At 43.8% G+C, this 121,047-nt stretch overlaps 1 protein-coding gene across 3 annotated transcripts; it reads right to left on the reverse strand.

The window, feature by feature from the left end:
• Positions 1-1,735: 1,735 nt before the first annotated feature.
• Positions 1,736-120,176, reverse strand: MYH11 (myosin heavy chain 11). Of its 3 annotated transcripts, XM_075011269.1 has the most exons (43): positions 119,951-120,176; positions 106,444-106,805; positions 99,585-99,741; positions 75,783-75,810; positions 60,030-60,132; positions 54,558-54,578; positions 51,763-51,855; positions 49,157-49,220; positions 47,030-47,128; positions 45,327-45,470; positions 41,903-41,998; positions 40,599-40,717; positions 40,281-40,433; positions 39,481-39,654; positions 39,117-39,290; positions 38,457-38,571; positions 37,174-37,367; positions 34,520-34,641; positions 34,327-34,396; positions 34,003-34,163; positions 32,091-32,199; positions 31,337-31,468; positions 30,369-30,575; positions 29,171-29,308; positions 28,001-28,124; positions 27,099-27,270; positions 26,381-26,593; positions 24,449-24,593; positions 24,147-24,353; positions 23,294-23,398; positions 23,056-23,208; positions 22,175-22,423; positions 21,725-21,937; positions 19,839-20,051; positions 18,987-19,148; positions 18,026-18,154; positions 17,000-17,088; positions 16,527-16,650; positions 16,093-16,301; positions 9,730-9,838; positions 7,559-7,731; positions 5,737-5,765; positions 2,221-2,361 (listed from the first exon to the last, which is right to left on the reverse strand). In XM_075011269.1, exons 2-42 carry the CDS (start codon positions 106,786-106,788, stop codon positions 5,741-5,743), a joined length of 5,832 nt encoding a protein of 1,943 aa, XP_074867370.1. In that variant the 5' UTR covers positions 106,789-106,805; positions 119,951-120,176; the 3' UTR covers positions 2,221-2,361; positions 5,737-5,740. The 3 variants fall into 3 exon arrangements, with proteins under 3 accessions (XP_074867367.1, XP_074867368.1, XP_074867370.1); XM_075011266.1 differs by lacking the exon at positions 5,737-5,765 and having other exon boundaries at positions 1,736-2,361; positions 119,951-120,171; XM_075011267.1 differs by lacking the exons at positions 5,737-5,765; positions 54,558-54,578 and having other exon boundaries at positions 1,736-2,361; positions 119,951-120,171.
• Positions 120,177-121,047: the final 871 nt, after the last annotated feature.

The raw sequence follows: 121,047 nt of genomic DNA on the forward strand, positions 1-121,047 counted from the left end.
TCTTCAATGTTTTTATCCTCAATACCCCCATGAGGACAGGCAGTCCTATTCGCCCTGTCGTACAAATGAGGGACTGAACCACAGAGAGAAAAAGAACATTGTTTACACTTGAAAATTTACGGAAATAACTATTCTGGAGTAATGGTCCCCAGGCGGGTCTTATACTGAAAGCAGTTTTCTGGAATAGTTACGAGGGTGAATTTCTAAGTGCAGATAAGCCCTCTGACCTGCCCCATGTCACACAGGACATGTAGAACAAGAGCTCCAGCCCAGAATTTGCAAATACTAGGCTAGAGTCCTTGCCATTGGCCCGTCCTTCATCTCTCCTCCATGCCTTTCTCTGAAGCATGTTTTGCATGTTTGTCCACATGCACACACATTCTTGGCATAAGGAACCAGATTTTCTTGAAGAACTCAGCACGGGCCGTGCAGCTGTCACTCCAGAGCCCTGGTCTTAGGACCATGCTCAGCTCAGCAGTTTCGAGCCCAACTGCTTCAGGCTCCCTTATTCCCATCTGTGGCATCACCAGCCACGTGAACTGGTTACACACATGGGATTGGTCTGAAATAAGTGTCTGAGCCATGTATTCAGTGTTTACTTTTTGAAGATGGCCTCTGTTGTAGAATGTGTGAGATTAATGGCTCCAGATGGGTTCTCATTTAATCTGGTTATCTTTTTCAAAACAATGTTTGTTGTTGGAATTCCTTGGACAGCGAGCCACTGCCTGAAAAGCACTTGGCTTGGCCTTTTTTTTTTTTTTTTTTTTTTTAAAGCTACTGCTCTAAATGCACACTAGCCACCTTTGGGTCATAGAATCCTAGGGCTGGAAGAGCCTTCAGGAGGTCATCAAGTCCAGCCCCTTGCCCAAAGCAGGATCAGTCCTAAACTAAATTCACCCCAGCCAGGATTTTGGCAGGCCGGAACTTAAAAAATCTCAAGGGTTGGAGATTCCACCAGCTATCATGTTCTCTGCTCTGGGGTCTGTTGGTTCTTCTGCCCATGCTCCTAGGAATGGCTTCCCAAGGAGAGTGCTACATACGCTATTAACATGGCCTCCCCATTATAGGGTTTATATTGAAGTTATGTCCTAACCTCCAACACTTGCTGTCAAAGGGTCATCCATCCTACATGTTCAACTGTCTGCTTTCATTTCATTGTATCACACTGACTTGCCTAGCTTTGGAGGTGCAGGCTTCCTGCCGCTCACTCTCCCATCTGCTCAAAGGGCTAGCATAGCCAATGGTTCCTGACACCTCCCTGAGTTGCACTCCAGCTGGATCACCTCAGCCAGTGCTAAATGGCTTCAGGCTGGTACCTGAATGTGTAGAATTAGCATGGTATTGAAAAATTGGATTAGTATTGTATACCTCCTGCAAGGCTTCAAAATTGCGCTAGAGAGTTTCAGCATGACTACTCACCTCCAGAAAGGATACACAAAAAAAACCATCAATGACCACGTGGTGGTTAAAAGAAAAGTCCTCTACAAGTTGTTTGGCAATGAACAATATCTGGTAAGGACTATAACCAACTAAATGTTAAATTCTACATAGAAAGGTGACCTTGTAATTTTTTTCTAAAAATGTATGTTAATACTAAAAGGGTCAAAAAGATGCTTGGAGTTCCTTCTCAGTATATCATATTGCAGTCACCTGCTACCTAAAGGGCATACGTAATGATTACATTTATTAGTGTGCTTAAGTGTCTCAAGTGCTTATAAAACAATGCCAGTCTGACTTAATTTGAACAAATGATACTTTATTTTTGAAAAGTGACTGAAGAAGACACTTCCATCTCGTGACCAGTGCATCAGGGTGTAGCATCCAGAAACAGAAAATGCCTATATTAATGGACTAGTAAAACAAAATGAAGGGCAGGCTGGATTCGGAAAGGGTTAGCTGACCAGTGGCTCTTTCTGTAGCATAACTAGTTATACACTACAGTCCACTGGGCTTTAAGTTGACTCGTGCTAGAATTTGCATTTCTGACAGAGTTCTTCAGAGGAGTTACTCAATGTAAACCTTTTCAAAATATCTTTCTTGGTACAATACATTTTTGCAACACCTAAAACCTCCCATTTTATACAATGGAGAGAAGACAGCTGTGCTCTTATCATTGCCATAAGAGTGGGTGTGTGGGCATTGGAACTAAGTTGTCTTATGCAGTGCTAAATAGTGTCTTCTCTTCCCACCCCTTGCAGCAGTGTAGTTTGCAAGCGTGTGATCTATTCACTGGCTTTTGTTCCATTGAAATCTCCATCTCTTGCATCAACTTCCTCTTCTGAACCTTCCGCTGCATTTTCAATTACTCTTCTGCCTCCAGATCTACGGGAGGGGGCAAAAGATGTGGGCTCATTTCCTCTCCTGCAGTAAGAAAACAGGTTTCAGCAAATTAAGAGTGGACTGAGTGTACAAAGCCCTGTAATGGCATTGGTTGGCCTGAGTATCGTAAATGCTCAGAAATCAAGGAAGTCATGGTTTCAAGGCAACTTTCTGTAGCTTGTATTGGTGCTTTATTATGATGTCTATGGCTGGGTGGGGCCTACTATATTTGTGTAACATGGGACTGTGACTGGATTTCTGACTGTGTGTGCAAAATCATAATGCTTGTGTAGCCATTGCACGTGTTTGTTTTGAAAAGTGTGGGTGTGTGCGTGTAGGAGGTGGTGGCTGGACATACAGGCACCTGCATCTGCCAGCACTCAGGACTCTATCTCTGCTACCAAGGGAGGATTCAGAGGGCTGGCCCTGGATTTTTGAAGAGAACATGAATACGCTCCTCCAAGTGGAGACTTCAAAGCATCTCACCGTTTGCTTTATAGTAAGGGAGGGGAAATTGTTTTGTGGGGAACAGCAAGGCTCGCAGTATCTGTGCCTGCACCCATCAGGACTCTACCACTGCTCAGGAGCTGAGTGCCACTCACTAGGCATGTCCTCCCCTGGACTCTGCCCATGCCTCACATGAAATTAAAGGGATGTGCTTTACATAGAGAAGTTCACTGAATGCATTTTCTTCCAGCTTGCCCATTTCCCCCACCCCCCAAAATCTCAGCCACAGACAAAGCATGGAAATCTCCCCGCACATCATAGCTCTCTTGGAGGGGGAATAGAGGAGAAGGAGGGAGGAAGAGAATTGAAGCACTACAAGTGGCAGTTTAGAAGTAAACAGAGCTTCTCAGCCATAGCGGTGTTACTGCTACATGACCATACAACTGAAGTTCTAGTGAAAGGGTGGTGGCTATCACTTGCCCATTGTTAGGCAAACCTTCTGTAAAGGCTTGAGAGCTCAGATATAAGCAAGAAAATTCACAATCACTGAACAATGTGCAATAATTTTAATGTGAGGTTCAACATCCAGCAGCTACTCATTTGGGGTACGGCAGTCATGCCTAACTGCTTATGGTTTCTTTTGTCCTAGCAAAAGTCTGTCAATTCATTTATACTGAAGCCACAGCTTAAGCCTAAAGTCAATCGACCTTAATGTAAGCATGTACAAATATTTGCTGAATTCTGAAGTTGTTAGAAAGGTGCAGAAAAGCCTGTTGTTTTCATTGTGACACTCGTTCTGGTATTTAGACACCATAAGTTACCACTACCGTGCCAGACACTTTATCTGAGCATCCACAGGTACAACCTCTTGCAGCTCCCACTGGCTGCAGTTCACTCTTCCCAGCTAGTAGAAACCCTGGGACAGCCAGCCTGTGGGCCACTTATTGCTCAGCCCTGACCTAGAGGCTATGCAAACTATGTTTGTATTAACCCAAGTTCTAATTTACATACATTGACCGAAGTCCTAATTTTCATACATCAGTTGCAATAATGGAACTGCAGTCCAGGTTGTTAAATTGCTGCAAACCCTGTGTAATGCTTATCACAGTTTAGCTTAAATAAGGCTTCTTAAACTTATTTAAGAATATCCACAAAAACAAGCAGTCCTGTAGCACCTTAAAGACTAACAATTTAATTTATTAGGTAATGCTATTGTTACCCTTTAAGGTGCCACAGGACTGCTTGCTTTTTTATAAAGCTACAGACTAACACAGCTACTCTTCTGAGACTACTATAAGAATGTCCTCACAGTCATCTGTACAGGCTACCCCAAAATCAACTTTAAATCACATTATTAGCTAAACTGCGGCAATTTTGCATGTAGATAAAGGGAGACAGGGCAGTTGTTATACTGGGCATAAGGATCCCCCTATGCTTACTGTTAAGATCAAAACCCTTGCAAAGCACTTATTACTGTTAGCATTTCACTTCCCACGTAGTCTAGCTTTGAATAAACATTGCTACACCCTAACCATCAAAGCTGCATCTACACGGCCTCTTCCTTTTGGAAGGGGATGCAAATGCAGCCAATTGGAAATGCAAATGAGGTGTGGATTTAAATATCTTGTACTTCATTTGCATATTCCCTTGTGATTTGGCTTCCAGAAGAGCCATTTCCAGAAGCCAAAGCAGCCATGGAGACAGGATTCTTTTGAAAGGAAACCCTCCTTTTGAAAGCACCCTTCATCATCTTTTTTTTTCAGGAAGAAGGGTGCTTTTGAAAGTGTGGGGGTTTCCTTTAGAAGGAACCCAATCCACACGGCTGCTTTGGCTTCCGGAAATGGCTCTTCCAGAAGCCAGATCATGTGGGGAATGTGCAAATAAGGCATGAGATATTTAAATAAAGCCTCATTTTCATTTCCAATCAGCCACTTTTGCATTTCCCTTCTGAAAGGCCAGGGCCATGTAGATGCAGCTCAAATGTATAGCCCTGCACTAATTACATGCAAGTTGAGTACATTGACTTACAGGCAGATGCTAGGACAAAATGTCATCTTTAAATATTCATGTAATAACAACAGAGCCCTGCAGTTGTAAAAAGAGATCCACAAATATTACAGAACGCTATTTGCTTAGCATCACTTCTGCTGGTGGAAAGTAAGAGGCTGTTTAGCTTCAAGCATCAAGCAATACAGCTTCATAGAGTATTTCCATGCATTAAACAGTGGGGACTCAACTCTTTTATCAGAACATGTAGGCATGCCTCATAATGTATACAAATAGCTGCTCTATAAGAAAGTAGAGTGGCTATATATATAGTAGCTATTCATACAGGCATATATTGATGTGCTTTGGAAGACAGGAGCTTCTCCTCTACATTACAATTAGATTGGTTTGTTTGTATGGCAGAGTTCATGCAAATAGTTTTCCAAAGCAACATGTAAGATTAGATATTCTTACCAATTGATTACATCTTTCAAAGAATTCACCATATAAAATGTGTATTGGTAGTACTGTGAAATTCTAACATGCTGAAGCATCTCTGTTCATACCCATTATGTGCCTTTAATATTTTCAGCTGCTTTTATTAATCATGGCTATATTTTGTTTGCAAAACTTCCATCTTTAACTGGGACTTTAAAAAGTGCAAGGAAAACTATATCATGCAAACATTTTGAAAAGGAGCAAGTCATACGTCTTCTGTCAGCAGAGCTTATGAGAAAAGTGTGAATGCAATGTTTGCAAATCCATGTCATAACACAATTTAGCTGTAAGGAAGATGAATAACCGACAAACAAGAGATGGAAAAGAGTTATTGTAATATTTGTCTCCTTTGATACAATAAACTGATGTCAAGATATCCAAGCCTTCACAGTTTGCAGAAGTCTCACATAAAATTTAGTTGGGCTAAAGGAGAATGGAAATTTGTGCACTACAAGCTAGCTGCAAAGTTGAAGGCATGGTACCTACTTAGTCACTGCGAAGGTTCCTGTGTCCCTCTGAAACAGAGATAGAGAGTCCCAAGCAGTTATACTAAGCACATGGTCATTATCACTTTCAGGTAAGTTGCTTTCAAATAATAAATACACATTACAGCATATTATTGAAAACCCTGTTGAGTAGACATGAGCCTTGGTTTGCATTATGAATATATACTACCCATAAATCTTGCATTCAGACAATAAGTGGAAGTGTTTGATTAGGTACCTAACTTAGTTTAATTTTTTAAGTTGTTAAAGGGCACGAACTAAACTACATACCAAGATGTTTTTAGGGGCAGCAGATTACCTTTAACCAGTCAGAGCCTCCTTGTCCATGCTACTGGCGTCACAGGCTGGGCAGCTCTATTAAAGCTTAGGAGTGTTAATAGAGCTAGTGTATTATTTGGCTTGTTTTAGACAATGAGAAAACAGAAGTGGCTTGTTTGACACTTCTCTGTTACACAGTGGAGCAGAAACCCTTCAGGTCAATCTGCAAAACAGGAAGGCAGCTTGGACAAGAGTCACAGAGAGTATGTTTTTTGCCTTAGCCCTGGTCTGCTCCACAAACTTAAGTCAGCAGAACCGTAATGCTCAGGGATGTGGAGAATCCATCCCCACTGTTCTCAAGCAATGCAGTTGTACTGGCATAACTCCTGGCATAGACAGTGCTGCACTGGGGGGAAGGCTTCTCCTGTGGCCCTAGCGACCACCTAGGGAGGTGGAGTACCTACACCAGTGGGAGGAGTTCTCCCATCAGCACGGGTAGCGCCTTCACTAAGCACTATGGCGGCACAGCTGCTGTGTTCACAAGCTCTTTGACTCCCTAGAGAACATCAAGTTTCTGAACTTTAGGAGTACCAGTTTAGTTGTCTCCTCTGTGTGTGCATATGTGGAAATGGGGGCAGGAAGGAGGCAGGTGACTAGCTTAAAGAATACTAAGTAGCACTGTACATAATAAATATGGCGGGTAGATCCTTCAACAGCTACTAACCAAGATGGTCAAGGACACAACCCCATGCTCTGGGTGTCCCTAATCCTCAGAGTGCAGGAAGCTGGGACTGACCAACAGGGCACAGATCACTTGAAAAATTGCCCAGTTCTGTTCACACCCTCTAAAGCACCTGGCACTGGCCATTGCAGAAAAACTGGATACTGGGTGAGATTGGACATGGGTCTCACCCAGCTCGGCTATTCTTGTATGTTCTTTATTTCACCATCAACTCCCTCAGCTCCAGCCTGAGATTTTAAAAACACTCAGTACTGGCTTAACTCTGCTTCTGTTCAAGCCAGCGGGCAGTTTATCATTAACTTCAATGGGATCAAAGATGCTGGGACTGTCTGAAACATCTGACCCCTGCAGATTGGAGTTTTCAGGCTACTGAAGTCCAGAAGAGTGTTGCCAGTGACTTTGGTGGGGCTGGAACTTCAACTCTAGTCTTTGACTTAGAGGTAGGATTTTTATGACGATCATTGGCAGTGTTCCCTATAAGTGGAGCACTTAGGCAGCCACCCAGGAAAGAGTCTGATGCCACCTAGCTGATTAGCAGAGCACCCACGACTGGTAGTGTGTGTTTCTATAGGTGATGCACATCCACACATGACCAGATGCAGCGAACAAAATTTATTCTGCCAGTGGACTGAAAAAATTAGAGGGAACACCATTTACTGGGAGGATGTGGGGAACCCAAAACTCCCCAGCTTCAACAGGAGCTTTTTCTTCACCGAGTTTCTTTCCTCAGATTCTGCAGTGCAGACTTCTAAATCTCTCATTAGTGGAAAGAAAATAGCCATTAAATGCCAGGCCAGCCTACCTGAGTTTGCTCTTCAGCGCAGCCATCTCTCGGCCCATGGTCTCATTACTCTCAGCTGCTTCGTCCAATTCTCTCTGCAGTTTCCTGCGATTTGCATTGATGCGCTGGGCCTCTTCCTCAGCCTCTTCCAGCTGGCGCTTCAGTTGTTTCACTCGGGCAGTGCTCTTATCAGCCTGAGGGAGAAGAAAGAGCCACACTTAGAATTGTGAGTTTCCTTTAAAGAGTTCAGAACAGTTTAAGTTTCCTCGGTCTGCGCCCCTTTGTTCCTGTTGATGTGCTCCTTGTTCCTGCAAGGAGCTGCTGTGGCCTCTGCTGTGACAGCCCAATAAGCTTAGCTCTGTTCCTTTGGCCTGCATGTGTTTGAATAAAATTCGTTGAATAAAATTAACACTTTAAATTCTGGAATGAGAAGAGGTCTCCGTCAGTTGCCCTGTATAAAGCTCAGATGGCTACAGAAGGCTATTTAGGACAGCCATTTGAACCCATGTCTAGCCAGGTTGTTCAAGTCGGCTGCCTGGCCAGGCCTGTGCATGTGGTCATTGCCTCAGCATGGAGGATAGACAATCTTGCTGTCAAGCATGAGTCTGTAACTTCCTGCTTTCAGAACGAGGCCCAGCTGTCATCCTCTCCTTCTTGGACACTTCTTGCGGGGCAGAGCACATGTGACATTAAAAACCCCTCAATGCCAACTGGCAAAGGGTCACCTGTTCTATAACAATTATCAGAGGGGTAGCCGAGTTAGTCTGTAACTTCAAAAGCAACAAGAAGTCCTGTGGCACCTTACAGACTAACAGATATTTTGGAGCATAAGCTTTCGTGGGCAAAGACCTGCTTTGTCAGATATCCCCCACTCATGCATCTGGTGAAGCGGGTCTTTGCCCACGAAAGCTTATGCTTCAAAATATCTGTTAGTCTATCAGGTGCCGCAGGTTGTCTTGTTGCTCTTCTATAACAGCAACTCCTATCAGGCCTGACAAACTTGCTACACTCAGCACATAGTTTTCATAGTATTTATCTATTAAGAATATCATGTGCAATCTTAAATGAAAGCCAGGATAACAGTGGTCATGAATATCATTGTGAAATATATGGAAGGAACTGTGTAAATATACTGGAAAATGGTTTGTGAAGTCTGGATCCTGACAAAGGATGTACAGTAAAAGCTGTATTATCTGGTCCTCACCTAACCAGCACACTCAGTTAACTGGCATGCCCAGCTCAGACAGGGCTGCCAGCCTGGGGCCAGCTGCCATGGGGCTGGCTGCCCACTGTCCAGCCCAGGAGGGTGGAGCAGGGCCAGATGCCCAGCTGGAGCCGGCAGAGCAGGGCCGGCTGCCAGCTGCCCCATCTTGAGTATCCAGCACACTTTATTATCCAGTAACCCCTGTTCCCTGGGGATGCCTGTTAATAAATCTCATACTGTAGATGCACCCATCTGCCTTGGTTCACACATACATCAGGCACTGTGAGCCAACACAGCGGAAACCCTGTTTACATTCAAAGTCAATGTGAGGATGCGAAGTCAACTTAAAGTCAGCACATCTGGCAATAAATCTGGGAGGCTGAGTCAAGCCTCACTTTGGGGACTCACAATGAATTTGGGTGGGAGAGAAAGCAATGAAAGCAGTGCTCTTTGCATTCATGCAAGAAGGATAGCTGGAAATGCCAAGAGATTCTCTCTTCTAACACAAACTACTTTAGATCAGGGCATAGCATGCTAAGGATGAGTTGAGACTCTAGAAAGCATTTTATTTTGTTTTATATATACCCGTTTGTGTCTCCGTTATTATTCTCAGTAGCTTTCTAATCTTTATCTTAGAGATTAAACTGATGATTGCTTTCACGATAAGTAGGTCTCAGTGCTCTGAGGTTATTTGGAGCTGACCCTCACTTGAATCCAATAAGCTAGTGTAGATATGTTTCCCTGGAAGGACTTGGGTTGGCACAGAGATCTGTGGAGGAGGCTGGAAAGGCAGAACTTGTGTGGCCTGACACAGCTGATGTCAGGGAGCTAAGCTACAAAGGGTATAGACAAATCTGCTTCATGCTACAGGCAGGCAGTAGTGAGGTGCCTCACAAGCCTGGGTATTTTTGCAACATGAGCAAGCAGACATTTTGTTTCCCTTGCAGCCCCTTCCTCCCCTGATGGTTACCATCACATGGTGCATTACCTGCTCCTTGTATTGTTCTGCTTGCTTTCTTTCATCTTCAACCTGCAGCAAGACCTCTTTCAACTTCTTGTCCTTCTGGCGCAATGTCTTGGCTGTGGCCTGCTTCTCTCTGTAAGGAACAGCATGTCATTTGGAGAGAAACACTCCAGAAAATGGAGCATGTTTTACAATCTGGCATGCAGTGGAAGACTGGACATTCAGAAGGCACCTAATTAAAAGCACTAAATTAAGGTATTAAAAAAAAGTCACTCATGAGTTTTTTGATACACCCATGAAGTTTATCAGAGACTTATTTGCAAAAACTCTGTAATAAGGGCAACTCAGTTGTCCTGCTGAATGCAACATTAAATATTATGGAAGACATGATGCAGCTCTTCTCTGTTTTACAGTTTCTTTATTAGTATGTCTAAGTTTATTTTATATTTTAAATATACTCTTAATACTTCATAAAGTAAGCATTTCAGATTATTACATATTTAAACTCACTAAAACAAAGACATTATTCTAAATTAATGAGCCAGGGTGGCTTAGTGTGTTTATAACAAAGTTCATTGCTTTTACAAAAAAGGAACACTCATTTATTTTGTCAAAACAAAAAAGCAGTTAAGTAGCACTTTAAAGACTAACAAAATAATTTATTAGGTGGTGAGCTTTCGTGGGACAGACCCACTTCTTCAGACCATAGCCATACCAGAACAGACTCAATATTTAAGGCACAGAGAACCCAAAATTAATCAAGGTTGACAAATCAGAAAAAAAATTATCAACGTGAGCAAATCAGAGAGTAGAGGGGCAGAAGGTGGGGGGGAGAGTCAAGATTTAGATTAAGCCAAGTATGCAGAAGAGCCCCTATAATGACTCAGAAAATTCATATCTCGGTTCAAACCACGTGTTAATGTGTCGAATTTGAATATAAAAGAGAGTTCAGCAGCCTCTCTTTGCAGACTGTTGTGAAAATTCCTCTTCATTAAATGAAGAATGATGAATTTTAATGAAGAGGAATGAAGAGGAATTTTCATGAAGAGGAATTTTCACAATAGTCTGCAAAGTGAGGCTGCTGAACTCTCTTTTATATTCAAATTTGACACATTAACACGTGGTTTGAACCGAGATGTGCATTTTCTGGGTCATTATAGGGGCTCTTTTGCATACTCGGCTTAACCTAATTTTTGACTTCCCCTGCTTCTGCCCGTCTACTCTCTGATTTACTCACCTTGATAATTTTTTTCTGATTTGTCAACCTTGATTACTTTTTTGGTTCTCTGTGCCGTAAATATTGAGTCTGTTTTGGTATGGCTATGGTCTGAAGAAGTGGGTCTGTCCCATGAAAACTCACCACCTAATAAATTATTTTGTTAGTCTTTAAAGTGCTACTTGACTGCTTTTTGTTTTGATAGTACACAGACTAACACAGCTTTCTCTCTGTTACTATTCATTTATTTTGTGTGATTTTCATAACAAGACATGTTTATGAAATTTCACTGTAACTATGTCTACACTAGCCCTCTCCTTTCAGAAGGGGCATGATAATGAGGCAGTTTGGAAGATGCTAATGAGGTGCTGATATGAATATGCAGTGCCTCATTAGCATAATGGTAGCCACAGACGATTCGAAAGTGCTGCTTTCAGAATGCACGCCTCCCGTGTAGATGGGGGCCTTTCGAAAGGACCCCTGGACTTCAAAAGCCCCTTCTTCCTATTTTGGCCACTTTTGAATTGTGTGTGGCTGCCATTATGCTAATAATGCACTGCATATTCATAGCAGTGTCTCATTAGCATTTTCTGAACTACCTCATTACCATTTCCCTTCCGAAAGTAGGAGGGCTAGTGTAGACATAGCCTCAATGTTTATGTTAAAAATATGTTTCTATAGATTTTAGGCATAGCAAAGGATTTTATATCTTATTAACGTACTGATTTTAGTGAAGGGTTTTCTAAAAACTATTTCATCAAATAGGGAGAAGTAAAAGGGAAACTCATTTCTTCAGCTATCGGAAAGAAAATGAATGTTGTCCCTTTAAAGGCTCTCTTCAATAGTGGTGTAAAAGGAGAGCAGGAATGGACAGAAAAGACAAGAAGATTTTGAAAGCAAGTTTTTGTACCATAGTAATTAAAATCTCTATTTTACATAAGGGAGGTCTTTTGCAGTATTTATTTTAAAAAGCTATTTATCTAAAGATTCAAGCATTTAAGGCTAAAGCTTTATACTCAGATTGTGCATCTAAATACCTATGCAAGAAATTTTTTGAGATATGATTTTATAATCTTCATCAACAAACTAATGAAATATTTAAAGGACATTTGAAACTAAGGTTCTATAGGCATAGTAATACACACCTGCTTTTGACAGTAAATTCAGGGTAGGCACATGCCTGTCAAATGGTCTCACTACCATTCATCAGTAGTTCTTTCACAGGTTCAACGTTATGTTAACAGGTCTGGCAACCTGGAAGGCTTTTAACTTAACAGATCCAGCTGGGGGAAGGTGGGGAGAAGAGTCAACAGTCTGATTACTACAACAGCCTGCAGTGGGAGCTGCCAGGAATGGTCAAAATAGGAATAGGAAGAAGGGAGTGGTTGAGCACTCAGACCCAGGGAAGGCATTTCCTTCCCTGGCCTAATTATACCTACTGCCCATTTAGGCCTCCTGCTGCCATGGAATGGAAGCAGTTAACACCTCACCTGTGCAGGCTTTTGCAATAGGTTTTGTCTACACTTCTAAGTTTAAAGCACAGCTGTGGCAGTGTTTTACACAACAGTGTGGCCAGGGCACCAGTGCTGGCGGAGAGGTCTCCTGGCACTTCAGGACAACCACCTCCAGGACCGTAGTAGCTAACAACACTGGGCACATGTTTACACTCCGAGAAAGTTGCAGCGCAGTAAAGCAACAGTGTAGATGAGCCCTTAATGGCTCAGCTAAGAAGGAGAGTTAAGGCAGACAGTAGCCTGGCTTCTTATTGGCTAGTGACAATGTGCTGGGGATTTTCAAATATTTACTTTGAATAATGACAGTTCTCAGAATAAAACAAGAAGTCCTGTGGCACCTTATAGACGAATCTGTTAGTATATAATGTGCCACAGGACTTCTTCTTGTTTTTGAAGACACAGACAAACTTGACTAGTCCAAGAAGGAGGGGATGACAGCTGGGCCTTGTTCTGAAAGTAGGCAGTTAACAGAGTCGGCTACCTCTCTGATAGTTCTCAGAGTAACACTAGTGTCTGAAATAACAGCTGCAGTGAAAGAACTAGGGGCATCCTCTGCCTATAAGAAGCAGTAACCGCAGCTAAGAGTCCAAAAATGACACCTACGCAGCCTCCCAAAACTGACCTCAAAGCTGGACAGTTTATCCTATCATGTCATAGAGCTGGAAGGGGCCTCAAGAGATCATCAAGTCCGATCCTCTGCCCTCACAGCAGGACCAAGCACCATCCCTGAGAGAATTTTTTTTTGTGTGTGTTAATCTATTTTGACCCATGCCCCTAAATGTGGGGGGAATGGCTCAGTGGTTTGCTAAACCCAGAGTTCTGAGTTCAGTCCCTGAGGGGGCCATTTAGGGATCTGTGGCAAAGAGATTAAGAATATATATATATATATATATATGTCAGGGATGGTGATAGGTCCTGCTGGCTACGTCTACACGTGAAGCCTACATCGAAGTAGCCTATTTCAATGTGGCGACATCAAAATAGGCTATTTCGATGAATAACGCCTACACGTCCTCCAGGGCTGGCAACGTCGATGTTCAACATCGACGTTGTGCAGCACCACATCGAAATAGGCGCTGCGAGGGAACGTCTACACGCCAAAGTAGCACACATCGAAATAAGGGTGCCAGGCACAGCTGCAGACAGGGTCACAGGGCGGACTCAACAGCAAGCCGCTCCCTTAAAGGGCCCCTCCCAGACACAGTTGCACTAAACAACACAAGATCCACAGAGCCGACAACTGGTTGCAGACCCTGTGCATGCAGCATGGATCCCCAGCTGCCGCAGCAGCAGCCAGAAGCCCTGGGCTAAGGGCTGCTGCACACGGTGACCATAGAGCCCCGCAGGGGCTGGAGAGAGAGCGTCTCTCAACCCCTCAGCTGATGGCTGCCATGGCGGACCCCGTTATTTCGATGTTGCGGGACGCGGACCGTCTACACGGTCCCTACTTCGACGTTCAACTTTGAAGTAGGGCGCTATTCCCATCCCCTCATGGGGTTAGCGGCTTCGACGTCTCGCCGCCTAACATCGATGTTAACATCGAAATAGCGCCCAACACGTGTAGCCATGACGGGCGCTATTTCGAAGTTAGTGCCATTACTTCAAAGTAGCGTGCACGTGTAGACACGGCTGCTGTGAGTGCAGGGAATGGGACTCAATGACCTCTGAAGGCCCCTGCCAGTTCTATGAGATGTGTATATTTAAATGGCCTCCTCAAGGGTGGAACTCACAATCCTGGGTTTACAAGAATGCTCAAACCAGTTTGGCACCTAGCAGGCTCATCTGTGTTGGTGGTGCCAGGGTGGTAATTGCTGCATGTGCACATGAGGCCCGAAACGATGCCCAGTTGCATGTCTAAAGGGGCAAGTCCAGGCCCTGCTGGAATAAATGGACTGGTCCTGGGTTTACTGAGGTAGAAGAAATCTTTCCCTTTGTCCTCATATGGCAGAACTCTGCTCCCTCCCCCTGCTTAACTGCTATCCTCAAGCTGATGGTAGCTCTCAGGTTGTAATGCACCTTCTTTGTAGACTGGAAAGAGAGGGCAGAAGGTAAACAGAACCAGACAGCCAGGCATGCTGGCAGGCAGAGAACTCCCCTGGGGATGGTTGCCAGGCTAGATACCTTAGCAGAAGTTACTGTGCTGCCAGTGGAGTCAGAATCTCACTCAAAACTACAAGACTTGCATAAAGGAAATGGTCCTACAGCCAGTATGGAATGTAAAGGAGGGTAAATCAATAACTTTCTACAGAAACTACTCTGTAAACTTAAAAACTAAGGTCCTTCATCTCAGTTTTCTGGCAAGTCTATGGAATTCTCTAACAGGGAAACTTTTCCATTAAATTCTGGAAAACTTTTCTGTAATAAATTCTTCCCAAGCTGGCCCTGTGCAAGCTTTCAACATGACCCAAAGAAACACTTCTCACGTGTGCGAGACTCTTTACCCTACCCTAATGTGAAAACAGAATTTTGGAAAATCTTTAGTTTTTTGCTATTTCATGTATTAAAACAGGAACAGACAGTCAGATTACCGTAGGTCAAACCTGAGCTGCTTGATGCTATTTAACAAACAGTGAAGTCTTTTTATTTACTTATTATTACTAGTATTATTGTAGTTTTTTGTATTATGTTCTCTGGGGTCTGGACTTTGACTATATAATGGCAAAAAAATTTGGACCTTACTAAAAATACAGTGCCCCTGTATTAGAGTAAATTTATGCAATGTTCCCAGCATTGGAAGCTATTGCTTTGTTCCTTTTTTTTCCTCCCCAGATCCAAGATGTCCAAGCGAGGACATGGTGGTTCGTCTGGTGAGAAATTCTGTAATTTGCTCGGTCTCCCTGTAGGACCTGTGATCAACTGTGTAGATAATATAGGTGCTAAAAACCTGTATAAAATCTCCATGAAGGGGATTAAGGGGTGCCTGAACAGCTGCTGGTGTGGGTGATATGGTGATGGCTACTGTCAAGGGCTACAGTTACACCAGTGAGTTTTGCTAATAAAACCCCTGTTTTGTCGACAAGACTGGAGGAACATCCTCACACAAAATGCCTTTTGTCATCAGCACTTTCGCCATCAGAGTTCTGCCGCTCAGCCATGAGGCATAACGCTGTTGTCAACAGATTCTGTCAAAAAAAACACCTGTGTGGATGCTCTGGGGGGGGCCCTTCTTGTGACAGACAGGGCATCCAGAACAATGGGCAGCCCGATCTGCTGTGCTTCTGGGTGCCCGTTTTCTCGAGAGAGCAGGTAGGCAGTCCGGCAGCTCTGTCGACAGAGTGGAGAGCTCTCCCAATTGACTTGTGTGTGTGGCCATATTCTTTCGACAGAAGCTTTGTTGGGAAATCTCTTCCGACAGTGACTTCTGTCTACAGAGCACTGTGTGTAACCGTAGCCAAGAAGGCTGCGCCTGAGCTCAGGAAGAAGGTGCATCCAGCAGTGGTAATCCGTCAGCAGAAATCATACCTCAGAAAAGACAGGGTAACTCTTCTATTTTGAGGACAGCTTAGGAGTGATAGTAAATAACAAAGGGAAAATGAAAGGCTCAGCAACCACAGGCCCCTTGGCTAAGCAATGTGCAGATCTGTGGCCATGTATTACAGTCACTGAATAGAAGAATGGCTTTAACCCCCTGCGGGATGAGTTGTAGTGTTCACGTACCTGGACTCCTGTTCCACTTGCTCCTCAAGCTGAGCAATCTTGGCCTCCAGAGATGCAATTATGGCCTTAAACTTGGACTTCACCACTCCTTCCATTTCCTGCAGTTTAGCCTTCAGCTCTTTGTTCTGCCTCTCCAGTTGCTGCCGCGCGCTCTCGTTCTTCTGCGCTGCAGTGCGCTCTGTCACCAGCTCATTATTCAGCTGCTCTGACTGGAATATTTGGGAAGAGTGCTTTAAAAACTATAATTACTGTTACCTGAGACCAACTGAATATAAAAAATGAGCTCTCTTCTTGGGAGCTCTCTGAAAATGTGTCCAACAACACACTCGCACACTTGGATGGGGACAGACAGACACACACGCATTAATGATACACAGCCTCACATGTATACCCAACCCTCTTCGTACTTATAGGTGCACGCAAATGGACAGTACCTGCTGTACCGCTTTCCTGAAGCGATCACTTATTGCCTCTGTATTATTTTGTTCCTCTTCTAGCTCTTCCTCCATTTGGGAGATTCTAGCTTCCAGACGCCGTTTCTCATCCTGGAGACTAGTCCTGTGAATGTAAATTTGTATGGCATGTCATTTTGGATCCTGAGCAGTTGACCATGTCTTGAAAGTTGCTGATGACACACGGAGAACCTAGAAGTATTCTTGAAATGACTCTGCCTGTGCTGCCACCTTATTTGTGTTACTGGAGACCTGATTTGTCCTTCCCTGCTGGCCTTCATACCTGCGAGTTGCTTACAAGTAGTCCCATTGATTTTAATGTAATTAGCATGTGTTCGTAGCTAAGCACGTGTGGCAAAGTTGGAGCTACAGCTGCTTTTCAGGACAAGAAGTCTGACTACAGAGATGTATTTAGCAAGGCTTTGGTACACTTGAAAAGATCTGTTAATTCTTACCTCCCAGAAACAGCACTTGCAAGTTCTTCAGCCAGTTCTTCTTTCTCCAGATCAGCCTGTTTGCGGGCCCTTTCTGCAGCAGCCAGATCCTAGGGGAAACAAACAACAAGAGTATTAAAGAAATGAAGAGGGTTAAACAAAGTTCAGTACAAGTGTGTAGCCCTATGGGGTGAGCGACTGATCAGCCATAACGTCTTTTTAAATCCCACCTATGTTGGACATTTCTGTGACTAAAATATTAATTTATGATTCTAGAGTTACACACCAGTGAAACAAAAATATAAATTATCCAATTCTTCAACACTTGGTGTTTTATTGTGCTTCCAGATACAAGGATTATATCCATTTAAATATAATAAAAGGTGACAAGAGTATAAAATTATTAAAAATGATTTTTAATAATTAATAAAAAGGAACACTTTGTCTTCCATCCTGTGAAAAATATCTTCTTCCGAGCTAATGGTTTTAAAGGAAGTTCTTGGTGCTTCACATTTCTAAGCAATTTGGGTGCATTTACATGGAAGTCAGGTGTCTAAATACCTTTGAGGATCTGGGCCTTAGTTTTTATACAGGTCCACAGAACCTGTTATAAGAGACTCTGACTGTAGCTTTCCCTACAGCACAACCAACATCACTTTTTACAATGTTTTGGCTCTCTGATGTACAACTCTTTTTTGTTCCCAAAAAGGTTGTGCAATCTGCATTCCATGCCACTCTAAGGCTATGTCTACACTAGACATAGAAGCTGACTGCTGATACGCAATTTTAGCTATACCAATTGTGTAGCTAAAATCAACTTATGAGCAGTTGACTTCAATGTCTGTCTTCTACACAGAAGAAGGTCGATGGGAGTGTTTCTCCTGTCAATCTTCCTTCATCCTCACCTCTCATGAGGAGTTCTGGGGTTGACTTTGACCCTGGAAAGTGCCGTTTTGTGCATGCATGAAACAAAATTCCAGAAGATCGAGCCTGAGTGGGTCGATCTTCCATGGTAGTGCAGCTCTAGCCTAAGAGGCACAACTTCACCTCTTGCAGCTGCATAAGTTCTGCTTCCAAGTTCTTGGCTTTTTTCTCATTTTCTCTGGCTGTGGCAAATATCTCCTCTCTGGAGGCACGGGCATCATCAAGCTCTCGTTGGAAGTCCTTCATCTGACCCTGGTTGCAGACAGTTAAAAAGAAAAGGGATTTGTACTGGCCAGCATTTATCACAGTTTTGTTGAAAATAAAACAGGATGAACCCCCAAAACAAAATACTAATTTCCATGTAATTACCAAACAGTCAATGTAGACCTTCTGCTAAGCACTAAAATACATTACAATACAATACATTTTGATCTACTTTGCTCTGAAGCATGGGTAGGTCAACATGCCCTATGGAACTCTGAATCCACCCAGATAGTTAGTATGCTGCAAGCTAGCACACTACAGATATATACTCCATCTTGCTACACACTAAGTCAACATCTAGACAATCCATCTAGACAAGAGTTTGCTTGTCAAGTCCTAATCCTGCCCTCAGTCACTGATTCCTACATGCAGAGTCTTTGAAAACTGGCTGCCATTTGTGCAGGTGCAAATGTGATAGCTGGTTTTCCAGATATACACAGTGCTATGCCCATATACTGGAGAGCCAAGTTTGAGCCCTACTGGCACATCTGGCTTTTTTTTTCCCTTACATCTTTGATTGAGCCCTTAGGTCTTCCTTCACACAGAGATGCCAACAGCACTTTGGTGTTGGTCAATTAGTTATGAAGACTCTGCCCTCTGTGAAATGTGAGATTTTTCACTCTAGCCCAGCTAACTCAAGACCACTCAAATTACAGTAACTAAGCATTTTTTGGATCCGGGGTTTTGGTTCAAACCCTTTCTAATGCTATATATATATCTGGCATCGAGATCACAAATGATATTTAATTTTTACTTGCTTTTAAAGTCACATCACACCCATGGCCCAAAAGAAAACTATTCCATCTCAGGAGCCACTAACCTGTAGTTTACGAAGTTGCTTAATAGCTTCTTCCCGAGCCTTATTAGCAGAGTCAACCTGACCTTCTAGATCTTTAATGTCAACTTCTAATTTCTTTTTAGCTGCTGCTGCCAGGCCACGCTGCTTACGTTCATCTTCCAGTTCTGTTTCATACTCATGGAGCTAAACAATAAAAAAGAAGATTTTGTTGAGAATTAGCACACTTGGACACACTTTACTTACACCTAGCTTGTATACTCTTCAATGATCTAGGAACCAGCTGACAGGTAATAAGAACTCCACTAGTTACAGTACCAACGACTGCTGAAATAAATTCTCAAATACTGGAGTTTGATGTGGTGAAAGGCCAAAGTCTGATTCTATCCCACCTGTGTAGTACAGCTGGTGAATGAATATCTGTGTACAGTATTCAGACACATCAGCTATATCAACAGGTTCTGTAATGTTTGTTTTCCCTTCAAAGATTCTTGAATCAGTATGTTGTCATTAATGACAGGTATTGTATCTGGGATCTGTCTTTTGCTACTTGCACTGAAAGCACAGGGAGCATTTTAGTCATTATGTCAGAGTTGTTAATTCAGATGATTTTCCTGAAATGGATCCCACTGTTACATCACTTAAATGTGCTTACAGTTACATTCCTTATACTGAAACAGCTGCAACCATAACATGGTACTGCAGGTTCTTTTTAAGCAAAGCAAAATGGTCTATACAATTTTCACTTAGCTAACCTAAAGGAAGAAGAATATTTGGCTCTTATTATCCTGAAGCACAAACAAATAATGGAACAATCTAGGGGATTTGCAGTTGCTTTAAATAAGCATTTACAGCATCAATGATAATGAACTGCACCTGTTTAAGCAGTTGTCTCCTCTTCTCCTCATTCTGTTCATCTCGGGTTTGCAAGTCTCTTTCAAACTGTCCTTTGAGGGCCTGCATGTTAACCTCCAATCTAAGCTTGGCATCTTCAGTAGCCTGTAGCTCATCCTCTAGCTCCTCTAACTGTGTCTTCATCTCCTCCACCTGCTGTTCCAGGGCACGTTTGGACTTCTCCAAATCGTGGACCTTTCATGCAATGAGAAATCAACAGAACGATTACAATCTAAAAGGCAATTTGCTGCAATGTGATCATTTTGTACTTAGCATGGGACCAATTGGAATATATGAACTGTGGAGAGAGCATGGATTATGTTTCAAGATCACACACTAAAAAGTGGCAAAGTAGCATTTTAACACCCATAAAAATCTATTTTATAAGGCAAAGTTCAGCTTATTCATAGACTGGATACCAAATTTTATCTGAGGATTCATTTTTATTCTAAACACCTAAAATTTTGGAAACAAACTCTTTGTGGTTGTGAAGTGAACATGCCACAAGAAGAAGAGACAGGAAGTAATATCCTCATTCAAATCAAGTTAGCAGGGCTCCTTCTGTTTCTTTTAATTGTTATTTCCTTCTGAAGCTCTTAGCTCAAAGACAGACACCTGTTAGAGGCATCAGAATGCTATGGATCTTGTCGCAACTGAGCTCCGCCAAGTCAGCTGTGGAAATTTCTTTTAGTTACAGTGCTAGCTGCTGGCAACACCAAATCTAATTTACATATTCAGATTCACTGACTTTACAATTTGGAAGCTGCTTGGTGGGCTCATAAATACTCAATATCTGCTTGAATTTTGTCTTCTCTCAGAAATGAGGCACAAAATCCTCTTCAAGATTAATAACTTGCTTTTGATGAGTAAAGCCAAGACTAAAGAAGGCTTGTAGACATAGTTCATTGTTGAGTCTCTTATGGGAGTGTAGGCATAGAAATTGCTCATGGAATTCTACATTCCACATTCTATACCATGAAAATGTAGATCTTTGCGTTAATAACTATTAATTTAAGTAGTAACAGAGAGGTAGCTGTGTTAGTCTGTAGTCCAACAAAACAAAGCAGCAGAAATACAGCACTTTAAAGTCTAACAAAATGATGAGCTTTTGTGGTACAGACCCACTTCTTCAGATCAATTTCATTTCCAGTATAGACTGAATTTTATAAGTACAGAGGACCAAAAAGAAAAAGAAATTGCAATAAAAACGGACAAATCAAACAGGATTGAAGGAAGGGGGTGAGAGGTGGGAGGATGTTAATTGTCCTGTCTGAGATAATTATGAGCATCGAAGGAAGGGAAGCTGTCCTTGTAATGCATGAGATCGTTGATGTCTCCCTTCAAACCATGTATTAATGTGTCGAATTTGAATATGTACTCTAACTCATAAATCTCTCACTCTAATCTGTTGTTAAATTCTCTATGTTCCAGGACACAAATTCTCAGGTCTTTAACAGAATGGCCCACTCCACTGAAGTGTTCACTGACCGGCTTACGTGTATTGAGTTTCTTGATGTCTGCTCTGTGTCCATTTATTCTTTGGCGAAAGTTTTGCCCAGTCCGTCCAATGTACATAGCGTCAGGGCATTGTTGGAACGTAATAGCATATATAATTTTGCTGGAAGTGCATGAGAATGTGCCTTTGATCTTGTAACTAACATAGTTAAGTCCAGTGATGGTATCCCCAGAATAAATATGTGGACAAACTTGGCAGCAGGGTTTGTTGCAAGGAAAAGTTCCAGAATTCCCATTACTGTGGTGTAGCCTCTGATTGCTGGTGAGAATGTTTAAAGTGCTATATTTCTGCTTTATTAATTTAAGTGTTTATCGTTGAAATAGTTAAACAGGTTACATTTTGTAACACTTACATTCTTGCCTACATCATCCTTGGAGCTAACTAGATCTTCCATTTCAGCTTTCAATAGTTTGTTAGTTCTCTCCAGTTCTTCCTTGGCTTCCAATGCTTCTTCAAGAGCCCGGGCCAATGACAAAGCCTTTGTTTCTTTTTCTCTAGCTTCAGCTTCTGCTTTGTCTCTTTCATCTGCATATTTGGAAGAGATGTTTTTCTCTTCAGCTAGCATCTAGAAATTGTTAATAGAAAATGCTCAGTTTGAACACAGTAATCCTATTAATACAGACAGCCATTAAATGTAGGATTGTCTATTACATTAGTCTGGTCAATTACTAATGACTACAGAGGAAGTCCCTGCATTCTGATGAACATGTGCAGATACAAAACTAATCATTACATAAATAATTCAATAATAATTCCAGCAGAGTTAGGTTATACATGAATGTAGTTAACCAAAAGCTCATACCTGATCAAACTTCTTCTGCTTTTTCTCTAGGTTGGAGACCAGCTGCCGTTGGTTGTCCAAGTCCACTACCAGATCATCCAGCTCTTGCTGGAGTCTGTTCTTGGTTTTTTCCAGTTTGTCATAAGAAGCAGCTTTTTCCTCAAACTGCTGCGTGAGCCCTTCGATTTCCTTCTGGAGTTTCTTTTTGCCTTCCTCCATACTCTCTATTGTGGTGGTATATTCTTGCAGCTTCTTCTTTGAGTCAGAAAGCTGAAATTTGAATTCAAGAAATGAAGAAGTCCTTATAGGAGAGGCACTCTAATTTTGCACAACAGAGAGCTGCATAGGACATTGTTCAAGGAACCCAGAGGTGTGCACCTAACTCGCTCAGTGTGAAGCAATGTGTCATGGCTCAGTGTGATAGCAATCACTCATGTTTAACACCATGAGAAAGCCTACAGAGGCAATGAATAGACCCATTGCTCCAGACTCCATTTTGTGGTGAGTGATCTTGCACTGAGGTATATCCAGTAGTCCTGTGGTCACACACTCCACTGCATTAAAGGACAGTGTGGTTATTGCTTACCCTATAGAATTCCATAGGCTACAGTTGGCCCACAGCTCACACACTTGCTGCTTCTGGCTAGGAACAATAGTTCACAGGCAAGCATGCATAGGGATAACTAGAGATCTGAAATCTACAGACCTCTTGTATAAAAGGGATAGTCATGTTAGTCTGTATCTGCAAAAACAACGAGAAGTCCTGTGGCATCTTATAGACTAACAGATTTCTTGGAGCATGAGCTTTTGTGGGCAAAGACCCACTTCATCGGATGGATCTGACAAATGTGACCTATTGTAGAGATTCAGTGCTGGAACTGATGTTTAAATTGCTGGTGTACCTGTACTGTCAGTGTTGAAATATGTCGCTCCAGGTTTTGTTTTGCTTCTGCTTCTTCCTCCAGCTGCTCTTGCAGGCTGTGGTTTTCCTCCTCTAGCTGACGAAGCTTGGTTGCTACATTTAGTTTCTGACGAGTTTCCTCCTGAAGCAGCTCCTTCAGAGATCATCACAACAAAACATGGTCATTTTCAGTTCTTTTTCAGTATGTTTTATGCAGGTTATCCTGGTGGGATGCCTACCTGTGTATCTTGCAGCTGAGATCCCAAGCTTGCAACATCCTTAGTGAGTTTGATTGTCTTAGTTTCTGCCTCACTGAGCAGGCCAGTAACATTTTCAACTTCCACCTAAAGGGAAAGCACATTGAAACTTTTCCATTATTTTGCATAGCTTCAATCTCTTCTTCCCCAGCTATGTCTGAAATGGGACCAGACTAGATTCTTAAATCACAGTTTGTGACTGAATGCCAGAACAGAACCTGCTCCTGTGCTTCTGGATCACTTTCAGAACCCCATAAGAGGCCTATTTTCCAGTTCAGGTGTAATGCAAGCAGACCAAAAAAAAATCATGTCAGAACAGTAGATATTGCCACAGTTTTGCTTAAGAGAGTTTGTGAAATTTCAGTTCTGTGGAACCAATAGACAGCAGGTTGGCATGTTTGGTTGGCGGTTTCTGAGAATTCTGTCACAGGTGCTTTATTGAACCTCTCTTTGTCCAGTAGTGCTGTAAAGCAGCTCCATGAGAAGGGTGCCTGGCTTTTGTGCCCCACTTTCTGTCACACTCCCTAGTTGAGTAGGGAGATCAATACCCAATGGAATGCAACTTGTTACAAAGAAATTGATTGTGAAAAGTTGGTTTTCAAATGCATATATAAAATAAAACTGTATGCAATTTCCACAGGTTTTTTCCACTATATAACATAATGAGAAGCCTCTTTTCCCCTCTGCATTTATGAGTTAACACTCCTTGCTTGGGAATGGGCATTTAGGAAATGTGAGTAAAGATTTGTACTGAGTGGGTCCCAGAGTTTGTCAGTCACTTTATATCCAGTTGTCCCACTAAGACTCTCAGGTTACCAAAGAAGATATTTTTTACCTGTAACTTATGGACTTTTTCATTAAGTTCCACCCGGATACGCTCTCCATCATTGTATTTGGACTGTAGCTCCTGAAGCTGCACTTCCAGCTTCTTTTTTTTGTGCTCCACCTCTTGTTTGGCCTGATTTAGTGACCTGATTTCAGTAGTTAGGTCAGCATTTTCTTTCTCTAGTGTCTGCTTGGTCTTGTCCAAGTTGACTTTGGCCTGAATGCATAAGGCAGAGAAAAATACATTGTGTAAAAGAACTCCACAACATCTAATAAACAAATCCATTGGCCAGGTAATGGTTTTCAGTTTACCCGTTTAAATTGCTCCAGCTGTTCTGTGAGCTCTTCCACAGCCTGAGTATGTTTTTGCCTCATCTCCTGGACCTGGGCTTCATGAGTTCGAGTTTCCTCCTCCAGAGCTCTCTTCAGCACTGTGACCTCCTGTTCCCGCTTTGCTCTGGGAAGCAATATATACATGAACAGAACCACTAGCAGAAAATCTACTCACAGAGGAAACTGTGTTATTGCACAGATGTACAAATAGCAGCAGCGGCAGCAGCACTTTTACAGTAGCCGCTTAGATCAGCGGTGTCCAAACTTTTCACTAGCGCAGACCCTCAATCACCCACCCAAACTGTTCATAGGCCCCCATCACAGTAAATTCTAGCTGGTATGTACACTTCCTTAAATGCAAAAGGAACCCATATCAGAGGTTTTTGGGTAGCAATTAATAACATTGAAACATGGCAAGATACATATCTGGGAGAAATGGAGGGGACGTTGAGAGGTCATTGAATCCAGCCCACTGGACTTAAAGCAGGACTTATCAGCATTCATCACAGGTGTTTTGTTTTTTTAAAATCTAACCTGCCCCCAGACCCTGAAAGGCCCCCTCACAGACTGAACTCACAACCCTGGGTTTACAAAGCCTGTGCTCTAACCACTGAGCTGTCCCTCCCACCACAATTTTTTTTAAATGGTTAGATCATCTTTTAATTCTAGCACCTCAGGTTATAGAAAGGTATTTTATAACCAAACTTCATAGAGCTGTTGGACACATTCAGTTAAGATAAGAACTGTGCAATACCACTCAGTATTTCCGAATTAGGGAACCTCCTCTTGAATTGTTTAAACACAATCCACAGAACTCAAAATTCAAAAAACATCCACATTTAAACTAAAAGGTAATTCAAAAGACTTACAGTTTAATATAGTTCACCTAATGGTCAGTCTTCTATAAAGGATACTGAACACTACTTAAAAGCATGCCAAACTTTACTCTTTATAGGTAAGTTGAGCAGGCACATGATTGGCCATCGCTGCATACAATCAGAACAGTAAGAAGTTCTATGGCTGTTCAGCATATCCTGCAGTTAATTGTGAACCATGAAAATTAAATATTTATCTTTACACATACCCAAGTTATGCCATGAAAGTGTATTTGCTTACAAACAACGAAATACTTGTTAACTAGTTTGATAAGAAAAAGTATATAGCAAAAATATTTAATAATCTCTGACATTGGAAAGATCAAATCCATTTTTACATTACATGAAAAAAGAACAGCTACAATTTTAGTTTTCTTGAATTCCTGACCCAGAAATATACCAAAGGAAGAGACATGAATTTTTGTCCCTAACAATGATGTGAAATTTTCTAATAAACTGAAATGACTAGGCCAGAATAAGACCAGGTTTTTGGCCAGGTTTTTAATAGTAATAATCCTGCAGCTCTTCTGGATCCATAAAATAAATACAGTAAGTAGACTCTTGGCCATTGGAAAAAAACCTTCAGCATAAAAAGCTGAAACATCTTTTTATTATTGGAGGATATTTAATTTAAAAATAATAATTGATTGTAACTTTGCAATTTATTTAAAACTTATTTTCTATGATCATTTTTATGCATCTTTTATTTTTTTCATGGATCCCCTGCAATACCCTCGTGCACCCTCAGGGGTCCACGGACCCCAGGTTGGGAACCACTGCCTTAGAAGTATGAGTAAATTGTCCAGTTCCACTCAGTGACTTATCCAATTCCACACAGGGCAACGCTGTCGGAGTCTGAATAAGAATCCAAGAGTCACTTGCATTGGGCCCTGTGCTCAGAGACCACTTTGCTCCCTCCATATGTGCAGATCACTAGATACTTATCATGCAATGTTTCATTGAAATGCTGCCTTCTGGTTTTGTGTGTGTTACAGCCATTTTTAGCTACATTTATTTTTCTACCACATGCTAGTACCTGAGTTCTTGCTGTGTAGCTGTGCTATCCAAGGTATCTTCAAGCTCTGTTTTCAGAGCCTCCAGCTCTTCACCCAGATCTCTTTTTTGTTTTTCTGCTTTGTTTCTTGCTGCTCTCTCAGAATCCAAGTCTTCCTGGAGATCAGAGATGTGACCTTCCAGCTCACGGATTTTTTTGAGGGCATTATTCTTCTGAGCCATTTCATCTTCAAGCCTGGGCAAAAAAAGTAAGATGTAAACAGAAAAATAGGACATGTGCCTCCTTGGCTCTCTTGCTTTTCAGAGGGGGCTTCATGGCCAGGCCTAGGACTGACATTTCTAATGGCATGTGGCTCCTGCTTCTATTTAAGTCTATGGAACTCTTCTCCCCAACCCATTCACTGGAATGCCTTAGCAGCAGTGGCAAACGTGGTAATTTGCAGTGTATTCAGTCTATAACCCACACTTCTGCTTCTTATGGTGACATGGTGGCACCCATATGGAGTTGTGACTATTAGATTTCTTAGAAGCCTTTGAAGAATTTGACTCACTAATGTAACTAATGTTTAGCATGACAGGAGGTTTAGAGTTCAGGGAGGACTGTTGGTAGAGAGATCAGATTCAGAGCTGAACATCCCCAAACCGTGGGTGGAATGGAGTGTGTGCATTTGGGGAGGGGTCTGTGTATGTCTAGATCCACAGCTTCAGCTCAGGCCCTTCTGTCAGCAGGAGTTAGATACCTGGCAAGAGCGGCCTGCAGCTCTTCCTCCTTTTTGGCCAGCTGCATCTTGAGTTCAGCAATCTGCGCCTGCAGGTCTGCAATTTGCTCATGCAGATCGCTGGCATCTCCCTCCAGCTTCCTCTTCATTTTCTCCAGTTCCTGTCTGCTCTTCTCTTCTTTCTTCAGTCGCACTGAGAAAACAAGGATTCTTGTTAGGGGAGCGAATCAGCCCAAGGAATTCTCAGAGTGAACCTAAACATAGGCACATACACATGGAAAACCAGTGAAGGCACTGTACTTCTCCACTGAGGTATACGCTAAATTACAAGTTGAAATTTTCTTTTGGTAGTGATGTGCCAGTGACTTGCAGTTAGCATATGAACTTTCATTTCTGTTCACCCATAAATCAATACCGTTCCCTGGTATTCTGAAGAACTACTTTTGCCATATTTTCTTTCTTGAGCTGATCCTTTTTTGACCATGCATTATTACCATTCAATAATTTTTGTAAGCAGGATTAATTCTTCCAGAAACACAAATGAAATTGTTCTTTTCTTTGCATTTGTCTAGCTTGGATTTTAAAATAAAATTTGTAATAAATGAAAGCCTGCGTTTCTAATAAATATTGTAATACATGGTTTTAATTTGCCCCAGAATATTGAATGTAGCAAATACCATTTGAAATTAAATGTGCAAAACAAGCACACAAAACAATTAAAATTATATTTGTGCCTATTTGGGAAGAACACTCCAGGGACTATCATTACAAATAATAATTTCTTGGTAGTTGCTACAGAATTTCTTGTTTTGGCATTTTAGAAATGTTAGATGGTAAATTAATAGTTTGGTTTTTTAAAGAAGTCTTTTTAAACTGCAGGTCAAATAAACAATTGTTATAAAACCACTTTTGGTTTACAATACCTTCCAGTTCTGAAATCATTGATTCATGTTTGTTTTTCAGCTTTGTAAGGTTTTTGGCTTTTTCTTCTTCCTCTGCAAGATTTGTTGTTAAATCACTTATTCGCTCTTCAAGGAGTTTTCTTTCCTGAAGGAAAAATAAAATTCCATTTACAGATTGAACATATAATATTTATGGTCATGAGATGCCACTGAACAGGCTAAAAAACCAATATCAGTCTTTCTGAATGCCACATTTCCTGACAGTGTTGCGTAGTACTTCCACAGAAGGTAGAAAGTGGTGGATGCTTTCTGTCAGATTAACTAGACTAGCAGATTCTTTATACCCACTCTATGAAGATTAGCAAGGAGGCCCACCAACAGGGTGGGAGGGAGCACAAAGGGTGCTGTTGCCCTGTGGCCTGGCATTTCTGAGGGCAGACTGCCCTTGGTCCCGCCCCTTCTACCCTTGGTCCCACCCCTTCAGGGGCACAGAGCTGGGCCTCCCTCCCACTTTGCACCAGGGCTGTGGGTGGATGTCAGCACCCCTGTTAGCAAGTACTTGGACTTCGATTTAGGAAAGTATTTTAACACATGCACACTTCAAATGCACATCTGAATCATGGACTTAGGGTTTATGCATGAAATACCCCCCATCCAGAGGACCAGAACAAGGCCTAGGTGTAATTAAAACCCTCCAGTTAGGGGGTAAGTGGTGCATGAAATGATGACCCTCATCTTACATACCTAACTTCATGCCTAAGAAGTCATCCCAGCTATCCCAGAGTGGGCAGAACACACAGACATCCTTTTGCCAATTTTACTGCACAGTTGTCTTATCTCTTCATATTCAGTTATTATAGAAAGCAAGTTGTACAGCCACCGATGGAGGCTGCATTAAGAGGTAGCAGTAATATAGTTAAACAACAGTTAGATTAAAAGGAAGTAGTGAGGTTTGTGCACAAGAGGAACTGTCTGCTCTTTTAGGGCCTAAGGGGGAATGTTTCCACAGATCTAGCTTCACTGACATGAAATAGTTGTTACTAGCCCCCTCCTGACACAAAGGACTTCTGGCCTGCTAACTATATGACTATGAAGTGCTAAGGATTATTGTTGCCACTGTAGCTGAAGAGGAGATATTTTCATCTTACATTGATTTTACACTACATAGAAACCTGAGCCTACAGCACTGACCTTGGTCAGCTTGTTGTTCTGATCATCCATTACAAGAATGTCATCTTCCATTTTCTTTATCCTGGCCTCAGCCGTTACTTTTTCAAGCTGTAGTTTTTGTCTTGCAGCTTCTTCTTCTTCCAGCTGTTCCTCGAGGTCCTTTTTTGGAGGAAAAATTCCATGAACTCTAGAAACACGTGTATTTCAGGCCTATGTCAGTACTGCCCAAACCTTTGTGGGTATATTAAAAGCTTTTCTAGTTTTAAGGCATGAATGATCCATGAGGGTCTTGGCAATACAAGGAAAAAGATTAAGTAATCTAGCTATTTAGAAAAGAAAATTTTTAAACATTTTAAATTAGGATTGGGGAAGAATACACCTGTTTACTATAAAGAGGCTACGTCTACACGTGCACGCTACATCGAAATAGCTTATTTTGATGTAGCAACATCGAAATATTTCGATGAATAACGTCTACACGTCCTCCAGGGCTGGCAACGTCGACGTTCAACTTCGACGTTGGGCAGCACCACATCAAAATAGGCGCTGCGAGGGAACGTCTACACACCAAAGTAGCACACATTGAAATAAGGGTGCCAGGAACAGCTGCAGACAGGGTCACAGGGCGGACTCAACAGCAAGCCGCTCCCTTAAAGGGCCCCTCCCAGACACAGTTGCACTAAACAACACAAGATCCACAGAGCCGACAACTGGTTGCAGACCCTGTGCATGCAGCATGGATCCCCAGCTGCCGCAGCAGCAGCCAGAAGCCCTGGGCTAAGGGCTGCTGCACACGGTGACCATAGAGCCCTGCAGGGACTGGAGAGAGAGCGTCTCTCAACCCCTCAGCTGATGGCCGCCATGGCGGACCCCGCTATTTCGATGTTGCGGGACGTGGATCGTCTACACGTGCCCTACTTTGACGTTCAACTTCGAAGTAGGGCGCTATTCCCATCCCCTCATGGGGTTAGCGACTTCGACATCTTGCCACCTAACGTCGATTTCAACTTTGAAATAGCTCCCAACACGTGTAGCCGTGACGGGTGCTATTTCGAAGTAGCGTGCACATGTAGACGCGGCCAGAATTACACAGAGGGGAAAACGGCAGAAAAGAATTCTTACTGTAGTGTAGGAACAGAGAAACTACTTTCAGATGATCAGTAGTTGCCAATTTTGTCAATGAGGTGCAATTTTATGAGCTGTACATAGACTACAGTACCAGCATTTGTTGTTGCATCTTTTTCTTCTCTATTTGCAGCTGATGACTACGTTCTTCTTCCTCTTCAATTCTGGCCTCCATTTCATGCAAGATCTCCTCCAACTCTTGCTTTTTAGCAGCTAGGCGGACTCTCATCTCTTCAGCTTCAGCGTACAGTTCGGTCTCGGCCTGAAGCTGTTCCTGAAGGAGATTCTTTTCTTCGCACAGCTATGGAGACAAATGATAGGCCTTTATAACTTGTATCACAAGTTAGCCAGTGCAGCATTCTTTAAGAAATACATGGACAAATTGGAGAGTGCCTGGAGGAGAGAAACCAGAATGATAAAAAGTTTAGCAAATCTGGCCTACAAGGAAAGAGCAGAAAAACCTGAGCCTGTTCACTCTTGAATGAGGACGACTAAGCGGGGACCTGTTAAGTCAAATATGTTAAGGTCTGTTGTAAGGAGGACGATGACTGATTGTTCTCCATGTCCACCTAAAGTGGGAGAAGAAGTAATTGGTTTAATTTGCAGCATGAGAGATTTTAGGTTGGATGTTAAGAAAAACTTTCTAATTATAAGGATAGTTAAACTTGGGAATAAGTTTCCAAGGTAAACTGTGAAATCCCCATCAGGGAGGTTTAAGAACAGTTTAACAGACTCCTGGCAGGGGTGGTCTAGGTTTATTTGGTCATGCCTGAATGCCGGGGCTGGACTATAAGATCGTCCATGGTTCCTTCCAGCTCCACATTATCGAGGATCTCCTAGACTGACACCAACTAGAGATTATTACAAGAACCAGAGGTCTCAGGGTACAGGCTCTTGAAGTCAATCTGTGGACTGCAATGTGCTCTAATTTGGTCTATTTCCATTACGAGGACCAGAAGCATAAAGAGAAGAGATCCTTCTGCTGGCATTTTGTAACATATAACGAGCATCTCAGAATAAAATAATTGATAGCATTTCCAGGAATCCAGAATTGCATATCACCTGATTATGTTTCAGCTCCAATTCTTTCAATTCACTCTCTGTTTTTTGTTGTCTTTCCTTTGTTCTCTGTAGCTCCTCATCTTTGGCCTGCATTTCTTCCTCTTGACGGGTTACTTGTAAGAGTGGTTTCACCTGCAAATCAAGTATGAACATTCCTTTTCAGCAATCATTTTAGTGAATGCAGCAGAGGAACAGCCCAACCGCCTTACCGACAAACTCCCTGTTACAAAGGTGGTAGAGAATTACAGCTCAGACAGTTGAATGAAAACTCGTCCACACCTCTGAGCTGCAGCAATGTGCTTGAAAGGCCACTTCTCTGTTAAAAAGACTGTTTCATCCTTTCGGCCATGTCAATCCTTTGATTCTGAGACTTATCATGAAGGGGGACGATTGCAATAAGATTTGATGGGAGATTATGATGCAGGGCACCTCTTCATTAACTCATTTCAACTTCTGACATGAAATTAAAGGCCTAGACATGCTGACTTTTCTTGTGTGAAACACGTTCAGTTTATCTTCATCAGCTGAATGAAGACAGAGTGAGCCTTTCCAGAAATGCGCTCAACACTTTTCTGACTATCAGGTTAACCCTAAACCCTCTGAAATCAATTGGACCCTTTCACTGATTGCAGTGTATTTTGGAGCAGGCCCTCCGGAGCAATAAAAGTTTTTCTTCCTAACATGACTTAGGAATCTAGACAAACTCTCTCATTTGGAAGGCGGAGGAGAAATTCATTGAATGTCCATCACTTACTTTAGTGAACAGCCTCCACCACTGCCAGTTCCTTAGCTTCAGGTAAGCAGAACAGTTTCTCTGAATGACCCTCATTGCTGTTAACTGCTGCTGCCTCTTGGCAAAGGCTCTACAATTACATGCAAAACAGATAACCTAATAATTATTCCATCAAATAATCTGATAATCATGGGCACAAGTTGTCTGCATGAGCCTTTTCAAATAAAGCAACGCTGGTGCATGAAAGTGGTGATTCTGTGTAAGTGTTTGGGATGTCTGATGCAAACTTTCCTCTCCCTTAAAGTGTATGATTATTTCTGGTATGCATAGGAAAGGCACTAGTTTTATTTGTTTTTAACATTTTATTCTGCTGTTTTTAGGATGGTTTAACTGTGTGGGATTCAGCCACAGAATCCAGATCCAAGTATGATTGTCTTTCTAAACTGGCTATGCAGGGGCACTTAGATGTGTGTGTTTTACTCAGGTCCCTCATTCTTTAATCATATAGTATTTAAACTTGTTTGCTCAGAAGTCTGGGGGATTTATGGCAAGGCCCTTTACTGTCAATATTTTAAGTAAAGGGAAGACCCTTTACCGTCAATATTTTAAAAATGGGCTTTTACCTCTGAGGCTATGGCTACATTACAGAGATATTTCAAAATAACAGCCACTATTTTGAAATAAATTTGCTAGTGTCTAGACTACGTATTCACTATTTAGAAAGAAAATCAAAATAGTGGGTGCATTATTTTGAAACTGTCGACAAAAAAGCTGTGTAGAGGATCTGGGGGGCTCTTTTGTCGATAGAGCGGATCAAACGATCAATTCTCTTTTATGTGTAGACGCAATCTGTTGACAGAAGTTTTGTTGGAACATCTCTTCCGACACTAACTTCTGTAGACAGATGCTTCTAGCACAGACGTAGCTTTTGTGTGTAGCTGACTTATTCTGAAATATTTCAAAATAGCTGTTTCAAAATGTCCTATTTTGAAATAGGGCTGCAGCGTAGCCGCAGCCTAAAAATGCTTAGTTGGTTTCAATTTATAAGGAACATGACTCAAGTATCTAGTGTTTCAGGTTGAAGTTCTGCACCAGTGGGTTTAACATTGGCAGCAGCAGTTTTACTATATATATTTATTTGTATTGTGGTACAGTGTTCCCTATAATTTTTTCCATGCAAGGGTGGAACAAATTTTATGTGCACCAATGCATGTGCATATGTGCACCACCAATAGACACCAATGCTGCCCACTGTGGTGACTGTGGACAGACACTCTGCTAATCAGTTGAGTGGCACCTGAATCTCTCCTGGGCAGGCCCCCCAAGTGCTCAGCTTAAAGAGGGCCTGGGTATGGTAGCATCTTGCCCAGAAGGGCTGACAGCTTTCGCTAGTACACTCTAGGCAAGGTGTGCATGGGGCTGTCTCCAGGGCGGGGCCTTGAATGGAAGCGGGGGGCCAGGATAGCCAATCTTCCATGCTGCCCAGACTATGGCACTGGGATCCCCAGCTCTCCAACAGTGATTGAAGGGCCCAGAGCTTCAGCTGCTGCTGCCCCCAGGAGTCCCAGGCCTCTTTGAATCACCAGGCCCCAGGACAACTGCTGCCTTTGATGCACCCCCCCACACCCCACCCGCAGTTGGCAGGCCTGATCTAGCCTTCCCAGTTGTGTCACACAAACACAGAACACAAAGACACTCCTTACAGCTCTTGTCTATATAATTGATCTGATTAGCTTCTTAGGGGGAACAGGTATGTCTTCTTACTAATAGATACTTCACATTACACCTTTGTATTACAGCAGCACCCAAAATATCACAATAGCCATCAACCTCGTTAAAAAAAAATCTCAATTTGCAACGCATAAACCTACAGACCATTACATACATATTGCATTGCGATCAACTTGTTGTGTTTTTGACAGTGCAGTCTTACTTTCTTGCCAGGTAGCCTCGACATTGAGCCTGGAAAGCAATAATGACGTCGGTGATTTTCAAGTCTCTTTCCTCTTCCAGATGAGCCAGGACACCAGTTCTGAAGAATATTTTACTTTGTCCAATCCTGTATAAGTTGGGATCAAGTTCTAATGCTTTGATCTATTGGGAGGGAAACAAGGATATTTTGTTGACACTGTCATTATGGTACAGTCAAATACTTTTCAGTGGAATGCTTTTTACAGTTTGCAGAAAAAAATAACTATTTCTATGTAAAATGTACAGTTCTGACTTTACCAAATGTGGTTGAAAGTGCTTTGCTCACCATAAGTATACAAGCCTGTTTCCCATCCATAAATCCTTTAGGAATAGCGTTTGCAGCAAGAATTTCGTATCTATAAACAGAAATGCCGGAGAAATGGAAAACAGATTATTTGGTGCATATGTGATCTTAGCTACAGCACAGATGAATGTGTCTTAACCAGTCGAAAACATCTGATACTATAGCAGTGTCCTACCGCTGACGGAATTCCTGGAAGACAATTCTGTTGGGGAATCCTTGCCGGCAGATACGAATCCCTTCCAAGACACCGTTGCATCGTAACTGCTCCAGGACTAAATGGGCATCAAGTTTGCCAGCCTAAAGCATGAAGATATTTTCAGTGTTAGCATAGGAAGAAGACGGAAGTTTGGAAAGTATATTACTGGCTTAACAATATAATGGGAGAATGATATATGAGGAAAAGTTACAGAAACTGGGCAAGTTTAGTCTTGAGAAAAGAAGATGGGTGGAGCTGATATGTGTCTTCCTCTGCGTTAAAACAGTGGTGGCCCACGGGCTGCATGCAACCCATGAGGGTTCAATGTGTGACCTGTGAGACATTTTGTTTATTGCTGCACATGCGCAGGGTTGCCAGATTCCACTGATTTCTGTCCACATCTTTTTTTTTCCCTACTAGTATTACTAAAGTGATACATACATATAACAAGGGCACAACATTCTGCATCCAATCAAAGCATTGCTGTGATTCAGTCAGCACATCCCACAAACTCTAGGTACACAAACACAGTTAGCAAAACAACCCTATCCTGGGATGCCATCTTGGTTACAACAATCTTGCGTCCCTCTGAGGTGAAGGAGGGCCACTCATGCGGCCCACTCACCAGCCTAGGTTGCCCATAATGGTGTTAGTTGTTATAAAGAGAATGAGGATCACTTCTTCTCTGTCCACTGAAGGTAGTACAAGAAGTAATTGGCTGTATCTGTAGAGATTTAGGTAAAACTTTCTAAAACTCTAAATGTAGTTTCTAAGCTTTGGAATAGACTTCCAAGGCAGGTTGTAGTAGCCCCATCATGGGAGGTTTTAAGCACAGTTTGGACAGAAACCTGTCAAGGATGGTTTACATTTATTTGGTTCTACCTTATCATAAAGACTGAGCTTGATGACTTCCCAGGCTCCTTTCCAACCTTACTTTTCTATAATACTGTCATTTATAACAGTGTTTCTCAGGCAGTGGGTTATGGTCAGGCAATGAGTCATGGGAGGGATGTCTATGGGTTGTGAGCCTACTGTGGGGTGGAGCCTCAAGGGAGAAAGTTTGGAGACCAACCCTGCCCTACACTCATGTCGCAGTGGTGTCTCTTGTTCCAGGGGTCTAGGCCTGGCTCCCTTGACTGGGTGCTGTTACTTGTTGTTGTAGTGCAGTGCATCAGTTCACAATGCCACTCACTCAGCATTGTCCTGGCTGCCCTCCTGTCATGATGGAAGGGTGGCCAGGCCAAATGGGAGTGGTTCTGTGACCCTGTCCCCAGACTGCAATGCCACTTGTGGCCTGGCTGTCCCTCTGCTATGACATCTGAGGCAGCTGAGCCAAACGTGAGTGCTGCTTTGATACCACGTGTAAAGTGACCGTCTGTCCCGTATTAGGCGGGATGGTCCAGTATTTGGGACACCAAAAAGGTGTCTCAACTTTTTTTTTAAAGGGGATGAATTGTCCTGTATTGAGGCCCTCAGAGGCTGTGGGTGGGGGTGGGGGTGGGGGCGGGAGCTCCCATGTCCGCTGCTTCCCTGGGGCTCCAGGGCCAGGAGTGCCCGTGTCCACCACTTTCCTGAGGCTCCAGGCAGGGAGTGCCCATGGCCGCTGCTTCCCTGGGGCTGGGTGCAGCCAGGAAGAGCCACCTCTCCCACTGCCCACATCTCCCTGTCCCTTATTTGGAACAGGGAGATATGGTTGCCCTACCCATGTGCCAGGTCACAACACTCACAGCCAGGCCTAGGCCCACGGATAGCAACGGTCACTGTGCAGTGAGCATGTGGTAGCCTGCTCTCCATGCCATCCTTCCTCTCCTGTAGTTTGCCTCTTCAACAGGCTAGGATAAGATTTCCATAATAAAAAGTCTTTGAATCAGTGGAGGCTACAGAGGGGAGAGCAAACTATGGCCTGCCCGTAGGCCACATCCAGCCTGCCAGGGCCTGTAATCCAGCCTTTAGGATTGCCTGTCTGGCAGTGCGGGGGAGCTAAGGCAGGCTCCTGTCCTGCCCTTGCCTTGTGCTGCTCACAGAAGCATGTTCCTGCAGCCCTTGGGTGGAGGGGAAGAAGGCACCACACACTGGCAGGCATTGTCCTTGTAGCAACCATTGGCTGCGAACAGGGAACTGCTGCCGATGGAAACTGTGGGGCCAATGCCCATGAGGACAGTGTATGGAGCACCTTCCCCACCATTGCCGGATGCGCCAGCCACTTCTGGGACTGGGCAGAGCCAGCACTGGGGCCAGAGAGAAGCCTGTCTTAGCCCTGCTGTACCATCGACCGGGATCTTCCTGAGGTAAGTGGTGCCCCACTGGCACCCACACCCAAACTCCTCCCATCCAACCCTAGGCCTGAACCCACTTCCACACCCTCTTGTGCACCCCAGCCCTCTGCCCCAACCCACTACCCTGAACCCCCACATGTTCCCCAACCCCCGCCCTGAGCCCCCTCTTGCATCCCAGACCCCCACCTCCTTCCCAAGCCTGACATTCCTGACGTGCCATACAATTTGCCTACCCAGATGTAGTCTTCAGGTCAAAAAGTTTGTCCATCCCTGGTCTACAGTATACTGTAACCACAACTTGACCAGAATAATGGGCCCTTACGCCAAAGTTTTGAAGGCTTGACATTTGGAACGTACCCTTTTTTCATGATTTGGAATGATACAACGGACAAAATTTGGATTTGTATTCCTCAGGGTAGTCATCAGCTTAGTCAGTTGCTCTTTATAGAGTTGCCCAACAGTACGGAACATGCCCTTTTTGGTTTTTGAAGCACTAGGGAGTGAACTTTCTGTCATCTTCGCCATCTGGTCCAGCCCTACTATGCGGTCCACTGCAATGTAAAAGCAAGTGTGAATGGAACCTCTTAGACAGATCATTTTCAAAGTTCATTACTTCTGGACATCAGTGCTTGCATTGTTAAAATCTATTGTAATCTAATTTTATATTGTGGTACTATAAGAAAGAAATATTATTAGCAATAGTCATAAACAGTGCCTATTTTGTAAAAAATAAAGATGCCCCAGCACTCAGCCAGCTATTCCCCCCTCACCCGCAGCCAATTCCGTGGCTGGGGCTTCCGAGGTGCCAATATTCAGAACTGGCAAGTACCGGCATAAAAACAGCACTGGTCATAGATACAGAGGAGACTAAATATTTGGTAGGGATTACTACTTCTGTGGCAATGCTGAAAATACAACTTGTCTGGGACTGTTGACTGAATACAGTGCTATTGAATTCACAGCTATTAATATAGAATACTTAGCCTGTCTGTATGGATTTATATGTACCCTACAAACATTAATCTCTCTTCATAACACCCTTCCATGATAGGTAGAATTATCCAGCAAGGTAGAACTGGGGAAACTATGCACTCCTGATTATCTGAGTGTTTGGGAATTCCTCCAAGTCATTTGGAAAAACGAGGGTTGTGCTCTTTATGTTAGATGTATGTTTCCACAGCTCCTTGTGATTCTTCTAGATTAAAAGAGGTATGTAGTATAAAATCCTACTCTCAGGGGCCAGTGTAATATAGCTTAAATTACACGTCCTTAGCAATGTTCATGGGACATTCATTTGAGAGGTGGGCATGAGATATGGATTGTACTTGGTCACCCTTCAGAAGTAAAAATAACATAAGCTACTTAATGTCACATGTTCAATAACAGCTACTTGCTGAATCTTCATTTTCATAATCTTTTCAGATGGCATTTTTAAGCAGGTGATTGATTTCATGGAAATTAAGCCATCCAAATACACTGTCCCTGAGGAATATAGTTTAAAAATGTAATACGTTTAAGGGAAAGGATTTGAATGCCTTGTACCTAACACTGACAAGGGATAGAAAGCAAATCAGAATAGGCCCAAAAGGATGATCCTCAGCAATTTACACAATGTTACAGAGTAGAGTTCAGATTCATACCATCCTTCCAAAGGTCTGCCACAAACTTGTCTGAAGACTGATTTAACAGAGCAGTTACATTGTCATTTAGTGGGTCCATGTTCTTTGTTAGCCAGGCACTTGCACTGTAGTCAACCTTTAGAAAATATTACTCATGTAAAAAATACGTTCCCACTTAAAATTTTTCATAGTGAAGCCCTAATCCTGACTGGGAACTTGGGCGTTATAACACTCCAAATAACAATATTTGTGTCCATAGGCTTTGCTCACATGGACTGAGACTGGTATATGGCTGTTACAGGTCAATGCACTCATATTTCGGAGCCCCAATCCTGCTGCCATAGCCACCTCAGTGGACCTCTAGCATCTCCGTGAATTTGTTTGGGGAATCTGAATTAGGGGGGACTTTCAGAAACACTCAGCTTTGGGCTAGCTGCTCAAATTGAAATCAATGGATTTCACCAGGAATTGACTTCACTGGGAGCAGAATTAGACTAACTCTGAAGACCTTCTACATGTTACATAATAAAAGCACTCATTTGTTCTGGTTAATACAAGTCAGTCTCTGTATGTGGATTCTAATTCTTGTCTATCTCTTGCACTGTGGCTGTATATTTCACTGTTGTGACATCAAAGAGTTAAAAGCTTTGTGTAATAAGAGAGTTTGGTCCTGTCCAATACCCTTCCTGCATAGTGAATTATGGAGAACTCAGTTTTGTCCTTGAGTTGTTTAGGCTTGTGGAACTTGGGATGACTGCCTTGTTCTTGACATAGTTTCTCTACAAAAGATGTATCTGTAGCTTTGGGGAACCAGCACTCTTCATCTAGCAGAGCCAGGACACCAGGTGGGTTGTTCTGCAACATGAGCAGAAGACACATTAGTCATGCAATGGAAAAGAACTACCTTCAATGCCCAGTAAATTATTATTACATTCTGAAACAAGGAAGACATAAAGTCTAAGGTTACACATGTGTCCTGTTGGACTGTGCTAGAAGTATCTCCAACCTACATTATGTTGTCCAACCTAAAGACATGTAATCTTACTGGTCTTTCAATCAGCTCAATGCAAGGTTGCAGATCAAGGCCAAAGTCGATGAAATTCCATTCAATGCCCTCACGCTGATATTCTTCCTGCTCCAGTATGAACATTGTGTGGTTGAAGAGCTGCTGAAGTTTCTCATTCGTGTAATTGATACACAATTGCTCAAAAGAATTGACCTGAAAATGGAATGAAGGAACTGAATTATTGCATTTAAAAAGATGTGAAAAAGAGAAATTTGGATAGTAAGATAAAATTTCATATCTTCTAGGTATTTCACGGGCAATTATTGTTAAAATATAAGGGAGTACATTTTATTATCCTAACCTTTACGTGAATATTTATATTAAATTCTTACACATTAGATTAACCTAGTATAGTTGAGGGGTTTTTTTTCCACTCAGCTTAATGTAATTCTCAATAGTTTTATGTAGGTACTCTTTATCACTGAAATAACACAACTTAATAATCCTCTTACTGCATCCCTTAAATTTTTGTGAACCCAAGCTGCATCTTTAAAATATTCACAGAACACTGTTCGGTATATTCCCACCCCACACAGGTCTACTGCACTGCTTAATGCCCCAGTCCTCCGATGGCAATGCAGCCGGTTGAACACTGCATCCATAAAGATCTTATTGGTGCTATGCAGTTTCAGAGGGCCTGCCTACCTGGTTCTTAGTGAGGATCAGGGTTTAAGACTTTTACAAAAAGAAAGATAATGAAAGTAACTAAAACACCAGCAAACTACACAAGGAGTGGGAAGTTAAAATGTTCAGATCATCTCATGCCAACTAGTAAATACCTCAAAAATCTCAAATCCAGCAATATCAAGGATCCCCAGGAAAGAAGCTCCTTGTCTTTTTGTTTTATCTAGAGCTTTGTTCACACGACTAAGAATCCAGCGGAACAGACGTTCATATGTTGCTTTGGCTAAGGCCTCCACCGCAAAGTCTGCCTATTAAAGCAGGGCAGGGAAGAAGAAATCAAATGAAGTAACAAATCAAAATCAGATGCTACACTCCATATCAGACAGTACTTGAGGCGAGGAGGCTAGGCCTGCCATCTCCTCCCACAACTTGCAAAGCAGGTTAGCAGAGTTAAGAAGACTACACATTGATACCTGCTCTTTGGTCTGGGCTTTCTGAACAACATCTCGTCCCACTTTGATCCGTGGTGTTAGGATTGACCTTGTGAAATCTGTCACGTTAATTCCCATCAGGTGACACACTTTCTGCGCAGCTAAAATGAAGAGAACAAAATTCTATTTCACACTGAATTTTCTCTTGGTTGGTCAATAAATGTCCATGTTAGCAGTATGATGAGCAATGAACACAGTATTCTCCCATTCCATTAAAATATCTTCCTCATGCATATTCAAAAGAGACTCCACAAGAGCCATTCACAACACCAGCAGATTATGCATTGGTCAATCATCTAGGAACTCAAAATCACCCGTTATGATGCATGTTAATTTTGTTCAGTTAAAGCACAGAAACTCTTTTTTCAATAGTTTCTGCATCAGTGAAATCAACAATGAAAACTAGAAGATTGGCACAAATTACATTTACTTAATATCTATGAAAGGGTTAACAGGAGTCAGAAAACAGTTAGTACCCTGGTTGCACCTGGCGGGTAGGTTAGGCCCAATTAAATCAAGACCCCACTGGGAAGGAGCTGGATGGTCACTATGAAGAGACAAAGCCCAGTTTAGAATGGTGCCTGAAGAAGCTCAGGAGGGACACTGGAAAGACAGGGGAGAGGTGGAAGTTGCTACGATGACTCTGACAGAGTGTAGGAATTGGGCTGCAGGGGAGAAAGCTTTGGACAGTGGTGCTCATTACAAGAGCTGGCCGAATATTGTAGAGCCTCGAGGTAGAAAAAGGGGCCTACAGGTGGACTGAGGTAGGAAAGAGTCCGGGATAGGCAGCGAGGGCTTTCAAGGAATAGAACCTGACTGCTCATTCTGGTGGCCCTGAGCTGGAACCCAGAAGAGAGGAAAGGATTAGGCACCCCATCAGCGACTGGGGAAAGGCAGTGAGAACCCCCCTTCCACACGTGTATCCTGGAGATCAGGGACAAAGGCTATGGAGAACCCTGAGACATGATGTGCAAAGACCACTGGCTCCAGTATTGGGGTTGACACCTGATGTAAGGTCATTGGACAGTTGTTTTGTGGGAGTCTCTATCGCACTGGGAAGGGTGGGACTGAACGTGACCTGGCTGGAGGGCTGAGTTGTGAAAAGAAGCAGAACACCACAGGGCTGCAGCAGCTATCAGTGGAGGGTGCTGGATGAGGGGAGCCAGCTACGCTATACCACATCACAACATGAGGGTGTGCACAAGCGATGAATACATCTTCAGCCCAGTCCCTTTATTAGGCCATTTATGTTTTTTAATTTAGATGCTGAGGAGACAAACTTATACCAGTGTCATCGGGCATAGATGCTTGATCAGTATTTCTCTCCTTCTTGAAGACAATATTACCCAGCTGTAGGACAGAGGAAACCACCTTCAGCATAGCTGTAAAATAAATTAAAAAGTAAAATGTCCAGAGTTCCATCAATAGAACTAATAGATTCAGATAGCAATAAAAAAATGACTGTTTCCTACAACAGGAATTGTCAAGCTCTTTTAGTGTAGACCAGAGATTCTCAACCTATCTATCACTGTGGGCCAGATATGCAGTTCACAACTTGTTACACGGGCCACAAGGACAGCCGAATACCACTCAAACTCCCCACAGATTTCTATGCCCAGCGCCCCCGTCCAGAGATCATTTCACAGAGTGGGGCCAGGAACCTAGACTCTAGCACATGGGATTGGAAAACTGCTGTGTGCTGATTGGGCCGCATGCAGCCCTTGGGCTGCAGACTGAGAACCTCCGTTGAAGACCATATCTTTAGAGAAAGCAGTAAAGTAGCACTTTAAAGACTAACAATTTATTAGGTGGTGAGCTTTTGTGGGACAGACCCACTTCTTCAGACCATAGCCGTACCAGAACAGACTCAATATTCTGGTATGGCTGTGGTCTGAAGAAGTGGGTCTGTCCCACAAAAGCTCACCTGATAAATTATTTTGTTAGTCTTTAAAGTGCTACTTTACTGCTTTTTTGTTTTGATAGTATATAGACTAGCACGGCTTTCTCTCTGTTACTATATCTTTAGAGATTGTCTCTCATGGATTCACCTCCCCTAATGTTCCTGATGATGAGGGCTATCTCCCCTCCCTGGTGACTGCAAAATGTCCCAGGAGCAATAGAGCAGTTGCTTACACAGAGAAGTAATGTTAGGAAAGCAGTTATGTGTATATGTTATGTATCCATAGCTCACTTTGAATACAGTTTAGTAACTGGAACCAGCACCATATAATCAGTCAGGTATTCATGACGACCACTGAGTGCTCTGAGTAATGCTGATGGCTCATAGATGATAGGCTGGGAACTACTGTTCTGGAATATATTATTTTATAGTAATTGTCTTAATGAGCTTCTAAGAGCAAAAAGTATTTGCTAATTTACCAGTTCTGTGGCATTAAAGTTAAGCATGCACGTAATTCTTTACAAGATCAGGGCCCAAGTATTTAGTATACAAAACATCACCTGATTAAAGTGCAACTATGAAAGTGTGTATTAATATAACACTACATTGCCTTAGATGTTCAAAGACACTGTCACTTTACAAACCAGAGTGCCTGTCTGTCAGGGGTTTGTTCTTCTTTTTGCTAGACTCATAGATTTGTACAAACCAAAAATGGTGCTCAGCAGGTCCATGTTCTGGGGGTCTGGGCATGGGGGATTAAGGGATCAATATACAGAATTGCTACTGATGCCAGTGACAGGTGCAGGCATCATTTCCTTCTGCATGTCTTGTTGGAGGAAGAGGCACAGGGAGCTGTTGGAGTTCTCAGAATCTCATAGGCTCAGTTTTGAATAGTTAGATCAGTAATAACATCTTCATTATCCTGGCCATCAGATGTCACTTCAGGTATGAAGACTAAAACAGCTGAGGTGGGTTTGGGTGAGGGAAGCACAGATACAAAGTCATGACGATTAAAACTGCCAATTGTCAGTTAAAATGGTTATTCTATGCCTGCATAGTGTATATTTTATATATTTAAATATATGCTATATTTAAGATATATAAGGCTGGTTGTTCATTTCTCTCTATCCTGAACCTGTAGCTATACTAGTATTAACTGCTCAAGGCAGGTGTGATCCCTTCCAAGTGAAGTCATAATATCTTGCAACTTCTTTTGGTCATTTTTATTGGAAAGTACCTAAAACTAGCTTTACAGTAACAGTGAGCATGTGTGGAGTTCTGTCAGCTGGGATGCTTAAATGTCTGTCCTTCAATAGCCATGTTTTACCTCTTCAGGCCCAATTTTCGAAACTACCACAGGTAATGGATGGTGACAATTGTATTGATGGTTTAGCAGGCAAATAGGTTTGGAATGCATGTGATGTTCCCTCACCAAACAGCTCTCATGGAATTTGTCACTTCTGACATTGATGAAAACAACCTTTGTAATTTGTCACTTACACAAACAACAAAAAGTATAGAAACAATTTCAGCTGGTCACATTTAAAATACTGTACAGCACTGAGTATCTGTGTTTGATCTATATATCATATGTTGTACACAATTTAATATAGGTTATTTTCTCATTCTAATGTACAAAGCAACTCTTTAGCATCTTATAACTTATTGCTTCTTCTTTAATGGAACTCTTGCCCAGTTAATTACATTCTGGGTGGGACTTTCAAAGACGTCCAGTTTGGCCATTATTTCAGAGGGAACAGATTTAGGCCAATGCTAAATGTTTTTAAAAACTCTCTGCTAGAACAACATGTAGCACTTATGTAGCAATTTCTGGCTTTGTGGATTTTTCCAAACACAAAAGCAATTAGCCTTCTTTATATCGCAACACCAACATTCACCCCAGATTCTCCCCTTTTCTTTTTATATTAGAAAGTTAGAGAGCTGAGGTGAGGCTGCTAATAATTTTTTGCCAGAGTTCTATTGACCTGTCTGATCCCAAACCCCGTGGATCACCAGTCAGATTTGCACATAGAGGAGCTGTCTTGTCTGGTTTTTTAGGGGGTGTCGTCAAGCACTGGTAGCATGATCAATTTCATCACCATGCTGTTAGATCCTGGCCAGCACTTGTGTTATATCATTAACCACAATGGGCATCAGAGACTTTATTAGGAGTTAATGCTGTTCCATTACTATTAATTCTGCTGTGCATGCTGCATGGTTCACAATAGAAAGGAGAACATGCTGTGTAGCACAGCTGCCCTTCACCATCATCCCTTATCCACCTGATTATAACTCCCCTGATCATATGGCATTGAGTTGCCCTGTTATTCTTGCATATGGAACAGAAGCACTCCACGTCTAAGAATATCGCCTCTATCGGAATCCAACGAATCCATTTCCATAGGAGTTCTGTGGTTTTATTCCCCTCTTCACCATGCTGTCCTTAGAGCACCAGCACACTTTGGAAGGAGAGAAGTATTACACCATATGGCAGGTGGTGAATCTGAGACAGAGCTGAATAACTTACAGAGGGAACAAAGGTAGATTTAGAGATCTAATATTTCTGGTTCCCAGTCCAGTGGGAAGACCATCCTTCTCCAGAGATCTGGACAAGAGCCTTGAATAATATTAACTTCCTCACATGAAACTAAATACTCAGGTACATGCAGTTTACATAGTGACACATCTTGGAAAGAATACCCCATGGAACATGTGCACACAGGAATTACAGCAACATTTCTTAGACCTGTAAGCTGATGCTTGCAAAAATATGTCCTTTACTTGAATTAAAGCTTGCTAGCAATTCTTACCAATCTGCTCTTCTTCTGTAAACCCCATAATTGTCATGGCTTCCAAGGTCTCCTGGAACATCTCATCATCTTGCTGACCGGGAATGGGCACATGGCCGTTAGATAAAAAGGTATAGTTGTTGAAACTTTCCAGTAATAAATCCTCTATAAAAGGTGAAGAAAAAAATCAACTTAGGGAAAAATACTTTAAAAATTGATCGTCCAGAGTGAAAAGTCTGTTTAAATTCTCAAATCTGTGGTCTCTTAAGTCCATTCCCTGATGCAAAGCAGACAAAAAATAAATTGGTGCTTTGGCCAATTGGGGATTTTTGTTGTGTATGGAGCTTGGGGGAGTGTAGAGGCACCATGGCTTACATTTTTCAAAGTTACTAGTGGGCTTGGGTGCCTCATTAGTAGTTTTTGACAAATGTATCTCATAGCTTCCAGAGAAAGTGGAAAGGCTGGGGAAAAGAGGGCACAGCCAGTGCCTCTTTGTATCCTGACAACTCCTGACTGCTGTAAAGATTCTAAAAGCCAGGTTTCCACTAGCTCAGGGGTGTCTCTTGAGCCCCATGCATCTCTTTGCTCAATGAAATGTGGCTCTTGCTTGGAGCTACATGCCAGGACTTCTCACTGCCGTGCTGTGCATGTGCCCCAGGGCCTGGAGGGTGAAGCATGTGGCTGCAGTGGCAGCTCCAGTGAGACCCAGGCGTTGGGTTAGAGTGGCAGGGGGGGTCCAGGGGTGCCTGATTCTGGGGGGTGAGAGGGAGGGGGATTGGGTTAGAGCAGGGGAACTGGGAGTTCCTGGCTTTGGGGGAGGGCATTGAGCCATCTAGCTATCTGTCTATCTATCTATAGATAGATAGATAGATAGATAGATAGATAGATAAACGCATGGCTCTTTGCACCCTATCCACAGCAATTTTGTCTCTCTGGCTATGTCTAGATTGCAGGCTTATGTTAGTAGACTGGAGGGCTCTCAGCAGAAATCTGCCATATCAGGAGCATTCTGCCGACCTCCCTGTCTTCCTCGTTCCATGAGGAAGAAGGGATGTCTCAGCACAGAGGATTTTCCCGACGTTTGGCCCTTTATGGATGAGTCAAATGTCAGGAAAACCTCTCCCTATGGAACTGTTGGCAAAAGATACACAAATGCAGTGCACAGTTTGTGTATCTTTTGCCTACAGTTCTCAGTAATCTAGACACAGCCTCTGTCTTTAACTGCTTGGCCACCCCTGCACTACGTCCTTGACCTATGCTGTGCATTTCTTGGCTGTCTGCGATCTGGTCCACTGTTTTCATTGAGCTTTTTTAAATTTAACATTTTCTAAAAAATTCCACATTTTACTCATCAATGGACCTTTCCCTATTTGTTCTCGGGTGACCTATGAACTGCAAACCACCAGTGTAATAGATGCATATGAGCTGAGCCTTTTCTACAACTCTTGCATGAATATAATTGTTTAGAACAACCAAGGAACTCATTACTTTCAGCAACGGTTGAATGAAATGACAGTTTCGGAAAATCATGGAGATTTTTAAAAGCAGGTTAGACAAACAACTGCAGGGAAGACCTAGATGTTACTTAGTCCCGCCATGAGTTCAGGGGACTCAAATAGATGACCTCTCAAGGTCCCTTCCAGTCCTGGGATTCTGTGATTTCAGGTCAATGACCTAACACGGTCCTACAGCTCAGATCATTCAGCTTAAGATAAATAACTTACTTTTCATTTGTTCCCCAGCACCAGCAATCAGATAGTAAAAGATGTGAAATGTCCGCTCATCTCTAGCCTGTCGAATAGCACGAGACTTTTCAAGCAAATCTGTGCGTTACGTATGTTAAAAAAAATGTGTGGTTATATTTCACTCAATGCATCTTAGCACCATCAGTTACCTTAGTACAACAAGCAGCATGTTTGTTAGCTTGTCTAACAAATGTGGGTCTGGTTCTGCAATCACTCACTACCATGGTCAGTGGTTATTACTGATGTCAACTGAAGTATGAACAGTGAGACTAGTGCTCAGCTGAGTGCTTAACCAATGAATAGTCCCATTTTATATCATATCCCTAGTACTAACCATGATAGCATTCATTCCATGCAGGCACAGAAGCAGGCCTAACTTGAATGGTTTACATGATCTCTGTCATGCCATGCGATGGTACCCTCTCTTTCCCAAGGGACACCCCCTGGGAATCAGATCCTAGAACGAATCTACCAACATCAACCAGCATCTCTAGTACCTTTCCAGAAGGTGTGCTTTTGAGGCTGGTATATGAGACAGAATAATAATAATAATAATAATAATAATAATAAAAAACTATTTTAATGAACATCTACTCTGCTAAATTTAGATTGACAACCCTGGCTCAGCATCTGCATATAATGAATTGCTTCAGCCTGTGCCCAAATACTGCAATCAAATAGCCCTTAGCTTGATCCCTGCACTCTTGAGTCAGCTGGCATAGGCCAGCTGTGGTTTCTAACTGGAAATGGAGGAGGAGGCGAAAAGGAGATGTAGGGCATGTAAGGGACTTCTGCAGAATCTGTTCCAGAAAAGCTGTTTGCAAATGTGCAGCATTTGGAGCAGACAGCACATTCCAGGGACAGACGTAATGACACAGAGCAAATACTTTTAGAGCCCTGAGGATAAGTCATGTCTGGCAAGGCTGAGCTCACAATGCAGCCAGAAACAAGGAGATTCCCCAAACCCTCCCCTCACTTTGGCAGGAGACTTTTAACCGGGGGTGTGGGGGCGGGAATCTTAGGTGAATTCCAACACATTCCTGCTGAACAGCACCTCTTGTCAGTTTAATCCTGACCCCTGTGTCTTTCCTACTGTAACTTTGCTGAAGAAGAAATAAATGTCTTATGTGTTAATGTTGTTGAAGTAACACCCTCAGGGACTAGTGCCTCGTTATACTACACATAGTCCTGCCAAACAGCAGGGCAAAGGGGACAACTACCCTGGGGCCTAACAATTCAAAGAGGCCTAGAGCTCTCAGCAGTTTCTGAGGCACCAGCCAGAGCCAGGGACCCCTTTGAATTGCCGCTGGAACACCACTCCAAGTAGCTCTGAGGCCGAGAGGGAGGGGTTGCCATGGTCTGGACAGTGCTAAGGACTGACTGACCTCAGCCCCACCTTTTGCTTCCAAGGCCCTGCCCCTTCTGAGGGGGGCAGAGATGGCCCCTGCCTAAACCTTGCCCTGGGGCCTGAGGTGGCTGTTGGCTCCAGTGACTACACACCAGACAAAAGATGGTCTCCAGCAGCATATTGTCATTAGTGTTGTCTCTGAGTCCATTTATTTTAGCATTTATGTGGGCCTCAGCACCACCATATCTAAGCATCTTATACACACAGCCCGTGATAGGCAAGGAAGTGCTAGCCCTCTTTTACAGAGAGGGAAACTAAGCCACAAGAGTGAGTGACCTGCCCCAGTCACGCAGATGCAGGTCAGAACCTGAACCCAGATCTCCCAGGTCAGAGGTCTTCACTACAAGACCAACTTATCACCAGAACATTGCTTATTGGACTGAGAATCTGACATTAAAGTCTACTCCAATTGAGTGGGCTGTTCCATCCGTATCTTCCAAGACACTGCAGGGGACATAGCATTCTTTGTCTTGATAGCAGAGAAGACAAACTGACTAGTCTGAACAGAAAATGTAAACATGGGAATGAGACAAACTGCAAAATTGGGACCAATATAAACGGAGCGACTTCCTTTCATGCCCATTGTTTATATCAGTCTTAATGATATTTGCCTTTCTTAGACATGCAAGGCAGTCTGTTTATGTTGCTGCCTTTTGCTCCCCCAATTACTTTCCCATGAGGTTCAGTGAAAAGGATACAAGTCTCTATGTTTGCTCCAACAATGTAGCCAGTGACATCAAAGTTGATGCGGATGAACTTGCCCTGTTAACAAGAAGATGACGTGGCTTGAGCTGCTGCTGTGTTTTATGGTTCATTTTAGGAGCTGCATTAATAAATTGTCTGCTCTCTAATAACAGGTTCATCTGCTGCCTTTGTAGCAAAGTTGCTGGGAAAAGGCTGAAGAGAAGCAAGTCTCTGTGAGGGTCTCCTTGTGAGACTTGTCTCTGTTTCATTGGGCTAGTGGGAAAAGGAAGGACCCAAGCTTGGCAGGATGGGGACCAGTCTAGAAACCCTGCAAGTGGCCAGGGGATTTACATTTCCTCCTCGATTTCTTCAAAGCCAGTGCAGGGTTGGTAAGAGTCACTTCTTCCTCCTGAACATATATTCCTCGAACTATGCAAATATATCTTCAGGGTTGGGGTTCAGCAGGGCATGAAATACTGTGACCTACAGCTGATTCTTCAACACAAGAGAGCCGCGTCTACACGAGCCAGCTACTTCGAAGTAGCCGTGCCATCTTTGAAATAGCGCCCACCATGTCTACACGTGGCGAGCGCTATTTCGAAGTTGAAATCGACGTAAGGCAGCGAGACGTCGAAGTCGCTATCCCCAACAGGAGATGGGAATAGCACCCTACTTCGATGTTGAACGTTGAAGTAGGGCACGTGTAGACGATCCGCGTCCCGCAACATGGAAATAGTGGGGTCCGCCATGGCGGCCATCAGCTGAGGGGTTGAGAGACGCTCTCTCCAGCCCCTGCGGGGCTCTATGGTCACCATGTGCAGCGGCCCTTAGCCCAGGGCTTCTGGCTGCTGCTGCTGCAGCTGGGGATCCATGCTGCATGCACAGGGTCTGCAACCAGTTGTTGGCTCTGTGGATCTTGTGCTGTTTAGTGCAAGTGTGTCTGGGAGGGGCCATTTAAGGGAGCGGCTTGCTGTTGCCCCGGAAGTGCTAGTCTGCCCTGTGACCCTGTCTGCAGCTGTTCCTGGCACCCTTATTTCAATGTGGGCCGCTTTGGTGTGTAGACGCTCTCCTGCAGCGCCTACTTCGATGTAGTGCTGCCCAACGTCGACGTTGAACGTCGACGGCACCAGCCCTGGAGGACATGTAGATGCTATTCATCGAAATAGCTTATTTCGATTTCGCTACATTGAAATAAGCTATTTCGGTGTAGCATCCCCGTGTAGACATATCTGAGAACATCCTTCACGTACTTATATAACCACCACTGTCTTAGTTGTCATTGGGAACTGAACCTGGTATCTCACAGGATAGGTCAGGAGCATAACCCTAGCTAGAGAAATAACAAAGGATTACACTCAACCAGGTGGAATGATAGTGACCATGAACATTCTTACTATTTTTATTTACTTTAAAGTTAAGCTAAACTCATGGTAAAACTCTTTGGGCCTGAGTCAAGTAGCTTATAAGACTTCAGTTGTAGCACTTATATTTCCTATTACATAAGTAATATACTTTTTATGCAAATGTTTGTCTTTAACATGTAAAGTAACATTCTGAGACCTTGCATCCCTAACACTTCAATAATTAAAAATAATCAGAACAAATTTGTTCTCTTGTAATATCTATTCTCAGTGAAAGAGTATGCATGATCATGATGCTATCTTTACTCAGAAGCATCATCTATTTTAAGACTCTTATCAAAAATAAATGATACTGTCCATGCTAGTGAAGATTCAAGATCCTGGATCTATAGAGGACTAAATTATTCAGGATGAAAACTTGCCAAATTGGAGGGTTATTGAAAGGAAGTGGGCATTTTTGAGAATAAAATCTAGTCTATTTTAAGTCTTGTGTACATTTAAGAGGAGTAGTCTGCTTTTCCCAATATTTTCACCCTCATTTTTATAATTTATTATTTTCAAATTTTAAAGGCCAATTTAGTATCCTAGTTTAGTATGTATTGCCATTATAAAAAACCTTGAGTAGCACAGCTGGTTTATGAGCGTGAGTTATGTATCTCCCTCTGCAAATGTTGGGTTCAACCCCCAACATACTGGCCAACATGGCAGCCATCCCAATATCACACATGCACACAGGGAAGAAAGACTGAGTTAGAACTGCTTTCACAGAAGTTACTACTTTACCAAGAGAATGCTTAGATAATGTTGAATGCTTCCTTAAAAAAGCCCAGCACTAGCCTGTATCATATCAAGTTGAAATGTCATGATTTCCCCTTCCTTACTTTATAATCATTAATTTCACACGTTAACACTCCAAAATAAGTCTTGCCAGAAAGAGAAAACTGCATTTGTGGGCTAAATGGTCTGAGAGTGAATATTAAGCCAAGTAGCTCTGGCAGAGGCCAGGTGCATGTATTGTGAAACGTTGAGAAGACACAGCCAACTTTTAGCTTTTTTCATTCTTTTCTAACATGCCAAAATAATGATTCAGAGAGAAATCATAAATCCCTTCTTTAAAGGGGAGTAATTATGGTGAATCTCTTTTAAAAAACAATCAACCCACCCCCTGCAGTGAACAAAGGTTTTAGCCACCTGCATGCTTTGTCTTTATGGGGTATTGATGGCAAAAATCATTTAGAGAGAGCATTTCTACTACTTACAAATCTGGAGGAGTTGTCGTTCTTCACGGTTTTGGCATTGCCAAAAGCTTCAAGGATAGGATTTGCCTGAAGAAGCTGCTTTTCTAATTCACCCTAAAATTCATGCAGAGTCAAGTTAACCTTGAATTCATTGGTTAGTTAAATGAAAACGGGAAACATACATACCTGAGAAACTCAAGATGTTTTAAGCCTACATGTATTTTGGCTGATTGATGCATCCTTGTGGATTTATTTTTATTTTGCCAGCAGCTGTTGTGTTCATATAATGGTACACTGCAGACTACTGCTGTTCTGTACACAAGGTAAATAAGGCCCTTTGCTAGTATAGTTGCTTGCTGAACATCAAAGTCTGTTTATCATGTTAGTGGCATTACTGATATGCCTTAATTAAAAGGGTTATTGTGTCAGATATGGATCTCTTTTACTTTATTACCAAAAATGCTCTAAGTAGACCTGCTGACTTTTTTTTTTCCAAGTTAGTGTAACTGAGGTCTCATGATAGAAAATGATGAGGTAATTAGAAAAATATTGCTGAGAACAATTTTAATGTAATGCAGCACAAAGATACAAAGCAGATTACCAAGTCTATTAATCACTTTACATGCAAGGCTATTTAAGATTGAATATGGAAATGCATTACTTTATTTCAAAATATGACTTTGAATTCCCATGCAAACTTAAACACACTGTTATATTGTTAATTTTGATTGGTAATAGTAAATTAAGCAATTCATGCAATGAAAGCAAATATGCACTTAATGCTACTTCTAGACCAAACAATGATGCTAACAATAAATACATTCTGCTTTAGGCCAGCTACAACTGAATTCCTCCTCCTTATCTGGACCAGAGGTGGAAAAAGTACCCACAAAGTTACTTGAGTAAAAGTGCAGCTGCTTTCACTTCTGGATACTTGAGTACAATCAAAATGTGTGATATGTGTGTGAGCATGTGCACACACGCACACTCACACACTTTTACTCACGTAGTTTTCCAGGGTTTACACTGGTCACTTGTACTTAAGTACATTCCCCCTCCTCTCCCTGCAAGCAGCTGTACTTTTACTCAAATAACTTTTTGGGTACTTTTTCCACTGCTGATCCTGGACTACAGACATTCACTGTCACATTCCAAATCCATAGTAAGCTTTACTTCTAGGTGTCTTATTCTTTGATTTTTCTCCAGCTACATTCAGCTCTTTATACCACTTCAAACTAACTTTTCAAGCAGAAATTTCTTGTCAGAGTTTAATAACTTTCAACAACGTAAACTACTCTGAAGGCAGCATTTGGCTTGAATCCAGAGGAAACAGCTTATGAAACAACCAATTGTCAAAACACAGTAAAACGCACAATTCATATGCAACAATGTTTATAAGGCCATCCCTGGTGGACAGCTGGCTCCCTTTCATTAAACACCATCACTGTCATTCATAGATGCCCTGCATTGTGTGTGACAGGGAAGAGGCCCAACCACAGAAAAGACAACAATTCTTTAACACTTTGCTAAACTCTTCTGTTTGGACGTGGTTGTTGGATGATGTAGCACTCTTGATTGTTCCGCTAAGGGTCCTACCCCTCCTGAACTAAGAAAACATCCAGCTAACGGTTTGGATAAAGAGGAATAGAGATTAGCTAACTTAAGAGTCCTAACGGAAAAACAACTTCCCGGAATCAAATTCACGAGAGGTTCCTTGTGCAAGACTACTATCATGCTGCATTGGGTTGAGCAGGTCTTTCCAGTTATACTCTGTCATTGTAAAAACCCCAGTTGTGCCAAAAGCAGGGTTTGATCCTAGAATCTCCTAGAGCACTATAAGCATAGATCTCCACTGCCTGAGTTAAAGGAAGAACTTTGTTAATGGAAAGCTAAAACAGAGCCTTGGATCAGCCACTAGAGTGGCACAAAGACCTATACTTTCTTGTTGTGGCTTATGCTGGACAGTACAAAACATTGGTTGCCTAATCATAGGTCCAAATTTGCAGTAGTGTAAGCAGGTTTCTCTCTACTAAGCTCAGCTGTCTAAACTAGCACTGAATTTAGTCCATCAGCAATAGAAATTAGAAGAGAAATTTCAAAGTAGCTTGTCAAATGAAATATTAAATACAATTAACAAATAGTTTAAGATCTACTATGTCTGCTTACATGATTCTCATTCTTAACCTACATCTGAGCAGAAATTCACAAGCAACATTGCATCTCATGACCAACACCAATAAAACAGCAAAAGACGTACTGAAACCCTTTTGTACTAGTACTAATTGTAGGAGCAAGTTGGGGAGCATGCAAAGTTTTGCTGACATGCATAATTTTCCACAATTGTAAGAAAATGCAGAATCATAAGCAATATCAAATGGAAAGCATGCAGAGTTATAAATCAATCACACACTGTGAGGGCTTGGGAATTATTTCACAACAGTCCTAAAAAGTTCAACCTGAAGCACAAAGTCTTTGGGTACTTTCATTCAGAAACAATATGGTCAAATTTCAGGCTGATTGGCTCTTTCAGGATCGTGAGAAAATTCATTCAAAGTATGAAAATCTGGATACACGCGCACATACACAAACACAGAGAATGGTGACACTTGAAAGACAAACCTCTGTGTCAGACTTCATCTTTTCATGGAGTCTGACGCAGGGTTAATACGTGTGAACATTGGTGCTATTGTTGCTTTTTGTCATGTGATACAGTAACTATATATTTCAACAAAAATCTTAAGTTTCTTGGTGCAACAATAGCATGCAGATCTACACTCAGTGCCTTTAACACACATTGAACAGTCTAAGTTACTCACGTAAGCAAAAGATGGACCTTGCTGTAGTTGAATAATGTGGTATAAAACAAATGTCAGTAATTATTTCCATCACACATACATTTGTGTCTCACTTTTTGTTTGTATTTCTACATAATATAACTGACACTCAGTTTCTCTATGCAAATTACATTGGGGGGAAACAAATGGAAACAATCTGTTACAGACATACCAAGAGTACAACTACAGTTCACACACCGTTCGTTTTAGCAGGAGCTGATTATAAAAGGCCTCATCCAAAGGCCATTTGATCCATTGGGAGTCTGATCACTGACTTCGATAGACATTGGATTAGGCATAAAATTAGTCCCACAATACAAGACAAAGAGAGTATTTTTTCAGGATAATCTCCTCACCTTCCTCTGGGGGATTTAACGCATTTAGAGATTTTAAAAGTGAAAACAAGTACTGCGTCAACATCCCCCAGACACGGACAGCTTCTGTTTGCCTACAGAACAGAGAGTGATCGATGTTTCTGTTCACCATTTTGCCTCAGTGTCTGCTTGTCAGGATTCTCTTTCAGAGGTGAGAGGACAGATCAGACTCAGGGCCAGTTCACTGCTTAGCTGCTTGAGTCTTCCCAAGAGAGTATCAGTGAGCACCTGGCCATAAGGAAAGTCATGAAAACCATCCATCCATTTCTCAGAGGTCACTGAATGCTTACACATTTAGGGCTCGATTTTTTAGACATGCTCCTCCTCAGAAGTACCAGGCCTTTAGTGAACACCAGGCTGGTGAAAGGTGCTGGACTAAAGCCCTAGCCCTAGTTCTCGATTTGTCTGCAATAATAGGTATAGGAATGGCAAGGACAACTCAAGCTTCCCCACACTCATTATGTGCTGTGGATACTTATCTATCAAGGCCTGGTAAGGCTGTCTCGTGAGCATAGATCAAACAGTCATCTAATGATTCAACTTCCATTCACTACCAACCTGAGCTAGATTTTAACTGATGACTGGAAAAATAAAAGTGTTCCATATTCCATTACCAAGCTTCTGTCTGAGCCATGCAGTCCTGCAGGTCAGGCCTAATGCTGCATTCTTGGTGCCTCAAAGTCTCTGACTGAGGCAGGCCCGTTGTGTCTGCGATGGGGCAAGTACCTCCACACTTACCCTGAAGGGTTTATGTAGGGCCAATTAACACAACAAGAAGCTGATTAAGGGGGCTCAGCTGGGTAGGAATAAGTGCAGGGCCTTCCTTATGTCTTTGGGTGCCCTACTCAGCCCAAGCACCTGCACTTTTCTCCTCAACCAGGGAGAAGGACAGCAACTCTGCAGTGCCGGGGGCAGCTGTGCGCAGGGGTTTGGGGGCAGGAGAAGGGCAGGGAGGCTGGTAGGGGAATAGGTGGAAGGGGGATCAGTGCCTCCTGCCAGAGCTGCAGGCTGGGAGATGGAGCAGGGTGCCAGGAGTTTGGAGCCACCGGAGCAAGGGGCTGGTTAGAGTAGGAGGTGGGGGACTGGGGGATTCAGCTGCTGGGGCCAGGAGGCAGAGTGGGAGGGTGGAAGAGCCAGGGCAAAGTGGAAGCCAGGGGATTGAGGGTCCCTGAGGCAGCATTGTCCTCTGGCTGTGCTAAGCATACACAGGTGCAGCATGGGGGGAAAAGTGGTGCCCCCCACAGCTGCATACTCTGCATATGCCTAGGGACAGCTCTGAAAAGGTGGGACCTATGAGTCTGATGAGCTGCAGGGAAAAGGCAGTTCAGAGAAGAGGGAGGAATGAGTAGAGGTTTTATTTCCTGACAAGAAGGAAGACACTGTGGGGAACTGGTAGGCCCAGGAAGACAGGGGGAACAGCAGTGGGAAGGAGCTCAGGGTCAGAGCAGTGAAGCTGAAGAGATGGGGCTCAGGTGCTGAGCTGAGGGTCCCTGGGCTGGAATGTGGTGAAGATGGTGGGCCAGGGTGAGGGGCACAGAGGCAGTGTGTGGGGAGACTGCCAAGTACTACTGAGGAACCAAACCTCCCTGGAAGGGGGAACATGTTCAGTGACATGGCTGAAGGCCTGAACCATGAAGGGGACACTGGAGTTGCAGGCAGCCAGAAAGAGAGTGACAATATTTAAATCAGATTGGGAGGGATGTCAGTTTTGAGCTAATCTCCACAGTCTGGCAGTGAGTAGTTAGAGTTGCCAACTCTGACTGGCGCTATTCAGGGAGGATATTTTGCCCCCCCCCCCCCCCAACCATAACAATGTCCTTTTCTTAAAATATCATAGTCACATCTCCAGGATTGTTTTCAATAGGCAACGGGAGATTCATATGGATTCCAGGAAACTCCAGACCTAGCCTGGAGAGTTGGCAATGCAGAAGGGTGCACCCTGTAAGAGTGTCATACACTTGAACTGCCACAGCTTTTATAAAAGCAACAAAGGGTCCTGTGGCACTTTATAGACTAACAGAAAAGTTTTGAGCATGAGCTTTCGTGAGCACAGACTCACTTCATCAGATGCTGGTCTTGGAAATCTGCAGGTCCAGGTATAAATAAACCAGAGCTAGGGTGGGGATAACAAGGTTAGCTCAGTCAGCAAGGGTGAGGCTTACTACCAGCAGTTGATCTGGAGGTGTGAATACCAAGGGAGGGGAAGCTGCTTTTGTATTTAGCCAGCCATTCACAGTCTTTGTTTAAGCCTGAGCTGAGGGCGTTGAATTTGCAGATGAATTGTAGCTCAGAAATTTCTCTTTGGAGTCTGGTTCTGAAATTTCTTTGCTGTAGGATAGCTACTTTTAAGTCTGCTACTGTATGGCCTGGGAGATTGAAGTGCTCTCCTACGGGTTTTTGTATATTGCCATTTCTGATATCTGATTTGTGTGTGTTTATTCTTTTACGTAGAGACTGTCCAGTTTGTCCAATGTATATAGCAGAGGGGCATTGCTGGCACATGATGGCATAAATTATATTGGTAGATGTGCAGCTGAATGAACCCACAACTGTGTGGCTGATCTGGTTAGGTCCTGTAACGGTGTTGCTGGTGTAGATATGTGGGCAGAGCTTTTATAAAACAGATGCTGGGTAAAATTTTCCAGAGCTTAAAAATTGGATCAACCTCACTTCAGCACACAGGCTGAGGGAAAGTTCCTCACTTTGTGTCAGGTTGGCAGGTCAGATGCAGCTCCGATCACTCCTCCCTTTACATGCAGCTCACTCAGCAAGAATGCCTCTCACCCTAGCTACCATCTTGTGGGCAGGGGTAGATTTCCTACACTTCCGTTGCTGTAGTAAGCGTTTATGCTACAGGGGCATACAGCGGGGCTGACAGCCTCACCAGGCTCCTGGGCAAGATGGAGGAGCCCTGCTCTGCACCCCCAGCAGGGACTGGGCTTTGGGCAGAAGGGGCGGGGTTAGGGGCAGCTAGCTCATAGCACCATTTGGACCACAGTGCCTCCACCTCCCCTGCCCTCAGTGCTGCGTGGAGTGTGCAGCATAATTCTTGTGCCTCCCAGACAGCCCTAAGTGACGCCTGGAGCACGCCCAGTGGGGCTCTGGCAGCAATTTAAAGCCGCGTCTACACATGCACGCTACTTCGAAGTAGCGGCGCCAACTTCGAAATAGCGCCCGTCACAGCTACACGTGTTGGGCGCTATTTCGAAGTTAACTTCGACGTTAGGCGGTGAGACGTCGAAGTCGCTAACCCCATGAGACGATGGGAATAGCGCCCTACTTCGACATTCAACGTCGAAGTAGGGAACTTGTAGACGATCCGCGTCCCGCAACATCGAAATAGCGGGGTCCTCCACGGTGGCCATCAGCTGAGGGGTTGAGAGACACTCTCTCTCTCCAGCCCCTGCGGGGCTCTATGGTCACCGTGTGCAGCAGCCCTTAGCCCAGGGCTTCTGGCTGCTGCTGCTGCAGCTGGGGATCCATGCTGCATGCACAGGGTCTGCAACCAGTTGTTGGCTCTGTGGATCTTGTGATGTTTAGTGCAACTGTGTCTGGAAGGGGCCCTTTAAGGGAGCGGCTTGCTGTTGAGTCCGCCCTGTGACCCTGTCTGCAGCTGTTCCTGGCACCCTTATTTTGATGTGTGCTACTTTGGCGTGTAGATGTTCCCTCGCAGCGCCTATTTCCATGTGGTGCTGCCCAACATCGACGCTGAATGTCGACGTTGCCAGCCTGGAGGACATGTAGACGCTATTCACTGAAATAGCTTATTTCGGTGTTGTTACATCGAAATAAGCTATTTCGATGTAGCGTGCATGTGTAGACATAGCCTTAAGGTCCTGGGGCTCAGGTTGCCACCACTACTGTGGTAGCAGCAGGGGCAACCAGGAGCTCCCTACCCTTCTTTACTGTTGGGTTGCAGGAGAACTGTCCCCTTTGCCCACAGCCATTGGTGGGCCTGATGATATAGCTGTGCTGCTATAATGCTTTGAGTGCAGGCACAGCTTTTGTCACATGGACAGTCACTGGGATATAGGTTCCCAAGTGCCTCGCTGCTTTCGAAAATGTTATCCCTGTCGAGATGAAAACGCTAGGCAGAAGTTGGAAAGCTGCCTAAAGGTTTAGACACCAGGGTTACTTATGTGCTATTCTGTAGGGCTGTGTCTACACGTGCCCCAAACTTCGAAATGGCCATACAAATGGCCATTTCGAAGTTTACTAATGAAGCGCTGAAATGCATATTCAGCGCTTCATTAGCCTGCGGGCGGCAGCCGCGCTTCGAAATTGACGCTCCTTGCCGCCGCGCGGCGCGTCCAGACGGGGCTCCTTTTCGAAAGGACGCCGCCTACTTCGAAGTCCCCTTATTCCCATGAGCTCATGGGAATAAGGGGACTTCGAAGTAGGCAGCATCCTTTTGAAAAGGAGCCCCGTCTGGACGCGCCACGCGGCGGCAAGGAGCGTCAATTTCGAAGCGCGGCTGCCGCCCGCAGGCTAATGAAGCGCTGAATATGCATTTCAGCGCTTCATTAGTAAACTTCGAAATGGCCATTTGCATGGCCATTTCGAAGTTTGGGGCATGTGTAGACACAGCCTAGCACAACAAACCTGCTAATCAAAATAGTGAAGGCTCTGTTGGCCTGATTTGCATCTTTAGATCTTGCTCAAATACCTTTTCTTGATGGAGCTGAACAATGTTATTTAAAGATTTTTCTAATTTTTTTTAAGTTATCAAGAGGCAAAATTAAAACAAGGAACCTAACCCCTTGGGAAACTCATGCAGTCCATGCTAGATTTTAAATAGATAGCCATAAGGAAGCACTGAATACTTCTCTTCCAGCAGAGTACATTCTGATTTTATGCCTAAGGAGATGTCAAAGTTGTTGGGCTTTTTCCATAAACATGGAACTGTGATGTAATTGTGTACTCTTAATATGTCAGCTATCTGGCAAGACAAAGAAGCAGCAAACATTTTGATCACTTAACTGACTTGCTGTTAGCATACTTGGCATACAATCCTAATAAACTAGAAGTTAAATTTAAAAAGAAAAGCAGGAAGTTATTGAGTATGGAAGAGGTCACTTACAGTGATACTGGTGTCCTTCTTGCCCTTATGTGAGGAAGCAACAAAAGCCAGGTACTGAATGACCTTCTTGGTGTTTTCTGTTTTACCTGCACCAGATTCACCCCTGGGGGATGCAATTTAAAAGAAAAACAAAGCACCGGTGACTCTTGGGTTCCCTCCAGGATGTGCTGTATTGACGGTAAACAGTAAGAAATGAACATTACACCAATCAAGAGTTGCATTCTACCCAACCTGCCATCTGCTGCGTGCCCTGTGTTCCACCTGATTTCAGCAAGCAAGAAGCCTAATATCAGGGCCTCAGCTTTGTTCTTTTTGTATCTTGATTGGATATTGGTTGATTTAAGGTGCTCCTAAGACATGATACATGTCTGAAAGAGTTCTTCGTACTTGGGCAGTACCTGACCATTTAGAAAAAGCAGGTGGGGAGGGGAAGGAAACTAATCTGCCAGTATTTTAAAGTAAATAATTAACTACAAAGTGGGAAGGGAGGGGTGGGGGCTGGAACCCAAAAGCAGTGGCAACATGCATTTGCACTTCCATATTTCCAGTATCAAAATGAAGTAATTGCTCAGATTAATATGGGTATGATCCTGCTCCTTTGGAAAACAGCAGGGAAACTCTCATTAAACTCAGATCCTCTGGGTCAGATCCTGGCCTCTAAGATGGCCATGTGCAACTCTAGCAGAGGGCCCACTGGTGTGGGAAACCCCCAGCTGCTCTGCTTCTAGCTGAAAAAGTCACTGTGAATTGGCAAAGCAGGGCTCTGTTTCCACCTTGATTGTCTCCCAAGGGATTTCCAGTTCTAGTGTGTGGACAAATAAAAAGTAATGTCATCCCAGGCAACTGTAAATCCGCCTGGGATGTAACATCCAAGCTGGGTTCTTTCTGACACTCCACTGGTAACAGCTTTGGTGGCTAAGCTTTTAATACACTTTTCCAGCCCAGTTTGCCATACAGATATGGGTGAAGGGCATGTTAGGCCCTGGAGCTGAAACTAAGATCACCCTACTGAGCAGGCATGAGCTAGAAAAGAATCTAGTTCATTCTGCCCAGAGCTCTGCTGGTCTGACCGTGAAAGGCATCAGACGTTTACTGCTGGCACTAACGTAAGCACCCTGGACTGAAATCAGGCCACTGGGGATAGAGCCGAACAAGAGTGTGCCATTTTTACACAGCCACTTTTTAGAGTTGAACTACACGCCAGGTAACCATTCCTTCCCCCCCATAGTATGTTACTCTGCCCAGCCTTTTCTAGATCCCTTTGGCCCCAGGTCTCCTTTGGAAAAGGTAGGTGGACACAGCAATCCGAGAGCGTACTGGCAGCTTGTGTAGACATGGGGAAGTGAAGATGTGATGCAATGGACTTCTGGGTGGGCTGCAGAAGCCTGCCAAGAATCCTCTGTAATTACTTGGGTGGCTAGCCTGTGCTGAAGGCTGTGCTCCTGCTCTGTCAGTACTGCAGTGCTTGGGCCAGCTACGTTACAACTGGTCTAGACAGATTTACATGAGCTGAGTCATGCCCTTCTCTCTGGAGTAGACATTACCTAAGGTGTCCCTTTGCACTCCCCAGTTCATTAGAAAGGGACTTAAGGTGGCTGTGAATATAATTTAAATTCAAACCCCCTTCACACTACCAAAAACAGCATCAAGGGATCCTCGTCAAAATCAGAATCCAGCCCTTTTGGTTTTTGCATGAAGTTGATTTATAGAAGCAAATACATAAATTCCTACTGACATTTCATCATGTCTTTTGTAGTTGGAACTATTTCACTGCATTGTTTACAGTTCTTCGAAAGGTCAGCTGTCTGTCTGTGAGTCTGTTTCTTCAAGAACTCCCCCTAAACTGTAAGAGCTGGGACCACCAAATTAGGTATGCAGCTTCCTCTTATCATAACTTAAAGCAAAGCCACTGTTTGGTTGTGCCAGGAGAATGGGAAGTGCCTGGAATGGGAATGTTTTCCCTAACATGGAAAGAGAGGGGACGCAGAGGAGGGATGCTATACTACAGAGTTACCACTGGGAGTAGCTGCACGACCAGGAAACAGGCTAGCTGAGGATGGAGCTCCACATGGGTGCTGGCAAAAGGACCTAGTAAGTGGCCCCCCTACTGTAAGCAGTACCAGCTGGGGAGGGGGTGCCCTCCAATCTGCCACCCAGGAAATGCCCCTGCCCAGCAAGAGAGGCCGGGCCAGAAAATGTGGCCCAGCCCTGAACAGCAGCAGGCCAGGGGTGGGGAGGGAGCGGCACTGGGGACCAAGGCTAGATCCCAAAGCCTCACCTCCCAAGACCTGCTGCATGCTGAGGTGGTCAGTGGGGGCCAGGGCCATCCCTCAGAGCCCTGCAACTCCCTGCCCCGCCCCACCAGATTAGCTACAGGCTGGGTGGGTATGCTGCTGCAGCCTGGGGACAGATCCTAGAGCTTTGTCCTTCCACCACCGTGACCAGCTGCAGGCTGGGAGAGGGCCATCTGGTGGAAACCGACCCCCCAGACCAGCTGCAAGGTGGGGTGGCTGCAGGATACTAGGAATGGATCCTGAAGTGCTGCCTCTCCTCTCCCTGTCCCCCTCCCCCCCACACAACAGCTGCAGATTGGAGGGGCAGCTGCAGGCTAAGGCTGCTGTCTGGAGTCTCACCCCCTGGACTAGCTGTAGGTTGTGGGGCGGGGGCTGCTGGAGACCATGGCCAGACCCCAAATCTCTACCCCCACCCCCACTGAACAGCTGGGGATGCGGAGGGGGACTGCTAAAGGCTGAGACCAGCCCCTCAAGCCAAGCCCCTCAGCCCTCGAGCAGTTGATAGACAGGCAGCTGCAGGCTGGGCCTGAACTCTGGAGCCCTGTACCTGCAGATATAGGCTGGAGACCAGGGGGTGCTTATGGGACTAGGCCTGAACCTTGCAGCCCTTCAGGCCAAGGGCGGGCCACTGGTGTCTGGGGCTAGGTCCTGGAGCCCTGCCCCTCCCCTTTGGCTGCAGGGCCAGGTGAGCAGCTGCAGGCCTTAGTCAGACCATGGACACTTGTGCCCCTGGACCAGCTGCAGGATGAGCTGAAGGCTGCTGGAGACCAGGGACAGCCCCCCGAGTCCTAGCCCCCGAGATTGGCTAGAGGCTGGGAGGGGGCAGCTGGAGGTGAGGGCTGGCCACCGTAGCCCTGGCTCATTCCCCCTTCCCCCGCCCATGAGGAGCCGCTGACTGGGACTGCACAGCCCTGGGCCCCTAGGAGGAGCCACCACTGGAGCAGTGCCACACTTGCCACCATGGGCAGCCCTGGTAAAGTCCTCCAGCCTGGCCTCCCAGCCTCTACCCTGAGCCAGCTGTCCTGATTGCTGCACCTCCCACCCGCTGCCCCCACTCCTCCTCCTCCTCCACTTCCTGCCCTGCCCCCCACCCGCTGCCCCCACTCCTCCTCCTCCTCCACTTCCTGCCCTGCCCCCCACCCGCTGCCCCCACTCCTCCTCCTACTCCGCTTCCTGCCCTGCCCCCCACCCACTGCCCCCAGTCCTCCTCCACCACTTCCTGCCCTGCCCCCCACCTGCTGCCCCCACTCCTCCTCCACCACTTCCTGCCCTGCCCCCCCACCCGCTGCCCCCACTCCTCCTCCTCCTCCATGTCCTGCCCTGAGCCCCCACCCGCTGCCCCACTCCTCCTCCTCCACTTCCTGCCCTGCCCCCCACCCGCTGCCCCCACTCCTCCTCCACCACTTCCTGCCCTGCTCCCCACCCACTGCCCCCACTCCTCCTCCTCCTCCACTTCCTGCCCTGCCCCCCACCCGCTGCCCCCACTCCTCCTCCTCCTCCATGTCCTGCCCTGAGCCCCCACCCGCTGCCCCCCTCTTCCTTCTCCACTTCCTGCCCTGCCCCCCACCTGCTGCCCCCCTCCTCCTCCTCCACTTCCTGCCCTGCCCCCCACCCGCTGCCCCCCTCCTCCATTTCCTGCCCTGACCTCCCACCTGCTGTCCTCACTCCTCCTCTTCCACTTCCTGCCCTGAGCCCCCCAACCTGCTGCCCCCCAACCCGCTGCCCCCCATCCTGCAGTCCCTCCCCTAACCTAATTCCCCATCCCCTGCCATCTGTCCCCTGCCCTGACCTCCTCCCACTGAGTCCTGTGCCCTGAACCCCCTGCCCTCAGTCCAGCACCCTCCACCCCAACACCCCAAACTTCCAGCTCCCTGTCTTCATCCCTACACCTCACTCTTTGCCCTGCCCCCCACAGCCAAATCTGTGCCCTCACTTTTACTCCCCGTGAGTCCCACACACACCTAGCTTCCTGCCCTGAGCACTCTGCCCCCGGCCTGACTCAATACACGCTCTGTTCCCCTCAGTTCCCCTCCACACCTCATCATTTGCCCTGAGCCCTGGACCCACTGCCCTGACTCCTACACCCTCTGCTCCCTGCTCTGAGCCTGCCCACAAACTCATCCTCCTGCGTCTCCCCCACCCCCAGCCCCATAATTTAAATAAAGCATGTACATTTTCTTTTAATTAAAAAAATACTACAGTTAAGGACCCAAGCTGTGCCATAGACCTCTGCCAGTGAGGAAATAAAATAGTTAATTTTCAGTGCAATTTTCTCCTCTGGTAATTGCTCCATGATGAGAATTGTTCTTTCCTGCTTGAAGAAGTTTAACAAGATTAATTGGAATGAACAGGCCCCTCTTCACAGGACTGGGTTAGTTTGCACAGTTCAGCAGACAGAGCCCTCCCTGCGTGGGCTTCAGAGTTGAAACATTTCCATGTTTTATTGATAAAAATTAAGTGTCCTGGGAATGATTCCAAGCTAAACACACCAGTCTGAAGTCTTCTCCATACAGCATTTTCAAACAAATCTACCTTACAACTTGGGGGAAAAATAAAAAACTTTCTTCTAACAAGCCCAGAGCTTTGAACTATTCCATCTATAAAAGGTTATTTGCAGTTCATCATTACGTGAATTGCATTTCCTCTCTCCCAGGGCAACCGTGCCCATCACTGGGCTTTCTCTTAAATCTCTGGGAGTGTTACCATATATGGCATCATTCTACTTGTAATTATCCTACCATACTGCAGCACTTAAATTACTTAAGGTTTTGGTCTGTGCTGGTTCTTCTTAACCCTTTTCTGCTAAGCTGCCTGATTACCTTTTTCTTTGCTGCAGATACATTGTGAAGCTTGTTTATTTTTAAGTGGAAAATAAAAAGTCAAACATGCTTCTAAATGACAAATGCTGTTGCATGCAATAAAAAACAGACAGGATCACACAGCAGCCAGAAATATTCACTCACTGAGTCAGGTTGTAAAGGATACGTCCCCTATCAAGAGTTTGTATCTAATATGCTGCTCTTGATCTTTCCTAAAAGGCCAGGGAGAAAGAAAGGTCTGCTGTGTGGCTGTCCATTATGCAAAATAGGGATCAGCAGTAATCTGAAGGGCACATCATAGCTTTGAGGTTTACACTTGATCTCACTGACTCAACAGCACGTATGTGAAAACTGATTATATTATACTAAGGGTGTCTAAACTGGCTTGGCTCAGATTCACCCATTCCTCCCATCCCAACCATCTAGATATTTGCAGGATGACTTGAGAGTTTTGCTTGTTTGACCTACTGAAATCTTGATGGCCAGCATCTTGGATGCTGTCCTTCCTGGAACTAGGGTGACCAGATGTTCTGATTTTATAGAGGCAGTCCTGATATTTGGGGCTTTTTGTTACATACATGCCTATGTACCCCACCCCCACTCCCTGTCCCGATTTTTCACACTTGCTACCTGGTCAGCCTACCTGGCACTAGTAACCTCCAGCACACTTTAGCACAGCCCCTAGTCACACTGGCCTGTCATGACATCATGTCTCACAGTTACCTTGCAAAGCCATTGGTTCTAGGATGGCAGAAATATAACTTGCTGCGCCTCGCCCTACAGTAGGTCAAGTAGCTGAAACACTCCCTGGTACCATGTTTTCCTTCTGGCCCTCTCCCCTCATGGGTCTCTATAAACATCACTCCCCTTCCTAACATCTAGTCACTGTTTCCCCCATTGTATGATTTGAGAACTGGGGGTCTTTTTTCGCAAGTTGCTTCCAGGGCTTTCAGCTTGAACCATGCAGAAGGCCTACTCCACGGCAGGGCCCCTGACCACCAGGAGGTACCTGGCCCTCTCTTGTGAGGGTCTATAAACCTCAGCATGTATTTCTTGATTATTTGGGGATCTTCTCTCCCATAGTGTGGCCTCTGTTCTTTAATCCTGGCCCTGAAGAACTAGATAGGCTGGCCATGTATCAGAGACATTCAGAAAGCATAAATCCCACTTGTCTATAATAAATAGAGGCAGAATAATAATTACAACCACAAAAATCCCCTCATAGTTGCCAATAAAAATGAAATTAATGCCCACCCCATGAGTCTGTGGAATACAAATACAATACAATGCTCAGCCTCTACCTCTCCACCTCCCAACAAATTCCTCTTGCCCATCTAAAAATGTATTGCTGACTTGAGAGGCCCTGTCTGTGGAAAGCAGCCATTCCTTCATTGCTTCATGGGGCTGGAATTTGCACCCTCTCGAAGCTGCTTCTGCCAGCCTTTGTCTAATGAGGGACTCAGTTGGGGAATGAAAGAATCCTGGCCCTGTCTCTCAGCTGCGTTCCAGCCTCTCCTCCGGGGTGCTAGAACAACTTTTAGACTGGGTTCCATTGAACCCAACTGGAAATAATGTAATAATGGAAATCACTTCAAGACAGGAGGCACTGCAGCACCCCCCAGGCCCCTAGTTCCAGCACCTATATTCTCCACAACAGTCCAGCAGCTGAACTGCCCTGCACCCCTGTGGCTGAGCATTACACTAGATCAGTTAGGTTCTGGGAGGTGTGCAGGCCCAGGGCAACAACCCTAATCCCCCAGCACTGGGGTGAGTAGGGGTGTGCCTAGAGCTCTCTCCATTTTGGATATTCTGACTACATGGGAAGCCTCTTTAAGAGCAATCCCTGAGTCTGCTCTAAGTTAAATGGGATGGGAGAGTGGGTACTGGCGGATGGTGTGGGTGGAAGTGTTCCACTGAGAATTTGAGAGGGATGAAGGTAATGTAAAACATCTTTGTTTTGCATTAGCTGGGGTACTGGAGAGGTGTAGCTCAGAAGTGGGCCCACTGAGCCTACCACCACCATTTGTTAAACATATTTACATATTTGATGGAGTCCATGCAGCTTCTATTCAGCAGAGAGCTCCACCCCCACTCTGGAGCTGCACCAGTAGTTGGGGAGAAGCCAGGCAGAGGAGTTTGCCTGTGCAAGCCATTGAATTGGCTCGGATGCCTGCCGCATGTCTGAGGGGCCTCTGGTGGATCTGCAACTCAATGGGGACTCTTCCCAGAGGGTGGTAAAGGGAGGTCACTGCCCTACCTCAGCCTTCTAAGCTCTTCTGGGCACTAGCTACCACTTCCTAAGCTAGAGTGAAGAACAACAGCTTATACTAGATGAACATTAAAGGGAATAAATTTGTAAAACAGTAAATAGGACTGAAAAGGAAGCACGGCTTGAATTCTCCTGGTGATCATCAGTACAGGCACCCAGTAGTGCTCACACCAGGTAAGAGCTCAACCACTTGATTCACAAAATCTGGTTCTCCGTGTTCATAACATCTAAAACTGCTTCCTTTTGAACTAAACTTTGGCATGTTTTGCCTCTGCTTGATGGGTGGGTTTATTTGAAGGTTGCATGAAGTCCCTTCAGCCAGCTGCGTTCTAGAACGGTGAGAGAAAGGAAAACAATTCTAACCACGCTCTTTCATCAAAATGACTGAAACCTGATACGCTCAACTGCAAATTGACATTGGTCCGATGTTCCGAACTCCCCTGGAAGTCGACACCATTGAAATTAGATAGGTTGGAATTTTTGAAAATCACACTAGGAGGCTATCTCTGTGCTCCTAAATAACTTTAAAATCTAGCCCATGGGCCTTACTGAGGATTAATGACTTTATTTAGGTTGGGAGCAAATCACTTCTAAGTATGCTCACTAGGCAAATACTGTGAAATCCTACCCCTTGTGTGACATTTGTGCACATTCGTCCCTGCCTGTCCACTCTGACCAGTTACCTCTAACTGGCGTTGCTCCTGGGACAACTGGATGAGGATGGTCGAGCAAAAGTGTTTTTGAAACATGCACAGCAAAATCTCCCAAAACACACGTTACCAGCATCAGAAGCAGATCACAGGTATGAAAAATACAGTAAATATTTCTAGACTCAAGAATTTGCACTACACTTTACAGATTCTAAACTGTCAGTTTCAGATAGAACCATAGAACTGGAAGGAAGGGACCTTGAGAGGCCATCTAATCCAGTCCCCTGCACTCAATGCAGAACTAAGTATTATCCAGAGCATCCCTGACTGCTGTTTGTCTAACCTACTCTTTAATATCTCCAATGATAGAGATTTCACAACCTCCCTAGGCAACTTATTCCAGTGTTTAACCACCCTGACAGATAGCAAGTTTTTCCTAACGTCCAACCCTAAACCTCCCTTGCTGCAGTTTAAGCCCATTGCTTCAGGTCCTGCCCTCAGAGAGTAAGAACACTTTCTCTCCTTCTGCCTCGTAACAACCTTTTATGTACTTGAAAATGGTTATCGTGTCCTCTCTCAATCTTCTTTTTTCCAGACTAAACAAACACAGATTTTAAATCGTCCTTCTTAGGTCCTTTAATCTTTATTTTTAAGCCTCTTCTCTGGACTTTTTTTAATTTGCCCACATCTTTCCTGAAATGGGGTGCCAAAAATTGGGCACACTACTCCAGCCGAGGTCTACTCAGCACAGAGAAGAGTAGAAGAATTACTTCTTGTTTCTAACTTAGCTTGTGATCCACTATGACACTCAGATCTCTTTCTGTAATATTCCTTCCTAAGCTGTCATTTCCCATTTTGTCTGTGTGGAACTGATTGTTCCTTCCTAAGTGGAGTTCTTTGCATTAGTCCTTATTGAATTTCATACTGTTTACTTTAAATGTCAATCCTATCTGCTAAAGGACTTGGTACCCCTTCCAGCTTGGTATCATCTGCAAATGTTATGGCTATGTGTACACAAGAGGGTTTCATTGACAAAACCAAGCTTTTGACATCAAAACTTGCAGAGCATCTACACACAAACTCAGCACTTTCTCCAACAGCATTCTGCCTCTCTGCAATGAAGAATAATGCCTTTGTCAACAGTTTCCTGATGACAAAAAAGCCGTGTAGACACTCCAGGGGCCCTCTGTTGACAGACACGGCTTCCGGTTCACCAGGCAGCCGTTTGCTGAGCTTCCAGTTTGTCGTTCTGTTGAGAGAGCGGCTGGGCAGTCTGGCTGCTCTCTGTCAACAGAGCAGATTGTTCTTTCAATCTGCTTTTGTGTGTGAATGTGATCTGTCGACAGAAGTTTTGCTGGAAGATCTCTCCCACAGGTAACTCTTATCAACAGATTGCTGTAGTGTAGACATAGCCTATAAGTGTTATCTATATTATTGATGAAGATATTGAACAGAACTGGACTCCTGGTGGACCCCACTCATTATGCCTGTCCAGAATGATTGCTACCCACCAATAAGTACTACTGTCTAGGAATGATTTTCTAACCAGTTTAGCACCTCTTTTATAGTAGCTCCATCTAGGTTGCATTTCCCTACCTTGTTTATGAGAGCAAGGTCATGCTAGAGAGTACCAAAAGCTTTACAAAGGCAAAATATACCACATCTACTACTTCTTTTCCCCCACCCATAAGTCTTGTTACCCTGTAAAAGAAAGCTATCCTAAAATACACAGGATATTGTGAATTCCTGGAATAAACTGTAACCATTGTAGTGTAAACCATTGTGCTACTACTTTTGACACACAGCCCTGCAGAAAACAATCTTTAGCCAAACAGCAGAAGTAGTAACAAGGAGGAACTCTTCCCCTCTCCATCTAATGCCTGTAAATGAAGACTGAATTTCAACCCCCTAATTGATACCAGTTCCTGCAGAGCACTGTTAATTATGGGCATGTCTTCAATTTAAAAAAGCAAGGACATTTGCAATAATTACACTTTTGGTTGTGCACACTCACATACAGCTGTAGGTATATATAAATCACCTCATGCAGCATTGCTATTGGAAGTTTTATTACCTTTGCATTTCTTGAATTGATGCACTTTAAAATGTTAACAACATTAGTTAACACTCCAGGAACTCCTCAGCAGCACCAATGAGTTGCCTTTTCAGTGAGTTGCCTTAAAAATTATTACTGTTAAAATTGTAAAGGCCAGAGCAATTTACATTTCTGGATCTACAATTAGCTGATTAAAATAGAAGCTGTCTGAAAGTGGGAATACAATAAAGAAGTCAGGTGATCTGAACTGAATGCAGAAGCAAGGGATGCAAAGAAGGTAGCAGATCATATTCAGAAGAGATTCAGCTGCAACTAGGGTTACCATATTCGACCTTTCAAAAAAGAGAACACCCCTGAGAGGCAGTGTATCTCTATTAGTATCTACCAGCTCACGTTGTATTAATGTATTATATATACTATAACACATTAATAAAATGTGAGTTGGTAGATTCTGGTACTGGTAAACTCCCTCTCAAAGGTGACATTTTTTTATATTGTAACTCTAGTTGTAACATACAATGTTTGTGTTCAATTTAATGAACACAGGGAATTGGAAGGAAGTATAATCTATGATGGTGGAGGAAAGCTAAAAAACCTTGATTGTGCCACTTTAACAACAAACAGCAGTTGCAATGAACAAAATGCAAGCAACAGGAAACAGCTTATGTGGCTGCACAAGGATTTGCTCAAAGATTTGAGGGTGATGTGTTGAGAAAAAGATAACGATAGTGAACAGAAGATTGGGTACAAGCCTGCAGTATCCTCGGGCAGAGCAAAACAGCAGTTGGGATCTGTAATCACAGAAGACGCTCACCACTGAGCAAGAAGGTAGGAGTTCTTTCCTACAAAAACCTTCAGGAGTTTGCACCCTAACTACTGTGTCTAGCCCAGGGTACCTCAGCATGAGAAAGATGGATTGGATGGAGTTCAGAGACCAACAGAAATGGTAAGGGTCTTAAAGACTGATGAGGAAAGAGTGATAGGGCCAAACATGTAGAACTTGGTTAGAAACGTGGTAACATGATGACACTGGGTACCCATTTAAAAGCTCTAAATAGCAAAGATGGAGAAAAGGGCTACGACAGGATCTTGCTTGTTGGGATGGGATAAAAATCAGACCTAAGTGATGGGAGAGGAAGAGAGAGGATTTTTGGAACAGCATTTTGGATGCAGCTGGGATGAGGTTAGTATTAAAAGGGCCCAAAAGAAAGCAACTGCTACAGTGGAGACTAGAGATACAGGCAAGGAAAAAAAAGTTGGCCATCTGGTGAAGGGGCAGATTTTTTTGGAACATGTTGGATGTTGTTGTTTATTTTGTTTTTTGAGCTGTGTTTAGACCATAGCAAACTGTCCTGGAGAAAATAGTACAAGCCCATAGAACAGGATATTTAAAACTAGACTGGACAATTTCTGCCAGTATATGTTCTGCAGTGCTACATCTACTTTGCATTCCACTTTTGGAAGCAGAATGCAAATGAGTGAGATCAAAAATGCAAATAAAGCATGGATTTACATACCTCTCGCCTCATTTGCATATTCTCGCAGGATTGCACTTCCAGAAGAGGCTTTTTCCAGAACCAAAAACAGCCATGTAGATGGGGTTCCTTTGAAAACAAACTCCATTTTTGAAAGAACCCTTCTTCTGGAAACAAAATCAAAAGAAGGGTCTTTCAAAAACAGGCTTTGTTTTCAAAGGAACCCTGTCTACACAGCTATTTTTGCTTCCAGAAAAGCCTCTTCCAGAAGCGTGAGCGCATGGGAATACGCAAATAAAGCATGGGATATGTAAATCCACTCTTCATTTGCATTTTTGATCTCACTCATTTGCATTCTGTTTCTGAAAGCGCAATACAATGTAGCACCAGCTCAGGTGTTTTCTCTGGGTTGGGCATGAGTGCATGATCCCCACACCATCAGGAGCATGAATAATCCCAGTGGGTGGGGGAACAGTGCAGTCAGCAAGTGGAATAAATATAGAGGTGGCATTAAAACACACGCACTATGCCCACTGAGCAACATCAGCAATAGAATTTTCATCAACTTCCAAAAATATATTCACATATGCAAATAGGCACTTGCGGCTATATAGTGTTTGGTGCAATTCAGGTTGCAAGGCTTGGACATGATTCACCTGCAACTATTCATAAAAAAGATCCCAGATTAATTTTATGAACTCTTCAGTCACTTTTGCAAATTATTTTAAGCAGGAGGACCATTTCTAACAATTAGAAAATAATGCTCATTTCTGGCATTCTAGTGCTTTGTAACTAAATGCCTAGAGATAACTTTTCAACGTGCAACTAAATATGGTCAACATAGCTGATAAAGCACTAATACTTACAGTTCTGCAAATACATTTTAGCTTTCCTAGTGCTTTTGAACTAAATTAGACATGCCACTATCAGGAGCTCTGCATTGTTTTAAAGCAAAGGCTATGATCTTGCCAGCATATAAGAATTCTTCTACGCATCTGGTAAGTCACCTGCTAGAAAGACAGTGAGACAGCACGAGCCAGATCTGAATCATAGCAAAATAGAGTTGGGAGAGACCTCATCAGGTCATCAAATCCAACCCCCTGCTAAAAGGAGGACAAATCACAACTAAATTACCCCACACATCTCTACATTATATGTTTACGGTGAGATCCAATAAAGAATCCATTTCCTTTCCATTGGGTTGTGTGAAAACTAATTACTTGATGCAACTTCGTCAGCAAGGATAAAGAAGCCTTAGATTTGCTGCACATAAAGTACATGTACTATAATTTTCAGAAAAGCAAGTGTTAACAAAAGAGTACAGATTATTAAGAGATTTCTCCCATAAAAATGCAGACCGTCAAGAATTAAAACAGGAAAAGATGAGACGAATGGGAAAAAAACCCTAAAGCACAATAACGGAAGAAGCAAGTAAATATTATAAACTAGTTTCTGTTAAAGCAACAAGTTTTGTCCTGGGAAAATGAAGCAAATGGACAGTTTACAGTATATATTTAAGATTCTAAAGATTTGATATTCCAAAACAAATCCAGAGCCACCTTTTCAGTTGTTTTAAATCTGTGTTGCTCTACTGCAGTCAAAGCATCATTGACCTATGAGCGTCTGGCTTATAATTTCACCATTTCTTAGGCTACATCTATGATACAGCCAGGTCAGTGCTCTGAGATTGATTCATCGGACGTTGATTCAGCAGGTCTAGTGAAGACCAACCAAATCAACTAGAGATTGCTCTCCCATTGACCCTGTTACTCTACCCCAGACAAGAATACAGGAAATCAATGGGAGAGTTTCTCTCATTGATCCCCTATGGTGTATATCCTGCAGTAACTCAACTTAAGGTATTTGAATAACATAGCTGGAGTTGTGTAACTTAAGTCAACTTTCTTCTGTCATAACAGAGAGGGAGCCATGCTAGTTTATTTCCCATCAAAACAAAAAAGCAGTCAAGTAGTACTTTAAAGACTAACAGAATAATTTATTAGGTGAGCTTTCGTGGGACAGACCCACTTCTTCAGACCAACATGTTGGTCTGAGGAAGTGGGTCTGTCCCACGAAAGCTCACCTAATAAATTATTTTGTTAGTCTTTAAAGTGCTACTTGACTGCTTTTTTGTTCTACTGTAGTATAGATGTAGCCTAAGACCAGAGCTTTTTTTCTGCTGAAACACTGCGGAATGGCGTTTTGGCACCTTTTTCCCCGGAGCCACCATTTTTGAATGCACCCCTACCACCCTGCTTCTTGCATGCGTGACTCCATCCTGGGAGTTGCACGATTCCTGCTGCCCGCAGGCCTGCAGCCTGGTGTGATCCTGGAGCAGCCCCAGCAGCCCAGTACTTGCACAGCATGCATGGCTGGGGTTGATGCAGCCCCTGAGGCAGCAGGGAGGTAAGTTGCTAGCATTCACTTGGGAGGCATGGGGAGCTAGCTGGCTTTGGGGAATGGGGAGGGCATTCAGTTGGCAGGGCTGGAGGTACCTGGCTCTGGAGAACAGAGAGGGTCCCACTGGGAGGGCAGTTAAGCCACTGGGGGTGGTTAAGTCACCACAGGAGTGGCTTGGGCCCTGATGGGGGGCAGTTAAGATGCCCAGAGGAGCAGCTTGGGCACTGCCAGGGCAGGGTTAAGCCAGCAGGTGGGGCAGCTTGGGCTCCACCGAGGGGAGCAGCTAAGCCACCAGGTGGTGGTGAAGCTGCCGGGGGGGCAGTTAAGCTGCTGGGGGGGCAGCTTGGGCCCCACTGAGGGGTGGTTAAGCCACCGGGGGGCAGCTCAGGCCCCACGCAGGGGGATTAAGCTATCGTAGGTGTGGTTGAGCCTCTGGGTGGAGGGCATGGTTTGGGGCTTGAGTTCCACCATTTTTTTTTCCAAAAAAAAAAGCACTGCCTTAGACATAGCATTAAACTGTTCCAGTGACTAATTCTCCTCATGTTCCAAGCCAGAAGTCACGAGAATGGGGGTCAATAACACCCTTTTCTCACCCCAATATTAAGGTACTTGGTCACAGGCTCAAGAGCCTACACTTTGAGAGAGTGATCTTCCAGAAAGACCTTTTGAGCATGACTTTGCTGTGTGATCTTCACTTCCCTCCACATCCCGATATAACCACAAAATGGGTCACCTTCTGCAAATGATGATGATTTTTGTTTATGAACCATATCCCCACCCCAACTACCATAGACACGAACTGGGTGCAGACTAGCAAACACAAAATCTAATGCAATAAAACCTCTGCACTGACATCCAAGTAAATAAAAACTATTGAGGAGATGCAACTTGGTAAAAGGGACAAGGAGGAGATATGGATCAAATCTAAAATATCTGTGCACAAGTTATGTTAAAAAAGGGACAAAAATCAAGCAGCAGGGTTGCAGATATTCCACACAAAAGCCCACCTTCCAGCCAAGGCTCAACCACCGAACACCAAAAAGCAGGTGCTTCTTGAGCACAGACACTCATCAGGCCAAGGCTTAAAGAGAAGGGGTTGAGAAAAGCCCAGGCTTAGACAAGTTGGAGCTTTATATACAATGTCAGCTTCAAGCCACTCTGCTACTCTCTTGGAAGGCAACATAAAGAAAGCAGAACAGGTATATTATGGTCAAAGTCACTGATTCAACTGAATTAACATGCTGTTGCATTCCGCCTGGACTTTAAACAACCAAGGAGCCCTGCTATTACACAGCTACCGATAATCAAACCTCAAAGGGCTATGCAGTTCTTAGGGATTCTTTTCAGGGCAAATTCAGTTTTAGCCTACGTAAACTATGCAAGTAGAAGGCAAATAATACCACAGCGCGCACACTGTTCACACAAGTCTCTGCTAACACTTGTCTCTTGGGCTTTCAAGAGTAAAAACATAAAAAGGGGCCTAGTAAATATTCATGAGGCTCTACATTCCTAAGGGTTTCCTAAACACAGAGTTTATCTCCGTAAGTGCCTCACAAGTTTTTCTGTAAACTCTGAACTTCAGACAGACATTGACATTATTAATCAAGTTTCCTCATGCAAATACAACTGCTTTATAATCTGATCAGTTTAAAAATAGTTAGATGCCTTTGACTGAAGGCTGGGTCCAAAGCCCATGGATGATGAAGGGACTCTAGTTACTGGCTCCCATGGCCGTGAACCAAGACAAACATCAGAACCCTGATATGTACTAAAAGAGAGATTCTACTTACGTGCACAAAATGGACTGGTCTTCTCGATCTGTGAATAAACAGAAAAAAAACATTGATTATGCATGAAAAGTTGCACACTGACGGAACTATTTGCATTCACACAGAATTATTCTGCACAAATATGAACTGTCTGGGTCTCCAAAATCTGATGATACACAGTCACTCCAAAATGTTGGGAACACATGGCAGTCAATTTGTCTTAGTGTTTAAGTAAGTGCCCCTGACAGCAGGATTTTGTATAAAAAGAACAAAAGGTTAGCTATTCAAACAGCTTTTTAAAATTTAATCAGAGATGAACTGTAATGAGGAGTCCAATGGGAACACATGACCCTCTGCAGGAGAAACTAATAGGACTGGAAATTTGTACTACACTTACTAATAAAAGTCTCCTAATGAGAGTAGGGGAATGACTCAATAGATAAGCTCATCAAAGCTAAAATGATATTAGATCATGCAAAGCTCGAGAGGCTGAAGCTTCTGGCGGGGTAGGAATGATAAATGTTGGGTAGTACAAATAACCTAAGTCAACTGTTCTTTCAGTTCCGCTTCAGCTCTAGAGGGTGCTTCTACCATGCAAGATGAGGACTGCGAGAGGGAAGGGGGAAGCCGTAGAATGAACAGTAAGGCTGTGGGGAAGGGCTAGCCAGAGCACAAGGCTAAGGAGCATCAGAGCAGGGGTGAGCGCAGAAGAGGTTGAATGGGGAACACAGAAGAGAGTCAAGGTGATTTAGAGGTCAGAAGTATCAGCTGTGTTCTGGATCAGGGCCAGAAGGGGACACTGGATTAAACTGAAGGGGATAAGAAAAAGTGTCAAGAGTGCTTAGCAGAGCCAGAGACAAATAAGACAGCTGGAGAGAGCTTTTATTCCATAACAAACCCTGGAAATCATCTATCCAAAGTTCAGTTCAAAGAAACTGGAGCTACAAGAAACCTCTACGCAAAGCAAACAATAAAATTGAAAAAGGAAAACTTCCCTGCAGTGGTTGTGCCCAGAGTAACTGTGCTCTAAAAACCTGAACTTGAGATTTCACAAACGCAAACTGAAGAACAATTCACAAGTGACCCCAAAGACAGACCAGCATTGCAACGGTTTAGCTGGGAAAAAGTACCTTTGCCTGAGAAGGCAGGTAAGGAGAATAAGATACAGGAGGAAGTGCTGAGTGTCCTTCACTCTCGTCCATTCAACAGAAGTTGTACTGTGTTGGACCCTCTCAGAATGTTCTGAGAAATTTAGAGTTAGACCCTGATTCACCCTAATCAGAATACTAGTAACACCCATTGTCTTCAGCTGATGTTACTGACACTCCCTGGGAAAAGAGTCAGGTTCCAAGGTCTGCCATTGTCATAGTTCAGTCTCCTACCCTTCTGCAACTTTGTTTGAACACTGAACATCGTATTTTAGCATTTTGCAGGATTCCCTCCACTCTTCTGTATTCTAGGATAGACATTCTGCCAACTTACGAATGGGCATCATGTCATTAAAACAAATGCCCATGAAGTCTACTGAACCAAATGTGACTGTTGATATATTTCCAGTCTGGGCTACTGGATCACCTGTTAATCCTGACATTTAAAGCACTAAATTAGGGTCACCATAAACATTCTCTGTGCTGAGTTACTTTAAAAAACTGAAAAATAACACACAGGATCATGCTAGGAACTGCACCATGAAGCCTCTGGGGGTTCCATGCCACACCCAAGCCTGGATGAAGGAGAAGGTTGATCAGATGAGTGACGATGCACTGACCGTGAAACAACAATACAAATGAAATCTGATGCCAGTACAACTAAATGATAGAAGACGCCGGCTCAGATGTCACCCAGATAAACAAGTTCCACAACACCATTCAGGTGATCAGGGTTGGGTTGATAAGTTGGCTACCAAAAGACAATTACAACTAACACATATACTATCAATTGGACCATGGAATATCCAAACACTGTGGGCAACTGGAAAATTAGAGCTGCTTCAGAAGGAGATGGAGAGATCTCAGAAAGTGACGTGGCTGGTGTTGGAGTCTTACAGAGTGGACTGATGTGGTTGTTGAAGAATATCAGTGACAATATGGAGGCAGCAGTGAGAATGTGCGAATAGTTGGGAAGTTGGTTTAGAACGAGTAGAGGTAGGAACCAAGGACATCAAAGATAAGATCAAGGAAGAGGCAGAAAGGTTATCTGTGCACAAGATAAAAATTAATAAGTGGAAGTTTGCGGATGATATAGTTATCATTGAGGAAGATGAGGAGAAGCTAGCAAGAATGGTGCAGGTGCTAAATGAGGAAGGGAAGCAGTATGGACTGATTATGAACATTGATAAAACAAAAACAATGGTATTTGGAAATAAGGACATAGGAAGATCAGCGTAGATGGGATTGAACTAAAGAATGTAGAGAAGTTCACGTACCTGGGGAGCAACATAACGTATGATCTTCTAAACTGTAAGAAGGAAATAGCGAGTAGACTAGGGAAAGCAAGAGCAAGTTTGAAGGCAATGGATAAGATCTGGAAAAGCCAAGTGATTAGTTTAGGAACGAAGCTGAGCATCTTGAAAACATGGGTATTCAGCAATAGGTTGTACATATGTGAGACGTGGGTGATAACAAACGACTCAAAGAGCAGAATATTAGCATTCAAGAGGAGTTGTTATAGAAAGATCCTGAGAATAGGATAGATGCAGAAAGTCCCAAAGAGAAATTGCATAGGAAGATACAGCTGAAAGAGAACCTACTGCAGAAGGTTGTACAACAGAAATTACAGCTATTCGGGCATATTCGCAGAATGAACGACAAAAGAAAAATCAAGACCCCAGTATTTGGCAAAACGGACAGTTTGAAATAGGAGCGGCAGACCCCACAGAGAATGGGTGGATGATGTAGTAGATTGGTGTGGAGCTAGTCAACAGAAACTAAGCCGCTCCACATTGGACAGGGAAAGATGGAAGGAAATAGTGAGGAGGCATCAGACACCAGTGGGCACTGAACCCACCGTTGTTTTTGTTGTTGTTGATGATGATGATGATGAGCAAAATTCTGGTAACGAGGAACCTTGACAGGGGTTATTCCCAGTCATTGGTGACAAGAGTAATTATATTGAGGGCTCAGCACCCAGTAGTTTTCTCAGTGGTAGACCCCTAAGAAACAAGACTAACCAAATCGCTTGACAGATTTCACATGAGCTTATCAGCACAGTGTAGAAATGTCCAGCAGCGCTGTTGATTGTGAACAGAACCATCAAATACACCTCAACTCCCAGTTTACTAAGAAGTAGACCAAACCATATTCGCTGATCAATTTCCACCGTGTAAATGTGCAGTGTTGGGATAGTTCTCTGAAGCAGAATCCAACAGGATTGCCTGTATTGCCCTCGAGATACCCATAATGCTTACAGCTCTGCACTCAAACAAAAGCTGTTATCAAATCTCATTTATCAGGGCTTCAGTCTGTAGGCATCAAGTAAAAAATTTTTCCAGTGATGCATGTGTATTCTCTTCCTCCTCCTCACCTCCCTCCACCCGCTTCCTTAGAAACACCAGAGATTGGCCACACCTGGAGATGGGAACCTAGCTGGGGCTGATTGGTGCTTGGAGGAGGTATCAAGAATTCTCTTTGTTACATGTCTGTTTGTAGATCTTGCTCATATGTTCAGGATTAAACTGATTACCAGATGTGGGTTCATGAAGGAATGTTCCTGCAGGACAGATGGTTGGGGATCTTAAGTTTTTGTCTTCTTCTGTAGCTTGAATCCCCTGCTAGGACCAGCAATGCACCTCTCTCTGAATCAATTCCCTGGCATTTGCAGGGGCCTCAGGCATTGCCAGCACATTGGTCTCTTCTGTTCTCTGCCTGTAGCACACAATACTTCAGTCTTTTAAGGACTGAGGTGCTTTAGTTTAACTAAAGTCATTAGGCTCAAAACAGGGGTAACTAGATGAAGTGTAATGGACTGTGGTATACAAGAGGTCAGGCATTAAGTGCTCTAATGGTCCCTTTGGACCTTAAACTTTATGGATACATCTACACGAGAAGTCTCTGTCGACAGAAGTGACTGTCAGAAGCGATTTCCCAGCAAAACTTTTGTTGACAGACCGCATCTACACCTAAAAGCAGATTGAAAGAGCAACCCGCTTTGTCGACACAAAGCAGCCAGACTGCCCAGCCCTCTCTCAACAGAACGACCGACTGGAAGCTCTGCAAACAAGGCCACCTGGTGAACCGAAAGCCCTGTCTGTCGACAAAAGGGCCCTGGAACATCCACATGGTGGTTTTGTCAACAGAATACTGCCAAGAGAGGCGTTATACTTGAACAGGGAGAGGTATAATGCTGCCTGCAGATGTGCCAGGTTGAATCAACAAACTGTTGACAAAGTGCATTTTGCTGGACTCGATGGCCTTTCGAGGCCCCTTCCGGTCCTAGTGTTCTATGATTCTATGTTTTTTTCCCAACAACAGCCCAGTTTTGCTAGGAAAAGCCTCTCATGTATACGTAGCTGATGACTGTTATGTGGTAGCAGGTCCTTAGCATCTCTCATCTATAATATATATGGTACTATTCCTATTGCCCACACGGTCTCTATGTAGAATTACAGAATCATAGAACACTAGGACCGGAAGGGGCCTCAAGAGGCCATCGAGTCCAGTCCCCTGCCCCGACGACAGGACCAACCACTATCTACACCATCCCTGATAGACATCTATCTAATCTGTTCTTAAATATCTCCAGCGAGGCAGATTCCACAACCTGCCTTGGCAACTTATTCCAGTACTTGACCACCCTGACAATTAGGAACTTTTTCCTAATGTCCAACCTAAACTTCCCTTGCTGCAGCTTAAGTCCATTGCCTCTTGTTCTCTCCTCAGAGGCCAAGAAGAACAAGTTTTCTCCCTCCTCCTTATGACACCCTTTAAGATATCTGAAAACCGCTATCATGTCCCCCCTCAATCTTCTTTTTTCCAAGCTAAACAAGCCCAATTCTTTCAGCCTTTCTTCATAAGTCATGTTCTCCAGACCTTTTATCATTCTAGTTGCTCTTCTCTGGACCTTCTCTAATTTCTCCACATCTTTCTTGAATTGGGGTGCCCAGAACTGGACACAATATTCCAGCTGAGGCCTAACCAGCGCAGAGTAGAGCGGTAGAATGATTTCTCGTGTCTTGTTCACAACACACCTGCTAATGCATCCCAGAATCATGTTTGCTTTTTTTGCAACAGCATCACACTGTTGACTCATATTTAACTTGTGATCTACTAGAACCCCTAGATCCCTTTCTGCTGTATTCCTTCCTAGACAGTCTTTTCCCATTCTGTATGTGTGAAACAGATTATTCCTTCCTAAGTGCAGCACCTTACATTTATCTTTATTAAACTTCATCCTGTTTACTTCAGACCATTTCTCCAATTTACCTAGATCATTCTGAATTGTGACCCTATCCTCCAAGGTAGTTGCAACCCCTCCCAGCTTGGTATCATCTGTAAACTTAATAAGCGTACTTTCTATGCCAATATCCAAATCATTAATGAAGATATTGAACAGAACTGGTCCCAAAACAGACCCCTGCGGAACCCCACTTGTTATGCTTTTCCAGCAGGATTGAGCACCATTAACAACTACTCTCTGGGTACGATTAGCCAGCCAGTTATGCACCCACCTTATTGCAGCCCCATTTAAGTTGGACTTGCCTAGTTTGTCGATAAGAATATTATATGAGACCGTATCAAATGCTTTACTAAAGTCTAGGTATACCACATCCACTGCTTCTCCCTTATCTACGAGTCTCGTTATCGTGTCAAAAAAAGCTATCAGGTTGGTTTGACATGATTTGTTTTTTACAAAACCATGCTGGCTGTTCCCTAACACTTTACTACCTTCCAAGTGCTTGCAGATGACTTCCTTAACTACCTGCTCCATTACCTTTCCTGGCACAGAAGTTAAGATGACTGGCCTGTAATTTCCTGGGTTGTTCTTATTCCCCTTTTTGTAGATGGGCACTATATTTGCCCTCTTCCAGTCTTCTGGAATCTCTCCTGTCTCCCATGACTTTCCAAAAATGAGAGCTAACGGCTCAGCTACCTCTTCTATCAGCTCCTTGAGGATTCTAGGATGCATTTCATCAGGCCCTGGTGACTTGCAGACATCTAATTTTTCCAAATGGTTTTTAACTTGTTATTTTTTTATTTCAAAAACTAACTCTACCCCTTTTCCACCAGCATTCACTATGTCAGGCATTCCTTCAGACTTCTCTGTGAAGACCGAAACAAAGAAGTCATTAAGCATCTCTGCCATTTCCAAGTTCCCCGTTACTGTTTCTCCCTCCTCACTGAGCAATGGCCCTACCCTGTCCTTGGTCTTCCTCTTGTTTCTAATATATTTGTAAAAGGCCTTCTTGTTACCCTTTATGCCTGTAGCTAGTTGGAGCTCATTTTGTGCCTTAGCCTTTCTAATTTTACTCCTGCATTCCTGTGTTATTTGCCTATGTTCATTCTTTGTAATTTGTCCTAGTTTCCATTTTTTATAGGATTCCTTTTTTCATTTGAGATCATGCAGGATCTCCTTGTTAAGCCAAGGCGGTCTTTGCCCATATTTACTATCTTTCCTACATAGGGGAATAGCTTGTTTTTGGGCCCTTAATAATGTCTCTTTGAAAAACTGCCAACTCTCCTCAGTTATTTTTCCCCTCAGTTTTTCCTCCCATGGGATCTTACCTACCAGCTCTCTGAGTTTACCAAAATCTGCCTTCCTGAAGTCCATCGTCTCTATTTTGCTATTTTCCCTCCTACCAGTCCTTAGAATTGTGAATTCTATGATTTCATGATCACTTTCACCCAAGCAGCCTCCCACATTCAAATTCTCGACCAAGTCCTCCTTATTTGTTAAAATCAAATCCAGAACAGTTTCTCCCTTGGTGGCTTTTTCAACTTTTTGGAATAAAAAATTGTCTCCAATGCAGTCTAAGAACGCATTGGATAGTCTGTGCCCCTCTGTATTAGTGTCCCAGCATATATCTGGATAGTTAAAGTCCCCCAACACCACCAAATCCTGGGCTCTGGATGATTTTGTTAGTTGTTTCAAAAAAGCATCATCCACCTCTTCCACCTGGTTAGGTGGCCTGTAGTAGACTCCTAACAGGACATCACCCTTGTTTTTTACCCCTCTTAAAGTAACCCACAGACTCTCAACACATCCATCTCCTATGTCCATCTCCACCTCAGTCCAAGTGTGTACATTTTTTATATATAAGGCAACACCTCCCCACTTTTTTCCCTGCCTATCTTTCCTAACCAGGCTGTAGCCTTCAATACCAATCTACCAATGTAGATTGTAATCATTTTAGAACCAAGGTACTGTACTCTCCTATAACCCCTGTACACTTCTAAAGGATTTAGGGCCAAATCCTAGTCTTTTTCCAATTTAAATTCAGTTCTAACTCTGGCAAAACTCACATTAAAGTCAATGGGAATTTTGCTACAGTAAAGGCTTCACAATCTAGCCTATAGAATTTACAGTGACAATTTATACGAGCGAGGTATATTCACATTGAGTAGCACCTTACTTCGTGAGCAGCTGTTGATTTCAGGAGGAATGCTTGCAATGTAACATACTGCTTAGCAGAAATTGGGATGTCTGAATCTGGTCAGAAAACAATAGCTTGCTGAAATAAAAGTATGATGATGAAATGTTGCAGTGCAACATAAAGCTATTTTAAAAATGAGCAACTGCTGAGACACAATTAGTCCTTAATTCAGTTTCTCAAAATCGAGCTGTTTTCCTGCTAACCATAGATTTGTGCGCCACTTCAAAGAAGTTATCTGTCAAGCTGTACATCATCAGTTATAAGCTGTCAAACAACAAAATCACAGGGAAAAGTGCACAGCAATTTTTAGATTCCTGGAGGAACTGCACTCAATAGTCTTTGGAGATCTGTGACATTTTAATGGAATCATTTGACATTGCTAAGAGAAACTGGCTTGTTTTAACTGTCTTACCAATTAGGAAGACAAATTATCATGCAGTGCATGCATATTTATAGGAATGTGTATTTAGTGAATGAATATCTATCTTCATCCCCTGCTTTAAACTCTTAAAATTTTTGTACCCTGGGACAGAGTTGTTGGGGTACTCCCTGAACTGCGGGACCACAGAGCCCTCTGTTCCACCATCTTAGGCTGTCTCTCATGCTGTGATGCTGTTAGCAAGCTACAAACCTCTTCCAGGCAGGAGTTACCTCTCCCAGCCACATTCATGACCCAACAATATAGAGACTTCAGCCAGCCCCCCACCCTCCCCAGCTCTGCAGCCTGACACCCCAGCACTGGTCAGGAGCCTGGCCAGGGTAAGTTCATTACCAACTCCACTGCTCCACAACACAGAGAAGACACACACTAGCCCTTCTAAACTGAGCTGCACTTTCCCAAGCTCTTCAACTAAGACACATTTGTTTCAGGTGAAACAGAAAGCAGATTTAGTAACGGCAGAAAGACAGATTTTAAGGAATTATAAGTAATAGTGTAGAGCTCAAAACTGATTACCTAAGAAATAAAAGTAAATACGCCATCTAATAGAAACTAAAAAAAATTTGACTCAAGCAGTGTCTCACACCGACAGATGTTCTAACCCGGTCACTTTGGCTTGGTCTACACTAGGGAGTTAAGTTGATTGCAGATTCGCAATTCTAGCTACAGCACTAGCATAACTAGAATTGACTTTTCTACCGAAGACTTACCTGGCCATTTACACAGATGGCGATATTGAGGAGTGCAGGGGTCCAGTGCTGACCCCAGATAGTTTGATTTTGTACATCTCTACCAGATACGCAAAATCGAACTCTGGAAGATCAACCCTGACTGGGTCGATCTTTCTGGTAGCACAGACTGCCCAGGACCACTGCTCCAACTTCAAAGCCTTTGCCCTCCAGAAGGTTCCAGGTGTTGAGTTGTGGGGGAGGGAGGGTGAGACCAAACTGTGATGTCACCTCCCTTCTCTTATAGTTTCTTCCAGCTTACTGGGATGATTTGTGCATGTGACATGGGGGTTTACCCAGGGGTGAAAGTAAAGTTAATTTTGTACGTGGCTGACACACCAGCCATGTGGGGGGCATGCAACCCCCATGTGACTCAACCCCACCTCCAGCCTGGGGCCCTCATGATCTTCCCCATCCCTCCCCTAGCCACTCCATGTTGCCTGTTAAAAAGGGGCTAAGGGGGCCTCCGCCAGTCGGGAAAGAAGAAGCTCCAGCCTGTCCCTCCGCCCCTCCATGGAGCTGTTTCTCCCCTGGCTCTGCACAGTGGCCTCCCTGCAGGAGGACAGGGAGGGGCAGCTCCTCTGGAGACAGTACTGCTCCCAGCTTCACCCCCGACCCCAGCCCTGCTCTCCTGTGGGGCTCCTGCTGTACAGAGAGAGCTAGAGGAGAGGCAGCTCCGTGGAGGGACAGGGGTGGTGTGGTGTCTTTCAGACACACTGTGACAGTTATACAGCTAATATGGTGCATGGAGCTGCACTGGCTTACTTTCACCTCTGATTTGCCCCCACTGGTCAAACAATGTTCATTGTCTATATGGTCTCTCTGACAAGTCTTCTGGGACTGCGGTTGGGAAAGTTCCCTTCTCTTTCCTTAGACATCAGCATTTCTGGTGAATCCATTGTTGCATCTGAAAGGCCAGTTGTGGGTGTTCTTACATCACATTTCAGTGACACACACACACAGCAAAACTTTCCAGTTGCCCATGTGACGATAGCACATGCTGTCCAACAGACCATGATTTTCAAAATGACGTGTCGCAAGGCACGCTTTGTACAAAACATATCGTAATTATAAGATGGTGGTTACTACAGGGGCTCCAGGGTGGTGGTCCGAGGTGCAGAGTGCTATATATCCACTTTAGGCATGTTGTGCTAATAACTTTTCAAAACTGAATGTTAATACCACATCTAATTAACTAACACTTGCTGTACTGTAGACATACATATAAAATAGGGCTGTCAATTTATTTAAAAAATTAATTGTGATTAATCATGCTGTGAAATAACAAGAAGACTATTATCTACCCCTGAATCACAGTGCAAAGTGCATGGGGTTTGGGAAGGGGATGTGGGGGTGGTCTGTTTGCATGGGGATGCAGGATTCACCCCCTGGGGCTGTCTCAAGAGAAGGGAGTGTCTCCTGGTGGTGCAGAGCAGAGTCCCAGCAACAACTCACAGCAGCAGCACTCAACCAAAGCACAGAGCACAGCGCAACCCCTGCTCCCAGCAGCTGCCATGGGAAGGGAAAGAGCCCAGCCCTGCCCGAGGGAGCCGCCGCCAAAGCCCTCACTCTGGCCTGCTCACTTCTCAGTGTAGAGCTCCTCCAGGTGGTGCCACACAGTGGACTGGCCCTGAGCTCTAGCTCTGCTCCACTACGTCCTTCCTGATGGTGGCAGGCAAGGGAGGGGATGGGTGAACAAGATGTGGGGATCCCAAGGAGCAGGAGGTCAGGCCACCCCATTGTGTGCATACATACATACACCAGCACCTTCCTGAGCCCAGAGGGCATGCCTCCCCCTCCTGGCAGATGCTCAGCTGGTCCTGGCCTCTGCAGATGGTCTCTAGAGTAGCTCACGCTGGTTTCCCGCCATCTGTGATTAACGCATGTTAATATTTTTAACCCTAATTCTGCCCTGCATTAATCTCAGGTGTTAATGTGCGTTAATTGACAGCCCTGATATAAAAATGTGGCAAACTGAGACGAATTTGTCTTCTTAAATTTGCAGGATTCTAAACTGACTTCCAGGTCACAAGTCTAGATGAGGCTCGGGATGATTCTACCTCACCATAAAAAGATAGTAAGAGCTTGTTCCTGTCCTGGTCTTTCAGTGGTGTAGGGCCAGACCCTACAACAACAAGTCTTTTTCTTCATGGAATACTCGTGCTGAAAGCAGCATACTTTAAAAGCTGTAGTTTGCGCATTTTACATTTCTGCAAACTAAATAGTTTCTGATAAGGGGAGCAGAGAGCCTTGTTCACTGAACTAATATTTCTAAGTAGGGCTGAGTTGGATTTCTAAGTCTGACAGTAAATTGTTTGCTAAAAATAGAGACTGTTGTGCATAAACTGAAGTATCTGGTATGTTTTGATATTCACATCATAGAGCCAGAGAAGAGCTAAAGAAAACAGAACAGAACAGCAATTCCTAGATACAAGGCTTCCAATGGGAAAATACTCAGATGGGACAATGGACTTCAAGGTTTTCTAACCACCTCTCTCTTCTCATCCATTTCTGCTCTTGTTCTTCTCCTTATTTTTCCTTTTGCCTCTAGCCTTAAACAAGCTAAACAGCAGCACTTAAATCTACATTTCATTGATGTCCTGTGCTCAGTAAACTCTGTATCCCACACTCACCATTGTCGGTTCCCTTTGTTCTCTCAGTACTGTTATCAACCACGATTATGACAGTAGTGCCTGAGGACCACCGAGATCAGGGCCCCACTGGTGAAGGCACTGGACACAGCAGGCTGTCCCTTACCTGGAGATCTCACAGTCCAAATAGACAAGACAGACAGGCCTGCCAACGTGAGAGGAGGGGAGGCAAAGAGGGCAGTTGCACAGGGGCTTGGCAGGCCCAGAGCTCCATCCACCAGTGCTGCTACTTTGGCGGTGCCTGGAGCTAGGGCCTCTTTGAAGTGCCTCGGCAGCACTGCTCTGCTGCTCTGCGTGGCTGTGAGGGGGAAAAGGCCCTGGCATTGATAAGGGCTGACTGCCCTAGGCCCCGCCCCGTCCACCCTTGGCCCTGCCCCTTCTGGAGGTACAGAACCAGCCCCCCTCCCACCTTGCTCTGGGGCCCATGGTGGCTCTCAGCCCCACTGAAGACAGACAAAGGCTGGGAGAAGGGCTGGAACACACCAACTAAATAAACAAAATGCAATGGCAACACACTTCATACTAGTACCACAATGATTTCTGTAGGAGGGTGGAGGGGATTAGTTAAGAGCAGATAAGCTAAACGCACATAGAAAGGAAGGTGGGTAGAGGGCAACAGAGAAGAAGGTGAAGAGGGACACTTTGGCCAAGAGACCATGATGGAGAGAGTTGGAGAAAACAACTACTCAGCACGGGGCAGAGACAATCCAGTCAAAACTGTAGGACGCTCTCTGAATGTCCAGAGGCCTTGGCTTTGGCTGCTTCTGCTCCTCCCCATCAGCCTTTCCCCATGGCTGTCCCCTATCACTGCTCAGGGGGAGCAGGGGAGATACTACCTGAGTCCCAGTGTCCCAAAAGTGTGTGTGTGGTCCTGGCAGTGCTGGGGGAGGAGTGGCCCCATTGAACATCCTCCTCTAAGTGCAGCAGCCCCTGCTTTGGCTACTTCTGCACCTAAGAGCTGGAAATCGGGCTGACCCAAGCAAACTGTAACCACTGGGGGTTCTTTTACTGCCCCCCTTATGGATGTCATCAGAAGTGTCCAGCATCCTCACCTCTGCTCTGGGTGTAACTTATCTGTCGATCAGTGAGCACAAACCAAAGCAGACCAAGACGTAGCTGAGGCTTCTCCAGAACAGACCACCAGCCAGCAGGCTACATAAACTAGCACTGGAATGTATGTCAATGCCTGACTGGGACTTTTGTGAGAAAAGAGTTACTGGCAGGGAGGGGAAGCCACAAACGCACAGAGAGAATTCTGGTTTTGTCAGTAAGCAGCACAAGATCACTCACTGGTTGGCCCCAGGATTTAACCCCTTCTAACTCTCCGACCACCCGGCAGCTGTGCAAAGTCATTATACTTTCAGCTCCATCTCACTAACGCGTGCAGTCTCTCCACTCTGCTAATCCTCTAACTGACAAACTAGTTGTATGTATGCATGAACAGAGGTTTCCAAAGGCGATTTGCACCAATAAATGACGCATCAGCTAGTGTAACAAATGGCAAAAGTTAAGGAGGAAGAAAGTCAGGAAGCCCGTTAAAAGCAACGCTTTCCTTGAATGATGGTCAGACCTCCAATATGTCTTGTCCTTCAAATAATTTATCACTTATTTTTAGAATTTTCCACACCAGCTGATATTTTTGCCCTGGACAGTGAGAATACTTACACTCACTGCCCCATTGTCAGTGTAATTACACATGTCCTTAAACTTACTCATGCAAGTAGTTCAGCTTGAAGTGTACTACTCACACAAGTACTTAAAGTGCAAATGCGTTTATAGGAGCTGGGCTAGTGTTTGGAAAAAATCCAAAATATTTTATGTTAATTCAATTAATCTTGCTATAACCACCCTTGTTGTTCCCTTCAGCATTCTGGAAATACTATCTGTGTCTCCTCTTGGTCTTTTTTTTTTTTTTTTCAGAGACCCAGTTTTGTGCCCCTAAAACAAAGATCCCCAAACTGTATGCCCCTCTATTCAAGTGTGGAGGAATGTTCGGGGGCGGGGTTGGCTGGGGCCTGGTTCAGTGCTCCCAATGGGGCAGAGAAGAAATGCCATGGTGCCACCTCTCCTGGCCATGGTCCTGGTTGCTGGTTCTGGCTGCTGTTCTTGTGCTTGGGACCCCTCTCACAGAGTCCTGACTGCTTCCTGGTGCCCTGCTCCCAGCCCTGCCTCTACGGCCAGCTGTGCCCCCAGCCTTAGCCCTCGTAACCCTGTCAAAGTCTGCCCATCCCAGATCTGCAGCCCCTCTCCCAGTCCTGGTTCCTGCAGAGTGTGGGGTAGGGGAGAGTATCAGACAAGGCAAAAGGGGGTGGGATGTAAAAAGTTTAGGAACCCCTTCCCTAAAATCATCCCCATCCCTGCCAGGCTTTCTGAAAACCCAGCTTGCGTTGCCGGGAAGCCATTGAGCTGTTTTATTGATATGCCTTCAGACTGCTTGTAACACTCCTGCACCTCACGGCCCTCACTAGACCAGCTCGTTCTGTTTAATCACAAACATAATCTGATGGTTTATCACAAGGAAGCAGCAAGTTGGCAACTTTACCATAAAAGGAGAAAACAGACTGCAGCCATGATCAGACATTGGCTTCTTTACGTTTATTCCTGGCTACCCTGCTGAAAAGGGAAGCGTCTGATGTGGTCCCATGAAAGTCACTGCAGGATGGTGGGTCTTCACAGCAGCCCTTCTCTCTGTTTCCATGTCTATCTTATTAATCAACATGTTGAAGGTGCAGGTTCCCTCCCTTCCTCTCCAACTTATTAACTAGTTTATTTTCTTTCATTATTTTTCACCCATTCTTCCAAAGCCGGACAGCTTTTAAACCATCTTAAACATGGCTATGTCTACACAGCATTCCCCTTCTGGAAGAGAAATGCAAATAAGCGAGATCGAAAATGCAAATGAACCATAGATTTACATCTCCATGCTTCATTTCCATATTCTCATGTAATCATGCTTCCAGAAGAGACTTTTCCGGAAGCAAAAACAGCCATATAGATGGGGTTTCATCAGGAAAAAAACCCCATTTTCGAAAGAACCCTTCTTCTGCATTCATTTTAGGAAGAAGGGTTCTTTTGAAAACGTGTTTTTTCTCCAAGGGAACCCTGTCTACACAGCTGTTTTTCCCTTCTCAAAAAGTCTCTTCTGGAAGTGTTATCGCACAAGCATATGCAAATGAGGTATGAGATATGTAAATCTGTGGTTCATTTGCATTTTCAGTCTCACACATTTGCATTCCCCTTCTATTGTATGGATGTGGCTCTTATGTTTTTGCTTTTTATGGAAAAGCTATAAGATTCCTAAACAGGCCGATGGCTGTAATAGACCTTCATCTCTGACTCCTATGGACAGAGCCTCCACATCCATATGACAGCTTTATCCCAACTGTTCCTGCTGCCCAAGCTGGCTTTGCACACCGGCACTGACTGGTAGTCCTCAGCCAGTGATGTTGTCATTGTTCTGTTGTCTTCCACACAGCCATGGCAACTTACACCAGCTAACAATCTACCCCCTTATGAATTGTTCTTCAGACTAAAATAAATGAGTTGATTTGCCCAGGACCATGCAGTCCTGAGGAGGAAATATTAAAGCACAATTCTTTAAACTTTATAAAACATACCAATTATCTTGGTTTTCAAAGGAGGATATTTGTCTGTAGTCTATGCATGATACTAAAACCTCACAAGGAGACCATGCAAGCAGTCAGTGCTACAACGCATGCTTTGCAAACATGGATTTCTGTTTACACTCCAGCTGTAAACATTTATTCAAACCCTATATTTGCCTGTGCACATGCACATATATATACATATTCTGCAGCTCACCCACAGCTCCCACTAACATGCACTTTCACCATTGCAACCAGCAGGGAACTCTGACAGAATACATGAAGATATTGTGAGGCTGGATTTGGGTAGACGTGCAAAACCTCGGCAGTCCGTTGTGTCCGAAGATGACATCTTGAGCTTGCACAGGCTCATCAGTTGTGGACTCACACATGGCTGAGGAGTCCAAGCCTTGAACAACATGGACATTCACAGCAAGGCAAGGGAATTGCCTGGCTCTGTCAGTGTGGCTGCTGCTGTTGCTTTCCTCCTCTCATGAGCTTCAATAAGGCGTATGCATCACAGCTCTTTGAAGTTATCATACATGTGTCATACAAGAGCACACCAGCCTGTTCGGTCTTCTGCAAGCTGCTCTGTCTGCTTTGGCTTTAATCCAGCATGAGCAATGTTGGCCTTCACGTTTCACGCAGTCTTTATACCTCTTGTGAGGCCTACCTTGATTTCTTTTGCCCTGGGACAGTTCATCATAGAGGAGTTGCATAGGGATGCTTGACTCCTCCATTCATATGACATGCCCTGTCCAGCAAAGCTGGGCTTTCAGAATTATGGCTTCAGTGCTTGTGGTTTCTACTCTGTGAAGGACTTCCAGGTTTGAGACTCTGTCCTGCCATCAAATGTGCAGTACTGACCTCAGTTTTCGTGTGTGGAAGCGCTCCAGCAGTTTCACATGTTTTCTGTACAAGGTCCAGGTTTCACATCCATACGGGAGACTGGTCAGGGCTACAGCTTTGTACACTTGCAATTTAGTGGACTGTCGGATATTGTGCTGATTCAACACTCGCGCTCTCAGACATCCCACTGCCGAGATACTTGAACTCATCTACTGTTTTTAACTCTGTTCCTTCAATGGAGATTGAAGGCAGGAGAGCAGCAGATCCTGGAGCAGGCTGAAACAGTACCTTGGTCTTTCCTAGGGTGATGGTCAAACCAAAGAAGTGAGTGTCTTCAGCAAACTTGTCGACGATAAACTGGAGATCAGATTCCTTGTGTGCCATAAGTGCACATTCGTCAGCAAAAGGAGCTTTAAGGATGAGCCTCTCAAGGGTCTTGGTTTTAGCATTTGAAAACGAAGATTGAAAAGTGACCCATCAAGCCTGTACTTTATGTAGACTCCATGGTCCAGGTCCCTCACTGTGTGGCTGAGGATACACATGAAAAAGAGGTTGAATAGCTCTGGAGCCAACATGCACCCTTCCTTCATGCCATTGGATATCTCATGGATCTGAGGACTCACCATTAGAAAGAACAAAGCCAGTCATGTCATCATGGAACACGCGTATGAGGTTAATGAATCTTCTCAGGCAGCCGAATTTTGACAGGATAATCCACAGGGCTTCTCTGTTGATGGTGTCAGACACCTTGGGCAGGTCTATAAAGATGGCACATAGATCCAAGTTCTGCTCTATGAACTTTTCCTGGACCTGATGAACAGCAAAGATCATGTCAATGGTGCTGCAGCCTGGGCAGAAACCACACTGTGCCTCTGGTAGGTTCTCCCCTGAGAAGCTGGTGATCACATGGTTGAAAATGACTCGAGCCAAGATCTTCCCAGCAGTAGAGAGAAGGGAGATGCCCTGGTAATTTCCACAGTCAGCTTTGTTGCCCTTGTTCTTGAAGATATCCGAAAGGAGGAGAAGCTTGTTGCTCTATCGCTGGTAGTCAGAGTGGGAGCATAAGCACTGATGACTGTAACGTGGCGAGAGGGGTTGAGGGGGAAGCAGAGCTCAACCAAATGTTCAGTGATGTAAATTGATAGGTGAGGAAGCTGGCACAGAAGTGATGTCTTGATGGGAAGTCCCACTCCGTGGATTCTCTCTTCATTTTCTGGCCTGCCTTTCCAGAATAAGGTGTAACCTCCTTTTGGTTGGCAGATGGATCCTTCCTCTGCAAGTCTGGTCTCGGCCAGGGCAGCTATGTCAATGTTATAGTGTGCCAGTTCTCATGCTATGAGGGCTGTTCTTTTCTCAGGTCTCATAGTGTTCTCCCTGTCCAAGAGGGTGTGAACATTCCATGCTCCAAATATCATCTTTCTTTTCACTGTTTTTCGACCACTGAGAGAGTAAAACTTCCAGCTGCGGCAGGCTGGCCAGTTTGGTTGGGACAAGCAATTTTTGGGACACCTTTTCTAGTCTTCTCCCTCATTTGAGTGTGAGCAGTGCTGCACCTAAAAAAAGCCTGTTCAGTCTCCTGGGACGTTGCCGAACTCCTCTGTTGTCTGGGGATCAGAGTCGAGCGACCAAAGTCCACAAGCTGTCTACGTGCAGGTTTGGAACTACGACTCCCAGAGGTCACCTCCACCTGTTGCTTCGCCCCTCCCCCATTGCTGCAGGACTTTGAAGTAAACAGAAGATGTAGACTAATAAAGTAGACTGACTTGAGACATGAGAATGTGCAAATAACCTATGTGGGAGAATGTTTAAAGTGGAAAAGCCGTTGCACGGGGCAGTGCCACTCTCTCAGCCTCAGAAGCCTGGTTCCAGTGGTACGAAAAGTCATCATGGCTGGAGACTTCCTAGGCTGCAGTGGAGGGCCATACTGTCTTCGGTGCCTTGTCAAGCCCTTCGGTCTCCAAAGAGCGTTGCAGAGCCGCCTTTCTGGTCTTTGGATCTTGCAGTTGATCTCATCCATCCAGTCCACCAGAGTCAACTTCCCATGCTGGGATAGGCAAGTCGCTATCTCACTGAAGGTTTCAGACCTTTCAGCTACCCTCACCTGGTTAAGCCCACCTGTCGAAGTGGTTTATCATGGTGTGGCCGCTGCGCATGCTACAGCTTCCGATGTGCTAAGCCCAAATAGACAAAAGCACCAATTTTAAAGCATCAAAAGCAGCTGAAGCTCTCTCTGAAAGGGAGAGAATCTGGACTGGCATCTATCTATCTTGCTAGCTAGCTATCCAAAGAGAGAGACATTTTAGAGTCTATCAGTGAGTCTGCCCATCCATGAGTCAATTTGTTCAAGAAATCCTCCTGAACTGTAAGAGCTAGAACCACCAAATTTGATAGGCAGCTTCCTCTTATCCTAACCTAAAGAAAGGCTAGGGTTTAATTCTGCCAGTAAAATAGGATGTGCCTGGAATTCAGTGGATGGTCCCTATAAGTCCCCAGAGACATCCCAGTGCTCTGCCCTGAGCCTTCTCTCCTGCACCCCACACCCGAGCCCTCCAAACCCTGCCTTGATTACTCCTTCTTCCACCCCAGGCCTTAGCCCCCACCACACCCAACCCCTGGCCTGAGCTGCCCATCCCCCTGCCCTCACTGCAGCACCCTCCACTCCTGCCCTGAGTCCCCAACCTCACAGCCCCCTGCCTTCACTCATGCAACCCCATCTGCTGCTCTGAGCCCCACAACTCCTGCCCTGACTGCTGCACCCCATGCCCAGAGTCCTCCACACCCAAACTGCTGCCCTGACTTCTGCACCCCCACCCTCTGCCCTGGCCCCCTCCACACACCAAACCAGCTGCCCTGAGCCCTCCCACGCCCACCACCCATGCCCTGAGACTCCCCTGTGCACACACACACACCCTTGCCTCGTGGCCTGCACTCCCACACCCTCCAGACATCCCAGCCCCATACCCTGACTCCTGCATGTCCCACTCCCTGCCCTGAGCCCCCCAACTATCCCAGTCCCTCTCCTTCACTCCTGCACCCACCGCTGTCTTCCCTTAGCCCATCCTCGCACCCCCAATCCCTCACTCCACCCTTCCACACACCCACAGCCCCCTGTGCTGAGACGGTTCTTATTGACCTGAGCAACACTGGGTACATTTCCTAGCACGTAAATAAGTAAGTAGCGTGTAGCTGTCCTGGGCTAGTGACAAGATCCTGTGGGTGTGCTCCTCCCGTTGAAGAGTCTGCTGCTGTGTATGGTTACAGCACTACAGACAATGACAATACAGCCAGTAAGACTCCTGAGCTCTTCCTCTTTGTCTCCCACCCACCGCTCCCTTCCTCACTGCTGCCAAGAAGGGTCACTTTCAAGGAAGTGAGTTAACCCCCGAGCCACAACAGCAGAGATCCCCTCAGAACTGGGGCCAGCAATAGGATCAAAGGTGCTGGGCCAGCAAAGCAAAGCAGAGCAAAGCAAAGCAGGAATTCTACCAACCAGCTCATAAAAATGCCACCCCTCAAGCCCCACAAGAAACACTGAAACAAACCGAGGCCCTCCATGGGAGAAGCTGTGGCACCTCCAAGGGCAAGTGAATTGCTGGGAGCCTGAACACAGTGCAGATGTAGCCGGGAAAAGCAAAACCACTAGGGAAGGGGGGGATCCCAGCCAAAGACACACACACGTGCACGCATGCACACACACATGCACAAATGCACACACATGCATGCGCATGACAGCAGGGGACAAGAGGAGAAAATGTCCTTCTAGGGTGGCTGGGATCTCCTGGCTCCTTTGAACTGCTGCATGGAGCAGTCGACAGGGGTTGGAGTGGTGTTGTGCCTCTCGACTACTCCTCCAGCTTGGGGGGAGGGGCCTGAGGGTTGACTGCCCCCCAGCCCTGCCCCTTTCACCTCTGCTCTGCCCCTTCCAGGGGCTTAGAGCAGGGCCTTCTCTCACCTTGCCCCAAGGCTCAGTGTGGCTGTCAGCCTCCCTGCCTCCCTCTCACAAAACCTGACAAGACACTCCTCTCTCAGCCCCAGAAATAGGACAGGGCCTTCCTTAAACCCCTCTTGGATGTATGTCAGGCAGGTAGCCTTTAACCATCTCCTTACTCTTTACCCCTGTAACAAGCTTTCTGTGGAGCAGGTGCAACACTCCAGTCAGCTGCAGCTAATTTGTAGCTGGGCTGAAGAAGCAGCCAAGCTGACCAAGTCTGATGGTGAAGTCATGAGAGAGGCCCTGATGCCTGGCCTTCATCCTTCTCACACCCTCTCCTCTTTCACCTCCATACAAAATTTGACTGCTAGCTCTAGCCCCAGACACCACAGCATCCCTAACACCAAGGAGGAGCACTGACATCGGTTTATACTGAGGGGGTTACTTTGCCCAGCTTTGCTATTCTGGAAAGAGATTTCCCTGATCGCATTAAACTAAATTCCAGCTTTTGCCTCTTGTATGGTTATACAGTAACTTTGGGTGTAAGATGATTTTATTTGCATGTGTTTATAAGAGTAACTGCTGCTATAATTAGGCGAGGGAAGCACATTGTCAGTTGATATCTTCTCTGTGCACTACAGTGATATGTCAAAACCCTCTGCTCTTCGGTCAGACTGTGACCTTATCTCCATACCCACTCAGCCAAAGTGGTTTCCAGATAAGAAAAGCAAACTGTGTTCTCACCACATCAGCCACAGAGCTAACAAAGGCTGTTACAGTGTGGCAGCTACTGAATTCACCAGGATTTAAATGGGATTATATATATTCCTACACACACAGGCCAATGCGCCAAAGAAGTTGGGCACCTAAATCCAAATCTAGAACCTAAGCGGCTTAAACTTCAGAAGTACTCAGCACTTATGATTGCCACTGAAGTCAGCAGAAGCTGTGAGTGCTCAGGGGGCTGGGGGGAAATAATAATAATAAAAAGTCCAGCTAATTACTTTGATCCTAAATATAAATTCTGGAGCCTCACTTTAGGCTCCTAGTATATTAAATTGTTGGGTTATAGTCAACAGATGTATTTCCACGTTACTATTCAACTACATTAAAACATCTGGCTATATTTGAAGTCAGCTAAAGTTTATTATTTATCCACCATCAGTTAATATAGGCTGCAGGCAAGGTCCTACATACTAATTACACAACAAAGCCAGTCTTATACAAGAGGAGCACTGCTTTTCCTGGAAAAGCAGGGAATTAGCTTCCTTCCTTTGTGTCCTGGGGAAGTCTCATGAATAAACAATAGCCACCATTTATGACATTCCAGATTATTGATTAAGGACTGGTAACTTTAATTGCTGATTCCTTATAACTAGCAACTAAGATCATCCAGTATAAGACAGAGAGGACGCACAGACACAGCATCAGAACATACTTCTGGTCGTATTTCATAGAGTTTTGAATAAACTGACTAAATAGGAACATGACACACAGATAATACACAGTGCAAAACGCTTTGCTGAATCCTGCTCAGTTTCTCGGAGGGCTTGTCTACACTTACCTAGAGAGCAACTCTCCAGAGGTTGATCTCCTGGGGGTCAATTTAGCAGGTCTAGTAGGGACACACTAAATTGACCACTAATCACTCTTCTGACCACCCTGGTACTCCATGGGTTGTCAGGAAGTAGAAAAGTCAATGGGAGAATTTCTCCTGTTGACCTGTTGCTGTGGGGATGCAGCAGGAATTCACCTTGAGGTAGATCGACTACAGCTATGAAATTCACATTGCTGGAGTTGTGTATCTCATGTCGGCTTTCTCCCTAAGTGTAGACCTGCCCTGAATAGTAATCATATTTTTGTGTAAATAAACTTAAACTGATTAAACATACAATAAATCACAAAGAAATCAACCCTTCACAGTAGCTCAGCTATCAAGCTACAGGACCAGTTTTTCCAAGTCCAGCAATCTCAGGGCCCAATCTGCTCAGGTAAAATTTAAGTCAATGAGGACTGCAGGATGGGGTCCTTCAACAGCATTTTTCAATATCTTTCTACAGCTACTTCTGCCTATCTCAAACAATCATGGAGCAGACAGTGCAGTTCATCTGAACTCAGGGTTCCTGGACCATATTTGTAGCTGGTTCTGAGACAAGCTACAAGCTTTTCTAGAAGGCTTTAGAGGTTTATTTCTGAGATCAACAATATGAAATTCAGTAGTGATGAATATAAAGAACTACCCTTATGATGGAAAAATCAAATGCACAAAACCAAACTGGAGTGGTAGGTGGTAATGCTGCTGAAAAGGATCGAGGTATTACATAGCTGGTCACAATCTGCAAATGAGTCAATAACGTGATGAAGTAGCAAAAACTAGTCTCATATCACTCTGGGCTGTATTAACAGGAGTGTTCTGTTGCAGATGTGGGAGTTAATTGTTTCACTCTACTCTGCACTGAGGAGGCTTCTGCTGACATACAGCGTTCAGCTTTTGAGCACCACACTTTAAGAAAGATGTGGACACACTGGAGAGAGAGAGTCTAGAAGAGAGCTACCAAACAAAACAAGAACTATTAGAAAATATGAACTCTGAGGAGAGTTTACAAAAACAGGACTAGAAACTTAACTGAGAAGAAGATTGAGGGGAGGATTTGATAACAGCCTTCAGATATGTTAAGGCAGTGGTCAAACTTTGGAGGGTAGCCCCCTGCCTTTACCCTGTCATTGCCCTCCAGGAACTGGGATCAGGTCCAGGGTGTTTAGGAGGGGAGTGTGGCCAAGCCAAGTTGGCCATGGCTGGGGTGACAGCTGGGTATGAGTGTGGGGCCAGGAGAGGGGCCCAGGCTGGGAATGGGGAAAAAAACAGAGCTGCAGCTGGGCTGTGGTAGGAGCTGGCAGCCAGGCCTGCAGTCAAGTGTGGCTCTCCTCCTGGTCCTGCTCACAGCCTCAGTCCTGGGCCAGGAGTGGAACTGCGGACAGTGGCTGAGGCTGCAGGGAGGGTGGGGCTGGGAGTGAAATTGCACTGAGGCTGAAGATGGGGCCAGGTGCTAGGATGGGAGTTGGGGATGGGGTCAGCTGCGGTATGTGGCCCATTGCAGAGCTACTGGTGGGGAGGGACTCTCTGCCCACCCCACAAGGGGGACCGTCCTGATCCTTTCAAAGAGGACCATCCCAAGCCCTGCCACACAACCCCAGACATTCCACCACACAGCCTTAAGGCATTGCACCCTCAGTTTGGGGATCATCTGTTCTAACTATAGAGAGAGTTCAGTACAGGAACAGGCTTCCACGAGAGGTTATGGAATCCCCATTGCTGGAGCTTTTTAAGAACAAGTTAGACAAACACCACTGTCACAGATAGTCTATGTTTACTTGATGCACAGATGTGTGCGGAGTGGGGAGGAAGGGATAACCTCTGCAGGCCTCATCCAGGCTTTTATTTCTCTGAGTCTATGGTTTGTCACCTCAAAAGTTTCTTCCACAGTAATTTTGGGGCCTGATCCTACTCCCAATGCAGTTCATTCTTTGTACACTTACAAGTCTGGTCACATCCTTGATGTCAAAGATAGGACCCCAGCTCCAAAATGTGAGAAAGCAACCAAATAATGGTAACCGAGAAGTCACTTGGTTTTAATCTGCTTCACTGCATCATGCATAAAGCAATGTTACGAGGAGTCAGCGGAACTTAGCGGCCAGCCTTGGAATAATCTCCATTGGTAGGGAGGGAACTTTTCCATGCCCGTATTTGCCAAAACTATTTGCTTGTCTTTAAACCCTGCCCATATGACTCTTGGATTGTTTTTCCTTTTTGAGTCACATTATGTTCATGGACTGCAATTCCTGCCAAAGAATTCCTCGGGAACTATTAGAAAGCTCGGGTAGCTTTTCTGTAACCGAAGAGGGCTGTAAATCTTATTCTGACCGAGCTCCTTGCCTCACTGGAATAAACTTGTATAACAATAATGGTCTGTTGATGCTCAGGGATTTCTAAGTTTTATCACATTGCCAAGCCAAGATATTTTCCAGCCTTACCTTGCAACATACTCCTGTATGCCGTATCTGCAATAGCATAGATATGGGGTGGCATCTCATGCCTCTTCTTTCCTTTGTACATATCAATAATCTTATCTGAATAGATGGGCAGTTGTTTGTATGGGTTTACCACAACACAAAAGAGCCCTGAATATGTCTGCAATGAAAAAACAAATAGAAAAGAATGGTGTAACTTCAAATGTTTCAAGAGCTTGACAAACACGAAGATTAAACATATTTAACACAATATTTCAAAAAGTGAATCACTTTAATATACATCCTTTCACCCAACATAATCAGGCTGTATACCTTGGGTGATGCAAGAATTTCCAGTTACCTATCCACCTAATCTTGTAAATTCTCAGACTGAAGGTTGGTACTCCAAAGTGATTGACAATCCCATCTGAGTGGGATCACCATGACTGGCTTAGGCCAGGTGTACATTAGACTGTAAAGTCGACCATAGATGTGCAATTCCAGCTATGGTAATTGTGTAGCTGGAATCGATGTACCTACGATCAACTTATCTGGCTGCCCTCACCGAGGGAGGGTGACGGGAGAAACTCTCCTTTCGACCTCCCTTACTCCTCTTGAGATTGAGGAGTACTGGGGTTGACTGTCAACTCCTCACAGTTCAATTTCATGCTTCCCCACTAGGCATGCGAAATTGGACCTGGGTCAGTATCCCAGGCTGTGTTGATGTACCCTTAGACATGCTGGGGTCTAGAGCCAAAACCCAAGTCTCACTCCCCAGGGCTGAAGCCAAAGCCCTTGGACCTCAACCGGTGGTGGCAGGATTCAGGTTATAGGCCCTGGGCTGGGGTTGAAACCCTCGGGCTTCTGCTTTGTTCCCCTCTGTCCAGAGTGGAGGGTCTTGGGGTTTGCCCCTCTCCCTCTTAGGATAGTGGACCTTGGGCAGTCAGGCTTCAGTCCAGCTCCTGCGGTCATATCATAATTTGTACTGTCAGAAGAGGCTACAATGCAAAGAAGTTTGAGAACCCCCTGATATAATCATATTTAATAATGAGAGGTAGCTACAAGTACAGTAGTGCCTCAATTTACGTGAGGGGTGTGATCCCCTGCACCCTCAGGTAACTAGAATTGCGCTAAATTGAAGGGGTTGGCTTTTTCTGCAGCAGAACACATGTTCTGCAGCCAGGGAAGCAGCTGGAGCACCTGGAGCTCCTTTTGAAAGGTAAGTCGTGGGGCTGGAGGAGACAGCTGGGGAGGGTTAAGCCTAGCAGGGGGTTGGAGCTGTGGGAGAGGGACAGGGGGGTTAAGCCTGGGGTAGGTTAGGGCTGGAGGGGGGTGGTTGAGCCAGACCACGTGTGGGGAAGGTGGTTGAACAGGGGCGGAAGGGTTGAGCTAGAGCCACGTGCAGGGGTGGTGAGCTGGAGCTGTGCACAAAGGGTTTGAATCGGGGTAGGGAATTTGAGCCAGAGCCATGTGTGAGGGGTGAGCTGGGGGGACGTCGACCAGGGCCGGGAGGGAGCAGGATTTTGAGTTGTGCTTAACTTGCATTAATGTGACTTAAGCACAACTCAAAATCATGCATTTCGAGGCTTTAAGGTATGTCCAAATGTATAGTCTGAAGGAACATCATACTTTGCATACTGTAACAGTTCTCAACTTCAGTTACTTTGCTGAGGATGCACCAGTGTTCTTAACGCTTACATGTACATGGAAATGCCTCTAGAGCTGTATATGAGCAATTACAAGGAGCTGAAAAATGTTACAACCTCTCTTTATAGAAATTTGCTAAATTAAAACCACTGGATAACTGCGGGAAAAAACTTGAAACTGACATTGATTTTAAAAAAAATCTAGTAGGGTGGTATGTGTACAATGTAGAGCTGGCTGAATACTGCAAAGGCTGTTTGCGAAAAATCAGTCTAGTTACAAATTGTTGCTTATTTGCTTTTATTCCTTGACTGGGATTTTTGTTAACAGAAGAGTTTAGGAAATTTTCTTTACACGTGAATAAAGATATTTATGCAAACAAGAATATCAACTGTTTGTTGTTCATCGTTTGCTTTTCATTATTATCTTTTACTTTAAAAGGTTTCAGCAATCCAAACAGTAGCGGAAACAATAGCCCATGACATAAGAAGCTAACAGCATGCCACAAATCATGAATAGCAAGTAGTTAAAGTGAACCATTTGCAAGCACTTCACAGGCAGAAATTTGTCTGCATGACTTATCTGGCAGTTCGAGAAGATCTCAGGATCATATCTTGCACAATTCACAAACAAAGAACTATAAACACGTCAGACCATTTATTCACATTCAAAATTTCACGTTAGGATTAAAAAAGAAAATTATAAGGAAAAATTATGTTGCAGCATATAAACTAAAATAATTTAAGTATTTAACATCTTCCAATTCCTTCAGTTTATATTTACATAGATTAATTATTATTGGACTTTTTTTTTAAATACAACATTTGAGTTCTTTCATGGGAGACTGCTGCTATATGATCTTTCCAATCCTGGACCTTCGGAGTATGTCTGAGCATGAGTTTAGTTGTACAATAGCCATCACAAGAACTTCCAAAACATATGACCGTGCAAGGGTTGTATCCTTCAGCAGAGATTTAAAATATGGGCTCAGGGATTTCCCTTTCTTGACTATATTAGGAAACAGCACAAGTTTCAAAAGGAGACTGAACTCCCTATATGGTGTTAAACAAACACTGAAAAAACATCCATCAGTTTGCAGAGCTGATCAACAGATTGGTTACGCGTAAGAACTCCTGTGGTTCCTTCTGGTTAGGTTAAAGGACCCTAATGCTTGCACTTCTACCTTTGCAAATTTGCTGGTACACCTGCATGTTCTTATGAGAGAGATTAAGAAAAACATGGTCCAAATCTTCACTTCTTTCTAGGTTTCTGTGCTAGAACTGGTGCTATAGCAGGTCACTAATGCTAGATTCCCTTTGGCACTGAAGTCTTGAAGGGAAATCCCACATCCTGAAATGACCCTGTATACTGGAGAGAGAGGAGACGAGCTAAGTGGACAAATGGGGCTTCCTTCATATTGGGCAAATGTTCAGTTAAAAAAAAATCTGTCTTAGACTCATATAAACAATGTTGAAGGCCGATATATGTCTAAAACAATCAGAAGGAATGGTTTAACTGACTGAATAATTGATTCGTTTACAGCTTTTAAATAAAGGACAACTGGATGGCTATACCTTGCATATGTAACATCTGCCCCTCCCTCCACAAAAGCACATAGGCTTCCCATTTTAGAAGGGTTCTAACTTTGGCTTCAATTCACCTAGGTACTTAAGAATACACCTGATTTTGAGCATTCGACTCATCCTGCTGAACTCAATAGGAGAATTCATGAACTTTGAGTTAGGCATGTGTTTAAGCGCCTTGCTGAATCAGACCTTGAAGAGTGAGAAGTGAAGATTAAAAGATATTTCCCAATGGGTTAAATCAAGTTGTTGGTCCCATCAACATAGTTAGGCTGGACAGGAATATTCAGAAGCATAAATCACCCACATACCAGTCCACAAAAGTTCTGGAGCTGACAGACACAGCCAGAAAATAGGTTGGACCATCCAGGGATGGAAGCAGCGCCATGTTCTCTGGCTATGTATTGATTCAGTGCATCTCCTGGGCACCCTACCAAGCACAGGATGTAAGTTAAAACTTCTCTCAGAAAGTGCAGACATTATCCCTGATCCTCCCTGGGAGGTGAGCACTGCTCAGCTGTCTTCACACACTTATGGAAGAGAACCGAGCCGTACATCAAAATACTGTAGTCAAGGAAGGACACCTTGAGATAGTTCTGGTTCCAGACCAAACATATTTTTCCTATATTTCTATAATTACTGTCTGAATGTTAAGGCAAAAATTAGGTGCACATTTCCCGATATTAATGATGACATAGTTTTAATCTATCTACACAAATGGTTCCCAGTGCCTTCTTTTTGTAGGAAAAAAAAAAAAAGAGGAGCTGGTACTGAGCCAGCTCCCTGCCCCTCCCTCACAGCCAATCCCGCAGCAGGGGCTGCTGCAGTGCCAGTACTCAGTTCCAGCAAGTACAGGCACAAAAAAGCACTACTTACTCCTGATCTCAGTGTAGTCAATGGAAGTTTTGTAACTTGTTGTTCAAAATATGCATGAAATGTCTCACTGAGTGTCACGTTTATTGTCATCTTTTAGTCTAGGATTATGCGGAACTTGGTTGTTTAGAAGGCAGATTCTATTTTTTCTGAGCAACATGAAATGTTATCAAGAGGAAGGACAATTTTTATCCTTATTTCTTTTGGAATTTTCCATGATGCACTAAAATAGTCTTGGAGTTTTTCCAGAAAATTGCCACTCTCAGAATGTCAGCTACTGTGTAAGTGGTAAAGGTTCTGTCTTCTTCCTGTGCCTTATGCTACCCCACAGAAAACGTACGAAAACCATTGAGCCTTTCTCATTTGGGAAAACTGATCACTAGTTTTAAACTTGCTTAGAGTTTCTGTTTGGGAGTGCTGAAATAAAATTTTCTTAAACAGGATGATGCCACTGGGCAATAATAGGAAAGTCAACCGGATCTTTGGCTTAAAAGCTAGTTCTATATGGACAGATTGTGTTCCCTCTGATAATATTCTTATTTCACATATGTTTAGTGAGCACTATAAAAATATGTATCTTAATCTATTCCTCAGAGCTTATTTGCAGGGAGCTTTTATCATGCATGTCCAATTTTGTTGGTGAATATTTATTAAAAAGAGCAACATAATGTAAATGGCCAGGGCAGATAATCTGAATCTTCTATTCAGGTTATCCTGGCCTATGGCAAAATGAGAAGACCACATTTCATTAGTGGTGTCTTTTAGGGAAAGAGATTTTAAAACACTGTAGGCCAAAATCTCCTCTCAGTTACGTCCACGTGTTCCAAAGAAGTCAATGGAGGCACTGCATGACTAAAAGTGACGAGAAAATTGTTAGTTAAGGAATGAACGAGAATGAAGCTAGGAGTTTTGTTTAAATTCCTCTGATTTCTCTGAACTGTAACAAGTGCTCACTAGTGTTAAGTTCTTGAGTCAGAAGAAGCAGTTTTTCTGTCACAGAACAGCAGATGGAGCTGGAAGAAATACTGAATCATTGTACTTCAGAGATGTACATTAATTGATGTGTGTTAAATTAACAGCATCATCCTGAAATCCATTTAGATGAGAACATCTAAAGTAGTTTCAGATACTGTTCTTGCTCTCATGTTCCTGGGTCATTTTCATGATTTTTAAAATCATGTTTTCCTGTTTAGAAAAATGTTTTTCTCACCTCTTTTGCTGCATGAAACTCCCATAAGGAGGAATGCTAAGTATCTATATTAGAGAAACAGTAGAACTGATTATTCACGAGTGCTATCAAATGAGCAAAGTAAACACAAAAAATGGGTAAATTTTCCCTCTCCGATTTCTTTCACTTGCAGTTATGACAAATGCTATTTGTAATAGCAGCAAAACATTTTCAGGCAGGCATGTGACTTCTAAATTGACAGTGTCCTTCAATAAGCTTTAGCAAATAGTTCAATATATTCATCACTCTGATTAGAATCTAATAAACACCTCAAATGCTGAAGCTTTGCATAGTGAACTTTTTTCAGAAATTCTGATTTTGCTAGATTTGTTAAGCTCTTGTCAGAAAGGCACCAGAATTCAAACCTATTATGAGGTTTTATCTGTTGATTATTAAGTCTCTTTGTAACCACTGAAAAACTACTTAATTTTCTGCCTGACTTCTATCTTCCAATTTAAGAATTTTTCTGGAACTCTTGAGAAAATTTAAAAAAATTGTCAGGTAAGTGCCATATTTCCATCTGACCACTGGTGACAAATATCACATCAGCACAATTTATCCATCTTGTTATACTGCTGTACGTCACCACAGTATCTGTTTTCCACATAAAAACAATAGCAATGGTGAAGTCCCTACTGGACATCATAGAGTCTCTTGTTCTACAATTCAGTAGATGTGGTTATGATTAATTACAGAATTTGGTAATGATAAAATACATCTGCGTCGACCGGTAGATGGAAATATCTTGGTTGTACAAATCCAGTATATGTGAGCATCCAAAGAATTCCAAAATCATTTTGATCAGTAATTTGAACAAAAAAGGGAAACTATTTCAGAGAAGACTGGAATATACCGAATGGCATTATGGTCTTGTTTCACCATTGCACTTATGCACATAAGCAATTCTACTTGATTGCCTATAGGACTATTCATGTATTTAAATGTAACCATGTGCTGAAGTGTCTAGCTGGACTGGAATCTGTGTGCTGACTTGTACCTTGGCAACCATATTAGCTTCAATGAGAATATTGTCTGAGCAAGGACTGCAGAGTTAGGCCCCATAGATGGGTTTGGTGTTCGGTTATGGTGAGTTTAGCCGGCAGGGGTAAAGCGGGTGTTGAAGCTGGGAGGAAAGATTATGACTAAAACACTCAACTTGGGAGCTGGCTCATGCTTCCACTGAAGTCAGAGGCAACCCCCACCCCCATTGATTTCAATAGGCATAATATTCAGGCTTTTTCATTTTCTAAACAAAACCTTCAAAGTCACCATTATTCTTGCAGAATTAGCAAGCCCCTGGGCAATCCCTTGAGCCAGTGTGCAAAACAGCTACCGAGCCTGCAGCCTTAGTTACAATGGAAGAAGTCAAAACAGTGAGAAATGTAGAAAATACAAAGAAGTCAAAAGGGAAAATGGACCAAAAGCTTCCAGAAGAAAGGCACAATCCACACACACCATTAGTGTTCAGAAGCACAGAACCTCTGCATTGCCTAAAGTGTGTCCATTTCATGACAGGACTCAATCAACACAGCAGAACCAGCCTGAGTTTACTTACGTAAATTAAACCTGAGAAGTATCTTTCCCTTAGATTGTGCAGCACTGAAGCTTCATTGAGGCAAGTCAGCTCTGCCATGTCCTCCACTTTGGAGAATTTTGGAGGGTTCATCTTCTGGATGTCATCCTTGCTGATAGTAATTTTCTTTCCATTTTCAGCCAGCTCCACAATAACCTCATCTCCTTTCTCTTCCTTGATGCTTGCTGCTTCAAATCCTTGCTTTTCTGAGGGGACCCATACTAATCTTTTAGCTGACCAGTCTGCTTGGGCTACTGGGCTATTTATGAAGTTTTTGTCGACAAAGAGGAACTTCTCATCATCACTTAGCTGACTTTTTTGTGCCATTTTGGCTCAACAGTCACCTGGGGAGAAAGAAAAAAAAATGTTCTTAAAAAAAGACAAATGTGGCTTCTGAGTTTAAAAAAATGTGGTTAAACAGTGATGTCACAGACTGATCTCACATTGCTATTGCCAGTCTCATGGACATCACCCAGTAGTTCTGAATCTGGCCATAGCAGATGTTTGGGCAGATTTTCATTAATTTGTATATAACTGCCACCATCATTCAATTGCCTTAATTACTTCAGGCCTGGCTCAGTGGAGTTCACTAATATCCCTTTAAAACTGTTAATCAGATTATATTTACAAAATATGATTGGCTTTTGAAGGAAATTGTTACTAATTAGTCTTACTGGGAAACTAAAATCTTACACAAAAGCATAGAAATGTAACAGAAATCTACATTTATAAACTCACATATATGTAGGAAACCTTACACCATACATGGTTGTGTTCCGAATCAGTTTGACTGAAAGATACCTTATAGACAGGAACCAGTCATGTCATTGTAGTGCACCAGCAATTGACTTGCGTACTTTCATGCTTCTAGCACAAAGCATTCTCACTAGAAGGCCTCTGTAGTTCACTCCTTCCAGTCATCTAATCCAATAACAGATATTACCTCACCCACATTTCACAAATATCCTGGACTCATCATGGCTACAACACTTCACATAATCATCTATCTTTGCAATAGTCTGGCCATTTTTTGGGTCACATCCAAAGCTCATCGAAACTAGTGGGAATCATTCAATTGACTTCAATAGTCTGGTTCAGGCCTTTTACAGAGCGATCTAAAATTACCCTTTTAGTGCAAGCAATTCAGGAATCTCAGGTTCTTCAGCATTCTGTTCCTTAAGATTGTATAGCTTGATGTTGAGTTGGTGTTGGTTGGGTGTAGAGAGAAGGGAACGACTGTGGGGAGAATGAGAGGCAGACGAGACAGGAATGCAGTAGGAGGCCATGTCTACATTACACACTTTGGTTGATACATGTCATATCAGCATAGAACCACCATAGATATATCACTTGTGCACATCACACTGTTCTGCTGACATTGACATTGCACATATTCAGCAGATGTCCTTGTGTCAATGCACAGTGAAGTGCATGCTGGGAAGGTGTCCCAGTGTGCAATCTACCTTCATCTAGTCTTTTAGGAAGTTTTGACAGTGCTATGTAGGAGTGAGTGGGCGCAAGGGGTCTGCTTCCCAGCATGCAACTGTCTCCATCCCACAATGTCATCCGTATCCCATAATTATTGTATCTTCACAGTCCACTACCTCTAACAGAAGTATGGTGCTTGCACAGCTTTGCGCTATTGTCATGCGCATTGAAAGCACAGGGTGTATGATCTTCTGGTATTTGCAGAGCCATGAGAGGAATCAAACCAGTGAAGAACATGATGATTTTGTGGAGAACAGACTGCTGTGGGACACAGTGAGAAGAAGCTCAAGATAGTTGATGGTGTTCGTGGAGCAGATGGTGGAGCACAGCTTCTGGGCCCGAGAAATGAATACTGAGTGGTTGGATAGCAGCATAATACAGACTTACGATGATGAGCAGTGGCTATAGAATGTTCAGTTGGATAAGACCATATTCATAGATCTGTGTGCTGAGCTCACCCCAACCCTCCAGAACAGACACACTAAAAGGATATCTTCACTGGCAGTAGAGAACTGAATGATGGCCATGCTCTGGCAACAAGTAATATTGGATTACTACTGGACAGTGTGAAATCATTTTCAAGTTGGAAAATCTGCTCTGGGAGCCATTATCATGCACATGTGCAGGGCCATTAATTGTCTAGTGCTACACAGAACTTTGAGTCTTGGCAATATGCAAACCATTGCTGATGGACTTGCAGCAATGAGGTTCCTAAAATGTGGTGGAGCAATAGGTGGCATGCATATATCTATTTTGGCACCAGGCTACCTTGCCACAAAGTACTGCAACAGAAAGGGCATCTTTTCTGTGGTCGTGCAAGTGCAGGTGGATCTCCAGAGACGATCCACTAACATCCGTGTTGGCAGGTCAGGGTATTTGCATGACACTTGCATCTTTAAGAACACAGGGCTATTCAGAAAGTTATAAGCAAGGACTTTCTTTCCCAATTGGCAGATTACCATCAGTGATATTAAAATGCCAATAGCTATCCTCAGAAACCACTCATTCCTCTGGCTCATCTAGCCATATACCAGCCCCCTCAACAGTACCGTGGAAAGAGTCTACAACCAGTTCAGTAGGTGCCAAATGACAGCTGAATGCATTTTTTGTGGATTGAAGGGCTGCTAGTGTTTCCTCACAAGACTGGATTTCAATGAAAAAAACATCCGAGTGGGTATAGCTTCCTGTTGTATCCTGCATAATATATGTAAAACCAAGGAGGAAAAGTTGTCATTGAGGTGGAATGGTTATCTGCCGAATTTGAATAGCCAGACACAGGGACTATTAGAAGCATTCAACATGGAGCTATATAGCTCAGGGAGGTTTTGAAAGATATTCTGACTGTGAGTAACAGTAAGGCATTTTGCTGTACTGTGGTCTCCTTGGGCCAGCTGCTTTTGGAACTAGTTAGGACTTGTGTGGTGCTTGATGTACATCTATGCAGTTACCACTTTCAATACACCTATTGATTTTGCAGTGGTTACTTTACTTTTATGATTACTCTATTTCTTATGCTTCCTCATGGATCCTATGAGTTATGTCACACCATACAATAACAAGTGGATGCTTTCAGAATTGCTAAGCTCCCCACAGCACATATTGTGAACTAGTAAAGATGAGTTCTTTTACAAATAACAGAATTTTATTCAGCAATAAAACCTATCAAAAGAAAAATCTGTGCAATTGTACAGTAAATACATAAAAACTTAATAAATTGATGAAAGAGATCTTAACAAGGCGAAAGAACATTCATGTCCATTTTACCTACACATACAGCAACTGTGACTTTCATAGGTCAGGTCATGTGAAGATGTGGTTGTCCTTAATGTCACCCAGGGTAAGTGGTAGGGTAGGGTCCCCTGATGCCACGTGGAATGTTTGGGCCTTAGTAGGGAGGTGCTGTAATGGAGTTCTCATGGACTGCAATTCGACGGTGAGTCTGCGATTGTTGAACTCCACAAGAGTCCACAGCAAAGAGAAGCTCCGTTAGGTGCACCTCAGTCTAGCACATCTCCATCTTTTTCCTGACAGGGCTCCTGATCCTTTCTCTTGTCCACTCTGTCTTTCTTCAGGCCGTCTGCAATGTTCACCCTTCAGGCCCATTGCTTATGGTCTGATGCAGCGCTGACTTGCTTGATCTCATTGAACTTGTCATGCCAAGTCTTCTTTCGCCTCCTTTTCTGCCTCAGGTGTTCCACAGATGTGGTGAGGGGGACCTCACAAGGCCACAATGGCAACAGCTACAGATAAAAGACAGAGAGTCAGTAGAGTCACAATAGAACGTGAAAGTTAAGCGCCAGAATTCCCTTCTCTGATTCAGCTAAAGTTTTAAACAAGACCTGCTCATTGACACTTCTGTTTCAGAATATCTGTGCTGAGTATGGCCAGTCAGGGTGAGGCAAATTAGTTGGGATTTGCTCAGTTGCGTGAAACTATGAATACAGGCAATGGCACTGAATACTGGCACCATTTTCCAGAGATGATGGTGATTTTAGCTGATATATATCATTCCTGAGGATGACAAACACACAGACATGGTGGTTGCTGGTGTCCTGAAGCTGCCAGGCCTGGATGCTGCTAGCCTGTGCACTGCAATGATGCCTGCCAGTTATCACTGACTGGAGTGGAAAAGTCCAACAAGGAAAAAGGAGGCCACCAGCTGTAAAAACCTTCAGAAGAGAACTGTAGAGAACCTCCATGAAAGTTCCACTGAGATCTCAGAGAAGGATTCAGGGATACCCCTGTGAAAATAAACAAACTGTTCCATGCGCCCCTCCTTCTCTTACCTAACTCTACGGGGGAATAAAAAGCAAGTAACTACTTTTCTACCACTCTTTGTTAAACTGCTACCCTTCCTAGTGTGAGGAAATTAATGACAAAGTCAATAGCTGTATCCTGTTAAGTTGGGAGTAGAATACAATTATGCACTTACCTGAGGTTCCGTCTCATGCTCTGGGCTCACCCTTGCTTGAGTGCTGAGACTGACTATGTGGTAGAGTCTCTAATGGGTCCTGGCTCATAGCACAGCGGGACCCACCCCTGGTCGCATGTGTCCCATCCTCTGCCTCTTCCTCCTCCACCTCCTTCTCATTCTGGCTGTTTACACCAACGGCCTGTGACTCGGGCTCCTTGGAGATATCCCATGGTGGTCTGTAAGATGGTGGTGACAGGATCTCTGATGCGTATGGCACACAGCTCTTTTTCCAAGTGGCAGGTCTGTGGCCTGGCACCAGTTTGACTGTTCGTCTCTATCTCACCTTCCGGTAAACCTGATCCGGTTTCATCACTTTCCCATGGCCCAGCTGCTGGTCCCTGTCATACTCCTTTTGCAACCACCGAGCAATCTACTCATCAACGTCCATGTGTCTATGTCTGGTCTGTACTGGTGCTTCTCCTGACAAGCCCAGGAGATCCCATATCTCCTATCTACCCCAAGCTGGAGTGTGTGAGGAACACAATCAGCTGGGAAGTTGCACACCACAAAGGAGACCAGCTGGGTGTCTCCTCCAGCTGAGCAATTAGGAAAAGCATTTCAAAAATGTCCAGGCCTTTAAGGGGAATGAGGAGAGGAAGTGGGAGCTGTCATCTGATCTGTGTGACCCCTGAGAAGGGAAGTTCACAATTGTGATGGAAGCATTTGCTGTCAGGCGTCGTGCAACTGCTGCTGTAGGACTGCTAGGGTCAGCATAAGTAACACATTGTCTACACATATGCTGCATTGATCTCAGTGTAATCCTGGCTCAAGGTCACTTGGGGAGATGGTGTTCCTGTGTCCTTGTAACAGGCCACTTTAAATGTAACCACTTCAACAAAATTGATGCAAGGTGGCATATGTTGACCTAACTTTGTAGTGTTGACCATGCCCTCTTTGTTGAAAATATTCATTTGTATCAATCATGCTAAACCATGTAAAAATAGACCTAGATCCTAGGGTGATGGCCACCATACAGAAATAACTAGAATATGGGGAATCAGAGGAAGAAAATATAGAAGCTAGGAACAAGGTTTATTTAGGCCACTTTTCACTTTGAATTGTTAGGTCTCTGTGGTCACACAGTAACCCTTCGCTTACCACAAACTGAATTCTGATGAAGCTACGAGTTAAGTACACGCTCAGTGTCTGTGCTGGGGTTTTACTGCCCATATTGCTTTGTCTTTACCATGGCTGCTACCTGCACTGCTGAGATCCAAGTTGGCTTCAATAGGCTAACCATTCACAGCTTTTGCTGTGTAGACTTAGTCTCAGTCAGAAGGGCGCAGGAAGAAGGTTGGTAGTTACTGGGCAACCCCAGTAAGTGTCGCTGAAACCCTTCAGAAGTTTTCCACTAAAGGCAAGCTGTCTCAGACCTACCACACATCCACCGTCTGAGAGCTGACCCAATCAGAGCTCAGTGGTGAAAAGACTGGGGACTTGGTGGCACTCCTGAGGTCTCAATAACTGAACAATGCAGGACTATGGTGCATCTCCTGTGTCCCAGACCCTGTGTCGCTTTGGAGCCAAATTCCTTATCTTGCTGGAAGTTGAGGAGATGCCTATTGACTCCAGCTCTACAAGTGCTACTGGCCACGAGGCTCTACAGACTGCTTTGCTGAACTGAGGCATTTGGAGCTGCCGTTCTCCTCTGGTTCTAAGGAATCCAGTTCCTTGAATTTCTTGCTCTGAAACGTATGTAGCAGCAACCAGCTGGGGAAATGTGTGTAACCCAGCAGAATTACAACAAAATAGCTGATTTGGAAATGTTTTCAGAACCATTTTTAATGCTGCTAACAAATTGCCTACATTATAGTATGAAATTGAATTGCACTACCTTAGCTGTTTAATTATGTTGTTGTGTTATTCGTCAAAGTCCCATAAAAGACTGACCTCTGCCCTGTGCTTCGGCAGAGATGTGGACTGAGGCTACGTCTACACTATGAGATAAATTCGATTTTTTTAAATTTGATTTTGTAACACTGGGTTTTTAAATTTGAATTTGGGTATCCTCACCTCCCTGCAAATCCAGGCAAAGTCAAGTTAGTGACTCCCCTCCCCCAACCCCAGCCCCACCCCTGGTGACAACCAGCCCCCAAAATCTTAAATTCACAGGCTTCCTGTTACCTTACTTCCTGCACACCTGCACAGCATCAGAGATGCAACTGGCCAGAATGGATAACTGGAGGACATTGTGGGATACATGTGGGTCTCCTCTGGAGGCCAATAAAACCATTTAAATTGAAGCTATTTCTACACTACCATTAATCTGAACACTTACATTCAAACTTCCTGTTAATTCTACTCGGAGTGTAGGAATAAGAACATCAGCCACAGTGTCCACTAAATTCGAAATAATGGTATTTGATGTGTCAGCAAATTTAAAATTGAGCTAAGTGCCTTAGATCTGAATTTATGCGGCAGCATCGACATAGCCTTAGGTGCAGGAAGAAGGGGAGTGCATTACAGTTCCTCCTAACTAGTTATATTTACTCAGTCAGGTAGTGAAATTGACAGTGTTATAGGACTCATTTGGCTGAGATATGCTTTTCAGGGACAAGGTCATTGTAATTTTGGATCACTGTGTCAGACATCACCTAGAGAAACAGAAAGCCTTGGAGACACTAAAAGGACATGTGATAGATTTATCACCTCTATTTAATCTTTGGTGGTTTTACACAAAGGATCAGACAAAAACAATGCATAAATAGTGTCTATAATTCAGATTCTCATTGTACTACTTTAAGATGAATAACAAAACCCTGTTGCATCCCTAGTTCTTGTCCTATTAACCACACAGTTAACGTAAGATGAGACACAAACAAGATGTCTTGTTCTGGGTGCCTGTTGACTTGCCAGTGTAATCATGAAATAATTAGCAAAAGAACAAATTCCCCGAGTGCATTCCAAAAAGACAGAAACAAACGATTTGCCAAACAATATTTTAAACTATTTTAATTCTGCTGGAAAAGTCAGATTAAGAAACAGGCTCAGAAGGTGGGGGGCGGGGGGGAAAGAAGCCATGAGTTTAGCAGTCTCTCAGAGTGAGACTGATTCACAACTCTGGTGAAGCCATCTCAATTGACTCTTCCCATCCTAATCAGATAGTGACAGATCATCTGTCCAAGCATACAAGCAGAGCACAAATAACAAGTAAAAATGTAACAAGCCTGAAACCTATCTTGGCACATCAAGCATTATCTGACATAGTGCTGGAACAGAGATGGTATAAGCAGGGATGCTGTGCCAGCATCCTGTACCTGACTCCAGAGGCACTCAAATAAATCAGTTGCAGTTCCTCAACTGAAAGCAGTGGGAAGTTGTGGCCACTTCACTTCCTCCCATCCAGAAGTGGAGCAGCTTCTTCCAATGCTCTGACTGATGGAAGACCTGTCCACGTTGTGTCAGCAAGTGAGTGAATTGGTGATGGCAAGCACAGATAGTTGTAAGAGGTGTCCCTTAGCCCATCACACACACTCCAGAGTGGGACAAAAAGGTGTCTGGGTGGTTTTCAAACATCAGAAACAAGGTCCTCAGTCCGGTTCCTTGATGATGCAACAAGGAAGATAAAGGGATGAAAGTAAAAGCACTAAAGCAGGGGAGAGATTATGTAACTGCTCTGGTTTGCTCTGGTTGCCTGGTTCTGCCAGAAGAACTAAGAAAAAAGAAGCAGCAAATCTGGGGAGAAAAAGACAAGGAGGAAAAATGGGAGAAAGGGCGATGAAAAGGCCAGAGACAAAACACAGGCCTTTCCTCTGTGACAATGAATTGAATATCTGCAGCTTTCAAACACAAAATTAATTTCAAGGAGTTCAAAAACCAGTGTGTGGTTGGGCACTCCCGTCAGCCAGTGCGACTACACACAGTCCTCATGTAGAAGGAGACGTGAATCAGTGTGAACATACTCACCCAATTTCTACCTGGCCAACTGCACACACACACTTTACTATCCAACCATCACATTGGGGCTGTGTCTACACTACAAAAATAACTTTAAAGTAACAGCGAAGTAGGGCACTACTCCATTTCCGGGAATGGAGTAAGGACTTTGAAGTTGGGTACCCTACTTCAAAGTTAACTTCAAAGTAAGGAAAAATCTGCTGGCTACTTCGAAGTAATGCCTAACTTTGAAGTTAACTTCATAGTTAGTTCTTAGTGTAGATGCACCCTGGGAGTAACATGAATTGTACACCTACAAGAAAGACTTGGATTTTTTGAGGAGCAGGAGGGAGTTGGATGATCAAATCTAATTGAAATTCAGTGGAAGTTGGGCATCTGACTTCTTTAGGTGCCTTTGGTAATCTCATGGACTTCCCTATCAATAGCTTCATTTTACTGACACTGGCATTGTCAGAAGAACACAAGATGGAAGATTTGTTCGTTGTGTCTGAGCACCAGCTGAACCCACAGAGGGGCATAACAGTTTTAGTCTATTCACATGGGGGCCTGACTGGTGTCAGACTTCATCATGCAGAACTCAAACTGTAGTTAGTGCTTTCTGAAAGGTCCATATGTGAAAGGCTGGCAGGAGATGATCCTGGAGGCCCATTAAATCGTCAGGAGAGAACCGCAAGAGAGAAATATTTGACCTACGTCCAGATGAAAGCAGAAAATGTTCATTTATTGTGAAAGAGCTGGTAAAGCAACATACGGTATTCTCTAAAAGACCAAATACTACTCCCAGTAATGTCAACCAAGAGCTCCCCTATTTACTTAGGATACATGACACAGATTTAGATGTAACTGAACAATTAGGAGGTTGTAATGAATATTGTTACTTGGAAAGGGCCCATCTGTGATAGTGTAAACCAACCGTCCAAGTCATTCTCTGAGCCGATGTCTTCAAAAACTTCCCCAAATTCTAAAAACTCTAATATGATTAAGAGCCCTACTCTGGTGTAAATTTGGTCACTGGTTAGATAATGGCCTATGGATTTTTCTGCTTTGTCACCCAAAGATTAAGAACAAGTTCTTACTGTGCCTATAAACACATTGAGAGAAGTCACAAGCATCTCACAGATACAAACAGATACTCGGGAAAGAAAACTCTGTCCATACTGAACGGTGTTCTTCTGTCTCTTAAGCTATTTTCCATATGTGAGCCATTGTTGCTACTGATGAATTTTGGCTTGAAGTTAATTACCGCTTTGAGTTGCTGCAATAGTGAGCCAAATTCCACTCTGCATGAGGCTACCCCTGAAAAGTGCCCAAAAGTTTCAGTCAGTGCTGAATGTATGTATCCAGGAGTAAGATTTGGTTGATATTCAGGAGGTATTGTGTAAGGTTGCTCATGTTAAGCTTTCTCACTGCACCCTCTACATGTGAAACATATAGGAAGGTAGATTACAAATAGGACTCAAATTAAATTATATTTCTCCCACTCCCCAAAATACATGTATTAACCCCTGTCCCCATCCCTGGTCCTCCAGGTGGTCTCTTTTCTTCCTACTATTTATGAGCCCTTGATCACTTACTTGTGAAGTGTGAATGTTTTGTCTTCAGAATGCGCCAATCAGCAAAACAAAGTGGGTGAGTGGGTGCATAAAATATATGTTTCTACACAAACACCCATGCGCATGAACCCCTACCTTCTCAGGAGAGGGTGCTCATCCTTCTTTCTCCCCAACCCCAGCTCATCTCTACATGGTCTTCACTGCCTTTCCGCACCTCATTTTGAATGACAGAATCTGACAGCTGTGCTTTACAATCAATACACACAGTGTATATAGGTGTTGGAGAAAAACATAAACATGTCCAGGAAGTGCACTTATTTAAACCTTTGTTGACCTAGTGGTGTTTCTTCCCTGGTCATGGCTAAGAGAAACCCTTCTTGTTTAAGTGGGAAAGCAATTGCTCCTCACCCGTTTTTTCCTCAACACGTGTCCCAGTACAAAAGGCTTATCACCGGCTTACGGAAAATATATGGGAGACTATCATCTGCTTATCATCACTGGCACAGTATTACTTTCATAAACAATTCATGTCTTCATAGGGCGTACCAAAGCAGAGAACACAGCAAACAACCAGTGGTTTGGCCCAAATTCATAATTTCTTGTGCTACAATAGCACCTTAGGCAGATCTTCCTTATCTCTTTCTTGTCTGGGAGTGGCAGCTGGGGAGCCAGGAAGTATTTCCACCCCAGTCCCCACACAGATACGAACCTAAAGAATATTCTTAATTTTAACAGGAACTGGATGGCGCAGGAGTTGCTCTTAACACCCCAGGTCTGGCATAAATTAAAGCACTGCCATAGGCATACTAGTTTGTTTTTTCTGGCTGGATAAGGGTTAGGTGGATATTACTGCACTTGATATGCAAGTGATATTGAAGACAGTAAAATCAAACATCAGATGTCACTAGATTCAGCATATCCAATTTCTTGAAGCAATCAGCAGCCCTGTGGTATAAACGTGGCACCAGAAACTTGGAGTTCCCAAGTTTGCCTTTCAGACAGACTTCTCTTATGACTCTTGACAAGACACAATCTCTGGATGTCCTGAACTATGAGGATATTCCATGTGTGTTAATTAGTTTGCATTGTTCAGCACTTGAAAATAGAAAGTGTTAATTTATTAATAGGTTCAATTTCTCTGGAGATGGTTTTAAGAATGTGCATTGTAATGGTTTCATATGCTTCTCTCTTCTGATCTCTCCTTTTAATGAAATTCTCACTATTGAAAAACTCATCGTTAGTATTTTTCTTTGAATTACCTTGTTTGATTGGCAGACTTCCCAGGCGCTCATCGTCCAAGCTATTATATAACTGATTGTGTAACTGACAGTTAAAAATTTCAAAGAAATCAGAATAATTGCTTTATCCTAAGTGGTTATATACATTATGAATTACAGAAAAAAGCGAGTAAGTCAGTTTCCTGCCTACAGAATTGAATTTACAATAATGTACTCTGGAATATGGATGTTTGTTCACTAGACTATAAACAGCATGTACTGACCCAACCTTCAAAAAGAGCCATGAATGAAAAGGCTAAAGAAACTTTCCCTTATTCCACGTAACATGAACAGGTTTAAAAGAAAAGTCAGCAGATACACAACTAAGAGTCATAGTAATTGTTAAGAGCTTTGGATCCACTGCATACATCCATGCATGATGCTACCATATATGGTCATGTTCTTCTCAATACTAAGTGTTCCACAAAAATGTAATGATAACAAATTCAAAACAAATACCTTTTAGGGAATAACATGTCCATTGCAAATGTGGTAATAAAAACATTGTTTACATCCAAGTGCATAAAGCCTGAGCAGTAACATGAACTCAATTAACACTACCACTCAATCAAGCTTTTAGCTTTCCAGTAGTTAATATTCCTGTAGTTCATACTTTGAGTTTCAGGGCTTGAGATTTAAAAGTGATGTGGATTCTTAGTTCAGAATTTCAGCCCTTTCCAAAATACATTCTTAGGACCTGATTGGTACTAGGAACTTTTGAAAAAAATATAATTTATTTTTGAAAAAGTTTATGAACATTTTTGCAATAAAAATAATATAGTTACAAAACATCTAACAATGAAAAAACAAATTACGTTCACTGACTTTGCTATCCCATGTTTGAATTAACTAAAATAAGTGAATATAAAAGTCAGTGAGACTTAACTGCGATGCCAATAATGCTTTCTATACTGCCATCTACTGACATTTTTCTTAAGTCACACCACTTCTATTACCAAGTTAAGTTTATCGCATAATTTCTGTCTCTGAGACTGGAGGGAAAAACATCTTTAAACCTCTGCAAATGAACTACACCAACAAGTGCAACTCATTAACAGTGAAGAAATCTGGTTTAGTGGTGACCTCTTTCTAATCTTAACATGCATATCTATCTTATTTATTGTAACAGAGAGAAAGCTGTGCTAGTCTATATACTATCAAAACAAAAAAGCAGTCAAGTAGCACTTTAAAGACTAATTCTTAGAGAGCATGTTGCATAGATGCCTGCTGTAGTCGGTATAGTACGTTGATTGTACGTAGTACGTTGATTGTAATGAGTTTTTCACTGTCAGTCCCTCAGCAATGGAGATCCATCAGCTACATGAAAAAACTCGCCCAGAGCCAGACAGACATCATCTTTCTCTCCAAATACAAGAAAATGGACATTGTACCCAACGGACTGACAGTGAAAAACCCATTGCAATCAACATACTACACCAACTACAGTGAGCATTTATGCAACACACTCTCTAAGAAACTGAGGAACCACTTAATCAAAATTCTTTACAATAAACAAAAGATGATCAAAAATGAACTCTCTGATTAGTCTTTGAAGTGCTACTTGACTGCTTTTTTGTTTTTATGTTATTTATGTAATAGTAAAGGGGTTGATATAAAAGTATTTTCTAATGCTTCTCTTTCATATTTAAAAGGGTTTTTTACTGTGCAATTAAATATAAAGTTAACAAAGCTAATTATATTTTAATCAATATAATACCTTTATATTGTAATCAATTTAATATTAAAACTTAGTTACTCTATGCATTACTGAAGACAGATTAAAAAACCATACTGCTAAACTACTACTGTTTTTATTACAACTTCTTTACTGGACACACATGCAAAGTTAACTAGTTTTTGTGCCTGATACTGTCTAAAAAATTGCTACAGAATTGAAAAATTTTATTATATTATACACATCTCATGTATATTTATTCCTCTATTCTTTCTATGAATTGATGCAGTGATAGCCCTGATATAAAACAAATGATGAGTTTCTCATGCCACATGCAGGCTTTTTCACAGTTCTCATGATCTTCCAGTGAATTTTAACCTGAATGCTCTTTTTGCAATATGCAAACCAGGAGTAAGCCAATCAAGCGTATTTTGGGGGTCAGTCACAATACAGTTTGTAAGGTAAAGCAATGAATGTTTATAACCAGAAAGTAATTCACACATAAACTGCTTTTGCCAAGACACACTATTACTTAGATTGCTAAAGTAACTATGTTGTAAACATCTGTTCACTCCCTGCCCCCTCCCGCTGGCAGCAGAGTCCCTCTGGTCACTGTAGTACTTACAGATATCCAATTAGGGAAGCAAAGAGTGAATTGGAGAGGCCGGATCCTGTACAGCTAACAGCTGGAACAGTCCAAATCCTCTCTGCCTTCGCAGCCTCTCTATATAGAGGAGGAGAATCCAGTCAATGGGGAGGGGCCCTAGAAACCACCTCCTGCTGGAAACCACAGTACCTGGGCTAAAAACCAGAGACCATCAGAGAAGACCCCTGTTCTGGGAGGGCCCAGGTCAGGGCTGGCGACTCCTCCCCAAACCTTTCATTGAAATGAACAAACAAAAATCCAAACAAGGTTATGAACCTGGCTATCCACCCTTATTTTCTGACATCCAATTACATCTAGTGCTATCTAGCAGATGCCTGAAATTGACAGGTTTGTTTCTTTTTACCACTTCCCTGAAAGAAACTGGGTTGTTGCTTTGGACCAACCAAATGAGACACTTTCACCCCTTCCTGCCTTACATGAACTGTCTCCCCTTGTACACCTCCCAGCTGGGGCTCCAGTAAGACGGCAAACCCAGACCACAGGTAGCCTGGAGCTGTGGTCCCATTACTTTCGCAGACTATCCGCCTATTGATGTGGAGCTAAGATGGGTTCGGTATGAGTTGCTTGGGAAAGGGATGTTATTCCCAACACAGCAGAAGTGCAGGGGTGGAGGTCTGTCTGTCTCCTTGTGTTTATGTAACATTTTGAGCTTGGGGCTGTTTTAAGCCTTGTCTGTCTCTGGGGAATAAGAAGGTTCTTTTTCCCAGCTCCCCACCAATTTTGCAGAAGTTGGTCTTGCTTTTTGCAGCTCATCCTGGTTCCTGAGAGAGTTGTAAATAACTTATCCATACAAACATACTTCCCTCTGGCCATAAAAGGAAGAAGAGGATGGTTACATGGCTGTGGGGAATGGTGGAAATGTAGTGGAAAAAAACAGAGGCAGGCACCAGCTGCTGGGGGGAGTGAAGGACATGAAGGTGCATGGAGCCAGTCTTGGGAGTGAATCTGGTCCTTGTCAATCCCTCTGAAACCTTCAGGCCTCAGCTGCACACAGCCCCAGCAGCAAGCAGTTTTGTTCAGCAAGACCAGTGCATGGGAGACATCCCAAAAAGGGA

The sequence above is a fragment of the Carettochelys insculpta genome, chromosome 16 (genome assembly GCF_033958435.1).
Source record: "Carettochelys insculpta isolate YL-2023 chromosome 16, ASM3395843v1, whole genome shotgun sequence".
Lineage (NCBI taxonomy): Eukaryota > Metazoa > Chordata > Testudines > Carettochelyidae > Carettochelys > Carettochelys insculpta.

What these genes read in the sequence shown, in the direction of transcription:
- MYH11 (XM_075011266.1), bottom strand. Translation starts at nt 106,788, where the DNA reads ATGGCACAAAAAAGTCAGCTAAGTGATGATGAGAAGTTCCTCTTTGTC. An exon ending in AGCTGGAGCAATTTAAACGG is followed by an intron (nt 24,354 to 24,448) that starts GTAAACTGAAAA and finishes TTATGCATTCAG; the next exon opens with GCCAAAGTCAACTTGGACAA. An exon ending in AACTTATGCAGCTGCAAGAG is followed by an intron (nt 17,089 to 18,025) that starts GTGAAGTTGTGC and finishes TGTTTCCCCTAG; the next exon opens with GATCTGGCTGCTGCAGAAAG.